This window comes from Dendrobates tinctorius, unplaced genomic scaffold, assembly GCF_039654945.1.
Source record: "Dendrobates tinctorius isolate UK_male_01 unplaced genomic scaffold, ASM3965494v1 ptg000022l, whole genome shotgun sequence".
Classification (NCBI taxonomy): Eukaryota; Metazoa; Chordata; class Amphibia; order Anura; family Dendrobatidae; genus Dendrobates; species Dendrobates tinctorius.
The window spans coordinates 50,964,756-51,108,934 of NW_027361690.1; the positions used below are offsets into that span (position 1 = coordinate 50,964,756).

General features: G+C 40.7%; 1 protein-coding gene across 1 annotated transcript; it reads right to left on the reverse strand.

Annotated features, from left to right (window-relative positions):
* Nucleotides 1–26,265: 26,265 nt before the first annotated feature.
* Nucleotides 26,266–116,122, reverse strand: ACAN (aggrecan). Its single transcript, XM_073568711.1, has 18 exons — nt 116,053–116,122; nt 115,205–115,588; nt 112,063–112,237; nt 99,011–99,138; nt 95,212–95,505; nt 93,791–94,132; nt 93,434–93,608; nt 85,261–85,388; nt 80,986–81,279; nt 79,577–79,762; nt 77,296–79,287; nt 75,220–75,333; nt 67,714–67,827; nt 63,427–63,585; nt 55,622–55,704; nt 46,078–46,222; nt 31,455–31,637; nt 26,266–28,814 (listed from the first exon to the last, which is right to left on the reverse strand). Exons 1-18 carry the CDS (start codon nt 116,120–116,122, stop codon nt 28,735–28,737), a joined length of 5,046 nt encoding a protein of 1,681 aa, XP_073424812.1. The 3' UTR covers nt 26,266–28,734.
* Nucleotides 116,123–144,179: the final 28,057 nt, after the last annotated feature.

Below are 144,179 nucleotides of genomic sequence, written 5' to 3' on the forward strand. Positions count from 1 at the left end.
ACCTTTATGTTTGAAGCATGATATGTGGGAAAAGGTTGAAAAGTTCCAGGGAGCCAAATACTTTTGCAAGGCACTGTAGGTTACTGGGTATGCAGAGTGCAGCAGTCCATGATAAACTCATCCTGACCGTTGAGCCCTGCATTAGCAGAAGAAATGGCATTTGTAGGCACCAATCATTTAACATTAGGGATGGCGTGGGGGAGAGCTGATGGAATTTTATACCTTTATAAAGTTTAGCGTCCTGCACACTCATCCATGTGCCTACACACTATACCTTTGATGTCAATTAAAGATAAAATAAATTAGATTTGTGTATTTGATGATAATGCAGTTCATCCCCATAAAATTTGAACAATGGGGATCTATAATCTTTCCAAAGAAGTTTCTTAACATATGGATCTATATAACGAAAGGGAGCAATATACATATACATTTTCTGGAAAATTTAATTTCGTTGAATTACTGGTGAAGCAAATATTTAAACATTCAATTGTCCATTCTGCTAAAATGCAATTCCCTAAAGGTGAAGCTATGCTTTCCTGTTCTCATACATTTACATAGCTGTAACAGCAGATTTCTGAATCCTGACTGTTGTGAGTTCATTTTCCCCTTCGTCACTGAGGTCTGGTGCACTCCCTATTCTGGTAAAGGAAGGTAATGAGCCTGATTATCAGGCACCTGAGCCTAGTGATGATGACTGGCTGAGTGGAGTCACGGACTGGATATAAGGCTGCCGACACCCTTCTGCCCTGCGGGTGATTTCTCTGTGGACTTCTAGGAGAGCAGTCTGATTCCTGCTCCTCTAAAGCTAAGTTTTCTGCTTTGCCTGTTAGCATTTGTGTTTTGTTTTTGTTTCCCTTCCTTTTCTGGATTCTGCCATTCCCGCTGGGGTGAGCTGAATCTCCTTTTGCCGGTTGCTCTGTCTTCAGAATATTCCTGAGTACTGACATAGCTTTTTTGAAGCCTAGCGTCTTCAGGGCCTTTTTCACTGTCAGTCTGTTGGCTCTTATTTTCATAGGGTTTTTCACGGATTGCAGACAGCAGCCTTCCTGTCCTTTCCTATCTAGTTAGCTTGGGCCCCGTCTTTGCTCAGTCTATCTTTCTGTCTGTGTTAGTGTTCTTTCTTCTTGCTTCACCGTCATTATATGTTGGGGGCTGCCTTTTGCTTTAGGGTCTGCTCTGGGGCAGTTTAGATTTCCCTTTCTGTCTTTAGGCTATATAGTCCTCCGGCTGTGATCGAGGGGTCTAGGGCATCGTAGGAACCCCCCACGGCTACTGCTAGTTGTGTTGATAGGTTTAGGGGTCTGCAATCCGATAGCTGCCAACTTCTCTGGTTTTCTGGACTTAGCTAGCATTCCTGTTTTTGCCTCCTACGGCGACTCATTCATAACAGAATCACCCGCCATACCGCAGATCCTAGTACTCAATAGCAGGAAAGAATTGTGTTTAAAAAAAAAAAAAAAAAGGGTGTATATTCTTTCCTCTATATCTCTGAGGCCGTAGGGGGAATTTTTTTTTCTCTCAATGGAGATCAAGCAATTGTCTGATTGGGTGGAGCAGCTCGCTGCTGAAGTGCGGGGAATTTCCGCCTACCTTGCTCGTTCGCATGCTGTTGAACCAAAGATCCCTACACCTGATGTATTTTTTGGGGATCGATCTAAATTTTTGAGTTTCAAAAATAATTGTAAATTATTTTTTGTCTTGAAGCCTAACTCGTCAGGGAGCTCCGCGCAGCAGGTTAAAATTGTCATCTCTTTGCTGCGTGGCGATCCCCAGGATTGGGCGTTTTCTTTGAAACCAGATGATCCTATTCTGACTAATGTGAACGCATTCTTTCAAGTCTTGGGGTTGTTGTATGATGAACCTAATGCTATTGATCAGGCTGAAAAGACCCTGTTGGCATTGAACCAGGGTCGAGATTCTGCAGAGTTGTACTGTCAAAAGTTCCGAAAGTGGGCGGTCCTTACTACCTGGAATGATAATGCCTTGGCTGCTCTCTTTCGGAAGGGTTTGTCAGAAGCCGTAAAAGATACTATGGTGGGATTTCCTGTTCCCTCTGGTCTGGACGATTCTATGTTATTAGCCATTCAGGTTGATCAGCGTTTACGTGAACGCAGGATTGCACGAGAGGTGTTGCCACCGGTTGAACAGACGTCTGAACCTATGCAATGTGATAGAGTTTTGTCTAGGGCGCAACGTCAGGAGTTCAGAAGGCATAATAAGCTGTGTTTTTTCTGTGGAGATGCCTTGCATATTATTTCTGTTTGTCCTAAACGAGAGAAACGCTTTGCACACACGTTTTCTGTTGGTGGTGTTCAACCTAAGTTTCTTCTGGCAATTACTCTGATCTGCTCCCTGTCCACATTTTCCACCAAGGCTTTTGTGGATTCAGGAGCAGCGCTAAACCTAATGGACTTGGATTTTGCTAAACGTTGTGGATTTCTGATGACACCTCTGCAGACACCTATCCCTTTGAGGGGGATTGATGCTACTCCTTTGGTGAAAAATAAACCTCAGTTTTGGACCCAGGTGGTCATGCGGGTCGCCCCAGACCATCAAGAAAATTGCAGATTTTTGGTGTTGCATGGTCTGCATGATGCCGTTGTTCTGGGGTTTCCCTGGTTGCAAATTCATAATCCAGTTTTGGATTGGAAATCTGTGTCTGTGGTGAGTTGGGGTTGTCGGTGTGCCTTTAGTGAGGCTCAGGTTTTTTCCACCTCTCCTCAGTCGCATGATGTTCCTGACTATTTGGCGGACTTTTATGATGTATTTAGTGAGAATGAGTCTGCATCTTTGCCTCCTCTTAGGAGTTATGACTGTGCAATTGAACTGAGCCCGGGGTGTAAATTTCCCAAGGGTCGGCTCTTCAATTTATCTGTACCCGAGCACGAGGCTATGCGATCCTATATTAAGGAGGCGTTGGAGAAGGGTCATATTAGACCATCCTATTCACCCTTAGGTGCCTGTTTTTTTTTGTGGCCAAAAAGCATGGTTCTTTAAGGCCTTGTATTGATTATCGTGCCCTCAACAAAATTACTATTAAATATCAGTATCCGTTACCCCTGATTTCGGATCTATTCTCTAGAGTTAGAGGTGCTTGCTGGTTTACCAAGCTTGACCTCAGGGGGGCGTATAATCTTATCTGCATTAAGCAGGGGGATGAATGGAAGACGGCGTTTAATACTCCGGAGGGACATTTTGAGTACCTGGTGATGCCTTTTGGGCTCACTAATGCCCCTTCTGTCTTCCAGTGCTTCATGAACGATATTTTTCGAGACTTTGTCGATAAATTTTTGATTATCTATCTGGATGATATTTTGATCTTCTCCAAGGATTGGGATTCTCATGTGGAACATATTCGGACTGTGTTCCGGATCTTGAGGGAGAATTCCCTGTATGTCAAAGGATCGAAATGCCTTTTTGGAGTACAGAGGATTTCATTTTTGGGATTTATTTTGTCTCCGTCAACTATTGAAATGGACCCGGCCAAGGTACAGGCCATTTATGATTGGGTTCAGCCCACTTCTTTGAAGGCCCTCCAGAAGTTTTTGGGGTTTGCTAATTTTTATCGGAAATTTATAGCAACATTTTCTAGTATTGCCAAGCCATTGACTGATCTGACTAAAAAGGGTGCTGGTGTGTTGAATTGGTCTCCGGAGGCTGTTGCTTCCTTTCAGGAGCTGAAGCGAAGATTTACCTCCGCCCCGGTTTTGCGGCAACCGGATGTCTCACTCCCGTTCCAGGTAGAGGTGGATGCTTCTGAGATTGGTGCAGGAGCTGTTTTGTCCCAAAAGGATCCTGTAACATCTAAAATGAATCCCTGTGCTTTCTTTTCCTGAAAGTTCTCTCCATCTGAACGTAACTATGATGTGGGGAATCGGGAACTGTTGGCCATGAAATGGGCATTTGAGGAGTGGAGACATTGGTTGGAGGGAGCTAAACATCAAGCTGTGGTCCTCACTGACCACAAGAATTTGATTTACCTAGAGTCGGCTAAACGCTTGAACCCTAGACAGGCTAGGTGGGCCTTGTTTTTTACATGTTTTGATTTTGTGGTCTCTTTTCTTCCTGGAACTAAGAATGTCAAGGCAGACGCCCTCTCTAGGAGCTTCTTTGCTGATTCTCCTGTGGTGACCAAGCCTGCTACCATTTTAGGCGAAGGGGTAGTTCTTTCTGCCATCTCGCCCGATTTGAGACTTGCTCTGCAAGAGTTCCAGGAGGACAAACCTGAGCGTTGTCCCAGTGGAAAGTTGTATGTTCCTGACCAGTGGAAGAAGAGAGTGATGTCTGAAGTTCATTGCTCTGCATTGGCTGGTCATCCAGGTATTTTTGGTACTAGAGATCTGGTGAGTCACTCTTTTTGGTGGCCCACCTTGTCTCATGATGTCAGGAATTTTGTGCAGTCCTGTGGGACTTGCTCCCGGTCTAAATCTTGTTCTCGCTCTAGTGGGTTGTTGATGCCTTTGCCGGTCCCCAGGAGGCCATGGACCCATATTTCAATGGATTTCATCTCTGATATGCCGGTCTCTCAAAGAATGACTGTTATTTGGGTGATTTGTGATAGGTTCTCTAAGATGGTTCATCTTGTACCACTCCCTAAGTTGCCGTCTTTCTCTGAGTTGGAGCCCCTGTTTTTGCAACAGGTGGTTCGCTTGCACGGGATTCCTGAGAACATTGTATCTGACAGAGGAGTTCAGTTTGTGTCTAGATTTTGGAGGACTTTCTGTTCCAAGCTGGGAATTCAGTTGTCCTTCTCCTCTGCTTTTCACCCTCAGACCAATGGGCAGACAGAGAGAACAAACCAGACCTTGGAGTCGTATTTGAGATGTTTTATTTCCGCTGATCAGGATGATTGGGTTTCATTTTTGCCCTTGGCCGAATTTGCTTTAAATAATAGAGCTAGTTCTGCCACTTTGATGTCACCTTTTTTTTGTAACTTTGGGTTTCATCCTCGATTTTCTTCAGGGCAGGTGGAGCCTTCTGCCTGCCCAGGTGTTGACACTGTGGTGGAGAGAATGCACCAGATCTGGGACCAAGTGGTGGATAAGTTATCTCTCTCCCAGCAAAAGGCCCAGCGGTTTTCCAATTGACATAGGACCATTGGTACCCAGTTTAAGATTGGTGATATGGTGTGGTTATCATCAAAAAATATTGCTATGAAGGTGGCTTCTCCTAAGTTTAAGCCTAGATTTATTGGACCTTACAAGATTTTGGAGATTATTAATCCGGTCTCTTTTCGTTTGGCTCTTCCTGTCACATTTAAAATCCATAATGTGTCCCATAAGTCCTTGTTGAAGAGGTTTGTTGAACCAGTTGTTCCTGGGGTGGCACCTCCGTCTGGCTAGACGGAGACTCCAGTATTTGGTTAAGTGGAAGGGTTATGGTCAGGAGGATAATTCCTGGGTCTCTGCCTCTGATATTCATGCCAAAAGATTGGTGTGTGCCTTTCATCGGGCTCACCCTGATCGCCCTGGTGGTGTGGTTGAGGGTTCGGTGACCCCTCCTCAAGGGGGAGGTACTGTTGTGAGTTCATTTTCCCCTTCGTCACTGAGGTCTGGTGCACTCCCTATTCTGGTAAAGGAAGGTAATGAGCCTGATTATCAGGCACCTGAGCCTAGTGATGATGACTGGCTGAGTGGAGTCACAGACTGGATATAAGGCTGCCGACGCCCTTCTGCCCTGCGGGTGATTTCTCTGTGGACTTCTAGGAGACCAGTCTGATTCCTGCTCCTCTAAAGCTAAGTTTTCTGCTTTGCCTGTTAGCATTTGTGTTTTGTTTTTGTTTGCCTTGCTTTTCTGGATTCTGCCATTCCCGCTGGGGTGAGCTGAATCTCCTTTTGCCGGTTGCTCTGTCTTCAGAATATTCCTGAGTACTGACATAGCTTTTTTGAAGCCTAGCGTCTTCAGAGCCTTTTTCACTGTCAGTCTGTTGGCTCTTATTTTCATAGGGTTTTTCACGGATTGCAGACAGCAGCCTTCCTGTCCTTTCCTATCTAGTTAGCTTGGGCCCCGTCTTTGCTCAGTCTATCTTTCTGTCTGTGTTAGTGTTCTTTCTTCTTGCTTCACCGTCATTATATGTTGGGGGCTGCCTTTTGCTTTGGGGTCTGCTCTGGGGCAGTTTAGATTTCCCTTTCTGTCTTTAGGCTATATAGTCCTCCGGCTGTGATCGAGGGGTCTAGGGCATCGTAGGAACCCCCCACGGCTACTGCTAGTTGTGTTGATAGGTTCAGGGGTCTGCAATCCGATAGCTGCCAACTTCTCTGGTTTTCTGGACTTAGCTAGCATTCCTGTTTTTGCCTCCTACGGTAACTCATTCATAACACCTGACAGTGTGTAATGTGCACACTATCATGATTTCTCTCTATTTCCAGACCACGTGAACGGTCCCCTGACCACAAGTATGAGATTTGGATATGTGTGGTCATGTACTAACTGGCTTATCTTCTGCTTCTCTGACCAGAAGCATATGAGAAGTGAGATGGCAGGTGAACATGGCATGCTTGCAGTCATGTTTCTGCCTGCTCGAGTTGGAAATAGAGGGGAAACTGGACAGTGTGCACATTATACACTGTCAGGATTCAGATATCAGCTAATACTTTAGAAATGTATAAAGGACCTTTACATTTTGCTAAGTTGCTAGTGTTTAGAAATGTGCATGTGAATAGTTTTTAAGATGCATAGCTGAAACAAGTGCAGTATCTCAGCTATCATGGCCAGTAATATTATTAGCTTTCTCCTACATCACTTTTACATCCTGAGAATGATCATTGACATAAAAAGAGAAAAAAATGACATTCTTGTTTCATAAAAGCAGAGTGTAGTACTTTTTATTGCTCTAAAGCCATGTGGGCTCATTTACCCATAAAGCTATTACTGTCAGTCATTGTGCCGTCACACCTACTATTTCAGCACAAATGCACAAGAGGTCCAGGCTGTCAATGGTGCTTTAATAGACTTTTCAAAGTGATTGCAGGTCACAGGTTACAGTGTTGCTCTCCTCGAAAGAAATTGATTTTGCCATCAGACACAGAGAGTTATTTTGTCAAAGGATCAAAAACCTACTTGATGCAAAATCAATGAGCATGCATTTCATCTGTACCACTCATTCCTTTTAATGATTCCTGAGAAATCAAAGATTTGGAACTTTGACAGTAGCTGTATTGATTAGATCATTGTGCAGTTTTCTGTGTTTCACCCATCAAGAAGAGTCTGAAATGTATTTACATGATTAGCGCTGGCAGACTTTTTCACACTCAGCAGACAAATTAAACAAGATTGGTATTTTATAGACCTGTCATCAGTGTTAAATAGTGGAAAGGACCCTATGTCAACCATATATTTCTCCAATTACGAGCAGTGTATTAAAAATGAGCTGTTGGCTCTACTTGCTTGTCTGCTTCAACAGATACTTGTATTCTTCCTTAAAGGGTGTTACATTTTCAAGTAGCTTTTCAGAATAAGCTGACTTGAGTTTATACAGTATGAAAAACACTAGTTCTGGAAATTATGGCGTGCATTCTGCCAAGTTTTTACCTTTGCAGACTCTGTCCCTTAATTTGCAATTACACAGGTGGTCAAAATTGTTGATGCCCCTCTTTTCATTACAGAAAAAAACACAATGGTCACAGAAATAACTTGAATCTGACAAAAGTGATAATAAATAAAAAATCTATGATAATGAACAAATGAAAGTCAGACATTGCTTTTCAACCATGCTTCCACAGAATTTAAAAAAAAAATACAACTCATGAAATAGTCCTGGACAGAAATGATTGTACCCCTGGAAATAATGTGACAAAAGGGACATGTTAAATCAAGGTGTGTCTACTAATTAGCATCACAGTTGTCTACAATCTTGGAATCAGTGAGTGCACCTGTATAAAGGACTACAGATACTCACTGTGCTGTTTGGTGACATGGTGTGTATCATGCAGCATAGACCAGAGGAAGCAAAGGAAAGAGTTGTCTCAGGAGATTAGAAAGAAAATGCTAGACAAACATGTTAAAGGTAAAAGTTATAAGACCATCTCCAAGCCACTTGATGTTCCTGTGACTACAGTTGCACATATTATTCAGAAATTGAAGATTCATGGGAATGTAGCCATCCCCTAGATGTGGCTGCAGGAGGAAAATTGATGACAAATCAAAGAGACAGATAATACGAATGGTAACAGAAGAGTCCAGAAAAACTTCTAAACAGATTAAAGGTGAACTTCAAGCTCAAGGAACATCAGTGTCAGATTGTACCATCCGTTGTTGTATGAGCCAAAGTGGACTTCATGGGAGATGACCAAGGAGGACAACATTGTTGAAAAACCCCATAAAAAAGCCAGACTGGAATTTGTCAAGCTACATGTTTACAAACCATAAAGCTTTTGGGAGAATGTCCTATGGACAGATGAGACAAAAATGGAACTTTTTGGCAAGACACATCAGCTCTATGTTCACAGATGGGGAAATGAAGGATATCAAGAAAAGAACAATGTCCCTACTGTGAAACATGGAGGAGGCTCTGTTATGTTCTGGGTCTGCACCTGGCACAGGGTGTCTAGAATCTTAGCAGGGTATAATGAAATTTCAAGACTATCAAGGGATTCTAGAGAGAAATGTGCTGCCCAGTGTCAGAAAGCTTGGTGTCAGTCACAGGTCATAGGTCTTGCAACAGGATATTGTCCCAAAACACACAGCTAAAAACACCCAAGAATGGCTAAGAGAAAATGAGTGGACTATTCTGAAGTGGCCTTCTATGAGCCCTGAACTACAGTGGGTATGGAAAGTATTCAGACCCCTTTAAATTTTTCCAGGTCTAGGAAGACTTCTGGGGGTCCAAAACTTCTTCCATTTAAGGTCTATGGAGGTCATTGTGCTCTTATGAACCTTGAGTACTGCAGAAATTCTTTTGTAACCTTGGCCAGATGTGTGCCTTGCCACAATTCTGTCTCTAAGCTCCTTGGCCAGTTCCTTTGACCTCATGATTCTCATTTGGTCTGACATGCACTGTGAGCTGTGAGATCTTATATAGACAGGTGTGTGCCTTAACAAATCAAGTTCTATCAGGTTAATTAAACACAGCTGGACTCCAATGAAGGAGTAGAACCATCTCAAGGAGGATCACAAGGAAGTGGACAGCATGTAACTTAAAAATGAGTGCTTGAGCAAAGGGTCTGAATACTTATGACCATATGATATTTTAGTTTTTCATTTTTAATAAATTTGCAAAAATTTCTACATTTCTGTTTTTTTTCAGTCAAGATAGGGTGCAGAGTGTAGATTAATGAGAAAAAAATGAACTTTTTTGAGTTTACCAAATGGATGCAATGAAGCAGAGTAAAAAATTTCAAGGGATTTGAATACTTTCCGTACCCACTGTACATACCACTGCTAAAATTGAACTTTGGAGGGGGACGCATTTTGAAGCCATTGGCTTGGGTGCCAAGAAATCTTGCCCGCTCCTCCTGACTACAGGTCAAAGTCAACATCGGAGTTGACTTGCCCACAAGAAAAGTGACTTGTTTGAATAATACAAGTGTTTTGAGATTTCTATTCTCAGACAGATCCAATGTTATTGACAAAAATAATTGTTAGTACTTTTAATTTGCAATACTGCAGATTTATTAATTCTCAGTGATAATTTACAAGAAAAGACATTTTTCAGTATTTCCAGTGTACATTGTACAATGAAAAAGTAACTGCCAGGTTTCCAATTCTATATCCAATTTTCAGTGCTACTTCACATTGATTATACTGACGTTCTTGTTATCTTTCTTGCTCTGCTTCTCCGTGCAGCACTGCAGCGTAGGGACATTAAAAGCTGACATTTAGAAAAAAATCCTGGCAAACAACTTATGTAGCTATATTTTCTTTCTTATAAGATTCTGACAGTGTCTTCTCCCACCCCCTAATTCACTATAATGCAATGAGGGATTGCAATGAATACGGGGGGACACAAGACAGGGACTAAGGCTATGTGCACATGTTCAGGATTTAGCAGAAAATTCTGCTTTAAATCCTTATGCATTGGCAGGAAATACACTGCATAAAATACATGTTTTTGCCGGGTTTTTTTACATGCGTTTTTGTTGTGTATTTTTCCTCTATTGTTAGTATTGGTGAAATATGCTAAATTGACAAGAATTGACATTATGCAAATTTTCATCTGCTGCAAATCTACAAAAAAAAAATTAAGCAATGTCTGCATGAGACTTCAGAAATCTCATTCACTTTGCTTATTCTGTAAAGTTGCATATTTTCCTCACAAATATGAGTGGAAAAAATGTGTCAAAAATTCAATTTGTGCACATAGCCTTAGAATGAATTAGAGCGGAGAGTCACAGAGACTGAATCTATCTATTTATATATAAAATTGAATGTATGTGTGTAGCACCAACCAATCACGAAGCATCTTTCATTTCACCACAGCTGTTTAAAAGAAGCTGAGCTGTGATTGGTTGCTATGAGCAACAGTTTTCCTTGCAACCAATCACTAAGCATCTTTCATTTCACCAGAGCTGTTTAAAAGAAGCTGAGCTGTGATTGGTTGCTATGAGCAACAGTTTTCCCACTCCACGACAACACCTCTGCAGACACTGACCAGGTGAGAGAAATCTAGCCTCCCAAGGAACATAAGCTCCCAGCCATTGTCTGCCCCCCAGAAAGAAGCAGAGAGCACATGAAAGAAATGAATCCCCCCCTCCCCTCCCCATATCCCCATCACACATCCTCCATCCCATAGGCACATCTTCCCTCTTAAATGGATATCCAGTATGGAAGTTAGGGCAAATCCCTCAGCACTCTGATTCTGACCCCAGGCCTCTCTTAAAGGGATCCCCGCTATGGACGTTAGGACCGTTCCACTCAGCGCTGTGGTTCTGACCTCAGGGTCACTTAAAGGGATCTTTGGTATAGAAGTTAGGGCAATTCCACTAAGTGCTCTGGTTCTGACCCCAGGCTTAAAGGGATCCCCTGGTATGGAAGTTAGGACCGTTCCACTCAGCTTTGTGGTTCTGACCCCAGGGTCTCTTAAAGGGATCATTGGTATGGAAGTTAGAGCAATTGTTAGTTATAACAAATTATAATGATTATATCTATATATATATAAAGCTGAGTGTAGAGCCCCACCCACTCCGCATTGCCACATTCACTATAATATCCCACATCATCCCATCATCCAGAGCTACCGGACTACTACCACTAATTTCCCACATCGTCCCGTCAGCCAGAGCCACCGGACAACTACCCTTAATATCCCACATCATCCCGTCAAAGCCACTGGACTACTACCCCTAATATCCTACATCATCCTGTCAGCCAGAGCCACTGGAAAACTACCACTAATATCCCACATCATCCCGCCAGAGCCACTGGACTACTACCCCTAATATCCCACATCATCCCGTCACTCAGAGCCACCGGACAACTACCACTAATATCCCACATCATCCCGTCAGAGCCACTGGAATACTACCCCTAATATCCCACATCATCCCATCAGCCAGAGCCACCGGACTACTACCCCTAATATCCCACATCATCCCGTCAAAGACACCGAACTACTACCCCTAATATCCCACATCATCCCATCAGCCAGAGCCACCAGACAACTACCACTAATATCCCACATCATCTCGCCATAGCCACCGGACTACTACCCCTAATATCCACATCATTCTGTCAGAGCCATCGGACTACTACCCCTAATATCCCGCATCATCCTGTCAATCGTAGTTAGTTACTATGCCTGGGCAATGCCGGGCTCTTCAGCTAGTAACTTATATTTATTGGAAGGCAGAAATTATAGTTAATGGGGGACACAGTCCTGGCTTTTCAATTTATATTTTGAATGGTGTGTGACTTTAGTATATTTATGACGTGATGCATATTTGTACAGGGGAGCAGTGTGGGGGATTTTTTTATGAAGGAGACAAATGCATATATACAATATATGTGACCTTGGTATTTTCAGGGCTGTGGTGATCGGTGTGACAAGACAAGTCATGGTTGGGAGATGTTGGCATGATGGGCTGACCAGATGGAGAAGAAACAGCAGAAAACGACTCCAATCAGATGAAACGTCTCCAGTTAGTCACTGGAGCTAAATAACATTTTATACTGTAGTGTATGACTTAGAGTAATTCTGTTCCTTGTAAAACCACCTCTCTTAGGCCATATTCTCATATTTGCGTGAAATGTCTGTGTGCAGCTAGATTTCTTTTATCGGACGGCACATGGACTCAGAGTTTCATAGATCCATTCACATATCTGTGAAAAATTACAGATCCAAGAATGAGATCTGCAAGACTCACAGCATGTCCCTTTGTGGTCCGATTATGAGGACATAGGACATACTCAAAAGTCAGTATGCTGTCCTAGAGAAAAAATCGGTCAGCAGCACACCAATACTTCACATATAAGCATCTCTGGGAACTCCTTCAAGACTGTTGGAAGACCATTTCCGGTGACTACCTCTTGAAGCTCATCAAGAGAATGCCAAGAATGTGCAAAGCAGTAATCAAAGCAAAAGGTGGCTATTTTGAAGAACCTAGAATATAAGACATACAGTATTTTCAGTTGTTTCACACTTTTTTGTTAATTATATAATTCCACATGTGTTAATTCATAGTTTTGATGCCTTCAGAGTGAATCTACAATTTTCATAGTAATGAAAATAAAGAAAACTCTTTGAATGAGAAGGTGTGGCCAAACTTTTGGTCTGTACTGTAGATACAGGAATATAGCCTTATCATGTATGGTACAGTCCCTTAGTATATAGTGTACTCACTTACTATGTATGTCACAGTCCCTTAGTATATAGTGTACTCGTTTATTATGTATGGCACAGTCCATTAGTATATAGTGTACTCACTTATTATGTATGGCACAGTCCCTTAGTATATTGTGTACTCACTTATTATGTATGGCACAGTCCCTTAGTATATAGTGTACTCACTTATTATGCATGGCACAGTCCCTTAGTATATAGTGTACTCATCTATGTATGGCACAGTCCCTTGGTATATAATGTACTCACTTATTATGTGTGGCACTGTCCCTTCGTATATAGTGCTCGTTCTTGTTATATATAGCGCCATCCTTAATTATCGAGTTTCCTCTATCATCCCTTATTATGTAGCATCTTCTCCAGTTATGCATGATGCTGTCCCTTATTGTATAGCATCCTCTGTTGTTATGTGCGGTGCTGTCCAATTGTAACATAGTATCAGCTCTTGCTATGTATGAATAAATCTAAACGTGAGAAACAGAGTGCACAATATAATAATAATAATAATAATACATTTTATTTCTATAGCGCCGACATATTCCACAGCACTTTACATTTCAGAGGGGACTTGTACAGACGATAGACATTACAGCATAACAATAATCACATAGATCATAGCAGATACCAAGAGGAATGAGGGCTCTGCTCTCAAGCTTAAAATCTATGAGGGAAAAAGGAGAGACACAAAAGGTGGGTGGTAACAATTGCCCTGAAAGTTTGGACCAGCCATAATGTTAAGTGTATAACAGTACAGACAGAGAGGGCTAATAGATGCATAAAGCATGTGGGAACATGATACGGGGAACCTGGTTATGGTAAAACTTTTGACTGTGCCACACAGGGATAGTTAGGTTAATGTGTTGAGGCGGTAGGCCAATCTGAATAAATGAGTTTTCAGGGCACGCTTAAAATTGTAGGGATTGGGGACTACTCGTATTGACCTGGGAAGTGCATTCCAAAGAATTGGCACAGCACGTGTATAGTCTTGGAGACGGGAGTAGGAGGTTCTGATTATCGAGGATGCTAACCTCAGGTCATCAGCAGAATGGAGGGCACGGGTAGGGTGGTAGACTGAAACAAGGGAGGAGATATAGAGTGGTGCTGAGCCATGGAGTGCTTTGTGGGTGAGGGCAATAAGTTTGTACTGGATTCTGGAGTGAATGGGTAGCCAATGTAAGGACTGGCACAAGGTAGAGGCATCTGTGTAACGATTGGCGAGGAATGTAATCCTGGCTGCAGCATTCAAGACAGATTGGAGAGGGGAAAGTTTGGTAAGAGGGAGACCGATTAGAAGAGAGTTACAGTAGTCCAGACGAGAATGAATAAGAGAAACAGTAAGAATTTTTGCAGAGTCAAAGGTAAGAAAAGGTCGAATTCTAGAAATGTTTTTGAGATGCAGATAGCAAGAGCGAGCCAGTGATTGGATGTGGGGGGGTGAATGAAAGCTCAGAGTCAACTATGACCCCAAGACAGTGGGCATGTTGCTGGGGAGTAATAGTGGAACCACACACGGAAATGGCAGTGTCGGGTATAGGTGCATTAGTTGAGGGAGGAAACACATGGAGTTCAGTCTTTGACAGGTTCAGTTTCAGGTATAGTGAGGACATGATGTTAGGCACAGCGTTTAGACAATCGCCAGTGTTTTCTAGAAAGGCTGGCGTGATGTCAGGAGAAGAAGCGTATAATTGGGGTCATCAGCATAGAGATGGTACTGGAAACCAAATCTACTGATTGTTTGACCAATAGGGGCAGTGTACAAGGAGAAGAGGAGGGGACCTAGAACCGATCCTTGAGGAACCCCAACAGTAAGGGAAAGATGAGAGGAGGAGGAGCCAGCAAAAGATACAGTAAAGGAGCGGTCAGAGAGATAGGAGGAAAACCAGGAGAGAAAGTTGTCCTTGATGCCGATGGAGCGGAGCATAGTGAGGAGGAGCTGATGATCCACCGTGTCGAATGCTGCAGAGAGATCCAAAAGAATTAGCATGGAGTAGTGACCGTTAGATTTAGCTGTTAGTAGATCATTAGAGACTTTAGTGAGGGCAGTTTCAGTAGAGTGTAGAGAGCACAATAGGGTGATACCCAATGGAGGGAGAGTAGGAGAGTGTTTTTTTACATTCACCTGATGGAGTTGTGACTAGCGCAAGTCCTATGTATGCATGAAGAAAAACATCTGCTGCTGTCTCGTGGCTGGTGGAATAAAAAACCTAATTTTCATCATCATTTCTGAAGAATTGATTTACTCCAGCAGCGCAGGCCATCTACGTGTGCATCCAACTGGATCCATTATCTCCTCTTGTTATCTATAGCATAGATACATAGTCCTTGTCTTGCACGGGGGGGGGGGGCAACTGTCAGGGTTCGCCCCTGTTACCGCTATTAGGATTCTCATCATTTGCACGTAGTAACATCGGACTGTAGTGCTAGATATAATATTTACATCTACTTTCTGTACCATAGTGTGAGTTGTAAAATTTATCTAGTCGGACACCAAGTAATAAACTATAATAATTAACCCTTTTTGATTCCAGATGTAAATATCCACCTATTTGCACTTGGCAGGTGAGGTGTTAACCCATGTGTTGATGTTGTTACACCCAGTTAACGGTAAGAAGTGGAGATCCTCTGTGCATTTCCTGGTGTACAGTGTCCACACTGCAGCGCCTATTCAAAGTGGACATCCACGTGGCAGGCAGTAAAAAGGGCTCCTTCATGAACAACTGTTGCTCTGTATTCCCAGGATGGCAAAATTCCAAGTTTCTCAATGAACTTCCCAGTTTGTGTATAAACCGCGAGGTCTCCAGCTGGCCAACGACAAATAGATAAACAGAACAGATCTACACAAGACCACTTAGGTGGAAAAGCGCTACACTGTGTGTGCATATCATGGTGTCCAATCCATACATGGGCAAGCAGTTAATGCTTTCATTATGAATTTAGTCTTGTTAAAGGTCCATTCAGCCGCTTCTGCAGCTAATACGTGCTTTCATGCTGATAATATACTGTAGGTTATTCTAAGTGAACAGAAAATATTTTTCTTATGTTACCAACAAAATTAAGTTATTAAGCATGCTATAAATAAAGCTCAGTACAGTAGAGATTCACATGTAGTCAAAAGAGAAACTAGCCTGCCACACAAGCAGAATGACCATGCGCTGTTGAGAGCTCTGTCCTACCGTTAATTGTGACATGATATAGGTCCTTGTGTAGATGACTGAAATAAATCATTATTCATGTTTAAGCCTTCATCTGATCAATCAATGGAACTCTGGGGTCTTGTTTAGTTGTACAAAGGTTCAAATGCAAGCTAGAATAACTGCAGTCTCCATGAACCAACTTGTTCTCAATGATATGAAATGTATGTTCTATCTAATAATAGGCACAGAGTGTCTCTGTCGTCAGCCCATGTTACACATTGCAGCTCTGATAGTTTGGGTTGTAGAGTCAAAAGAATCCCAACACGCAAGTAGATTTTTATCTTGATTGTTTTAGGGTACTGTCACACTTAGCGATGTACCAGCCATCCCGACCAGCGATATGACGCGGTCAGAATCGCTGGTACATCGCTAAGTGGTCACTAGTGAGCTGCCACACAGACAGATCTCACCAGCGACATCGCTGGGGACGGGGGTCGCTACTTACCTGTCACACTAGGCAATCCTGCGTCCTCCCGCCCGGCTCCACGCTCGTCGCTCGTCTCTCCACAGGAAGCGCCGCAGGAAGCTGACGACGAGAAACAGTCTAGCCTGATCTCGCACGATCAGCGATAACCAGCGGGGGAGCGGGTCGTAGGTAAGTATCACACACAGCGATATCGCTAGCAATATCGCTATAACGTCACAAGTTATAGCGATATTGCTAGCAATATCGCTTAGTGTGACAGGCCCTTTAGTGTCGATGAGTTTCAGTTCATCCACAGCTTTCAACAGCAGGGCCCTTGAAAGCTTTTGATGGGCAGAAATGCGTTAAGCCCCCGTCTCACATAGCGAGATCGCTGAAGCGTCACCAATTTAGTGACGCAACAGCGACATCGCCAGCGATCTCACTACATGTGACACATAGCGGCGACCGGCCCCCCGCTGGATATCGCTGATCGTGCTGGAATGTCCTGGGCCATTTTTTCATTGTCACCGTCCCGCTGTCCAGCATGCATCGCTGTGTTTGACGCCGACAAGCGACCTCGTTGGCGACGCAAAACTCAGGGACGCAGGCGGGAATCGTCAGAAAAGCTGCTGTGTGACAAGGTACCAACGACCGCCAATGTCGTTATATGAGTCGCCGGATCGTTGCTGCATTGTTGAAGAGATCTGCCTGCTTACTAGTGACCATGTAGCGACGCACCAGCGATCCTTACCTGGTCGTATCGCTGTCGGGATCACTGATGCGTCGCTATGTGAAACGGGAGCCTTACAGAATAAGAGATATTTCAAAGAGACATACAGAATAAGAGATAATTCAAGATAAAAATCTCAGAGAGTGTCGGATTTCTGTCCACTTGTTTACATGCACCACTACTTGCAGTGGCGTGCCAATCGGTTTGTATCTGAGGTTTGGGTTGACTGCTGTGTATAAGCACTAGCCTTCCTGAAAGTCAGTGCATGGACTGCCAATATCTGTTATAGAAAAACAACTAAATTCTAAAAAGGAAGAGGGATGGAAACCAAATTTAAGACATTTAAAATAATCTCTTTAGGAATTAAGTGCATCATCATGACTCTGTATTAGCCTAATGAGTAAACTCAATCCTTGGTGTCCTAGTATCTTAGTGCCTTGTGCCTGTGGGCAGTCATATTAGTTAGTGTCCCTTAGTGGGGACTGGTGGCTACTTACTAATATTTTGTAATATGTTCTATGTTATACTATACTATCTATATGATCTTCATTGTCTTGTTTTGGACATTACCCTGAATTGACCTCCAGGGCTTCCAAAATAGAATTTTAATTACCGTAAATGATGTATAAATGCCATGACATGTCTTTAGCTGTTCCACCGCCATTTACTTTTAATGCATGTTCTTTTCAAATACATTAATTTATATATTATGTTGGCTATGTTTATTGACATTGAATATTTCTCCTAAGTGGGAGCAATTCAGCAGCACATCTCATGGGGTATTATAAAAAGAATATTGACCTCTAGTTTTCGTATGCTTTTTAAACTCAGGAGTAATAAAAAAAGATGTTCTATATAATGTTAGCCAGTTGAAAAAACTTGTAATATCCAGAATAAAGCCTCATTTAGACATCCGTGAATCATGCATGTTTTCTGTGATTTTCACAGATAAAATTCATACAAAATAATCACTATTTACGGGCTGTTCACATGTGCATGGTTTTTGTGGACTGTGTGTGTCCTCAGAAGGACTGCGCAGGCATGTCTAAATTTGATCCAAATCATGAATCAATTTTAGACATACCATACAATTCAATGGGTCAATGAAAATCACAGACATCACACAGATGACGTCACTGTGCTATCCGTGTCCTGTCTGTCATTAATAATATAATGGATATTAGAAGCTATGTATTTTTTTTTTCCACACATGAAAAATCACTGACGAATCACTGATGGTAAAAACTGACCAATGGACCTAACACTGATGAATTTAGATCCAAAATACTGTTAAACAGCTGTCTGTTTTACGCACGATACAATCATGGATGTGTTAATGATGCCTGCGGATGCTTGACATGGCAAGATTTTGTTCACAATTTTACATATACACTCACTGGCCACTTTATTAGGTACACCTGTCCAACTGTGTGTTAAGACTTAATTTCTAATCAGCCAATCACATGGCGGCAACTCAGTGCATTTAAGCATGTAGACATGGTCAAGACAATCTCCTGCAGTTCAAACCGAGCATCAGTATGGGGAAGAAAGGTGATTTGAGTGCCTTTGAACGTGGCATGATTGTTGGTGCCAGAAGGGCTGGTCTGAGTATTTCAGAAACTGCTGATCTACTGGGATTTTCACGCACAACCATCTCTAGGGTTTACAGAGAATGGTCCGAAAAAGAAAAAAAATCCAGTGAGCGGCAGTTCTGTGGCCGGAAATGCCTTGTTGATGCCAGAGGTCAGAGGAGAATGGGCAGACTGGTTCGAGCTGATAGAAAGGCAACAGTGACTCAAATTGCCACCCGTTACAACCAAGGTAGGCAGAAGAGCATCTCTGAACGCACAGTGCGTCGAACTTTGAGGCAGATGGGCTACAGCAGCAGAAGACCACACCGGGTACCACTCCTCTCAGCTAAGAACAGGAAACTGAGGCTACAATTTGCACAAGCTCATCGAAATTGGACAGTAGAAGATTGGAAAAACGTTGCCTGGTCTGATGAGTCTCGATTTCTGCTGCGACATTCGGATGGTAGGGTCAGAATTTGGCGTAAACAACATGAAAGCATGGATCCATCCTGCCTTGTATCAACGGTTCAGGCTGGTGGTGGTGGTGTCATGGTGTGGGGAATTTTTTCTTGGCACTCTTTGGGCCCCTTGGTACCAATTGAGCATCGTTGCAATGCCACAGCCTACCTGAGTATTGTTGCTGACCATGTCCATCCCTTTATGACCACAATGTACCCAACATCTGATGGCTACTTTCAGCAGGATAATGCGCCATGTCATAAAGCTCGAATCATCTCAGATTGGTTTCTTGAACATGACAATGAGTTCACTGTACTCAAATGGCCTCCTCAGTCACCAGATCTCAATCCAATAGAGCATCTTTGGGATGTGGTGGAACGGGAGATTCGCATCAGGGATGTGCAGCCGACAAATCTGCGCCAACTGTGTGATGCCATCATGTCAATATGGTCCAAAATCTCTGAGGAATGCTTCCAGCACCTTGTTGAATCTCTGCCACGAAGAATTGAGGCAGTTCTGAAGGCAAAAGGGGGTCCAACCCGTTACTAGCATGGTGTACCTAATAAAGTGGCCAGTGAGTGTATATCTGTAATCCAGAACCAGAAGTGGGTCCAAAACTCAAAAGAAATGTAAATGCTTCCTCTCTGTTGAAGGTAGAACTTCTAGTTTTGGCTAATAGTGTCTAAAACACTGATCAAAATACTTCTGCTTGAAAGTGGCCTAAAAGAAAGCAAACAATATTCATGAAATGATGGCACATTTTAATGGGTCTCATTATACTGTATGGAGAAACTTTTATATTGTATGGAGAGCCATTATACTGTATGGAGGGTTGTCCAGGGGCCATCATATTGTGTGGTATAGCTGTGAGTGGCCTCTACAGTGTGGGAGAGCTGTGTTGGGGCCATCATACTGTTTGTGAAGGACTGTGGGGTCCATCATACTGTGGGTGGGACTATGTGGACCATCGTACTGCGAGGGAGACTGTGGGGGGCATCATACTGTGGGTGGGAGCCATCATACTGTGGGTGGAAGACTGCGGGAGCCATCATACTGTGGGTGGAGGACTGTTGGGTCCATCATACTGTGGGTGGGACTATGTGGACCATCATACTGCGAGGGAGACTGTGAGGGGCATCATACTGTGGGTGGGAGCCATCATACTGTGGGTGGAAGACAGCGGGAGCCATCATACTGTGGGTGGAGGACTGTTGGGTGCATCATACTGTGGGTGGGACTATGTGGACCATCATACTGCGAGGGAGACTGTGGGGGGCATCATACTGTGGGTGGGAGCCATCACGCTGTGGGTGGAAGACTGCGGGGGCCATCATACTGTGGGTGGGGATGATCATACTGTGGGTGGGACTGCGGGGGCCATAATACTATGTTAAGGTAATTGTGGGGGGCATCATACTGTGTTGAGCTCACTGTGGGGGTATCTAGCTTAATAAAAAAAAGTTAATAAAGCAGGCTTTTGAGACTACATAAGTCTCTTCTTAAGACAATGTATCGTGTAACATCTATACTATACAAACAATGGGAAAATCACCATAAATCTGGGCTTATTTGTCAAAATAAGAAAAACCAGGAGTTTGCAACAAGAAAAAAAATCAGAAAAAATTAAATACATGGTGACCATATAGAACTGTGCACTGTCTACTGTCCTTTACCCAAAACTATGTGCCTTCAATTGTACCATTTTTGCATCTGTGAAAAATTACCCCTATTGTGGAATTTATTATGCACATCAGCCACTCTCCTGGCAATATTCTTCCTTTCATTTTGAAGATGCAAATGTACTTTCACTGAGTGGAGACAACTACATTTGCCATTTGAATATGGAATTGATAAAAAACTGATACAAGGATGCAATTTGTTTTTAAATGCAAGCTCCAGTTTATGTTCGACCTAAACAGGATTTTTTTGCCCTGTCCACACAAGATAATTAATAGCAAATTTTTCTTTAAGCGGAGTCTATATAGAGGCAAACCTGAATGTAACAAACAACAAAAGCACTACAAGCACACATGCAATGATAAAGCGATTTCCTCCCTAATCATTTCATACTTTATAATCTCTTTATTAGGTGCTCAAAAAAATGACTGCCTATGTTAGCTTTTTCTAAATCAATAGATTGCAAAAAATACAGTGTGACATAATTGCATATGATTGAGGTCTTGTACTAGAAATAGGCACATACCGGTAATTATTAAGAATGCTGCCGGCTCCAAATACAAGTAAATAACGGCACTTCACAAAAAAAAAGGTTGTCATTTTTTGTTTTTGCTTTTTTTTTCTGTTCTGAATTGCTTCTAACCCTGACTTTCAATTGTATGACCTGCTGATAGAAACAATGTGTTATGCCCTAAATATCTAAAGCGGCGTTTTTCCTAATGAGAAAATATTCAATAAAAATATAATTTGTGCAAACCAATTTAGGTTAATAATGCCCTTACCGTTAGCTCTAATAGGGCTGTTTCCGTTAGAATGACATTTTTGTAATTTTTCGGTGTCTAATTGACCACTCATAAAATGAGCATTTGAATGTTTAATGAATTTATTATGACTGTATTACAACTCCACAACAGCCGTCCAATATAAATCCTGTAACACTGTGCACCCCTCATTTATGTCAAAATGGTGCATATTACATTGGATCCCTTATATATCTAAGTGGAGAATGTCTCAGAATGTATAATGTATGATATAAAGATGCATTCAAGGATTAATGGTCACAAAAAAATCAATATCAAGAGGGAAAATATACAGATATAATACTTTTTGGCTTAATATCTTGCGCTTTTTCAGGTGATACAATCACATTTTTGCTTTCACAATCTCAAGACTGTTTCCTAATGATGATTTTTTCTTTTTTCTGTCTTGATTGCCGGTGTTGAATTTTATGTATATGGTCCCTCTTAGAGACTTGCTATAAGGGCTCGTGCACATGACCTTATAAATGGGACAAGTGGTATCTGTGTTTTTGATGGCTAGCACTCGTCCCCATGTTATTTTGTAGGGCTGTGCACATATCCGATTTATTTTTCCTTCAGACTGAGTGGTCTGAAGAAGCAAATTGCAGCATAAAAAAATCAGACTGCACTCGGTTAACATTCGAGTGTGGTCTGATTGTCACGGACTGGCTGCATTTATGCTCCACCTTTGAGAAAATCGGATCCCACTCTGATCAAACTCTGATCAGAGTCTGATTAGCATAATCGGACCAATATTCTCAGATGGCAATGCATAGTTAAATACATAGAAATGTGGCTGACCCATAGCAAAAAGACAGCATTAAGGCTATGTTGACATGACCATTAATGATCTGTTAGAAGACTCAGCTTTTTAGAAAACTGATCTCTGCTGGATCCGTTTTTTAACATTGAAGTCTATGGAAAATGGATCCATTAATGAACCATCCATTTTCTTCCATTGGTAAAGGTTCCACCAAGCAAAAACAGATTCTTTACAAATGAAAGAAAAACGGGTGGCTAACTAACAGATCCATTTTCCATAGACTTCAATGTTAAAAACCAAATCCAATAGAGATCAGTTTTTTAAAAAAGGACTAAAAAGTTGTTGCCAACAACTTACTTCTGGATCCGTTCAAACTGATTGTTACTGGACATATGACGATAGCCTTACAATGTTTATAGTGCTGGTTCACACGCAAAAAACATAACATAAACTTAAAGAGACTTTCCAAGCTTACAAAATGATAGAAAAGTACTTACATGATAAATATGTGTCTGAATGCACCACAACTGAGAAATACATGATTTATCATTTTCATAATCTCTCCAAGCTCAGTGCTGAACCTTTGACTGTGGCTGGATAATTACATCAAGAACTGCTGTTCATATACTCCCCCCTCTCACTGACATTGCCTCTATTACAGCGGTCTGCGTGACTCTGTATTGCAAGTTGTACAATAGTACTATAATTGCTCGCTATCTTCATACACATTTGCTACTGAGAGACCTTTCTGCTTTCTGATATTCCACTAAACACTGCACGATTAACTACCTAGCATCTCAGACAGAGCCCCTTCAAAACACAAAGGGAAGTGTGAGAGCAGAGAGCACTGGAGATAAGAGACATTTGATGTGTAAAGGTCTCATACTCAGATCTTAACTTAATAGACCTTCATCAGTCCAACTGCTCTGAAGTGAAGATTGAAGGTGAGTATATGATAACGCTGATGCTGTTAGCCTGTAACAGTGACAGGTAGGGAAAACATTCAGAAAAGGCCCCGGACAGGGGTCCAAATCGGACGTGTGCATCTTGTGGAGTACTGCTCACACCAATGCAGCGTCCACTGCTGATTGGATCACCTTCAATCTTCACATCAGAGCAGTTGGACTGATGAAGGTCCATGTGGGACTGAAACATCTCTTGTCTTTGTGCGGATTGACTGAAAGAAAACTTTCTTTCGGATTATTCTATTAAGTTTAGTGCCAAGTTTTATTCTTATATTTACTGGCTTGGGAACCTACTTGTGCACCACTTCACAATGGCTGTGCTATGTTCTTCACCATTATACTCAGATCTCATCATACCTAACAGACCAGTCAATCAGCGTCTCCCACTCACACACCACCTCCTCAACTCGCCCTTATCTGTTGGTGTCCCGCAAGGTTCAGTCCCAGGGCCCCTGCTCTTCTCTATTTACATCTTCGGCCTGGGACAGCTCATAGAATCTCACAGCTTTCAGTATGACCTCTATGCGGGTGACACACAGATCTACCTCTCTGGACAAGATATCACCTCCCTACTAACCATAATCCCACAATGTCTGTCTGCTATTTCATCCTTATTCTCCGCTAGTTTCCTAAAACTTAATATGAACAAAACAGAATTCATCATTTTTCCCCCATCTCTCTCGACCCCCACCAACAGACCTATGAATTAAAGTAAATGGCTGCTCACTCTCCCCAGTCCCAATAGCTTGCTGCTTCGGGGTAATCCTTGACTCTGATCTCTCCATCAAACCACATATCCAAGTCTTTTCCACTTCCTGCCGACTTCAAATCAAAAATATTTCCAGGATCCAAACATTGCTCAACCAAGAATCTGCAAAAACCCTAGTCCATGCACTCATCGTGACTACTGCAACCTCCTGCTTTGTGGCCTCCCCTCTAACACTCTCGCACCCTTCCAATTTATTTTAAACTCTGCTGCCCAACTAATCCACTTATCCTACCGCTATTCCCTGGCCTCTCCCCTCTGTCAATCCCATCACTGGCTCCCCACTACCAAGAGACTCCATTTAAAAGCCCTATCCATGGCATACAAGGCCATCCACAACCTTTCTCCTTCATACATCTGTGACCTAGTCTCCTGAATCTTACCTGCATGGAACCTCTGATCCTCACAAGATCTCCTTCTCTACTCCCCTCTTATCTCCTCTTCCCACAATCACATACAAGAGTTCTCCCGCGCATCCACTATACTCTGGAACTCTCTACCCCAACATATCAGACTCTTGCCTACCAAGGAAACCTTCAAAAGGAACCTGAAGACCTACTTCTTCCGACAAGCCTAAAACCTGCAGTAACCCTTGTTCCACCATACCACTGCACGACCAGCTTTCCTTTCACCTACTGTATCCTTACCTATCCCTTATTGATGGCGAGCCCTCACAGACAGGGTCCTCCCTCCTCCTGTACAAGTCGTAACTTCTATTGCTTAAGATTACTGTACTCATTTTTATTATGCATACCCCTTTTCTCATGTAAAGTGCCATGTAATAAATGGTGCTATAATAATAATATTGATAGTCAGCAGGAGATAATGTCCCAAAGATTGGTTACATGGCTTTACATGAGGCTGGCTTTAGGCCTCCATATACAATAGATGAAAGTTGTCCGAACCCGTCTATTTTAACAGGTCTACCTGATAATCTGATGTGCATAGGGCCTCCTGGACCCTTGGCCCTTCAACCCTAGCCCGGAAAGATAAATTCATGCCAGCTGAAATTTTAAAATCTGATCCATTCATTTTCAAGAGAGATAAGCCATTGTCAGCGAAGTCGGATAGTCGCTTCCTCCACTTTAGCTATTGAAAACATCCAAATGGTTGGCTGACAGTATACGGCCAGCTTTGCAGAGACATTTCGGTTACAGGCTGTAGAAAGTCTATGTTTATATCACGCCTGTACATCAAGAAAGCTCAAGCTATACATGCTAAACATATCCATAAGATTACATTAACCCAACAGAGCCCACAAAAGTGTTTTTTTTCTCTAATGCTGGTATAACATTTACAGGCATCCTATTGACCAACGTGTCTGGCTAGACCAAATGGATGCAGTAAAAAGCCAGACTATTAGGCAACATAACAACCCATTGTTTTTTGCATGTATGCTGCTAGGAGCTGATGGAGTCCCAGAAGAAATCCTTTCCTTCTATCAACCACTTAGATGCAGCAGTCAGCATTGACAATAGCAGCTGAAGGGTTAACTTGTTGGATTTGGTGTTATTCCTAACTACTGGGCTCCAATGTAGATCAAGCAAGCACAGCTCCTATGGTCAAACAATGACCATGACATAGGATATCATTCTTATGAGGTTCAAAATCCTTATTAAAAGGCCTAAAATGTAAAGGCCATTTTTACATTTAATTTTATATTGAATTATGATAGCTGTTCTGCTTTCTGTAAAGTTCAGTGGTATGTCAGGTTGTCTCTACTATCTAAATAAAGCCAGTTAGTATGTACTGTAGATACTGATGTAGAAGGTAATTTGAATCCACCAAAGCTATCCATTCCATCCTATATCTGTCCGAAGAGGGAAATTTCATCAAAGTTATGCTGAAGTGCAGGTTCAGGCTTAGACTTTGGGCTCTTAAAGAATTTATGAATTTCAGTATAGACTTATAGGACAAACAGAAAATTATTTGCTTTAGTAGATTTCATTAAATTGGGTGCCCTTTATTATGAGCCCAAATCACCCAGAGTGTCTGCCTCTGTGACATTTAATTTGTTGGCTTTCTAAATCATAGTCTAGAATTGAAGCACATCTCACCATTGTAGGGCAAGCATTGAAGGTAAGTCTCTGGTGGCAGTAACATCAGTGAAATAACTGCAAAAAATAGAAAATGTATGTTTTATTGGCTCAGTGCTTTATTTCATAGGTGTTACATGGTACAGAGTACAGTGCAAACACTTTTTTTTGGACATTGCTCATTTGTAATAATATTGCCTGTATGCTCCTATCAGAAATCCATTGGCTTTCAGTGTATGAAGTTTGTGAAGAGTGTTTTGAGCGTATGTCAGACACACACAAATGTTGGATATAAACTTGTCTGCAGTACTATGGGTTAACAAAAAAAGCATTATTGAATGACAAGCAGTGGCAGATACCGACCAAGTCTTATTGTAGCGAGAGTCCAAAGGCACTTGAGTTCCATAAAGCAAATGCTTACACCACAAAGGAGGCAGATAACACTGAATGACAACAATTTGCAAATCATTTTTATTTCCAAATTTCGAAAATTAAATTCTAGCGTTTATTTTTAAGTTAGCTTTGCCGCAATTCATTACGGGACTTCCCCGCAACTAATTTGACTTTCACATGGTTTACCAAGCTGATCAGAAGCCAAATATAAACTGAATATTTTCGGGAAATAACCATATTTTTTTTTCTTATTTACGGATGGCCATAAATAGACGAATATCACCTCTTACTGGAAGGAAAACACTTGGGCAAGGCCAGGACACTAAGCCTTTGTACCAAAGCTTGTTAATCACTCATCAGTATACACACAGTATTCACACACCTTGGACTGGCAACATATTCACGCATCCATCCAAAGATATCACTGCACGTCCAGCAGAATAAAATACAACAGGTTTTGCGCTTTTATTTATACACATTTCACAATGTTTTTTTTTATCTCCGATGTTACACATTCTTTACTCTGTCTGCACGATTTATAAAATATTTGTTTTGCTTTTTACAAAAAAAAATAAAATAATAATAATATATAGAAAAATGTTGTACCTGACATTACACACAGAGGCTCCTCCAGAATTCTAGGAGAATATTGCAACTCCATTTAAATAAAATTAGAACGTAGTATTCCAATTGTATTTTAATAACATTACATTATTTTTTTTTTATATATAAATAGGTGCACGGAAACATCATGCACTGCACGGTCCCCGGAGCAAAGGTGGGGAAAATGGAAGCAAACTGTTTCAGTCCTACTACCGGGAGTCATGAGGTTCTTCTATCAAAGAGACACAGGCACAGCTGACAATGCAGGGGAAGCAGAGTGATGGTGGATTATGTCATCAGGTTTCAGAAAATCTGTCCACGGTATAATAATAGTCCTCGCCCTATTATAGAGCTGTAGCTATAGTAGGCCCCACTGCAGGTCTCATTCAGCTAATTGGGAGAACATGGCATTGGATTCAGGTGTATTATAGATACAATATCTTGTGTTCAAGGCTATGGATGATGTATGAGACACAGATGCATCTGTCAAGCATTTCACAAATCCACAGGGTGTCCCAGTGGTCCAACAGATTTGCACATTACAGGGCATGCCAAGCTTTATCCGAATAGTAACGCAATAATCTGCCGACGTAACACAAGTGTAGAAACGAAGCAAAGCTTTGCAAAAGGCGTCTATTAACAGAGATACATAAAGGATGTGTCGCAACGACAAGGACTTGTCCGAGTGACGCATCCATACTTCTAAAGATTTGTGTAGAGTTGCTTCTAAGCAGATCTGCAATAAGGACTTTTATTATTGCTTAAGACTAGGTAAGTGCATTGTTACATAAGTGCAGAATAAGGATATAATGTGTGTGCAAATATTTCAGAGCATACTTAAACATACGACGTAAAAAAACAAACTCTTAGATGAGCAGCATTAGGCCATGCATGAGTGAATCGTCTAGAGTTAGAAAGTCTCCTTAGAAAGTCAAGTATATCTCTACGGTAAGTCCATACAGATCTATGACGTCTACTCCAGCAAGGGCTTTCTAGACATGACCTTAGTAACCTTTGGGTAATAAGTGCAGTGGGAGAGGACTATTCATGGTAGCACATACGAAATATGGCTACTGCTTGTAGTTTACATACCATTAGATAGTACAAGCACATACCTGGACATTCTGTCTTCTCAATTTCTCACCCACCCCTTTGTCCTCTCACGTTTGAGATACATTCAGCGATTTTTCTCATTTTTTTTTATCTAAGGTCCTTAATGTGCAATGCGGTTGTTACTATATTTAGACTTTTTAATTAAAGTCGGCCAGCCTGGAGTTTAAATAATAGAAATATTACATTATTATCACATTATATTTAGTTAAGGCAAGGGGGAGATAGTCTTTATGGCTTCACATAGCCTTTCCTATTTCCAATCAACTCTTCCACCCTTCATTAAGAAAGGCACAACTTGATCCCTGACAAAGGCACTTCTTTGACCATTAGTAACAATGCTGAAACCTAATTTGCTTTGGTGCTTTTTTTATATACAGCTTGGGTTTTTCTTCAATATAAACTCCTTATATGAAAACAAAAAGAAATTGACATTGTTAACATAAATGTTCATTACGATATTTTTTTTTTCATTTTTTTCATTTAATGGGCTGTGTTCTGTGCAACTCTGCTAGTGGGTTTCGATCGAAGTCTGGGGCTTCTCTTGTGTCTGTAAGTGGAAGCTGCAGAAAGTGAAAAGAAGGAGGAGGAAACAGAAAAAAATTGTAAGTCAATGTTAACATTTTCTCTGATCTTATTCAATGATACATATTATAAAATACAAGTTACCTTTATGTTAAGTCTCAAAAATAACTTAAAGGGAATCTGTCACCCATTTTTAGTGATATCATGTAAAGCTATCATTCAATTGTGTGTCACATAAGGATTCTATTAGGACTTTTGTTCCCCTCTGACCCCGCACCTTTGATGCATAAATACCTTTTTTATCTTGGTTGAGATGTATGTAAATCGCCGTTGTCCAGTCCGATGGGCAGGCCGGATGCATGCTGAAAAATACCGGCGTATGCGCAGTACCGATTATATCCTTTGCCTACAGTTGGGCAAAGCATACAGCACAAGCGCCAGAGGCATTTTTAATGCGCAAGTGTGGAAACACTATGTGAACGCAGGAAGAAGAACGAAGACATGTATAGAGCAAGACAGGGGGGGAGAAGGTGAATAAGCCCCGCCCATCGGACCGGACCGCACCGCACTGCGGCGATTTACATACATCTCAACCGAGATAAAAAAGGTATTTATGCATCAAAGGTGCAGGGTCGGGGGAATCAAAAGTCCTAATAGAATCCTTATGTGAAACACAATTGAATGGTATCTTTACATGATATCACTAAAAATGGGTGACAGATTCCCTTTACATATATTTATTTATCTATCTGTCTATCTATCTATCTATCTATGTGGACAAAAAAATCATTTCGGTTCTGAAGTGTGAACCTTTCTTACGCACACTACAGAACCGAAATGCTGTCACTAAAGTATGGGCTAATAGACCACTCTCTGTGCCATCATTTTTTCGAGTGCTGCCTCCAGGTTTTATTTTTTGTCTGGATGGTCTGGTTCTTGCCAGGAGGCTGTACACATGTACTTTTTGTGCTGCTCCTGCTTTTCTATTATCCCCTTTGTGACCTTGGGTTTTCATGTTTTTGAGCTTCCATTTTTTGCTCCCCTTTTTCCCAGAGCCATAACTTTGTTATTTTTCCATTAATATGGCAATGTAAGGGCTTGTTTTTTGCAGGATGAGTTGTACTCTTGAATGACACCATTGTTTTTGACATATAGTGTACTGGAAAATGGGAAAAAAATTCAAAATGCAGTGAAATGAAAAAAAAAGTGCAATTCTACAATTGTTTTTAATTTGGCTATTTTACCATGTTACCATGTTCACTAAATGCTAAATCTGACCTGCCATTATGATTTTCCAGGTCGTTATGAGTTGTAGATACCAAACATGTATAGGTTCTTTTTTTTTAAGTGGTGAAAAAAAATCCAAACTTTCTAAAAGAAAAAAAAAGTCAGCATTTTCCGGGAGCTGTAGCGTCTCCATTTTTCGTCATCTCGGGTTGGTGAGGGCTTACTTTTTGTGCGCCAAGGTGACATTTTTATTGATACCATTTTTGTGTAGATGCGATCTTTTGATAGCCTGTTACTGCATTTTAATGCAATGTTGCGGCGACCAAAGAAATGTAATTCTGGTGTTTTTACTTTTTTTCCCATTACATTGTTTACCAATCGGATTTTTAGTATTGTAAGACGCTCCGGATTATAAGACGCACCCCCAATTTTGAGGAGCAAAATAGGATTTTTTTTTATAAAATGGTGGTGCTTCTTATAATCCATGCTTCTTATTGATCACCAGGGGTGGTGGCTGCAGTGAAGCGGGGTCCCAATGTTACTGCTGGAGGAGAAAGTAGTGGGGTGATGCTGCTGGCCGCAGGCTGGGATGAGGGGGTGTTCCGATGTGCAGCACGCTGCTGCGGGTGTCTGGTGCTGCCCAGTGCTGCTGCGGGTTTAACCGGTGCTGCAGCGGGTGCCCGGCAGTGCTATGGGGGTGTCCAGCAGTGCTGCCCGATGCTGCTGTGGGTGTCTCCGGTGCTGCGGGGTGCTCTGCCGACATTTTGTGAAATGTAGTACAAAAACTTGGCACTCAAAAGAAAAATTGATTTGACAGTTCCTTTATTGTAAAAGGCATCCAGTTAAATATACTTCTTTTACTTCTTTAAACGTTTTCTTTGAGTGCCAAGTTTTTGTACTACATTGTTAGTTGGCTGGATACCCGACTTGTGCACCTCCCTCCACAGTGTGGAGTGCCGTGTTTTTTCTATTTTGCGACATTTTGTGAAAGCCCAGAGCCCCCGCAGTTGCATGGTTTTCTGTGCTGTGAACTCTGGTAAAATTGCCGCCTGGGTGACCCATGCGCAGATGGAAATCTCAGCACCTAGATCTTGGGAGATGAGATTTCAGCGATCAGCAGGGGTTCGAAGGCTTTGTATGGAGTGAGTTGACATGCTGTAGGTTATTGGCTGACTTACACAGCAGACACCCACCTATAAGTGCTGTGATTAGAGCCATCTTTGCTCTTCTCTGTTTAACCACTTAGATGCTGTGGTGCACAGTGCCCATGGCATTTTAATGGTGAGACACAGGGCCCTCTGTCATCCATTTTGGGTTTCTATGATGCATTTATAGGAATTTGATGGATTGCTTAATGGCAGCTGGAGGAATATTGGGGGACTCCAAATTTGCTATGCTGCAATGGGGCCCCTGGATTTCTATCTATCTAAAGATCACAGAGGTATACTTACGATCTATGCACTGTATTCTAGGTACTTCCCACTGCCCACTTGGTAGGCACCGAATTATAGGAACGTGGCGCTGTAGGAGACCTTCGTTACATTGGTACCGCACTAATGAGCTGACTTCATATCGTTCCTTCCTTTTTCCTAATGTATAGGCATTCTCAACCACTGGAGGAGCATTACAGGCCACTAGAAGGTAAGAAAGGAAGAGAATTACTTATGTCTTCATTAGGCATAGTTTTACCTGGGACAAATATTCAGGCTAATCTGATTAAGTCAAAGCAATCAGTTTGTACCACCCATTACACCAAGTGCACGTTCAGGCTCGGACTGGTCCATAGGGTAACAGGTGAATCCCCCGGTGTGCCCCTGTGCAGATCTGGGCCCCCAACCCCACTGTATGAGAAGTACTTGGCATAATTCAATTGATTCTGTACAGGAAAAGGCAACAACTCAATAGCCATTAATCAAACTACCCAGTTTATTATAATATAGAGATATAGGTACATTTGTGAAGGAGGGTAGTGTAATATTTGTATGCAAGTGGGCCCCCAAAGTCACTGTTACTGGAGGGCCCTTGGCACCACAGTCCGACACTGTGCAAGTTCATCACCAGCCCCTCTCCAGCCATGCCTCTGAGATCAAATTTCCTTTGGCACCTAATATTCCTTACTGCTTCAATACTCAGTGTTCCTACCTTTTATGGATTATATAAATGCTGGAATAATTGAAAGATAGGTTGATTTTCCAGTGCTACCCGGGTCGACTGCCAGTCTCTGTGCTTCCTCTTAGCCAGCTGGATATGTGACGCATTAGTCACTGCTGCTGAGACTGGTTGGGAAACCTATCCATCACAATAAAAGGAGCAGTTTTTTTTAGTTTCTATATTGGGTGATTTTTGAAAGAAAAATTTCTTGAAGCGCACTCATTTGATTTATCCCCTTATACATGACATATATTGGGAGATAAGATGCGTGTGTTTGTCTCTGTGTGTCTAGATGGGATAATAACAGAAAGGTCAGAAGTGTCAAAAAGGCTACCACTTTTAACTCAATATTACCTCTACAGGTCCTGGCCTGAATGGTACCTGTACTAGATAGATTTCTTTAAAACTGTACTAGTGCTGTATATTATTGTTAGCGATGGTTGGAATATAACCTCTATCTAAAACTGAATCTGTCAAAAATAATATTTTTTTGATGAATTAATAAATTTCAGTATTTTAACCCCTTCCTGCCATCCGACGTACTATCCCGTCCACGGTACCCGGGCCCGTATGACCAGGGACGGGATAGTACGTCGGGCCCTTTAATGCGATACCGCGACTAAAGTCGCCGTGATCGCATTAAAATTCCGACGCCATCTCACCTTAGAAAAGATGGCGTCGGCATCCCGGGCTGCGATCCCGCCCCCCCGGCATCCAGAGCGCTGTGATTGGCTGTTCAATTCTGAACAGACAATCGCAGCGTTTCTCATTGTTTCAGCCAATCAGCTTGGCTGAAACAATGATGTCCTAGGCGGGGATCGAGTACCGATGTACTCGATCCTAGAGCCGGTGCCTGGCAACGCCAGGCACCGGCAAAAAGCACCCGGATTGGCGCGATCGCCGATCTGATCGATCGCGCCAATCGCAGTGCACAGCGGCGCTATATCGCCGCTGTGCCCTGCCAGTACCGGCCAGGATTGGTGCTATATTAGCACCGATCGTGCTGGAGCCTGATGCAGGCCCAGCAGGGCCTGCAGGAGTTGGCTGGCGCGATCGATTAGATCGGCGATCGTGCCAACCACAGGGCACAGCTGCGGTCACCATGTGACCGCTCTGTGCCCTGCTGGTGACCTGGGCATGACCTGCCTAGTAATCGGAGCTGTGAGCTCCGATTCTAGGCAGTTGCCATGGTCACCAGGCAGATCAGGGATTGGTGGGATCGATGTAATCATTCGATCCCACCAATGACAGGTCACAGCAGCGATGTGACCGCTCTGTGACCTGCCCCCTGACCTGCCTCTGACCTGTCTGACCTGTCTGCAGGGGTCCTCACTCTAGCTGAGGATTCCTGCAGAGAGGTCGGACGCAGCAAGAGCTCCTGTGCTGGGTATTGTGGTGCCACAGCTTGTAGCATCACAATCCCTGCAGAAGAAAGAAGAAGAAGAAAGAAAACTACAATTGTAAGTGTTAATTGATCTCTGATCCCCTGCCCAATCTATCTTCACCCCCCCAATCTATCTTCATCCCCCCATCCCCCCTCCACCCCCCCTCTTACCCCCCTTCACCCCCCTTTTACCCCCCTCCACCCCACTTTTGCGCCACCTCCGTGCGCAGCCGGCGAGCGTTGATCGGTGACGCAGTTCACCGATCAACACTCGCGCTCGCCTTTTTTTCCTTAGCCCCCTTTGCGCCACTTCCGTTCATACATTCCGCAGCCGCAAAAGTTGGATAAGTGACACACGTCACTTATCCAAGCTTGTGCCTGCCGCTTTTCATTTTTTTCACCCCCCTTTGTGCCACCTAACTACAACCCTAACTGTTGATCCCTGCCCAATCTCTCTTCATCCACCCCAATCCCCCCATCCCCCTTCCCCCTATTTTTACCCCCCTCCACCCCACTTTTGCGCCACCTCCGTGCGCAGCCACCGAGCGTTGATTGGTGACGCAGTTCACCGATCAACACTTGAGCTCGCTTTTTTTTCCTTAGCCCCTCCGTACACACATCCCGCAGCTGCGAAACTTGGATAAGTGACACAGTTCACTTATCAGAGTTTGCCGTTTTCCTTTTTTTTTTTTTCCACCCCCCCCTTGCGCCACCCCGTGCGCACATCCAGCAGCCTAGTTTTGATAAGTGACAATTATCAGCTAGGGCCTGCTGTTTTATACTTTTTTCCACAGCTTTTTCTTTACAGAAAGTTTACACCAATCACTCCCCCCCCTCATGTACACATACAGTTTTCAATAAAGTGTACACCAAAGCACCATATTTACACAAAAATGTCATCAAATTCATCCCAACAGCGCTATTCAGTGGAGGAAGCATATGCTTTACTTGCCTCCGAAACTGAAAGCGATTTGGATGACGGTCCGACTTTTCTTTATTTTTCGGATTCTTCATCCTCTTCTTCTTCCTCTTCCCCCTCCTCATCTTCCTCCTCGGGTCCTGAGGAACCACCACGCAGACGCTCCAGGACAGAAGATGAGGCAGCGCCCACCATGCCCGCAGCTGACCCAGTGCTCCCCGTATGGACCTCGCCCCCCGAAAATTACGAGCCACTGATTCCTGATTTTGTGGCAGAATCAGGAATCAAGTTTGACACCACCGGCCTCACAGAAATTGACTTTTTCAAAGTCTTTTTCTCTGAGGATTTTCTTAACCTCATGGTGGAGCAAACTAATTTGTACGCTCGTCAATTTTTGGAGCAAAACCCGCGTTCAACATTTTCAAACTGGTCTCCTGTAGACGCAGTTGAAATGACGCAGTTTTGGGGCCTGGTCCTCCATATGGGGATACTGAAGAAGCCGGAAATTCGGCAATATTGGAGTGTTGATATTTTATACAACACTCCAGTGTTCCGAATGGTCATGGCCCGGACGCGTTTTGAGGCCATCCACAAGTTTCTGCATTATACTGATAATGCAGCGTGTCCCACACAAGATGACCCCAACTTTGACCGTCTGTTCAAAGTTCGGCCGGTCATCGAACACTTCAACAAAAAGTTTGCTGAAGTGTACGTGCCCCAAAGGGACATCTGCGTGGATGAGTCCTTGGTTCACTTCAAGGGAAGGCTGCGATTCCGTCAATACCTGCCCAGTAAGAGGGCCAGGTACGGAATCAAACTCTATAAGTTGTGTGAGAGTACCTCAGGGTACACCCACAAGTTTAGAGTTTACGAAGGGAAGGACACCCGGATTGAACCCCCTGAGTGTCCTCCTTTCCTGGGAGTGAGTGGGAAAATTGTGTGGGATTTGGTGCACCCACTGCTGGATAAAGGTTATCACCTCTACACTGATAACTTTTATACCAGCATCCCACTCTACAAATCCCTCTCTGAGCGACGTACCGCAGCCTGCGGTACTGTCCGCAAAAATCAGAGAGGCCTCCCGAAGACGCTACTTGGGCAGATGCTCCGAAAAGGTGAGAGCAGAGCCCAATGTAGCGACCACCTGCTGGTGGTCAAGTACAAGGACAAGAGAGATGTCCATCTCTTGACCACCATACACGGTGATGGCAGTACCCTCTGCACTGTACGGGGTACCTCTACACAGGTCCTCAAACCGACATGTGTAGTGGGGTACAACAAAAAAATGGGGGGAGTTGATCTCTCCGATCAACTCCTCCAACCGTACAATGCATTGAGGAAGGCCAAGGTGTGGTACAAAAAGCTGGCCGTGCACATCGTCCAAATGGCAATGCTCAACGCATTCCTGCTGTCACAATGTGCATGCCCCAGCGATACGGCGTACCTTCATTTCCAGGAGGTAGTGGTTAAGGCCATGATGTTTGGCGCTCAGGAAGGAGCGGGCCCCAGTACTTCAGGAACTGAAGGTGCTCGTATTGTCCCAGGTCAGCATTTTCCGGGGGTGGTCCCGCCAACCCCAAGAAAAGGTAAGCCGCAAAAAAGGTGTCGAGTGTGTTACAAAAAAGGAATACGCAGGGACACCACTTACCAGTGCGACACCTGCCCCGAAAAACCTGGCCTGTGCATGAAAGATTGCTTCAAATTGTACCACACCTCCATGCACTACTAATTTACATTAGATTAGTTGGGGGCACATCTAGATTTGTTCATTGGGGGTCTAGTATCCAAAATGATGTCATATGTGGGTTTTTTTCCTGTTTAGGCACATCAGGGACTCTGCAAATGGAACATGACGCCAGCAGACCATCAAAGTCTGCATTCCAAAACAACACTACTTCCCTTTCGAGCCCCAACGTGTGCCTAAACAGTTTTTTCCCACATGTGGGGTACCAGAGTACCCAGGACAAATTGGACAACGACTTTTGGGGTCCAATTTCTCCTGTTACTCTTGGGAAAATTGAAAATTGGGGACTAAATGATCATTTATGTGGGAACAAAACAGGATTTTATATTTTCACGCCTGGGCATTATAATCTTTAGTGAAACACTTGGGGGTTCAAAGTGCTCACCACACATCTAGATAAGTTCCTTAGGGGGTCTAGTTTCCAAAATGGGGTCACTTATGGGGGGTTTCTACTGTTTAGGAACATCAAGGGCTCTGCAAATGGAACATGACGCCCGCAGACCATTCCATCAAAGTCTGCTTTCCAAAACGTCATTACTTCCCTTTTGAGCCCTGACGTGTGCCCAAACAGTAGTTTTCTCCCACATGTGGGGTATCAGGGTACTCAGGACAAATTGGACAACAACTTTTGGGGTCCAATTTCTCCTGCTACTCTTGGGAAAATTAAAAATTGGGGACTAAATGATCATTTATGTGGGAACAAAACAGGATTTTATATTTTCACGCCTGGGCATTATAATCTTTAGTGAAACACTTGGGGGTTCAAAGTGCTCACCACACATCTAGATAAGTTTCTTAGGGGGTCTAGTTTCCAAAATGGGGTCACTTATTGGGGGTTTCTACTGTTTAGGAACATCAAGGGCTCTGCAAATGGAACATGACGCCCGCAGACCATTCCATCAAAGTCTGCTTTCCAAAACGTCATTACTTCCCTTTCGAGCCCTGACGTGTGCCCAAACAGTAGTTTTCTCCCACATGTGGGGTATCAGGGTACTTAGGACAAATTGGACAACAACTTTTGGGGTCCAATTTCTCCTGTTACTCTTGGGAAAATTAAAAATTGGGGACTAAATGATCATTTATGTGGGAACAAAACAGGATTTTATATTTTCACGCCTGGGTGTTATAAACTTCTGTGAAGCCCTTGGGGGTTCAAAGTGCTCACCACACATCTAGATAAGTTCCTTAGGGGGTCTAGTTTCCAAAATGGGGTCACTTGTGACGGGTTTCCACTGTTTAGGCACATCAGACGCTCGTCAAACGTGACATGGCGTCCGATCTCAATTCCAGCCAATTTTAGGTTGAAAAAGTCAAACGGGGCTCCTTCCCTTCTGAGCCCTGCCATGTGCCTAAACAGTGGTTCCCCCCCACATATTGGGTATCAGCGTACTCAGGACAAATTTGACAACAACCTTTGGGGTCCAATTTCTCCTGTTACCCTTGGGAAAACAAAATATTGGGGACTAAATGATCATGTTTGTGGAAAAAATATGATTTTTTACTTTCACGCCCGGGTGTTATAAACTTCTGTGAAGCCCTTGGGGGTTCAAAGTGGTCACCACACATCTAGATAAGTTCCTTAGGGGTCTAGTTTCCAAAATGGGGTCACTTGTGGGGGGTTTCCACTGTTTAGGCACATCAGACGCTCGTCAAACGTGACATGGCGTCCAATCTCAATTCCAGCCAATTTTAGGTTGAAAAAGTCAAACGGGGCTCCTTCCCTTCTGAGCCCTGCCATGTGCCTAAACAGTGGTTCCCCCCCACATATTGGTACTCAGGACAAATTTGACAACAACCTTTGGGGTCCAATTTCTCCTGTTACCCTTGGGAAAACAAAATATTGGGGACTAAATAATCATGTTTGTGGAAAAAATATGATTTTTTATTTTCACGCCCGGGTGTTATAAACTTCTGTGAAGCCCTTGGGGGTTCAAAGTGGTCACCACACATCTAGATAAGTTCCTTAGGGGGTCTAGTTTCCAAAATGGGGTCACTTGTGGGGGGTTTCCACTGTTTAGGCACATCAGACGCTCGTCAAACGTGACATGGCGTCCGATCTCAATTCCAGCCAATTTTAGGTTGAAAAAGTCAAACGGGGCTCCTTCCCTTCTGAGCCCTGCCATGTGCCTAAACAGTGGTTCCCCCCCACATATTGGGTATCAGCGTACTCAGGACAAATTTGACAACAACCTTTGGGGTCCAATTTCTCCTGTTACCCTTGGGAAAACAAAATATTGGGGACTAAATGATCATGTTTGTGGAAAAAATATGATTTTTTATTTTCACGCCCGGGTGTTATAAACTTCTGTGAAGCCCTTGGGGGTTCAAAGTGGTCACCACACATCTAGATAAGTTCCTTAGGGGGTCTAGTTTCCAAAATGGGGTCACTTGTGGGGGGGGTTTCCACTGTTTAGGCACATCAGACACTCGTCAAACGCGACATGGCGTCCGATCTCATTTCCAGCCAATTTTAGGTTGAAAAAGTCAAACGGGGCTCCTTCCCTTCTGAGCCCTGCCTTGTGCCCAAACAGTGGTTCCCCCCCATATATTGGGTATCAGCGTACTCAGGACAAATTTGACAACAACTTTTGGGGTCCAATTTCTCCTGTTACCCTTGGGAAAATAAAAAAATTGTTGCTAAAATATTATTTTTGTGACTAAAAAGTTAAATGTTCATTTTTTCCTTCCACGTTGCTTCTGCTCCTGTGAAGCACCTGAAGGGTTAATAATCTTCTTGAATGTAGTTTTGAGTAGCTTCAGGGGTGCAGTTTTTAGAATGGTGTCACTTTTGGGTATTTTCTGCCATATAGACCCCTCAAAGTGACTTCAAATGTGAGGTGGTCCCTAAAAAAAATGGTTTTGTAAGTTTTGTTGTAAAAATTAGAAATCGCTTGTCAAATTTTAACCCTTATAACTTCCTAACAAAAAAAAATGTTGTTTCCCAAATTGTGCTGATGTAAAGTAGACATGTGGGAAATGTTATTTAGTAACTATTTTGTGTCACATATTTCTCTGTTTTAAGGGCATACAAATTCAAAGTTTGAAAATTGCAAAATTTTCAAAATTTTTGCCATATTTCTGTTTTTTTCATAAATAAACGCAAGTTATAGCGAAAAATTTTTACCACTAAAGTGAAGTACAATATGTCACGAGAAAACATTCTCAGAATCGCCTAGATCCGTTGAAGCGTTCCAGAGTTATAACCTCATAAAGGGACAGTGGTCAGAATTGTAAAAATTGGCCCGGTCATGAACGTGCAAACCACCCTTGGGGGTGAAGGGGTTAAATAGGCTTTTTTGTCACTTCAATTAATTTTTGTCCCTCAAAGATTTTTGAGGTACACAAAAATTTAAGTATATAGACTGTTTCAAGGAAGTGCAGCTCATTAATGAGCATTCTATATATGTATGGACTATTTTATGGAGAAAACTGAACTCTTTGTGTTTCCTCCCTCTGCTAACCCACCTGTACCCAATATCGCCTCTTCTATGTGTGGTTCTACCAATACTTCGCAGCAACATGCCCTCTGTCTTGGTTTTATATTTGCCATAAATCTTTTCTTCACTCCCTACATCCGATCACGTGCTCACTTCTGTCACGTACACATCAAAAACATCTCTACAATTTGATCTTTTCTTACCTTTGACTCTGCAAAAACTCTTACTGTTGCTCTTATTCATCTTATCTGGACTACTGCAACTTTTTTCTAATTGATCTCCCCTCTCCAATCAGTCCTGAATATAGCAACCAAGGTCATATTCCTTTCCTATCACTACACCAATGCCTTTAGCCATTGCCAGCCATTGCACTGGTTACCCATTCGCTACAGAGTTCAAAATAAAGTTATCACTATCCCCCAAAAAGCGCTCCTTGGTTCTGCACTATCTTACATCTCCTTCCTCATCTATGTCTATCACTCTACCCGTGCCTTCCATTCTGCTAAAGACCAAACACTAATATTCTCAATAATATGAACCTTACATTCCCATCTTCCAAGACTTCTCATGAACTTCCCCAATTCTCTGAAATAACCTACCCCGGAAATTTGATTCATTCACAATACTCACAGTTTTAAGCGTGACCTAAAAACACACTTCTTTTGACTGGCCTATTGCCTCACTTAACTTATACTGTATAACTATTCCAGTTTTGTCCTTCCAAAAGCTTTTATAAATTTGGTCCCTTGTAGCATCTGTTCACACACCCTCCATGCACCTAATAGCACTTTGTATCTGTATTTATACAGATACTGGATGGAGATGGGTTCATGCAGCTTTATGTGAATAACTTATTTGTTATATTGATGGATGGACCATATAATACAAGTACTTTTTACCATTTATTTAGTGTTTCCCCTACTTCCACATAGACTGTAATTTTGAGATCAGGGACCTCACTCCTCTTGGTATGTGTTGAATTATGTGTTATTATTATTATAATTATTATTCATTTTTATAACGCCATTTATTCCATGGTGTTTTACATGCAAAAAAGGGGCATACAAAGACAAGTACAATAAACTTGAGCAATACAAGGCACACACAAGCACAAAAGGAGAGAGGACCCTGTCCGCGAGGGCTCACAGTCTACAGGGGATGGGTGAGATATACGTCGGCGGTTCAGTAGACTGAGGATCACTGCAGGTTGTAGGCTTTCTGGAAGAGGTGGATCTTCAGGTTCCTTTTGAAGGTTTCCATGGTAGGCGAAAGACTGATGTGTTTTGGGTAGAGAGTTCCAGAGTATTGGGGAAGCATGGGAGAAATCTTGCATGCAGTTGTGGGAAGAAGAGATAAGAGGGGAGTAGAGAAGGAGTTCTTGAGGGGATCAAAGGTTGCGTGTAGGTAAATACGGGGAGACCATGTCACAGATGTATGGAGGAAACAAGTTGTTGATGGCTTTGTATGTCATAGTTAGGGTTTTGAACTGGAGCCTCTGGACAATAGGAAGCCAGTGAAGGGATTGGCAGAGACGAGAGGCTGGGGAATAACGGGTAGATGGGTGGATTAGCCAGGCAGCAGAGTTTAGGATAAAGTGCAAGAGTGCTAGAGGGGAGACTAGAGAGTAGGAGGTTACAATAGTCGAGGCGGGAGATGATGAGGGCATGCATGAGCATTTTTTGCAGTTTTGTGGTCAAAGAAATGAGTTGTATTCGGCAGGAGGAGGCAAGGGCTTGGATATGTGGCTTGAAAGAGAGGGCAGAGTCACCCCGAGGCACCAAGCCTGTGGGACTGGGGAAAGTGAGCAGCCATTGACATTGATGGATAGGTCTGGTGGAGGGGTAGATTGAGATGGGGGAAAGATGATGAATTCTGTATTGTCCATGTTCAGTTTTAGAAAGCGAGCAGAAAAGAAAGATGAAATAGCTGACAGACATTGTGGGATTTTGGTCAGTAAGGAGGTGATGTCGGGTTCAGATAGGTAGATCTGTGTGTTATCGGCATAGCGATGATACTGTAGACCGTGTGATTCTATGAGCTGTCCCAGGCCGAAGGTGTAGATGAAGAAGAGTAGGGGTCCTAGAACTGAGCCTTGGGGAACACCGACAGACAGGGGGCAAGGTGCGGAGGTGGTGTGGGAGAGGGAGACACTGAATGTCCAGTCTGTTAGATATGACAAGATCCAGGATAGGGGCAAATATGTGATGCCAAGAGATGAGAGAATCTGTAACAAGAGGGAATGGTCTACAGTGTCAAATGGAGAAGACAGGTCCAGGAGGAGGAGGACAGAGTAGTGTTGCTCGTTCTTGGCGGTTAGTAGGCCATTGGCGACTTTAGTTAGGGCGATTTCAGTTGAGTAATGCTGTCAGAAGCCAGATTGTATCCGGTCAAAGAGGGAGCAGGATGAGAGGGGGGAGGACAGTTCAAGATAGACATGTTGTTCCAGTATTTTTGAGGCATAAGGGAGAAATGATATTGGGCGATAGTAAGACACAGAGGATTGGTCAAGGGAGGGCTTTTTGAGGATGGGTGATATTAAGGCAATTTTGAAAGGAGAGGGGAAGACACCATTTGTAAGTGAAAGGTTGAAGAGATGTGTTAGGGATGGGATCAAGACAGTGGCAAGGTTAGGGATGAGGTGGGACGAGAGTGCGTCAAGCGTACAAGTGGTGAGATGTTATCTTGACAGAAGGGTGGAGAGCTGGTCTTCTGTCATGGTGAAGAAGCTGGTTTTGGAAGAACAGGGCTGAGCAGTTAAGAGGAGATGCATTGGGGGCTGCAGGCCAAAGCTTTCTTTGATGTTATCGATCTTCCGCTTAAAGAAAGAGGCAAAGTCTTCAGCAGAAATCAGAGGAGAGGGAGGAGGTGCTGGGGAATGGAGTAAAGAATTGAAAGAGTTGAAACCTGGCGAGGGACTGAATGTATGCAAAAAAGTTCTTGGCAGAACAGGATCTCTTTCATCTCCGCTCAGCAATCCTGGAAGGTCCTCTCAGTTCTTTGGTCAGGCTAGTCATCCAGGGTTGCCTCTTGATTGTACGAGTTTTGCTGTGTGAGAGGGGGGCGGCCAAATCGAGTGCTGCTGTTATTGTGGTGTTGTATAAAGTGGCAGCAGCATTTGTGTCATGTAAGGAAGCTATGTCTGTAAGAGGGAGAAGAGACTCAGAGAGTGAGTGTAAATTGAGGTGTTTGAGATTTCTGCGAGGGTGAGTGAGTTTGTGGAGTGGGGGTTGTGCACTAGGAGAGGAGAGGGAAGAGAATGTCAGTAGGTTGTGGTCAGACAGGGGGAGGGGTGAGTTAGTGAGATTAGAAAGGGAACAAAGGCGAGTGTGTTCTTACCATAAAATTGAGCATTGGAAGTATGCAAAAGAACATCTAAGCAAGCTTGATGCATTTTGGACAGAAGTCCTGTGGACTGATGAGATTAAATAGAACTCTTTGGCCACAATGATCAAAGGTATGTCCGGAGAAAAATGGCCACAGAATTTCTAGAAAAGAGCATCTCGCCAACTATTAAGCATGTGGGTGGATCAATCATGCTTTGCGGTTGTGTTGTCGCCAATGGCACGGGGAACTTTTCACGGTTAGCGGGAAGAATGGATTCAATGAAATTTCAACAAATGCAAACGTAACACTATCTGTAAAAAAGCTGAAGTTGAAAAGAAGATGGCTTCTTCAAATGGATAATGATCCTAAACACATCAAAATCCACAATAGACTACCTCAAAAGGCGCAAGCTGAAGATTTTATAATGGCCCTCACAGTCCCCTCATCTGAACATCACAGAAAATATGTGGCTAGACCTCAAAATAGCAGTGCATGCAAGACGACCCAGGAATCTCACAGAACTGGAAGATTTTTCCATGGAAGAACAATGCAATTGTAATTGGTGATACTGTGACCACAATCATGATAGTATACTAAGATTTATATGTACAGACATATGTATATAATTATATCAGTGCACCCTGTTTCGCATGTGCATGTCTTCATCCCCCCTTTTTTCCTTGTACCCTGGTGATGTCCAATAAAGTTTTTGTACTTTAGTTATATGGGATATTTGATTGTTTTTTTCGTTTGGGTCTTCGTTTTGTAGTGTGGTTGTTAGCGATTTATCCCCATTATCTACTACAGGCTATGCTCTCTATATAGTTATCATTATAATTAAACATATTGCCTAAAATAAAAGGAAGTGTGTCATCTTTAACTTTAGGAACTTTAGGCCTTTTAGATGTCATTTCATCTTCAACTTTCTTAGCTTTTCTAAACTTTTACATGCAACTGTATATTTATTATTATATTGTATCAAAAGTAAAAAAATATTACAACGTACTAGGAACCACCAAGCAGCAGATTGTTGTTTCACATCTATTCCCTAAATTTGGTTGCTAAGCTTATGAACATTACAGCTGCCTCCCTTTACTGTGCCAGCCATGGAAAGCTAAGTCAAACACTTCCCAGGCTGCCACTGAACTGGTACTGTGCTATAAATAATAGCCAGCTTAATTAATTTTTTTGTAACTAATTATACAAAGTCTCCCTATTATGCTTCCCTGGATCACCCGTCTCCAGCATATTTATATACCGTTCGGGGCTTTTCTGAGTTTTCGGTGCTTAGCAACAATATTGAAGAGGATTTTCCTTAAACAAAACATGTTGTTTCATTAAAAAATGGCACAAGACTTTCCTCTTTGTAAGATTTACTAAAAGAAAGCAAATAATGGGAAAGTACCCACAAGAAATGACTGCTGCTCCATTGACAGATGTGGCTATAAATTTTAGTCTTCTTCACTTTATGGGCTCTAAAAGATTTCTGGAGCCGCAGTTTCCACTATTCTGTAACTGGCATGTTTTAGCCCCAAATATTAAAATATTACTTTGCAGTAGTGAGCTAGTTGTCAGAATTAGGCAAGTGCACACTGCTTATATTTAGTGCTGTATGTCAGGTAAATGTCTAGCCCCAATGTGTGTAAATTGTTGATCTACACGTGTATACAGTAAATCAAAATAGGAACAAAATTGCTAACCAGGAAAATATATGCCCAAACAACACCATTTTTTGCATGTTGGGTCCATTGTTGGCTACACAATGAATATATAGTCTTACTACCCCACTTAAGAAGTAATTAAAAAGCAGGTTTAATAAAGTACCGTATTTTGCAGACTATAAGAAGCACCCCAAATTTTGGGGAGGAAAATATGATTTTTATTTATAAAATGGAGATACATTTTATAGTCCGAATATACGGTAGCTTATCGGGGAGGCGGAAGCAGTGGAGTGGGGTTACACGGTATAGGATCACTGATGCAAGAAGTCAGTGGCGGAAGGAGCGGGGTGATTTTGCGGGCCCCGGGTTAGGAGGTGGCGTTGTTTCAGTGGTGTGAGGCTGCGGGTCTTGGGATTCAATAAGATGCTGGTGATGAGGCAGGAGCGGAGTCCATGCTCATCATATTGATTTCTCGATGGTGAGCTTCGGCAGAATGGTCACCAGGGGCAGCACATGGGCAGCTTAAGTCCGCCATGACAACCCCTCCAGCCTGGGATACACAGTATTGCCCCACTTCTGCCATCACTGGCTTCCTGCAGCAGCGATCCTTCCTCCTGTGACCCCGCTTCACCACCATCGCTAGCCCGGTAAGCTACATTTGGACTATAAGACGCACCCCCATTTTCCTCCCAAATTTTAGTGGAAAAAAGTGTGTCCTATGGTTTGAAAAGTACTGCAATGAACCAACTCTATGCGCAATAAATTAAGTTAAAGGAGTTGTCTTATTTGGACACATATACTATATATTGGCATAGGATATTGGACAAGGGAATACCACTTTAATGTATACTTAGTGTTTCAAAGATCTGTCTAAACTAATTGTGGGGTTTTCATAGCTAAATTGAATACAAAATAAAAAGGAAACAAATACCATGATGATCATAAGTTTTCCAGAAAAGTAATTCATCCAAAAAACCTGATAATTCAGTCTTAGTTTAGGTATGTGCACAAGTTTCTAAAGCAAAGCCGCTTCAGGAAAATTGCAGAGGTCACTTTCCTGCGGCAGCATCACCAGCAGCTTGCACTCTATGCTGTTGTGTATAGAGAGTGGGCGTCGCAAAGAATGAGCATGTACCTTTTAAGGTAAAAAGATGTAAGGTAACGTGAACCATGTGTACAGAAATGTTCTATTGACATTACTGTGCTTTATGTTCATTTTATGTGGGGCTCATTCATATGGATTCTGTGTGGCACATGCCTGAAAACGACACCTTGTGCTTGCTTCTATGTGGAGTTTTTGGATGCGTTTACATTCATGAAGCATTTCCTGAAGTAGTTTTGAAGAGTTTTTCAAACATTTTTGAAGAGCTTTCTTTCCTGAACCATTTGTCTTCAGTTTGGAGCATTTTCCTTCATCTATTTGCCCATTTGTCAAGTTTCAGATTATTCAGTACCTGTTCCCTTCTTGCATGTGAACGGCAGGTGGTAATTGCAGGGCACATCATTCCATTCGCCTCTCTCATGCCAGATCATCACCACACAGTCTTCTCCAGTAGCAAAGAAGTTATCTGGCTGATTTGGCCTCCAATTTTCATAAAGCTAGTAAAAAAAAACATAACATTTTATTAAAGCTTGATGGAGGAAATCCAAACTGTCTAAAATATAAAGCCATACATGAATAGATTCAGCTGAAATACAATTCTAAAACATTAACAAGGCTCTGAAAGGTTATATTGAAAGCCAATAAAAGTAGCGGTCACTAGGGAGCCCCGGGAAGGCGGTGAAGGAGGAATATTAAAGGGGTGGTCCAATGCAGCTCCAGCCGTAAACCTCCAATGGAGGATGATAAGCTAGGACAATGTGAGTGTACGGTCAGAGGAGTGCTAAGGACACAAGGACAAAGCAAAAGTTTCTTTAGCCCACAACGAGTTTCGACGGCAGTCTGTCTTCATCAGGTGATTTTTGGTTTGTTTTTGTGTATTAATGCTGCAACAAAAAAAATCAACATCTTACAGTGTTAGGGCTGGCGGAACGCACCAAATATTAAAAGATGGTAATTAAGTGCGTTCGCAGCCCGGGGTCCACCGTGCAGGGGTGGTAAACTGCTGCTCAGTAATGGCGGTATAATAGAAAAACACACTCGGGTTAGCATCACACGGTGTGTACAGGGGAGGACTCTGTTGCTTCACAGAGCCGCACAACCACAGAACATAAATGCCGGAGTGTGTTTAAAGCTCACAGAGCTCGGCAAGGGAGCGCACAGAATGCGGTCACAGAACTCTGCCCCAAGGACACGAGGTCAGAGTCCCTCTAGACCTTCTGGGAGCGTGGCGTCGCACCTGCGGACGCTACTATAGACGCTGACTATGGTGGAATGTCGAGCACGTGCACCTTGGCGTGCAGAGCCAGTGGTGGACACTGATGCCAGTCTCAGACTCTGCCTCTACCTGCACCTAAGCCTGGATGCTTAACAGGCTAGGCTGCACAACACATGCGTACCAAGGGTAGGAGTTTCTTAATGAGTCATTCACCAGAGACATTCATATATGCATACAACACTCACTCCTCATAGTCTGGTAATGCAGTCTATACTAGCGCATGGCCATAGGAACGTCCTTCCGGGACCTTCCTGACCTCTCTGATGGTCCAATCCGAGCTGGAGACGGACCTGAGCATGTGACCTCCAATCTCCAATGAGAGATCGTCCCACGGGCATGCTCAGTGGACTGAAAGGAGGACTTAGTCCCTGGAGTAGCTCGCTGCTGACCAGAATGCGTTGCTCTAGCTGGATCAGAGGTGGCAGCAGCAGCAACCAAACCCACAGAGCTGGTCTGAGCAGAGCTCCGGGATCAGCGAGTCTGCTGAGCAGCCTCCTCTGCGGCAGGAGAGGAATGGGAGACTAACGAATGCAAGGCTTGGGATTCCTGCTGTGCAGCGACAGGAACCCAATGCCTAACATACAGTTGCAGCAAAATGGATGGGATGTATAGAAATCTCATGCACGCTGTGCTTCTTTTTAATGCAGCGCAAATGCAACTGTGGTGCGTGTTTCAAATCCACAGCATGTCAATTTTCTATGGGTAACTTCTGCATAGACCTGTATTAGGTGTGGAGGTTTCACTGATAAAGAAAGTATATGCATTTTTAGTGCATTTATGCATCAGAAACGCATCAAAAACTCATTGAATTTGCACCTAAGTATGTAAAAACGCAATAAAACATGTCAAAAACATGATAAAAATGCATGTTTAAAAAACGCATCAAAAACTCAACAAAAGCTTATTGTGGGAACGTAGCCTAATAGGTATCATTTTACCGTAATGTTTCAACTTTTTTAATGTCTACGAGATTATTTGTCCTTCCTCTTGTAGACCATGTCTATATGTATTGTGCATATATTTTCATACGCTGTACCTGTTCCATTAAATTTGGAATGATGTGATGATAATCTAATTTATATGAATTCACCGTTTCACTTAAAACTTTTGGTTGGACTAAAGCTGAGATCAGGATCATACTTCTGTTTAATCATATGCCAGTGATATGTTAATTGACTTCATATAAAGTTGAACCAATTCTGTATTTCAGATAGGGAATTTTAGATTGTAAGCCTCACAAGACCTGACATAACTAATGGCAACCTCTGTACAATGTTGCTGATTATGTTGGTGCTATAGTAAATAAAAGACTAAATAATCAATACAAAGAATGTTTTAAGCCTCTAAGGCTATGTGCACACGTTGCGGATCCGCAGCGTTTTTTCTGCACGGAGTTGCACCAAATCGGCAAAGGATTGCTCATGCAATGTTAATCAATGGGAATCCAGATTTGGTATGCACATGCTGCAGAAAATTCCGTACTGATTCTCAGAGTTTTATTTTCCGCAGCATGTCAATTCTTTTTGCGGATCTGCAGCGTTTCTGCACCCATTGACTTACCTTGAGTCAGTCAAATCCACAGCAAAATTGCAGGTATAAAAAGGTTTGCGGATTTGCGTGCCAAAAATGCTGCAGAAAGAAAGGAGGAAGAGTGTGTGGGCGGAGAATATGTGTGAACGGAGAATATTTGCAAGTGTGTCTGTGCCTGTCTGTGTGTGTCTGAGGGTGTATGTCTGCGGGTGTCTATCTGCGTGTGCCTGTCTGCGGGTGTCTGTCTGAGGGTGTCTGCCTGAGGGTGTTTGCCTGAGGGTGTCTGCCTCAGGGTGTCTGTGTGTGTAGAAAGGCGTCGTCTGATGAGACTACTACTCCCATCCGGCTATGTCTGCTGTCACATACAGTATAACAGTGATAGCATGAGCCGATGATGGGACAGTAGTGCCATCATTCAGCGACTGTGTTGAATTGTAAAACAAAAAAAAACATTCATACTCACCAAGCACCTAATCCTTGATGCCTGCGTCTCCTGCAACAAAAATAAAATAATAAACCAACATATACTTACCATTGCGCCGTAGTCCATTTAATTACGAGTGTCCCACGACGATCTAACGTGTAGAGGAGTCACATCGGGAGATGTGACTGCTCTACCCGACCTCCGGTGATACACTGACAGGAGGTAATCGCTCCTGAAGTGTATCACTAAGAGTTCACCAGTTTGTGCTCTCACTTACAGCACCGTTGCGTGCGAATTTTCTCACACAGCAGTGCCGCAAGTGAGAACTGGAGCTGATCAGCTGATGTATTCTGGTGAAATCTCACAGCGGCACAGTGATACATTACAGGAAGGATCACCTCCTGTCAGTGTATCACCAGAGGCCAGGTAGAGCAGTCACATCTACATGTGAGATCGTCATGGGACACTCGGTAAATGGACTACGTCGGACAGGGAGTATTTATGTGGGTTTATTATTTTATTTTTGTTGCAGGAAATTGAGGAAGTCGGGGATTAGGTGATGCAGTAAGTATAGTAAATTATGATTCATTAAAGGAGTCTGTGTGATTATTACAATTAAAGGACTTTATTCTGGCTTTGTCTTTATTTACCATATAACTATAGGATTAGTAATGGATAGGTGTTTTATTGATGCTTCTCCATTATTAATCCGTGGGCTTAATATCACCAGTCAGTACAAAGGTGACATCAACCCCACAAATATTAACTCCACTATCTATAAGATGGGCCATTTCTTGGGTGCCTGAGAGCTGATGTTTTTAGCCTGGGGGTGCCAATATACATGGCCCCTTCCCCAGCTATTAATATCAGCCCGCAGTTGTCTGCCTAGCCTTTGCTGGTTTGATTTTATAGGGGGACCCATGTAAATTTTTTATGGGGTTCCCCTTAAACTAGCCAGTAAAGGCTAAGCAACATCTGTGAGCTGATATTAATAGCCTGGGAACCTTTATGGCTATTGGCTCCTTCCCAGAATATTAACATCAGCCCTCAGCTATCGGCTTTCCATCTGCTGGTTATGAAAATTACGCGGTAGCCCATGCAATGTTTTAAATTTTTTTTTTTTAAAATAAACAGATATTGCATTTTATGCAGATTTCTTGCTTGTGTGTGTGTTTTATTTAACTCTTTATTTACCATTTTATTAATAAGGGTATCTTGCTGACACCTGTTCATTACTAAACCTTGGGCTTGGAATTACACGCACACACACACACACACAGACATATATATGTATATATATACTGTATATATATATATATATATATATATATATATATATATATATACAGCTCTGGCAAAAATTAAGAGACCACTGCATAGTTTTATAAAAATCAGCTTCTCTACATGTCTGACAGCCATTCCATTCCAGTGTCAGTTGAATTCCAAACAGAATAGACCTCATTCTACTTTCTGTGCTTCTGATTAGGTGATCACCTGAACCAAATCTTATTTAATGAAGGAAAGTATAAAAAACCCTGTTGTGGTGTTCACAATCCTCTTGCAATAGGACAAGTTGGATGGCAAAACAAGTGCTAGTAATATCCCAAAAGTAATAGGGATGAAAAAATAACTTTTAACCATGCCAAAGGAGTGAGGAAAGGAAGGGCTCAATTCTGGCTTTACTAGCAGAGGGCAGTGAGCGTCATGTTGCCTCCATCCTTAAAATTTCTAGGACGGCAGTCCATTACAGCAAGGTTAAGCAGCAGACAATGGGGACAACAAAGCTACAGACTGGCAGAGGGAAAAACACCAACAAGTCTGACAAAACCACATGATTAAATAACCATGTATATGGTTGGATTACTAAAGCCTATCATCAGTTACCACATAGAACCACACAAAAAAAAGATGATCAAAAGGCAATCATAATATGTATAAAAAATACAATTTTTATTAGAACAACAATAAAATCATACCACCAAATACTGGAATAGACAGGAAAGTACAAGGCATTCACTGCTCATAACACTCAGGGATGCTAAAGTCAAGGAAAACAGACACCACAGATACAGTAGAGTAACAGGGCTCAGGGGGTATTAGAATCAGGTGTATAAAACGCAATGTTATCCACTACTGCACAGTAATAATAGTTCTCGTTATAAGGGAAAAACATACACCAAGGTGAAGTGTTTGAAACTAAAACAATGCGCAATCTCCAAGTAAGGGAACATACAATCTGTTAGGTGTCAGGCTCCTGCCACTGCACAGCAGGAATCCAGAGCCTTGCACCCAGCGGTCTCCCATTCTTCTTCAGCTGCAGTGGAGCCTGCTCAGCAGATTTGTCGGTCCCGGCACTCTGCCCAGGCCAACTCCATGGGTTTGCTTGCTGCTGCCACATCTGGCACAGTTATGACAATGCATGCTGCTCAGCAGCGAGATTCTTCAGGGACTAAGTCCTCATGTCGGGCCACTGAGCATGCACATGGAGTGATCTCCCATTGGAGATCGAGGGTCACGTGCTCAGGTCCTGCTCGTGTTCGGATTGGCCCATCCGAGAAGCCAGGAAGGTCCCGGACGCCCGTGGCTATAAAAGGTTTGCATGGCCGCTCGCCCATGCGCTAGGATAGACTTTATTTACAGTCTATGTGGAGTGAGTGATGTATGCACGTATGAATGTCTCTGGTGAATGACTCATTAAGAAACCCCTACCCTTGGTACGCATGTGTTGTGCAGCCTAGCCTGCTAGCGCCCAGGCTTAGGCGTAGGTAGGTCTGAGGTTGAGTCAGGCATCTGGCCTCACCAGGGACTTGGCACGCCTCAGTGCATGTGCTCCATAGCCAGCGTCTACAGTGGCGCTCGCTGCAGCGACGCCGCGCCTTCAGTGGGCCTAGAAGGACTCTAACCCCATGTCCTTGGGGTAGAGTTCTGTGGCCGTACACTGTGCGCTCTTTTGGCCGAGCTCTGTGAGTTAACAGGCTTCGGCATCTACTTTCAGCGGTGGTGCGGCTCTGTGCAGTAACAGAGTTCGCCCTGTTCACATTGGGTGACGTAACCCACGTGTGACTGGTTTCACACTGCTTAATTCATCCGCCATTACTTTGCAGCAATGTACCACCTCTGCACGGTGGACCCCTGGCTGCGAACGCACCTACTATTATTTTATAATTTGGTGCGTTCCGCCAGCCCTAACACAATCTTACCACAATAATATCCACTGCTGCGCAATGATCTCAATTTAAACCTATAAAAAAATGACTCTCCACTGACTGGGATGACCGTCATCTTATTCGAATGTCAATCAGCAATCGCAGGATGAGATCAAGTGACTTACAAAAGGAATAGCAAATGGCAGCTGGGGTGAAGTGTACAGCAAGAACAGTTCATAACAGGCTCCTAGAGGCAGGACTCAAGTCATGTAAAGCTAGAAAAAAGCCTTTGATCAATGAGAAGCAAAGGAGAACCTGGTCTTCTTATGGTTAGATGGAGACCTGGAGAGGCGTACAAGCCACAGTGTCTTGCACCCACTGTGAAATGTGGATGAAAGATGGATAGTCACAAGCCATCAAACAAAGAAGAACTGCTTAAATTTTTGTACCATGAGTGGCATAAGGTCACCCAAAAGCAGTGTGAAAGACATGCCAAAACACATGAAAGCTGTGATTAAAAATCATGGTTATTCCACAAAATATTGATTTCTGAACTCTTCCTGAGTTAAAACATTAGTATTGTTGTTTGTAAATGATTATGAACTTGTTTTCTTAGCATTATTTGAGGTCTGCAGGCACTACATTTGTTTTTGGTATTTTGACCATTTCTTATTTTCTGAAAATAAATACAAAATTTAGTGCTTGGAAATTCGAAGACATGTTGTCAGTAGTTTATAGAATAAAAGAGCAATTTACATTTTACTCAAAAATATACCTATACTGTAAAGGGAAAAATCAGACAAACAGAAAATTTTGCAGTGGTCTCTTAATTTTTGCCAGAACTGTCTATGTATGTATGTATGTATGTATTATATATATATATATATATATATATATATATATACACTATAATTACTTATATTTGTTTTGTGTGTGTAAACATTATATTTGGACATGGTATTTAATTATATTACGGTCTTCAATGGAGAATGAAAAAAAAGAGGTTGGACAAGGAAATGACATCACAATTTTTTTTGTTAAATAATATATCTTTTATTTAGCTTACAAAAATGCCTACAAATCCGCATGAAAAAAACGCATGAATATCCAAATCAAATCCGCTTTAAAAACACATAAAAACTGTGCGGATTTGAAACTGCATTTTCTACCATGAGAGGCAGAATCTGCGCAGAATTTTACAAAAGCAAATCTGCAACGTGCGCACATACCCTAACAGGTAATACATGAAATCACAATCAAATTCTGTCATGAGAACCATAAATGTCTTAGACGTCAAAAAGAACATTGATACAGTGGTATACTATATACTGTAATATGCAAACTGCAGGATTAATGATGTAAGAATGGGGGGATGAACAGTCTCAATTGTGGTGCCATTCCTGTGATATTCAATGATGCCAAGGTTCCTTATCTTTCAGGAAGAGGAGAGAGAGTGTCGATCAGTGGGGGCCATTACTATTGCCCTGCAGTTAACTTTTGGCACTACATGCATTGACTCGCTTCATCTGGTGTTGGTGGCATTAGGTGGGGTTAGAGTCGCCTCCATAAAAGGTTGTGTGTTACTTCTGGTAATTTTTATGCAAAGAATGCATAAAAGAAAGTGAAAAACTGAGTTTGGGCATAGGTTTGGGCTTAGGAAGCCACTGTACAACAAGCTATTTGGTTGTAAGAAAAAGAGGCCTGGGAAGTGAATGAGCCACAATATATTAGTGAGGACAGATAAAGTTACAGCGATAAGGGTTTTGAAGAAACACTCAGGGGTGTGACTCTGAGATACATGAAGAGCCACAAAGCTAGTCAGTCTGAGAGATTCTTAAATGCAGTCCAGCCTGTGCAGGTTACTGCAATAGGATGCCAATGATATGGATTCAGCATCTTTAGTTACCTTCCTCCTACAAGCAGGGAGCAATGCTAGAAACACCCAGAGTAAATAAATATGTACACTAAGTCAAGTTGAACCATGTGTTGTTGAAGTGGTACTCTTAATGGTTTATTCTTAACATCACAATCAAGTCCTATTTTACCAGTTATCAAAAATCGTTAAACTTTCCAACTAGTATCACTTATATTTTTGATAATCTCTGTATACCTCATCTCACTGTTACGAGGGTGTCATGTCCCACAAAAAGTCCTGGGATTAAATGGTTACGTCGTGTAATGAATCGCAGGTCTTCTTTAGAGATGGTGTGATTTGTGTCCCATATTAAATGGATTTTGTTTCTTCTGGTGCACTGCTGAAGGGGTTAAAGACACTTTCCATGCTGATCAAGAACATGCAGCACCATTTCAGGTGCTTCTAATCTGCTCATTACCTCTTCCTTTATAAACTGGTCAGACCTTCTTGTTACTGCCAGTGAAAGATTCTTCTGCCTGTACTGTGTGCTAAAGCTAAATGGTTGGAGTAGAGTTGTTGTACAATTATTCTGTGGTTTGCTGTAGTACATGAGTGTTTATCTCCTGGTCCATGTTCCCATTTAGTTAATTCCTCCCTGTCCATATCCTCCTCCTTATTGTTGGTTAGTACTTTTGTATAATAAAGGTTTTCTCTTATCCCTTTTTTGTCTTTGTGTCTTGTTCACATTACATTTCTGTCTCATGCCTGATGGGGTGGGGGAGGAGACAGATCAGGGTTTAACAGGAGTATAGTAAGGTCAGAGACTTAGGCCTCTCTACCTTCAAGACGACTACCCCCAGCACAGGAATAATTAGGGTCCCAGTTCCAGGGACAGTTTGAGGCTCCCCTTCCTTACCGAAGACCGTCACAGCGTGACATACTGGCCCCCGTTATGTTTTGCTGTAGTGCTTTGTTTAATGAGTTGACAATGTGCAGTTATCAACAAAGCTTGAGCAGTACCTCCAGTTCTTACTTTGGCCATTGGCACCATGTGACTTTTGGCAGCAGAGTATGCATAAGAGACCCCCCTACTTTTCGATAAAGATATCTGCAGTAGGGCATCAGGTCTGCTGGTATGAACTATAATTTTAACAGTTTGATTGAAGCTGCGGGGAAATGATTGCAGCTCCAACCTCCTCATGGTGTTTCATTTGAGACTCCTCTCCAACAAAACAACAAAGGAAGTGACATTAAATAACCATATTTAGGGATTTGCTGGATCAGGAGAACTGTGCGGTATTTTATAATAAAGCTAATTGCAAAAGTGCTTAGGGTGTAAAAATAGGTATCAAGAAATTACATTTTAGGTATCAAGACAACCCCTTAAAGCTTATAAACGAATTAAAGTAGCAATATTTTTGTTTGCATCAAAATGTGTCTGCCACATTAAAACCGTAGCACAACCCCTTTTAACGATATCATAGAAATCACACATCTTATCTGAAATAGTTTTAAAGATCTGAGTAAGATTAGGTAAAGAGGTTTGCTTTTAATAGTAGAATTTATTCTTAATCAAAGGTGCTTAAATTTTTAGCTGCAATACCAGACACAGCTGATGGACAGAAGTAAAGCTTTATGGGTAATCAGACAGTTAAGCACACTTACCATAGGACTGCCATCAGACCAACGGAAATCATTCTCCAGAGTTTTATCATTGAGTCCGATCCATTGATAGTCCTGTGCATTGCCTGTTATACATAGATAGGATTAATAAATATACTGTTTAGGTTGAACAGATGCTTCATTCGGGTGTACACATATTGCAGAAATGGCAGTTTTTGCAAATTTTTCACATAGAATTCCTGTTTCCACTTCTCATACTTTATGTCTGTTTTAGGCTGGGACCACATACGGTATATAGAGAACGGCATCTTCATTTCCATTTGGCATTAAACAAAAATACTGATGGAAACTTGTGGAGGAACTGATCTCATTGGACAAAAGGATTGTTCCCACCTGTCAAGTGCCTTCATTTTTGCTTTAGACATGTGTCGGTCTGATGGCCCAATCTCAATGTTTCATGTAACATTTTGATTTGACCTCAGACCAGTACCAAAGTGTGAATAACAAAGAAAAGCCTGATGGCAAATGATGAATTTTTGCATCAGTTTTGTCATCAATTCTGATCCATGGAGGCAATGGATATACGATAACCGAATCTTAGTAGACACTTGTGTTTCCATTAAAATTCCAGCTCTGGTAACATATATTCAGAACTCTGCAAATGCTGCTGAAGGTGGTCATATTAAAGTATGGGTCCATTTCAGGTTTTGCTATGGGTCTGTTTGATTTCTTTTTACCTCTCTGGGTGGTCCTATTCACGCTATCAGTGTTGGGTCTCTACATAGTCAGATGCATTGAAACACCCAGTGGTCCATTTATTTAGATATAATGGAAGATCAGTAAAAAAAAAAAAGTTAGATGAAAAGATGCACAATTGTTATATAAAGAAAACCTGTCACCAGATGAAATAAAGCCAATTTTTGCCCTTATTTTATTTAAGAACAGAATTCCCAGGGAAGCAACAGGCATAAATCAAGAACAAATTTTGAATGTCACCATTCATTTTACCACATAACGTAATAAAAATTAGGAAAAAAATCCTAATGGGCTGAAATGGTGAAAAAAAATGCAATTTCACGTTTGTTTATTTGGGTTTGGTTTTTCCGTCGTTCATTATGCAGTAAAAATGACTAGACAATTAGATTTTGTAGGTCAGTATGATTAGGCTGATACACTTTTTTTTATATTTTAGTGGTTAAAAATATCAGAATTTTGTAAAAACAAAAACAAAAAAAAAACAAGGTTGTTTGTGTGACCATTTACCCAAACCATTAGCTTTACGATTTTTTTGTCAATGGAACTACATGGTATGAGGCTTGTTTTTGGTGTGGCGAACTGTAGTTTTTATTCATACCATTTTGGAGTACATATGACATTTTCGTAACTTTATATTGCATTTTTTGGGGGGAGTGCAGCCACCTAAAATGGTTAAATCTGGCCTTTTCTTTTTTCTTCTTTTTACTATCGTTTAAATAATTTTGGAATTTTGTAGATGAGATTATTGCATAGATAAGACTGTTGCTGCGACAATGATACCAAATATATATATTTTTTGAATAGGTAGAAGGGGGTACTTTAAACATTTACATATGTGTTCATATACTGTGTATATATATATATATACAGTACATATAAATATATATTTTTATATATATATATATATATATATACAGTGGGGCAAAAAAGTATTTAGTCAGTCAGCAATAGTGCAAGTTCCACCACTTAAAAAGATGAGAGGCGTCTGTAATTTACATCATAGGTAGACCTAAACTATGGGAGACAAACTGAGAAAAAAAAATCCAGAAAATCACATTGTCTGTTTTTTTTTTCATTTTATTTGCATATTATGGTGGAAAATAAGTATTTGGTCAGAAACAAAATTTCATCTCAATACTTTGTGATATATCCTTTGTTGGCAATGACAGAGGTCAAACGTTTTCTGTAAGTCTTCACAAGGTTGCCACACACTATTGTTGGTATGTTGGCCCATTCCTCCATGCAGATCTCCTCTAGAGCAGTGATGTTTTTGGCTTTTCGCTTGGCAACACGGAATTTCAACTCCCTCCAAAGGTTTTCTATAGGGTTGAGATCTGGAGACTGGCTAGGCCACTCCAGGACCTTGAAATGCTTCTTACGAAGCCACTCCTTCGTTGCTCTGGTGGTGTGCTTTGGAACATTGTCATGTTGAAAGACCCAGCCACGTTTCATCTTCAATGCCCTTGCTGATGGAAGGAGGTTTGCACTCAAAATCTCACGATACATGGCCCCATTCATTCTTTCATGTACCCGGATCAGTCGTCCTGGCCCCTTTGCAGAGAAACAGCCCCAAAGCATGATGTTTCCACCACCATGCTTTACAGTAGGTATGGTGTTTGATGGATGCAACTCAGTATTCTTTTTCCTCCAAACACGACAAGTTGTGTTTCTACCAAACAGTTCCAGTTTGGTTTCATCAGACCATAGGACATTCTCCCAAAACTCCTCTGGATCATCCAAATGCTCTCTAGCAAACTTCAGACGGGCCCGGACATGTACAGGCTTAAGCAGTGGGACACGTCTGGCACTGCAGGATCTGAGTCCATGGTGGCGTAGTGTGTTACTTATGGTAGGCCTTGTTACATTGGTCCCAGCTCTCTGCAGTTCATTCACTAGGTCCCCCCGCGTGGTTCTGGGATTTTTGCTCACGTTCTTGTGATCATTCTGACCCCACGGGGTGGGATTTTGCGTGGAGCACCAGATCGAGGGAGATTATCAGTGGTCTTGTATGTCTTCCATTTTCTAATTATTGCTCCCACAGTTGATTTCTTCACTCCAAGCTGGTTGGCTATTGCAGATTCAGTCTTCCCAGCCTGGTGCAGGGCTACAATTTTGTTTCTGGTGTCCTTTGACAGCTCTTTGGTCTTCACCATAGTGGAGTTTGGAGTCAGACTGTTTGAGGGTGTGCACAGGTGTCTTTTTATACTGATAACAAGTTTAAACAGGTGCCATTACTACAGGTAATGAGTGAAGGAAAGAGGAGACTCTTAAAGAAGAAGTTACAGGTCTGTGAGAGCCAGAAATCTTGATTGCTTGTTTCTGACCAAATACTTATTTTCCACCATAATATGCAAATAAAATGAAAAAAAAACAGACAATGTGATTTTCTGGATTTTTTTTTCTCAGTTTGTCTCCCATAGTTGAGGTCTACCTATGATGTAAATTACAGACGCCTCTCATCTTTTTAAGTGGTGGAACTTGCACTATTGCTGACTGACTAAATACTTTTTTGCCCCACTGTATATATATATATATATATATATATATATATATGTATACACTGCTCAAAAAATAAAGGGAACACTTAAACAACAGAGTTTAACTCCAAGTAAATCAAACTTCTGTGAAATCAAATTTGTCCACTTAGGAAGCAACACTGATTGACAATCAATTTTACATGCTGTTGTGCAAGTGGAATAGACAACAGATGGAAATTATTGGCAATTATCAAGGCACACTCAATAAAGGAGGGGTTCTGCAGGTGGGGACCACAGACAACATCTCAGTACCAATGCTTTCTGGCTGATGTTTTGGTCACTTTTGAATGATGTTTGTGCTTTCACACTTTTGGTAGCATGAGACGGACTCTACAACTCACACAAGTGGCTCAGGTAGTGCAGCTCATCCAGGATGGCACATCAATGCGAGCTGTGGCAAGAAGGTTTGTGGTGTCTGTCAGCGTAGTGTTCCAAAGGGTGGAGGCGCTATCAGGAGACAGGCCAGTACACCAGGAGACATGGAGGGGACCGCAGAAGGGCAACAACCCAGCAGCAGGACCACTACCTCAGCCTTTATGCAAGGAGGAACAGGAGGAGCACTGCCAGAGCCCTGCAAAATAACCTCCAGCAGGCCACAAATGTGCATGTGTCTGCACAAACGGATAGAAACCAACTCCATGAGGATGGTCTGAGTGCCCATTGTCCACAGATGGGGGTTGTGCTCACAGTCCAACACCATGCAGGACGCTTGGCATTTGCCACAGAACACCAGGATTGGCAAATTCGCCACTGGCACCCTGTGCTCTACACAGATGAAAGCAGGTTCACACCGAGCACATGTGACAGACGTGACAGAGTCTGGAGACACCGTGGAGAGTGATCTGCTGCCTGCAACATCCTTCAGCATGACCGGTTTGGCAGTGGGTCAGTAATGGTGTGGGGTGGCATTTCTTTGGAGGACCACACACAGCCCTCCATGTGGTCGACAGATGTAGCCTGACTGCCATTAGGTACCAAGATGAAATCTTAGACCCCTTGTGAGACCATATGCTGGTGCAGTTGGCCCTGGGTTCCTTCTAATGCAGGACAATGCCAGACCTCGTGGCTGGAGTGTGTCAGCAGTTCCTGCAAGATGAAGGCATTGAAGCTATGGACTGGCCTGCCTGTTCCCCAGACCTGAATCCAATTGAACACATCTGGGACATCATGTCTCGCTCCATCCACCAACGTCACATTGCACCACAGACTGTCCAGGAGTTGGCGGATGCTTTAGTCCAGGTCTGGGAGGAGATCCCTCATGACAACATCCGCCGACTCATCAGGAGCATTCCCAGGTGTTGTAGGGAGGTCAAACAGGCACATGGAGGCCACACACACTACTGAGCATCATTTCCTTGTCTTGAGGCATTGACACTGAAGTTGGATCAGCCGGTAATTTGATTTTCCACTTTGATTTTGAATATCCTTCCAAATCCAGACCTCCATGGGATATTAATTTTGATTTACATTGATCATTCTTATGTTTTCTTGTTCTCAACGCATGCCACTATGTAATGAAAATAGATTTGGAGCTGCGATATTTCATTCAGTAATATCTACAATGCAGTATCTTAGTGTGCCCTTTATTTTTTTGAGCAGTGTGTATATATATATGTATATATATATATATATATACACAGTATATATATATATATATATATATATATATATCATAAGCTAACCGGAAAATAGAAGAAAAGGGAAAATGCTGTGATTAATCAAGGTTTGTCACATTTATTGAAGATAATTAAAAGACTTCATGACACTTACATACTCTTCCACATTTCAGACATCAGACCTATAAATTTCTGTGTATAGCTTTAATTATGGCTGTTATTAAAGGGAATCTGTCACCAAGTTTTGGCAACCTCTTTTGAAAGCAGCATGATTTAGAGGCAGACTTCCTGATTACAGCGATGTATCACTTAGTTTACTGGGTGCAGCAGTTGCGATAAAATTCTTGATTTCTCTGCTGCAGATCTATCAGTTCTCTGAATGAGGAGCTCTGTATAACCCCACCCAGATCACTGACAGATTTCTGTGTATACTGTATCTGCCAATTAATAGTGGGCTAGGGGTTACACAGAGCAGTTGACTAGGAGGCACGTGACAACTAGTCCTGAAGTAATAATCTGCTGAAAAAACATTGATGTTATTGAAACAGCTACACACAGACTAGTGACACATCACTAGAATCAGGCTCTCAGCCACTACAAAATGCTGTTTTCAGATTGCATAGCAAAAACCTGCTGACAGGTCCCCTTTACATGACCATTTACTTACTGCATTCTTTGAAGGCAGCATGTAGAAAGCTTTTTAGCTTTTTTGAGTCTTAGCTATAGACATGTACATTTATGAATGGGATTTTAACTGAAATACTGAGTGCAAACTGCTATAAATATATGTGCAGAAATGAATGCTCATAGAATAATGAACCACTTTGTATTAAAAAAGAAAATGAAATGTGCTTAAAGATGGAAATTCAGATTTATTCCTTCATATTCTTTTTTCAGTATGTGCTTTTCATTTGTTTTTCTGGAATTTTAAAGACCTTTCAATTAGATCACATATCCCTATTATATAACAGAAAACATGTGGAGTCATAGTAGATGCTGCAATTTTCTCACACAGAAAGTGGAAAATGAGATTAACTTTAGTGGCTATAAATAAAGGGTGGTAGCAATTTAAGTAATTTTTTTTTTTCCAAAAGTAGTCATCCTCTCTAATAGTAGTAATTATGTCATAAATAGTTTGCTGTCTCAGAAATACACAAAAAACAATATTAGAAAATTTAAGAGAGTCTGAGTATGACAGTATATACAAGTCGACCCGTGTATAAGCCAACCCCCCCTAAATTTGTCACAAAAAAACTGGGAAAACGTATTGACTCGCGTATAAGCGTAGAGTGGAAAATGCAGCAGCTACCGGTAAATTTCGAAAATAAAAATAGATACCAATAAAAGTAAAATTAATTGAGACATCAGTAGGTTAAATGTTTTTGAATATCCATATTGAATCAGGAGCCCCATATAATGCTCCATACAGTCCAAGATGGCCCCATAAGATGCTCCATACAAAATACACCCCATATAATGCTGCACAAAGGTTAACAAAGCGCCATATGCTGCCTCATAAAGGTTATGGCCCCATAAACTATTTCATAGTTTATGCTCCCATAAAATGCTCCATAGATTATGCCCCCATAAAATGCTCCATAGATTCTGGCCCATATGCTGCCCCATAAGATGCTCCATAGATTATGCCCCCCATAAAATGCTCCATAGTTTATGCCCCCATATGCTACTCCATAGATTACACCCCCATATGCTGCTCCACAATTATGCCCACATATGCTGCTCCATAGATTACGCCCCCATATGCTGCTCCATAATTATGCCCCATATGCTGCTCCATAATTATGCCCCCATATGCTGCTCCATAATCATGACCCAATATGCTGCTCCATAGTTTATGCCCCCATATGCTGCTCCATAGTTATGCCTCCATATATTGCTGCTCCATAGTTATTCCCCCATATATTGCTGCTCCATAATTATGCCCCTATATATTGCTGCTGGTGCCGCTGCAAATAAAAAAAATTACTTACTCACCTCTCGTTGCTGGGGGCCCGGTGCCGGTGTCCTGAGCAGGCAATGACAGGTTCTGATGTCACCGCTGGCTCAGGATCCTGGCACTGGCGATATTTACCGATCCCCGCTCCATCGCTGCGCTTCGCTCTGTTGTCTCCTCCATGTCCTGTCAGTGACGTTCAGGCAGAGGGCACGGCACGCACTAACTACGTCACTGCGGCCTCTGACCTGAACATCACAGACAGAGTACGCGGAGAGGACAGAGCAGCACGCAGCAATAGACCTGGGACAGGTGAATATAGCTTATACTTACCCCCATCCTGGTGCTGTCTCTGCAGCCCTGCTTCTCCCAGTCTCAGGCTCCATCCTTCAGTGGTAATGTGCTACCACTCATTAAAGTCATAAATATGCACATATTCATGACTTTAATGAGCGGTACCATGTGACCACTGAAGGAAGGAGCCTGAGACCGGGAGAAGCAGGGGGGCTGCAGAGACCATGACAGGAGGGGGTAAGTATGACCTGATGCCCCCTCCCCCCCTCCCTGCTGACCCCCTGGTATATGACTTGCGTATAAGCCAGGAGGAGGACTTTCAGCCCAAAAAAATGGGCTGAAAATCTTGGCTTATACGTGAGTATATATGGTATATATGATTTAAATCAGGTTTTAATTGCAAACTATTTTTTATTAATATTTGGTGTTATTATTCTGTATGTAGATAAAAGAATCCTGAATTACAGTATTGCAGTTTCCCATTAGGCTCTAGAACAGACATATCAGACTGATATTTACTGTTTTACCTAGTTTACTTTTCAGTTTGGCTAGAACATGGAAGATACATTTGTAATTGGCTCAGTCAGAGAAAATATAATCTATATTCACTAACACCAGAAGATGTATAGAGCCAAATCCACGCTTCCAGACAACCAACAAAACACAACTGAACAAGAAAATACTACTCACCATTCACAAATTCTTGTTCTTCGGGGGACAAGATGCTAGATAGATGTGACTGATGACTGCGACATAGGTTTTCTCCATCAACCCAAGTTTCTCTCTCTGAGAAGTGTTTATAGCAGTATCCTTGGAATTTGGTCCATCCTTCTTCACACACATCAAGATCTAAGAGATACAAGAAAAGACTGAAGTGAGGAGAAAACATCAATAGGTTGAAGTTACTTGTCTACCTCAAATCGTCTTACACGATTCCCAAGGAGAGATCAAAACCTATAGAATATAAAAAAGGACACTGACATCAGAGGGAACAGAGAGTGTTATTGAACTTCTTTTACCTAAGATTCTGGAGTAACAAGAAGAAAGAATCAGTCACCTCAGGCATACAGAAATTCATGACTTACACAGGTAAAAAGGAAGGAGATTTCACCTGCAGGTACCTTTCGAGAGGTCATTTGAGTATAAGATTCTTACGAATATTTAGAAAATCAGTAGGACTGGCATTAATCTTCCTCTAACCACATCCTCAAGAGAAAAATGTATATATATTGTTCCACTTCTAGAAAAATGGGACAGTTATTCTAGATTTTATTTTATGTCATGATCACTAAATTAAAAAAATAAAGAAACATAAAGAACTGTTCTTTATAGGATGGCCGACAGAATGTAGTAGAGGCGCACTGGAGACCTTCAAATGGTGGTCTAGATGTCTATAGCTAGTGTTTGGACTCAGGACAATATTTTCATGCTACTAGATATAACAATAACACATGAAAAGTAAATGAAATAATCCAATTTTATTAAAAGCCTGGTATAATTCAGGTAGGAAAAATAAATTTTCTGTAACAGTCATTCAATATGGAGCTTGAAGCATCTGCTATTTGAGTGAAAAGATAGTCATTAAATAGTCTAGCATCTTGTGTATTCCTCCATCTAACAATACCAATTGTCTAAAGTGGACGAGAACATGAATAGATTTTCCATTATTTGAAATTAATATTGACCTTTATGTTGCATAAAATATATTTTCAGTTTGTTTCCATCGTATACCGTAAATAGAAAACAGCAAAATAGAGTTTTTTTATCTATTAATATAGAAAATAAAGAGCGTATTCATGTATTAGACGTCAGTTTATGAACAATTAACTGTTTGATATTAGCAATGCCCTCGTTATATAGCTGCTAGCTTAATATTATTTTTATTTTTAATAAACCTTGCTAAATTCTTATATTTTACATCTTTCCTGTCATGTAGAATATATTATGTGTTTCAGAATATGTTAAGTCTGATAAACACATTTTATGGGTGTATCCAGACGCCTCACAATAGCAAAGTTCAAAGGTGAGCTTCGAGCTCAAGGAACATCAGTGTCAAATCACACCATCCGTCGTTGTATGTGCCAAAATGGACTTCATGTGAGACAACCAAGGAGGACACCATTATTGAAAAACAATCATAAAAAGCCAGACTGGAATTTGCCAAAATACGTTTTGACAAGCCATAAAGCTTCTGGGAGAATGTCTTATGGACAGATGAGACAAAAATGGAACTTTTTGGCAAGGCACGTCAGCTCTATGCTCACAGATGGAAAAATGAAGTATATCACTGTCACTACTGTGAAACATGGAGGAGGCTCTGTTATGTTCTGGGGCTGCTTTGCTGTATCTGTCACACGGTGTATAGAATCTGTGCAGGATACAACGAAATCTCAAGATAATGAAGGGATTCTAGAGAGTAATGTGCTGCCCAGTGTCAGAAAGCTTCGTCTCAGTCACAGGTCATGGGTCTTGCAACAGGATAATGACCCAAAACACACAATTAAATGCACCCAAGAATGGCTAAGAGTAAAACATTGGACAATTCTGAAGTGGCCTTCTATGAGCCCCGACATAAATCCTATTGAGCAGATTTGGAAAAGCTGAAACATGCCGTCTGGAAAAGGCAACCTTCAAAGATGAGACAACTGGAGCAGTTTGCTCTTGAGGAGTGGGCCAAAATACCTGTCGAGAGGTGCAGAAGTCCCATTGACAGTTACAGGAATCATTTGATTGCAGTGATTGCCTCAAAAGGTTTTGCAACAAAATATTAAGTTAAGGGTACCATCATTCCTGTCTAGGCCTATTTCATGAGTTTTATTTTTTTTTAAATTCTGTGGAAGCATGGGTGAAAAGCAATGTCTGACTTTCATTTGCTCATGTTCATAGAGATTTTTTATTTATTATTACTTTTGTCAGATTCAAGTTATTTCTGTCACCATTGTGGGTTTTTGTGTCATTAAACGAGGGGTACCAACAATTTTTACCACGTGTGTACGATTGTCACCCATAAAGTCTACAGAGAGCATCACAGGTCATGTATTGATGAATTTCTTTAAGAGCTGCATGAAAAAGATATAACTTTTGACATGTAAGAAGATTTGATTGCTGGGGTCCCAGTTACTCACCAATCCATAAAACAAGGGGGAGCAAAGACTGAAGATGAGCTCACTAGGAAGTATATGAAACCCATCTTCAGTGTTGAAAATGAGCAAAACTCAGCTGAATGCCACTGCTTCCTCTCCTATATCAATTGTTGAGGGTTTCCCTAAGGTACTTAGTAGTATATTTATTCAAATTTATCTTTATCAATTTTCACTGAAATTATAACCAGCTACCACTGTTTTGTTAAGTATGTAGGAGTTGCTCATCTGCCTATTGTTTAGACTGGAAGAGGGAGGCTGCATGTTGCTGCTCATTGGCTGCTGTTTTTTAGCCTTCCACTGTCTCTGTCTGCGGCCCAGACTGGAAAAGCATGAGGACCATGTGTAGCATGCGGGACGCACTTTACCCAGGTCTGATCTAGACCATTGTCCACAGTCAAGTCCACAGGGAGCCTGAAAGATCAAATGCTTAGAATTTTCTTGATGAGTAGCCACATTTTTTAAAGGTTGTCATGTGGAAGAAGATTTGATTGCTGGGGGTCCAGATGCCCAACTCTCATTAAACAAGGGAGGAGAAGAAGACCTCAGCTATACAAAGCTTTACTCAAAGACTGAATATGGACTGAAAAGTACAGTGCAGTAGTACAGTGAAGAACGTAGATCTGGGGATTTATTCTGACGGAATGTAGGCTGAACTGGATGGAAATATGTCTTTTTTTGGTCTTGCTAACTATGTTACTATGTTACTAGGTGTTGCAACAGAGCAGAACAGAACAGTAGTGATTGGTGGGGGTCTCTGCAAAATGTCAAAATCTTCAAACATGTCTCTAGCTACACTGATTTATTGTATTTTACTAAATGAACAGTGCATGTTTTCCAAATGACAAATTCTAAAGACAAAACATTTTTTGGTATTTCTTGGGGATAGTTTGAAAAACACCAGTCTATCTTCTATTTGGACAATGCTTGGCATTAAATATAGATGTAGTGTAAACTTTGATGCCAAAAACACATGGAATTTAATTAAATCAGATAAGTGAAAAACTGGCTTTAGAACTAAAAGAAATACTTTATTTAATTAGACTTTTACATTTATACTACAGAGGTAAGTGCAGGCTGTCATTTTTTACATTTTATGGTATTTAGGGAACTGTATTGTCTTACATATTATAGTCTTCACAATATCAGCTGAATCATGAATTATTTTACTTGACTAAATGTTTCACATTTTTTGTAATATTAAAAAAGAAATAATCTTTAACATTCTTGTTACAGTAGCATAATTTGCTAAAACATGGAAAATTGCATAAAACTGAATAATTTAGTCTATATGACTTTAGCTTATTTTAATTACTTAATGTATTTTTTTCGACTATTTACTAACTACAAAAAAAACTTTGGAATTTCCATTAAAACTATTTATTTTGAAGGAAATAAATGAGAGGTTTCCAACGTGACCAATCAAAACTTGAGGGAGCCTTGGTGTGGACATTTTATTACTTTAAAAATTTGTCATCTACACCAAAAAGAAAGGTTTTGGGAGAAGGAAGTTTTTACATGTAGTGCTTCATCTTTACAAAGGAACCTGCAGATGATTTAACCTTTTAAGAGGAGAAGAAGAGTAAAAATCAAGGACTGTCTTGATGAGATCCTTTTCAAGGTCAATTCCTGTAATCTGAAATAAATCACATTAAAAGTGGAGGAAGAGAAGAGAAACTAAAGGAAACAAAAATAGGTTATTTACTTTTCTCCCACATATAGGACTGTATTAGCAAAGAGCCCACTAAGAAACAAGCACAACCATTTGCTTTTGAAGGTAGGACGTTCTGTGGGATGCAGTTGTTAGTACAATTAGCTCAAGCCACATTGATCGTACCGATCTGACATAGGTCCCCTCCGTAGCTGGGAAGGCATAAGCATTTGAATGAGTCGATGCCATCAACGCAGGTAGCTCCATTCACACAAAGACTTGGTAGGCACTCATCAATGTCTGTAAGAAATCAAGGTTTTGCCATTAAGACTCCTAGTCTACCACACTGATAAAAAAGGAGGACTTTTGAGGTTGCTTGGACTTTGCCTTTCAGCTGCTGGTTCTGGTGGTCAAAATTGCATGCCTGCACTCAAAGCTATGGACTAGTAATAGCAAGGCGTCCCTTTTATGTTTTTCACGTTCAGCAGTATTCCCGGCCATCCATAAGTGCTTCAATCTGTAGCTGGCCCCACACAGTTTTCTGCATATAATTTAGGAGACTTTCAGCAGAGAACAAACTTTGAAGGTGATGCAGGACTACAGCAGTGCTCCTTCAATCTTAGGATCAGTGAAGAACTCTGAGTTCAGACCTCACTCACTTTGTGTTAATATTTAGAAGAACACCCCTTTAATGGCCCTGTGTAGATCTCTGTTCATTCAAAAACTGTGCCACATTTATCACCTTACTTGAAAGGGAATAGTCCTGCATGCACCAATAGGTGAGGCACTGGTGGTATCCTGTGTGCAGGAATACAAGTGTAATAAAAAGTTTAGAAAACCAGCTCATCATTATGGCTCAAGGCGTATAGGTGTATGGAACTCTGTGATGATCAAAAGTGTCCAATCCAAAGAATAACAATGGGTTGGTTCCAGTTCCTTTAAAAAGTAGTCCTTTATTAATATACATTAAAAATAGGTTCCTTATCGCATGCGGGAGAATGCAATGTATTTCGAACACACATCGGCTTTCTTTGTCTGAGCTCAAAGAAAGCCGGTTGGCATTCGAAACACGTTGCCTTTTCCATCATGCAAAATGGAATCTATTTTTAATGTATATCAATAAAAGTCTACTTTTTTAAAGGAGCTGAAAGCAACCAACTCTTATTCAGTGGGGGTATGTATTGTGTAAGAGATCCATCATGACTTCTGTTATGGAAGCAAGCCACAATGCAAGTATGATCATAGTCAAAGACAGTGAAATGAATAAATGGCAGTGGTCACTAAGCGTATCTGATACAAAAACGCATAGTACACAGCCAATGTATACTTTTTCATCTTTGTATGGTATAAATTAAATCATTGTTATTCTTTTAATGCTTTGCGGGAATTCTATAGTGGCTGAACTCTGCCTAATGCATTACACAGTTGCGCATAGAAGAATCAGGCTTGCTAAATGTCAAGGATTGAATTAGAAAAATCTTGCATTAAATGTCTATATAATTATAATTATCTGGGTGTCTAACTTCCTCTAAGTGCATTCCCATAATGAGCAAAACAAAGAAGTTGTAGTGTTTGATGTTTTTTTTTTTGCAAGAGGTTTCTTTAGGGTCATTTATCACTAACTAGAAAGTAATCTAGATTGCACACATACAGACTGAACCGCGTTCACTTGTGTCGGCATTAGCATAAAACCTTCTTTTTATAGCACATACTCCTCTTAAATTAGACAGGAATGTGTTTACATTAAAAAATCAACACTTTTTCAATGGTTGCTGATTAACAGACCCTTTTAACGTACTTCGAGTTATTACACTATCACGTCGAGGAATGGAGTGCCTATTGCATAGGTGGCAATGAGCCTTTTTATACGTGGTTGCATTGGTATAACCTTTGTATGAAGCAGAAATCAGAACATGACTTCTTGTAATATTCCTATGACCTTCTCTGGTTTTATAGCAAAAAGAGTTAAGTTTCCAGGGCCCAGCATGCTCCGTGTTTGTCAGCAAGCAGCAGCAATTTGAACCAGCGCTGAATGCACACCAGCTGACCAAGTAACTTATTCTCCTTTTTTATTATTTAATTAGCAACAATTAAGTTTAAAGCACGCTGTAAAAGGGAAAATTAGGCATTTAGCTAAAGCAAGGCATACAGCGGGGAACGGTGGGGGTTTTAATAGGCAGGAGATTAGGACTTTTTAAGCTTCTCGAAATCTAGCGGGTCACTTGTGAGCTCTCCCACATTATTCCTGGGGAAAAACAAAACAAGGAGAACAACAAATCACAGTGTCAAATAGCAAGAAACAGCTTAAATATTAACTCATATTTTATAGGGTCATTGGATTTTTATTTCAGAGAACGCTATTGTAGCATAGTTGCCATTAAAAAGTAGCAACCAGACTGATTGAGCCTTTTTGTCACAGGAAAGTCAAAATTTGTATGCCTATGTGTTAATATTTTCCTGATGATAAATGACTAGAGATGATCAAATCTGCAAAGATTAATTTTGCAAAAATTATGCAAATTTGTCAAGGAAATTCTTTTTGCATTGAAGTTATTCAATGCAAAATTAATGTTCTATATTATGGTCTGGTGTCTCTAAAGCCCCTAGGACATAAAAATTGTAGAAAGTAAAAAAAAATAACACCTCACCGCGCTCTTGCCTTGCCACCCCCATTTGTTTTGCTATGCCTCTTTTATTCGCCTTTCCCCATTGCACCCATCTTCTTCAAGCTGCTTATCTCTGGACCATGGCTACTGGACCACTAGGTCACTGCATTGCACAAAGCCTAGTTAGTGCTTCAGAGGTCGGACGTACTGACGTCATAATGTGCCCTGCAACAGCTTGGTGTATGGGAATCTCAGGGTCTTATCGCGCTGGAAGCTGTGGCCCAAAGGGAAGCAGATCAAAAGAAATGCATGAGACAAGAAAGACAAAAATAAGACCCGTGGAGGACCAGATAGCAGGCTGCAGGTGAGGAGACAAGTGAGTGGTGAGGTGGGTATTAAATTTTTTCTTTAACCTATTTCCAAAGTTCTGTGGTTCAGCAAAATGGCCGCTACTTTACTGAACTGACAGTGAGCGACTTGCAAAAATTCTGTATTCTGGAGAATACAAATTTTTGTAAAATTTGAGTAGGATTCAGTACCACTTTGAATAAATTTGCTTAACTCTATAAATTAACCATTACTTGTTGGACACTTGAGGCTACATATATTTTGGTAGATGATCATCATATATAATCACATTCAATAAACTAGTTATCAACAGGCCACAAAAGTACATAATATCATATAAGAGAGGGCAAGATATGAAAATATTATTTTGCCTGGATACTGTCCAGATGCTCATTTATCCAATAGCTATCACTTCACGCAGATGATGCATGCTCAGTTCATCCTAACATGCTTGTGTCTTCTATGGGGACAGGGGTGTACCCCACTGCCAGACACCTTTGGCGGTTGCTTATCTTCTCTGAGAACAAAAATATCGTGCATTAAACTTCAACATGCCCAATCCTTCTTTTTCCTCACGCCATGTATTGTGAAGTGTCCCATACCCATAGGAAGGACAGCCATGTTTGCCAAAATCAGTGGGTACAATTTGGGGTTATTATTGGACTTTGGACTGCACCTGTAGCTTCATAGTTAAAATTGAAGAATCACATCTTGAATTGGTCCAAAATCTGACTAGTAGTTCATTCTCGCTTGGTCTACACCATTGAATCAATATGAACACATTTTATTTTTTCCAGTGAAATCTGATAGGGACTATCCTTATTTACAGGGCTAACTGATTCATGCTACAACTCTGCAAGTATGATAATTGCCATAAAGAATAGGAAGCAGTCAAGAAGAATATTTAAGATTCCTGTATATCAAGGAAAGGCAAATAAATAATACTATTGAGGTTGAGAGATTGGACTGTGTGGACTAAAACAGGTAATCTCAAAATATCTACTTGTTGACTTCCGTATCATATGTCCTGTGTATTGCTGAGTGCAATATATCTTCATCAAGTAAAGCATTCGAAAACTACAATAACAGAATCTTAGAACATTAATTAAAATGTTTAGAGCTGGTATCGTAGCTCAGTATTTTTCTACCTATGATATATAACATAACACTTGACATTTTTAGAGCTTTCTAATGACTTTAGAACATCTAATGACATTTACATCCACACTTTGAAAAACAGTCAGAAAATGGATAATGCACACTTAACATTTAATGGCTCAATGGTTGTGTATTAAAACATTTATGTGGAATAAATAAATGCCATAATTGTTCAGGTGCCCCGTGATTGACAAGCACTTTAATCAGGCAATATTTTAAATGATTGCTAAGAAATTATTCTACAGGATGTTGTCTACTTTTTCTCTTTTTAAGATATTACCTAAAACTAAACTATAAGGTTTTTCAAGGATAACAGTCATGTCTGCTTACTGTAAAAAAAACAGTTGTACATCTCCAAAGGTTGTGTGTGAAATTGCAGAACAGTTCAATCACCTTCATCTGAGCTGCAATACCAGACACAACTCATCCCACTGCTATGTTTAGAAAAAAAATAATACTGTACATGTTTTTAATACAGGAATATACTTTAAAAATAATTTTTTCATCTTTAGCTATTGTTTTTGAACTTTCTTTAAAAAGACCTTATAACTCCCCTTGATGATGGAAAAGGAGAGAAAAATATTAAATCTTTCTCAAACATAAAAAGAAAAATCACCTCTAAATTAGTGATAATACGTCTGGTCCTTTAGAAAAAGGATTTGGAAGTCAGCTAAAGTGCGGCTCTCTCCTATCTCCCTATTTTAACAGCTGTGTGAGACTTCCACTTTTGAGCTGCGAGATGCTGGTATGTGCAGAATAGACATACAGGAGGAATGTTTGATGCTATTTTATTGCTGTATTTTACTTCTTTCTGAATGTTTTTTTAAAAAGGTGTGCAAGATGGATTCCTGTGTATTACAGAGCAGCAGTGGGAAGAGAAGGAGACAAATAGCAGAAAGGGAAGCACAGCTGGTAAAATCTTAGATTCTCCTGTGTGTGTCTGTCTGTTTACAGCATGTAGTGAGAAGCTCAGAATAATTCTTTAAATGTAGCCGATCCCTTATCTTACAGATCTTGTAGCTGTAGCTATTCATCCACTTGCAGATGAACAATTTAAAAGCAAATCTATTTTTCCACCTTATTGAACTTTATAATACATAGTCATCTTATTATATCGTTGATAATAGAGATGAGAGAATATATTCAAGTGGTATTGAATTCATCTCAAATTGTACAAAAATCTGCATTTGTCAAAATGCAGATTTTTTTGTAACTTGCTTCTGCCATAAGTGGCCATCAAAAGGCTAAAACACAAGCAAAAACATTGTATACTCAACTTACCTCATTGGTCCCTCCACACCTCACCATCATTCGTTCAACACGAGTCTCATTTTCTGATCGCCTACTTTAGTACTGAAATTCCCTGATGAGGTCTGAGATGATTTTATGCATACATGTGCAAAGTCGCGGCACACACCGTGACATTGTGATGCAATGACCTTTTGCGCGCTTGTGCAGAACTCTCTTGGGCCTCATCAGAGCCAGAAATGCTGGCATGGCATGAGTTGGTATTTCAGCACTCACAGCAGCGATCAGAAGATACGATGAGGGCTGGGAAGGTGACAGTGAGAAGTAGACTCAAATTTCCTGGGAAAAAATGCACGAACAGGCGAATTACCATTTTGCTTTATCCGTTCATCTCTAGTTGATGAATCACATAAATATATTGTGTGGAAAGTGAAGCTTAGGATCCTGGTTGTAGGTCAATATACACCTGCTTTGCGTTTCATTGGTTCACTACCCATTAGGATGCACTGGTGAATTAATTGCACTATGTCTTTTGGAGAATTTATGAGAAAAATAGGTAAACCTATACCCCCATTGTAATATATGGATAAAAGAGTCAGCAAAATGGTGACATGCCATATTTTTGGTTTCCTTATTTAAGATAGGGGTGTGATGGATTTTGTTGTCAGTAGACAAGAGCATTAGTTACAAGTGAGCTGAGTAGGTGTACAATGCACATATTACTTACAATAGACAACATTCTTATTTTATTAGTTGTTAGATACAATATTTTAATTATTTATTTATTTGTATAGTCGTCTGTATTTCTGGTGACATAATTGTTTTTTTTCCATAAGTAAAAAATGTATGTGTGTTAAAAACACCTATTAAATTGTTTTTTCATTTTTCTCTAAATAAAAAAGAAAAGATAGAAAAGAAAAATAAATATATCTTCTGTTTATACCCTTTTGAGTCTGACAGGAGGATGTTACAGGAAACGGGGTCATTTTGCATATAGTCAATTTTATAGCTGCAGACCCACAATACAATGGAGCCTTTGGTAATCTGCTGTACACCACTAGTAGAGATGGGCAATGTTTATTCCCAGTCTTGTCAATTATGTGCAGGGTCACAATATGCAGCTAACCTACTGATTGGTTTCTTTTTTCATCTAATGATATTGTCCCACCCTCATCATCTCCCGCCTCGACTACTGCAACATCCTTTTCTGTAGCCTCCCTGCTAACACCCTCGCACCTCTCCAGTCCATCCTTAACTCTGCTGCCCGACTAACTCATCTCTCTCCTCGCTACTCCTCCGCTTCTCCCCTCTGCAAATCTCTTCACTAAATCCCATTCCCTCGGCGTATCTAGTTCAAATTACTAATTCTGACCTACAAGGCCATCTATAACCTGTCTCCCCCATATATCTCTGAACTAATCTCCCGATATCTTCCCTCACGTAATCTCCGGTCCTCCCAAGACCTCCTTCTCTCTTCCACACTTATTCGCTCCTCACCCAACCGCCTCCAAGTCTTCTCCGAATATCCCCCTATCCTCTGGAATTCTTTGCCCCAACATGTCTGACTAGCAACCACATTCATATCCTTCAGACAGAACCTGAAAACCCACCTCTTCAAGAAAGCCTACAGCCTGCAATGACCCCGCTGCCTCCTCACCACTACCGGAGATATCGCCTCAACCAACACCGGAACTGCTGCAACTCACCAACCTACTGTCTCCTTCCCCACCATCCTGTAGAATTTAAGCCCGAAAGGGCAGGGTCCTTTCCCTTCTGTATCAGTCTGTCATTGTTAGTTTGTTTACTGTAAGTGATATCTATAACTTTGTATGTAACCCCGTCTCATGTACAGCACCATGGAATCAATGGAGCTATATAAATAAATAATAATAATAATAATAATGTAGGTCTGAGTTAGACATGCTCTACAACTGTTGGATACAGGCTAGCTTTGAGTGCTTCTTATGCTTATTTCTGCTCTCATGGTCCATATGGTCATAATCCTGTCAGCATTATTAAACAATTGGGGAAAAATGTCCAAAAGATCACGCACATATAAAATATATATCTACAACCATGGTATTACTACACTAGATCAGAAGCAAATTTCAAAATGTTGAGTAGAGAACAATCCCAATGATTTCTTTACCTTTTGTCTCCTTGCTTTTCTACACTTTACTTGGAATCACTGACATTCTTCATCAATATACTTTTTACTTAAAGTAATGTGTTTGGAGAAGCTGAATATAAACCGCTTCCCTTAATTAGGGCAATGAAATAAGCAATAAAATGTATACATATGTCAATAATATACAAAATTACAAGAATTTACCTATGTCACAGCTGTCTCCTCCATATCCTGGTGGACACAGGCAATGAACTCTCCCTTCATTTTCTACACATGTTCCAATTCCACACTGGATATCCGCACATGTCCCGAAAATTCCTGTAGTTACCCAAAATGCATGAGTTAACTAATACAATGCAGTAATACAATTCCCCAAGATGTATATTGGGCCACACTGAATATCCACATGCTTTCAATTACGTATGGAAGCATGCACAGTTGTTTTGTTTGACATATTCTAGATTAATCTAATAATGAGATTTGAAATGCAATATCTTATTCAGGTTTTCAATCAGGTAAACCAGCTTGAATTGTAACACACATCCCTTTTATTCTTCAGGAGATCAGTTGGTTCCTGAGGTGACTGGCAGCGACTTTTTCTGCTCTACCTTAAAAAAACACATCAACAGTACTTTTCTGAGCCAAGTGTGCATATGTGTAGTGGAACTAGGAGGAATAGCTTTGTCTGTCAGCTATCACAAGTATATGGAGGCCTTAAATAGAACTTTTTACGAATGATTTCATGCTGGACTGGCCCCTGTTATAGCAAAAAAAAATTCACTTTTTTATTATGTCTCTCATTATCAGGGATATTATTAATCAAATATTTGGCACTCAGTGAAATATTAACTGCAGTTAATAGTGCTACAATTATGTGTTGTGTAATACACCTTTGATGCTTATTTAGGCTGCACATCCCGGCTGGCAGGATCTGTGGATTGTGGTCATGTGATCCTGATGACATCATCACAGATACTTTTGCACTTCTATGTTGCTGTCTGCTTATGATTGGTCAGCATCATACAGGAGACAGAAGTACATGCCTCAAGTGAAAACTATCTAATAACACCTACTTGGACTTAACTAAAGTTAACTAATTTTGTGCCAAATATCTGATTGCTAATATCTCTGCAATGGAGAGACAATATTTAAAAACAAACAGAATTGTTTTATTCCGCTCTGCAGTCACTATTAGATTGTATATCCAGTTCAGCATGAAAAAACTTGGCAAAAGGTCCTCTTTAACTGTAGTTTTGGGTTCAGTCTAAAGGGAACCAGACAGCTGTTTTGGCCGATATTATATGCAGCCACAGCCTTTCAGGGCTTATCTATAGCATTCTATAATGCTGTAGATAAGCCCCCGATCTGGCCTAAAAGATAAGAAAAATAAGATTTATTATACTCACCCGGGGAGGCAGGTCCAGGCCGATGGGCGTCGCAGGTCTGGGTTCGGTTCCTCCCATCTTCTTGCGATACCGCCTTCCAGCTTGCTTCATGGCTCCTTGGCATCATGCTCCTGCGCAGGTGTACATATCTGCCCTGTTGAGGGCAGAGCAAAGTACTGCGGTACGCGGTACGCGGTACTCTCTGACCTTTCCCGGCACCTGTGCACTGCAGTACTTTGCTTTGCTTTCAACAGGGCAGATAAGTACGCCTGCGCAGGAGCACGATGCTGGGGACCATGAAGCAAGCAGGAGGGTGGAGATCATATGAAGATGGGATCCGGACCTGCGACACCCATCAGACCAGACAGCCCCCCAGGTGAGTATAATAAAAGTTATTTTTCTTGTCTTGCAGGTCGGATCAGGGGTTTATCTGCAGCATTATAGAATGTTGTGGCTAAGCCCTGAAAGGCAGTGGCCATATCTTATATAGGCCAAAACAGCTGACAGGTTCGCTTTAAATTATATATTAACAGATAATAGAGGTAATTTATTAAATGATCTGTGCTAGTTCTGTGGCTTTAAAAAGTCTTAAATAGTAGCACATATCATAACTTCACAATAGTTTTGAACTTTTCTCGCATCTCAACACTTTTCTAAAGTGTCACGAGAAGTGAACAAGGTCAATCGGGGAATTTAGTTTTCTTTGGACTAACAGATGTGTCATTAAATATGCCAGAAATGTAGGCATATTTATGGTTTTAATCAATTTGGCACATTTACTCTGACAAAGTATGAAGTAAGTCTCCTTCAACAAGTATTAATGATAAATATCAGAATACAATATTTTAAATATTCAGCGTCAATCCAGTAATATTGGGAATGAGAAACATAATACCTTCAACAAAATCTATATCGGGAAGTACTTGAGGTGTAGCTTCCATCAATGGTGCTGGTGTTTGAACTGTTGCCTCATCTATAATATCTCCTGATGCAGAAGTAGATAGTTCGGTGTCTTTTTTTGCTTCTTCTGGTTCCTTTGATACAATTGTTAATTCAGATTCTGGTTGCGATGTGCTAATAATTATGTCAGGTACGGATGATTCACCAGACAAATCTTTTGAAGAAACAGTTTGATACCCAGATGTGTCAACACTGGCTTCTGTACTTCCATCAACAGATTCACCACTAGTTAGAGGAATTCCAGATGGATCTCCACTGACTTCAGGAATAGAAAGTGGTGCCTCCCCACTAATATCCCCAGAAGCAGAACTTTCAATAATGTATGGAACAGTGACACCACCTAACTCTTGGGCAACTGTTGGTTTGGTAACAGCTTCAATTAAATCATCAGTTATTAGTTTGATTTCTGGAAGGCCAGATGTATATCCTGAAATATCTCCACTTTCTTGAGTGGCTGAGGGTTGCCCGCTTAAATCAGGAAGTCCAGATGTTTCTGCAGATGCCTCTCCTGAAGGAAATCCACTTATTTCAAATACTCCCGATGGTCCCTGACCTGCCTCCTCTACAATAGGTCCCAATGTTGGAGCTTCCACTAAAGTAAAATCTATATGAGATATTGTTGGTATACCAGATGTGAGTCCACTAAGGTCTTCAATGCCAGATGTGATACCACTCACAAATTCAATTCCTGATGTCTCTCCACTAAAGTCAATGCCACTTGAGAGTCCACTAATTTCTCCACTAACAATATCTCCAGATACAAAACCACTGATATCTATAAAGCCTGAGGGTTCACCACTGATGCCAGAAATTCCAGATACATCACCTGAGATATCTCCTGAAAACAAGCCACTAGTTTCTACTGCCCCTTTTCCTTCCATTTCTTCTACTGATGGTCTTAAAAGTTCAGTTAAACTTTCATCTACAAGAGTTACTTCAGATGATTCACCACTTTCATCAATAATACCAGAACTCACACCAGACAACTCTGCACTAATATCAATTATTCCAGAATATTCTCCACTTAGCCCAGATAAATCACCACTAGCATCTAATATACCTGATATTTCTCCACTGATATCAATTATTCCAGATGCTTCACCACTAATACCAGAAAAATCCCCACTTGCATATGGTAAACCTGAAAGGTCGCCACTAATTCCCGATGGAAATCCACTAGCATCAACACCTGAAATATCTCCACTTAGATCAAACAATCCAGATGGTTGGCCACTAATATCTAATCCAGAAGATTCACCACTGATTTCTAGACCTGAAGCTATGCCACTGAAATCACTTGATGGCAATCCAGATAGTTCTCCAGATGCACTAAACTCAGTAAGTCCCTTTCCTTCTGCTTCTGTTTCTGGTGTTTTTGTTGCACCTTCTATCCAAGTTGTATCCACGTGTATAATTGTTGGAAACCCAGATGGCAGTCCACTAAAATCTCCACTACCTGAAAACAGTTCACTAATATCTCCACTACCAGATTGCTGACCACTTCCAAATTCTAGACCTGAAGGTAAACCACTGATTAATTCAATTCCAGACGCTTCAACATCTACTGATGACAGGCCACTCGTATCTAGGATTCCCGAAGCTGATCCAGATATGAGTTCATCTCCAGAAGTTAGACCACTAGCTTCACCTGATGGTAATTCACCAGAAATTTCTCCAGATGGAAGTCCACTCACACTTGTTTCTCCAGAAAGCTCAAAACCAGATGGCAATCCACTTCCAGATGGTTCCCCACTAATTTCAACTCCTGAAGCCAACCCACTTTCTTCTCCACTTATTCCAGAAATTCCGGATATATCTCCAGACACTTCACCAGATGGAATACCACTGACTCCACTAATATCCACCGATGCATCTCCACTTATGACTTCGGGAATAGAGCTCAAGGGAGGAATTGCTGAAGGCCTCACTTTAAAAAAAAAAGGTGGAAAAAGATTGTACTGTTAGATATGTGTTACTAATTGCAGGTATACAGAAAAAAAAAACAACATGCAAAACAATAAAAAGTTTGTTTCAGAAGAATAAAAAATAATATTTTATCTTTACCTAAACATTTTTGAATATTAACTATAAAAAAATGATATTTTTTGAATATATTTTTATATTGACCAAAATATCAAGCAAAATTAGTATATCCTAATGATTATTAGCATGTTGGTCATGTTTTGATAGAGAATAGATTTGGACATCTTTTATACCTGTTTCTATTGTTTCTACAGTGGGAAGGGCAGTGACATTTGTCAGCCATACGTCTGTCTCATTTTCAAATCCAGTGACAAGTACGGGTTCCTCAGTCGTCTCCCCAGAAGGCAAGCCTTCCAAAATAGCTACTACTTGCGTTGGAATTAATTCTTCAATTGGAGTACTTGGAAGTTCCTCTCCAGCTAGAACATGATAAAACAGGACACTTTTTTTTGCTTCTAAAGACAATCTAAAAGTGTTTTCAACAGTGCAATAGCTTAATCATCATTTAAGTGACAAAATATAGGTTCATACATTTACTATTACCCTTACCATATGACCATCTTCAGAAGGCTACAGCTATGATGAATTGTTCCTTTCCACTTCATGTATATGGTACATTGCCAACGTCTTTGATAGGCTCACTCCTCTAGACAGTTTATCAATGTACTATAATTTTGTGTGTTTGTATAAGAGAGGTGTTTGACTTTACAATAGCCTTGCACTTATATTCTCATGGTTCTTCTTGGAGTTACTATTGTCATATTCATTAATTTTATGCACACATTAGGTGCGGATTTTAATTATATACTGTATGCATTAATCTATTGCAAATGCAGAAGGGCTCAGTTCTTATCTGCTTTCTGAGCCTTTATAAGAGGTCCTTCAAGTTTAACATCACTTTTAATTACAGATATAGTTTAGCATGCATCTCTATTCATGTTATAAAATCTACAACATTTCAACAAAATCACAATAAATTTATTATAATTGAATGTTGGTGGTAACGAGATCAATTTAGCATTTGTATGAAGGATCCAGCAAAGCATTATAGCCTCAATTATAAATGAGGCCATGACGCAAATGTGAACAAGGGCTTGCATGTTCTGTAGTGTTTGTTTCTAGCGTGTAGCATGACTCTTCACGTATGTAAATGCAACTATAATTATTTACCCTTGCCACTACTTGATGATGATCTTTGCCTGTTCTTCCTTTGATATTTTCTCTCGGTCTTCTAATATTTTTTCCCATTTTCCAATAGTAGGTAATGTTGATGAAGAGTCTAATTTCCATTTTGGTTAAAACTACTAGTTTACTAGTAACCAGTGGTAATCCATGATCCCTTTTTTCACTAAGTGTGTTTAACCATCATATTAAAATCACAAACTAAGGGTAATCTGTTAGTCGGTTCAACCCTCCTAAGCCGTCTATATGGGCATGTAGGTCATAGGAAGCTGAATAAAATTATATCTTGTTATCTGTGATCCAATGTCTTATTCCAGAGAAATCCAAATTTTTCCTTTATGTAAATGAGCTGTTAAGATCTATTGGCCGGACATAGATTTCCCTGAGAAACTGATCTCAGGGAGGGTTGAATTCATGTTAGTTAATAGGGATATTGTGAATGTTTTTGGCGAATAATTACCTCTGAAACAGAAGGCATGGTGTTTTGACATAGGATCAGGAAATCCGGTCTGATTGTCATGGACGTAGACTGTGCGAACTCCAGGATTGTCCCCTCCACAAACTTTACGTGCTTTTACAATAGGGTAACGGACACTGCCATCAGATAACCAGCCTGCTCTGCACTTGTCAAATCCCAATCTCCAGGCCGCATAAAGTTGTCCAGTGGATGCTAGTGTTGCATTCTTACTCTCGCAAAATTCAGCTGCATCTTGCAAAGTGAACTGATCCGGTCGAGTTACAAAAAACACTTCACCTGCAAAGGAGGAAAAAAAAACATTTAAAATTAGATTTGTATTACTTAATATAAAATATAGATTTGCATTTAGGCCATTACATGGATGTGCTAGATTACTACTGGTCACCGGGATAATGAATCCACCAAGAATTTCTTCCTTCCTGTAGCCAAATGTATACAATTTAATGCACAATTTAAAAAACAAAAATGGATTTTAGTCTCATTTTGTATCCCAGTTTGGTCATAAAACTTTTTTGGTTATCTGTAATTTTTGACTGTTTTATTTTAAACTAGAAAAACTAAAAATATACCGTATATCTTACCAACTAATATGTTCACAAAATGATACACAAAACCTATTTTTACTTATGAGCCTTTTTTTTCTCTAAATCTTCATGATTGGTTACAGAACCTGCTTCTGATACTATTTCAGTCATTTTCATTGGATTGATTTTTAGTAATAACAACAATACCATCATTATTATCCTCCCACAGGTCTTTTATATTTAGCATAAAGTTAATTTTCAGCACTCAGTGTGCCCCTAATATCCGTATTTGCCTTATACAAATTTCTAGTATTAAAGACGTTGTCCAATTTTGTTGTGCGCACTCCACACACTGTCAGGATTGTCCGATCTCACTGCTGAGACCGGGCAGTCACGTGACCCCAAGATCTGAATTTTCACACATCCCGCCACACTCCAAGTATACATGCTCAGCCTCACTCAGTTCATTTATATTTAGCATAAGATTAATTTTCAGCACTGAGTGTGCCCCCGATATCCATATTTGCCTTATACAAATTTCTAGTATTAAAGAGGCTGTCCAGTTTTGTTATGCGCACACCGCACATTGTCAGGATTCTACGATGTCACTGCTGAGACTGGACAGTCACGTGACCCCAAGATCTGAATTTTCACACATCCCGCCACACTCCAAATATACATGCTCGGCCTCACTCAGTTCATTTATATTTAGCAAGGCTTAGCACATCTAGCCAGCACATGACCGCATGTATGCAAATCGCATAAATGAGGTCGCATGACTGCCCAGTCTTGACAGCAAAATCAGATAATTCTGGCAGAGTGCGGTGAGCATGCTGCAAGGATTTAGTAGCCTGCAGTCACATAGAGTGCAGACAGCAGACTTTCACAACGAGACTGAGCAACAAGCACAGCATGGGCTTGATTGCTGGCTTTTTTAAGGGAAATATGGCAAAAATCTGTCTTCCATGACACCATATTTATTGTGTGCTTCATATACACTCAAAATTCAAATTGCATCAGGAAGAAAAAGTCGTGGAATTGCGAAACTCACAGGAATTAAGATATGTTGTTAATGATATGAAAATGAAAAAAAATGGAAACATATATCAAAACGTCTTGATTTATTTAGTATCTAACATAAGCACCAGGTGCAGAAATACATGAGCTTATACGCGCTGGCATGATATCTGTGAGGTTATTTGAGGAATGTTCTGTCATGCTGAATGCATTTGGGGAAATCATCAAGATCCTCCTGCTGGCAGCTCCCTTTACAATTGCAGGCCAATGACAACTCATGTGTAATTGATGGGAGACAAGTCTGGAGATGCTGCAGGCCATGGTTACACATTCAGGTCACACAGGCTGCTCACAGTGGCATCAGCAACATGTGGTCTAGAGTTGCTGTGTTGAAAAATAGCTCCTGGGACACTTTTGAGAAATGACTGTACTACTGGTTACACCACCAAATCAATGTAACACTAAGCTAAGAGTGTACCTGGAATGAAGACAAGAATGGTCTGAAAACCATACTTTATTCCACCTCACACCATAATCCCAGGAATAGGACTGGTGTGATGTTCCTACATGAAGACCTCGTCAAGATGATACTCATGTGATCTTGTCAGATTCGAAGAATGGCACGGTGATCCATTCTTTACTGCAAGTAAAATTAGGTATCATATATCAAGCCTCTGGCATCAAACATTATCTACACAAACCATCAGAAGGCATTTGTGCAACATTAGGTTATGAGCCAATAGTCCAGTTACAGGTGTTCCATTGACCTCACACCATGGCCTAACGTGGTGCAGAGCACAATGTCAAAGGGGACTGCAATACAGGTCTATCCTCTTCAGTGACAAGTCTGTTTTCTATCTTGGATTCAATTATACTCAGAGATTGGTTTGGAAACAATGTGGGCACCATCATGAAGAGATCTTAATGAGGTAATATGAAAGTGACCAAAAAGCCATTTTTCAGCACGACAAAATAGGCCGTATTTCTCCCATCGTACTGGGAGTAGCCTGCATGATCTAAGTGTGCTAACATCACCTGCAGCATCTCTGAATTTGTCTCCCATTGAGCACACATGGGACATCACTTTTCATTCATTGCCAGCAGCAATCTAATGATTTGCCAAGTACATTTTGCCCAAGGTGGCAAAAGTTCCTCAGACAAACATTGATTTCCTCATTGGTAGCATGCCAAGGCATGTAAGTGCATATGTGTGTTGTGCTCATCCTTGATAATTAATAAATTGAGATGTTTTGAATTTTTTTTCACTTTTCATCATTTGCATAGCATTAACATGTTGATCAGTCTTGGGAAGAAAGAATGATGTGTGTTTTATTAGCTTCACTAAGTTCCCTTGGCAGACCACTGCATCTATGGTCTTTGATTTTGCCCATTTATTGGTGATTCTTCAAAATATAATGACCAGGACATCTTGAAATTCTAGTCTGTTCTGCTTGGAAATATGTGTGAAAGACCTTGCTGATGCAACTACCTTCTGTTTTGCTGTTGTGCTGAGACTTGCCATAGTGTATGACCTGTGACCTGAAACTGTCTTCTACAACCTCACCTTTATAGCAGAGTATGGCTGTTCCTCACCCAGTTTTAAGCCTCCTACAGAATCATTTTTTTTAATTAATTATGTTGTTTAACCCTACATATGAAAACAATGACCAATATCACCTGCATGGTGTATTTGTTTACTCAATTATTAAAATTTGAGTGGCTAATACCTTTTAATGGCCAACTGAAAAGTTGGCAACAAACTACTGTACAAGCTTTCGAGACTACTCAGGTATCGACCACTAAGGCCTCTTAAATGTTAATATTTTTCTTTCTACTGGCTAACACAGAACAAAGATATATTTCTTAACTCTTGCTCTATACTATGTTCTTACAAAATCCCTGATTTTGTGTGACTAATCCAAGAAGAACAGATGCTGGTTTTGAAGGAAAAGGGAAGTCACAATAAATATATACTTGATTTAGATTTTCCTTTTGTTCATTAACTTGCATTTTTTGATTGATAATAATAAACTATTAAAAATAATCTGTCAGAAGGTTTTTGCTATTTAATCCAATTTAATCTGAAAGCAGCATGACGTAAGGGCAGATGCCCTGATACCGGTGATGTTTTATCAGCAGGAGATTATCACTACAGAACTAGTTGTCTTGTGCCATGTAGTCCTCCTGCTCTGCGTAACCCTGTCCCCACTACTTTTTGACATCTGCCTATGCACAGCAAAAACCCGCTGACAGATTCCATTTAACACTCCTATTTATTAAAAAAATCCTTACTTTGCCAAATTTTTTCCACGCCTGTCCACTTTTGCACAGTAATATATTTTGATAGATAGATAGATAGTAAATTACAAAATGACGTAAGAAAGCTCAGTAACATGTATTTATATAACACACACATGCCTCACCCAAATAATATTTTCAGTAGAAGTAGCAGCAATAATGAAAGAGTATAATAAATGTATGGTCTACCACATACCAAGAATATACATCTGTGCATAAAAGCAAACACCTACACAAAATAAATACAAGCTATAATAATGGTAATATAGCTAACAATAATATGGGTACATTTACATAAAAACCCAGGTACTAGTTATCTCAGCAGTAGTTTGGTATAAACAGAAAAAGTGCTTCGCGTTAAAAAAAAAAGCTTATTTTACCCCCCTTTTCTGCTATTACTAATAGTTTATTCGCATACCTCGTAGCTTGTCAATGTAACAATATACATCATATTCTTCTGATGGATCCACCACTCCATAATTCCTCACCCCAGGAAATCCATTCTTATCTCCATGGCAGTTGTCACGAGGAGTGACAATGGGGTACCTGGCCAAAGAAATATATTAACAACTTAGTTATTTGCCAAATTTAACAACTCTTTACTAATTATTTTAAATTGGTAGCATAAAAAAGCTAATTTGTGCAATTTTTTTCTAGAGTTTTTATTTTTATTTATATATTTTTTCATTTGCTCGTTTTCTCATGTATTGTAACTTAAAAGAAAATAAAGGAGGTTGACTAAAATAGAAACACAAATATACTGTATATACTCGTGTATAAGCTGAGTTTTTCAGCACATTTTTTCATGCTGAAAACGACCCCTCGGCTTATACACGAGTCATTGTCCCAGAAGAAGGCCAGAGAGGGGAAGCGGCGTAGCAGCGGGTCACAGAAGCAGGAGCCGGCGACTGTGGCTAAAGTCTGTTCTCGCTACTAAAGAGAAATGAATATAAACTGCACTGGCAGTGAACATTCATTTCTCTTATAGCGCGCACAGTGTCAGCCACAGCCGCCGGCTTCCAGCAGCTACTGGGCTATCACGGGTGCACACTACTTAAACGTTATGAATATTCACCTCTCTCCACTCCCATAGGTGTGGAGAGAGGTGAATATTCATTACCTTAATGAGCGAAGACAGGAGATCGCTCAGCCAGAAGAGCTGTTGGCACCGGAACGAGATGCAGCGAGGGCAAGCAGGAAAGGTACGTAGGATTTTTTTACAGGGATGAGGAACCATGCATACAAGGACCGGGATGGGGAGTCATGCATACAAGGACAGAGATGGGGAGCCAAGCATACAAGGAAGGTATAGGGAGCCATAAATACAAGGACAGGGATGGGGAGCCAGGCAGACAAGGACAGGGATGGGGAGCCATGCATACAAGGATAGGGATGGGGAGCCATGCATACAAGGACAGGGATGAGGAGCTGTACATACAAGGAAGGGATGGGGAGCCATGGATACAAGGACAAGCATGGGGAGTCATACATGCAAAGACAGAGATTGGGAGCCAAGCATACAAGGACAGGGATGGGGAGCCGTACATACAAGGAAGGGATGGGGAGCCATGAATACAAGGACAAGCATGGGGAGTCATGCATACAAAGAAAGGGATTGGGAGCCAAGCATACAAGGACAGGGATGGGAATCCATGCATACAAGGACAGGGATGGGGAGCCATGCATACAAGGACAGGGATGGGGAGCCATGCATACAAGGACAGGGATGGGAATCCATGCATACAAGGACAGGGATCGGGAGCCATGCATACAAGGACAGGGATGGGGAGCCATGCAGGCAATGACAGGAATAGGGAGCCATGAATACAAGGATAGGGGTGGGTAGCCATGCCTTCAAGCACAGGGATAGGGAGCCATGCATACAAGGACATGGATGGAGAGCCATGCATACAAGGATACGGATGAAGATCCATGCATACAAGGATAGGGGTGGGGAGCCATGCAGATAAGGTTTGCGATGATGAGCCATGCATACAAGGATGGGGATGAGGAACCATGCATACCAGGATAGGGGTGAGGGGACAATGCATACCCGGCTTATAGTCGAGTCAATACATTTTTTTGGGCAGCATGGTGGCTCAGTGATTAGCACTGCAGTCTTGCAGCGCTGGAGTCCTGGGTTTAAATCCCACCAAGGACAACTTCTGCAAGGAGTTTGTATGTTCTCCCCGTGTTTGTGTGGGTTTCCTCCGGGTACTCCGGTTTCCTCCCACATTCCAAAGACATACTGATAGGGAATTTAGATTGTGAGCCCCATTGGGGACAGCGGTGATAATGTGTGCAAACTGTAAAGCGCTGCGGAATATGTTAGCGCTATATAAAAATAAAGATTATTATTTATTTTTTTCCCAGTTTTTTGTGGCAAAATTAGGTGCCTCGGTTTATACTCGAGTCGGCTTATACACGAGTCTATACAGTATTTATTGTTTTACACTGCAACAAAGTGTTCCTGAAGCTCAGTGCAGGTCCGAGTTACATCTCGGGAGTCTCCACTCATCTAGTAGGCCACACTTTACGTTGTGAATGGATAAAAAAGTTTTCCGGCTCTTAGAAAAATTAAGCAGAACATTGCTATGCACGACTCACAACATGTTGTAATCTCTGCAACCTTTCATTTTTCACTTCCTGAGTGTCCTCCTCTCCTTTCTAATGAACTGTCTTATTAAAATGCATACATCCATAATTTATATATAATTACATAACTTATAAGTTTGCAAAATGAATTACGTCTAACCTATAATCCAACTAATTATCAGGAGGAAAAAAAAGCTCCTATGTGGATGCCAATTGCTTCATACAACAAGAAAAAAAACTCTTAGGCAATGCTCACACATTGCTTTTTTGCTACATTTTTTTCTGCAGTCGACTCAAAATCTGATCTCTTGGCAGTAAACAAAAACTGTAGCCAAAGTGCAGGTTTTGCTGCTTTTCTTGCTGTGTTTTTACTCACTGTGTTTTTCATGATCCCAGAGTTCAGTTTAACTTACTTCCACCATGCAAGAATAGACAATACAAGGTGTTAGACCACCAATACAAGACGCATGTGAAATCATAAAGGATTTTTGGAAAAAAGGCAATTTGATAAAATTAGTTAGGTTTTGATGCCCGAAATTAAAACTTTTTTTTATGTGTGAAAAAATAGTGACTATTCTGAACAAAAAAAATCTGGATTCATGTATGACGCACTGGCACGAACTAAAGATATATGAATTTATGAAAAAATACACAATTGCAAATGTATAAACAGCAGGGGGGAGTTGATTGGTCGGACATGGTTTACGTAACACTTTGGAAGAGCATTGAATTGGAAGAGCCTACTTTAACACATATTAATTTAATTAAACTGTACATTGGAGAAAAAACAGACAAAAAAAGTCTGCCTTAAAAAAATAAAGTACAAAAATTGCATTACAATGAAAAAATACTACCAAGCTGGGAAAATCACAAAATTGAGCACAAAAATATAGTTGGCACAAGCTTTCTTGACGTCCAATGCAGCTTTTTAGAATGTCTTCTCGCTCAACCTTTGAAGCCCAGTGTACCAGGTCCTGGATAGCCTGCAGCCTTGACTTACTAGTAACTTGCATGTTTATCTTAGCTGAATACATTATCTGACTGCAAATACATTTTTAGAAAGTGAGAGCAATGTTTTGCTTTTTTTTTTTTTTTAAAAAAAAAACTATTTTTATTAATTTAACAATTTTAACAACAAGGAAAAGATACAGTTACAGTATACTTATGACATTAAGCCAAAATCCCACCTTTTCCTCCCCCCCTCCCCTTCCTACAATCGTCATCATTTGAAAGGATTCCTTAAATTGGTGCGTGTCCACTGATGCTTTGTAGCAGGTACCATCTGGTGCTCTCAAATTGCTTCTTAAGTCTGTTCCTAGATTCTGTATCCAAGGATGGAACAAAAAACGACCATCTGGTGAAGAACTTCTCTGTTAATTTTTGTTTGTTGGTCAAGGTTTCCAACCAGTCCATTTTAAACAGAAAATGAATTTTTGTCAATATTAACGATTTTTATGGGACATTTGAGTGTAACCATTGATGTAATATGCTTTTCCTTACTGCTGAGGCCCAAATCACTAACATGGCTTTGGTGTGCTTTGGCAATACTCTTTGGGTCTCCTCTAGAGTATTAAAAATAGCCCATTGTGGGGTAAGAGGGAATTCAAAACCACTCAATTGTTGCAACTCAGAGTGGATCTCACGCCATAACTTTTGAACTTTTGGACAACCCCAAATATGATGGAAAATATCAGTATTATGTAGACCACATTTTACACATTGATAAGAATTTGTAGGAGACATTGTAGATTGGACATACGGGGTAATATAAGCCCTATGTAGCAATAATATGGCCATATCTGTATAACTATTATATGGAATAACTTTCCTTTGTGTCTCAGTAGCTTCTAATATATCTCCCACCTCCAGACCTTCCATGTACCGTACCCATCTTGCCGGACCCGAGGTTTTGGCCTCCCAAGACCATTCCTTCCGCAGAGTGGAACATATGGTACTAGTTGACACCAAGTGAGCCCTGCCATTTCTGAAAAGAACCAGACTGCGTGTTTGCAGGAATAAGAACGGCCGTCCTTCAAATATGGGATAACGGGATACTGCCTCTTCAAAAGTGATCATAGAGAAACTATTGTCTAATAGATCCACCCCAAGAACGCATTTTTGTTGTGCCATAGTTTTATAAATTTTTTGCGGTTTACCTTTCAAAAACAATGGGTTACCCAGAAAAGGCTGGAAAGGTGACAGTCTACCATACAAATTGCACAATTTCCTCCCTCTTCTCCAAGACAGAATAGTTTGCCACAATATTGGATGATCTCTAATTTCATCAGGGAGTTCCTCGTTAGTCAGATGTAACAAGGCCATTAATGAAATATGTGGGTAAATCTGCCCCTCTAGGTGAGTATTGGCGAAGTGGGATATCCCCCGCATCCAATCTATTACATATCGTAAATTGGCTGCTATGTTATATCGGACAATATCAGGGAAGTTACTACCTCCCTCAGATCTTGACAGTTGTAATTTACATAACCCAATACGTGAACGCCCCCCCACTCCCCATATAAACTGTCGAAATGTCCTATTCAAAAGGTTAATGTCCGATTTTGATAACAGAAGTGGTAATGTTTGAAATAAATATAATAATTTAGGAAAAATTATCATTTTAATTAAGTGACACTTCCCAGTAAAAGACAAAATGAAATGTTTCCAGGAGTTGAGGAGGCCAGTAACCTTATCAATAATAGGTCTATAATTAAGGCAATACAATTTATGTGGATCCGCTGGGAGTCTAATGCCTAGATATCCAATAGACTCACTCCTCCATTGAAGGGGGAACAAGCTCTCATCTATTCTGCCCGCCCTGAATATCGCTAATGCTTCTGACTTATTATAATTATAATTAATTTTAAAGCCAGTAAGTTGTCCAAATTCTTCAACTGTTGATATTATGGTTGGGATAGCTTGTGTTGGGTTGGCAATAAATAGTAAAATATCATCTGCAAAAGCCAATAATTTTGTTTCCATGCTCCCTGTAGGAATCCCATGGAAATCCGGCATAGTTTGAAGAGTTCTCAACAAGGGATCTAATGCTAAGTTAAACAATGGGGACAGTGGGCATCCCTGCCTCGTACCCCTCTGAATGGCAAAGGGCTCCGATAAAGTGTTGTTTATAAAAAGCCTAGATGTGGGGTCCCTATATAATAATTTAATAGCATTGCAGAACCATGACCCAAACCATCTGACCTCTAACAGCTTATATAAATAATTCCAGGAAACTCTATCAAAGGCCTTATCTGCGTCAAGACCCACCACTATGCTTCTCCTGCCTTTATTGACTCTACAACTAGATATAGTGCCTATCGCTGTTCTTATATTATAGGTTATCGATTTTCCATGTACAAACCCCGTCTGATGTTGTGAAATTAACTCAGGAATAATTTGCTGAACCGTGGTTGCCAATATTTTTGTCAAGAGTTTAAAATCTGCATTGAGCAGTGAGATTGGGCGGTATCCCTCCACATGCAGTGGATCCTTCCCAGGCTTAGGAAGCATAATGATACAAGCCTCATTAAATCTGTCTGGAATATAACCTTTTTCCATAATTCCATTAAATAACAACTAGATGTGGACCTACCCATGGGCCTAAGATTTTAAAATTTTCTCCACTAAACCCGTCTGGACCCCGTGCCTTAGAAATCTTAAGAGTAGAGATGGCTGACACGACCTCCGTAATGGTAATAGGTGAATTAAGTAAGTTTCTCTGGTCCTCCGTAATACCAGGAGCCAACCCATCCCCAAACATACCCGATGCCTCCGAAATCTCCTCTCCCCCATCTGCATACAAAGACCCAAAAAATTGTCTGAATTCCTCTATTATTTGTTCATTATCCATTATGGCTATGCCATTTTGGTTACGAATCCTAGTAATCCTAGTTGCTTGTCTGAAAGGTTTACTGAGAGAGGCCAGTAACCTCCCCGGCCTGTTTCCTCATTTAAAATATTTGTTTTTGGTAGTCTAGACTATACAGCGCTCTCTCATGCTCAATGTTTTCGACTGCCTCTTTGGCCTCTATGAATTTCTGTTTATTTGTGGGGGTATTAGAACGATTAAAATTTTTGTATGCCTGGGTCAATTCTTCCTGAGCTGCCAACGTGGCCTCTAATAATTTTTTACGTTTATTCCCAACATAAGAGATTACTTGTCCATGTTTTGCTTTTTTGATGTATAAAGTTTCTCTCATCCCTAACCGTACACTGGACAACCGCCTACTCGACTTCTCCATCTTCTTGGCTCGGTATGAGAATGAATCCTGCCATTTATAGATGATTACATAAATTTGTCAGATTTATTAGTTCCAGTTATGCTTACAGAATTATGAAATCTTTAATAATTTGTGTAAAATGGTAATTGATTTGGTCAGTTTGAACGTGGGCAGCAAGTTGAGCTAAATCATTCCCATGATTATTAATGCAGAACATAATTTCTTACCTATTAATTTATTACTACTGTTACTACTAATTCAAATAGGACAAATCACAAGGATTTTTCAGTATTGTAATTCATTGGGTATAAATGTTCCTCAGAGCATAATAAACAGCATGTGAAATAAAACACTCACCGCTTAGCTATCCCACTCTTTACCCGACCCTCCATCCCTGTAGTCAGCTGTCCAGTCCCCGGCCCTTGCTCTTTTCACCTTGCCTCATCACACCACGCATCCTCTTCAGCCTGCTTTACTCTATGCTATGTCTTCCCCCATCAACTTGGTCTCTGACATGACTCAGTGCAATGCCGCTGTGGAACTCACAGTGATGTCGCGATGCTACAACATATGTTACCTGAGGCCTAGTCATCACATGCACAGAAATGGCAAGCAGTGATGTCAGAGGTGTAGTCGGCAGCAGAAGAGGCACGGAGGACGAGGTGGCAGGCTGAAAAGTAGCCATTTTCTGCTAATTCTAAATCCAGGTCAGAATGGCTATATAATACTAATATATACTAATATACTAATATATAATACTATTTTTGCTATAGAGGGAGAGTGCGCAACTTCTAACGAGCAGTTTGAGATTTCAGCAGTAGCAAAAGGGACACTAACGAGCTGTCAATCAGGACTGGTTGGTGGAGATTGAGTTAAACTTTCACAAAGGATTGATCATACAGCTGTTCTTACATTGATTTTTTTACATTAAGTACACCAACCTCATTAGAGCTAGAGATTTATTTACTTATACATGCAGTATGTATTGTAAAATCTTGTGACAGCTCCCCTTTAATTAGAGTTGAAGCTCGCTCTTTGACATTTGTTTAGTAGCCTCCCTAAGTATGAGAAATATAGTAAGAGAAGAAAAGGCTGGATCTTTTAAAACTAGAGATGCTGGAAATGCGTCACAATAGCATATGTTTAATTAAAGAAGAAGTCCAGGTTTATCATGAAAGTCTGCAATCACTCTATCTGACTGCATAACTGGGAATCCTCACATAGCACCCAGCAAGCGTTGTGAGAATTCTCCGATGCAGTCAGCGAGACCAAGAAGTCATGTAACTGTAAGTATACGACATGCATACTTAGGCAACATACCGACTAGACATGCATGACCTTGCTCAACACAAGTGAATTGGGTAAGGCCGTGCACATCTAGTTGGAATGTGACAAGGAGTATGCATACCGCAAGGGTCACATGTCGTTGCCGGTATCGGAGATTCCTCATAGCGCGCAATGATTGCCGTATGTGGAGTCGGGAAGGAATTTTTTTCCCCAATGTGAAGCTTACTGTTTGCTACATGGGTTTTTTTGCCTTCCTCTGGATCAACATATTAGGGCAAGTTAGGATAGGATATGGGTTGAACTAGATGGACTTAAAGTCTCCCTTCAACCTTAATAACTATGTTACTATGTTACTATGTGTATGATTAGTAACTGCAGACTTTCGTGATAAAACTGGACAACCTTTAGATAAAGATTTATAAAAGAGTTTGTTTCTGAATAAGAACAGCATATTACAATCCTTGTTAATCCACGGGCTTTTTCTCATACCTGACAGTTTGATCTGAAATCCAGCCGGCATCACATTGATCAAATCCAGCTTCATAGGCAGCCTGGAGCTGAGCAGCGGTTGCAATAACAGCATCATTGTCCAGGCAAGCTTTCTTCGCCTGGGTGAAGTTAAGAGAATATCGACTGGATTCTGCTCGGTAATGAAACACAACACCTTATTGGGAAAACAAATGATTGATAATCAGCATAAGACTCAATCAAATGTGCATTTTAAGTATTTATTTCATAATTTAGATTTATTTGCTTTGTATAGCATTTAAAATAGAATTATTGTTGAGAAATAATATTGAGAAATAATATTTATCCCATAGTGAATAATAGTTGCTTAGCACTCACCAGTGTCAGATATGGGTTTTACTGGATGAGCGCCATCAATAGCTGCTGTGACTGGTAATATTTCAATGGGAGGAACAGCTGTGATATTTTCCAGCCATAGTTGAAGTCCGTCGTCTGTGATGTTTTCTAATAAGCCTCCTGTTGGCAGCAGATCCTGACTAATAGGCGTTCCGGGGAACTCTGGAGTTGCTGTAAAGCCATCTTCAGAAGGTGTTAGGGTGAAGTTCAGTCCTTCTAAAGCAGTTATGCCGCCACGGGCTTCCTCTTCGGTAGCATTTCGGTGAAAGATGAGTGTCAGGCCAGGCTGTGTCACAGTTTGAATAGTAATGTTGTCAGCATCATCTGTTCCAGGAGCAAAATAGTTTAAGAAGCAAATAAGGCCACTTTCCACATTAATAGTATTGAAAGCTGAGCTGAAGAGCAACCTCTAACAAATGAGATGACATCTTAACATCTAAAAAGAAAGAGTCATTATGTCGTCTGACCATTAGAGAAAGTAACTCATCTTGTATCAGCTGGTGCTTCTCTGTGTTATGGAAGTGGAAAGCCAAAAATGCTTTAGTAAGCTCCAATGTTACTGGAGTAACAGGGATTCTCTACAAAAGACTAGAATTAGTCTTCCTTTTATATTCGGTTTTTTTTTTATTCCACTTCTGACTTTGGTTCAAAAACAGCATATAAAAAAGCCACGAAAACTGCAGATGAGATTTCAGCCTACAGCTAGATCATACATATCGTTTAAGAGCTATTTTTGGCACTTTAATTCAAAAAGTCCCATTTTACTTTAAAGTCTGTAGTAAAATTTTGCAGCGACCACAATATATTTTTTTGCTGTCTTTTTATGAGGAGGATATTTTTTCCAATTTACTGCATGCTTGCTCTAGGTATAGCACTTTTCTGACCATTTTCACAGGATTTTCCATAAGATTTTTATAAATGTTTCACAAAAATGCACATAAATCTGTTATAAAAAATAACTGAACTAAAGCCATATAAAAGAAATGTGAAAACTGTCATAAAAAAAATTTGAAAGGCGTCACAATTTTGAAAAGTTTTAAATTGCAAAAGCTGTTGGAATAATGTAATTTCTATTTTATATTTTAAAGGGGATAATGCATTTTCAATATAATATGCCTATCTACCTTAGATTTAAAATAGTAACAATAGTATATTATCTGACCAATACTTAAAGTTTCTAAGTCCTACATAAGCCAGATTTATGGAGTATAGTTTGTCTCACAGAGTAGTAAGACCTGCTGTGTAATATCTACCGTATGTTATAGTGTTTAAAAGGTTACAAATCAGATTCAATTTTAAAATTAAAAATTAAAAAAAGGGAAAACCTTTATACTGTCCACACATGAAACATACACATACTGTATATAAGTTTAATCATTCTGTATAAAAAAGTGAAGACTAACCTTTGTAGCAGATAGCATCATACCGAGACAGGGGATCAGGATATCCGGTCTGGTTGGGATAAAGATAAACTGTTCTGACTCCAACTAAGTTTCCTCCACAGTTGGGACGTGGATAGGCAATTGGATACCTAACACTGCGATCTGCCAGCCAGCCGGCACTGCATACATCCATGCCAGTTTGCCAAGCCAGATGGAGTTGTCCTGTGGTGGCAAGCTTGGCTCCTAGGTTTTGGCATTGCTTTTCAGCTTCTAAGAATGTAAACTTTTCAGCAGATGATGCATAAAAGACTTCACCTACAAAAACAAGAAAGACGTAATTGTTATTGTGTTAGAATGGTCAGTGAGAGATGACAGATAGATAAGAAATGAATAGATATACAATGGCATGTAAAAGTTTGGGCACCCCTGGTCAAAAATTACTGTTATTGTGAACAGTTAAGCAAGTTGAAGATGAAATGATCTCTAAAAGGATTACAGTTGAAGATGACACATTTCCTTTGTATTTTAGGAAAAAAAAATTCATTCTTACTTTTTAAAAATGACAAAAAAAAGTAAAATGGGTTGAGGCAAAAGTTTGGGCACCCTTGCAAATTTGTGAGCTCAGTTAACTTTTACCAAGGTTTCAGAACTTATTTAGCCTGATAGAGTTATGGCTTGATCACTATCATCAGCTGCCCAGCACTCTGAAAATGACAATAGTGGAGGCCCAAAATACAGGAGAAGGTTATTAGAAGATTGCAAAGTGTTTTCAAGCTGCCCTTTCCTCAGTTCAAAATGTAATTAAGGCATGGCAGTTAACAGGAACAGCGGAGGTCAAATAAGGTCTGGATGAGCAAGCAAAATTTCAGTGACAGCTGCTCATAGGATTGCTAGATATGCAAATCAGAACTGTTAAGAATGGGTCACCGAGGAGGATGGCAGGAACAGGCTAAGCCACCAGAAGACCAGAGAGGTTGGTAACTATGCGGATTGCAGACCCCTGATCCTATCTGCACAACTAGCAGTAGCCGTGGAGCGTTCCTACGATGCCCTAGACGCTTTGTCACAGCCGGAGGACTAACTAAGCCTAAAGACAGAAAGATGAAATCTAAACTGCCCCAGAGCAGATCCCCAAAGGAATAGACAGCCCCCAAACATATATTGTCGGTGAGACAAGATGACACACAAACACAGGCAGAGAACAGACTGAGCAAACGGTGGGCCCAAGCTGTCTAGACAGGACAGGACAGAAAAAGATACTGTCTGCAATCACGCCCAAAACCCTGAAAAAGTCCAACACTTCTGATATACAAAAAAACCTGAGATCACACAATCTCACCCCCACTAGATCAGCACTCTGGTATAAACTGGCAGCAAGCAAAAAGATACTAACATAACAGGGGACTGAACAAGCTGCAACATATGAAGCAGGGCCCAGCACTGCCTCCCAGCAGGCAGCATGCTGAATCCTAGCAGCAAAACAGAAAGCAAAAAAAGACACAACCAGATTAGATGCAAAGGATTAGCAAAAGAATCACTTAGCTGAACATGCAGATCAGGCAGGGGACAAAAGAGCTCCAAATGCACACAGAGGAAAAAATCACCAGCAACCTTCAAGAGCAGCCAGCTGGATTATATGCTCCCAGCCAGCAATCCCAGATTCCTAATTATCATCGTCCATCCACCTGGCCAGCTCCACTACTCTCAGTAACCACCAGAGGAAGCAGAGGGAGCTTCGACTCAGAAATCCGAGCAAGGGAGTTCACAACACAGAACCCCCACTTGACTGCAGAAGTCCTTTAGAAAGATTTAGCAGACTCTGGAGTTGTAGTACATTGTTCTACTATTCAGAAACACCTGCACAAATATTGCCTTCATGGAAGAGTCATCAGAAGAAAACCTCTCCTGCATCATCACCATAAAATTCAGCATCAGAAGTATGCAAAAAAATATATAAACAATCCTAGTTCATTTTGGAAACAAGTCCTTGTGCCAGTCATAACACTGGTTACCCATCCACTCCAGAATTAAGTATAAACTTATTACCCTAACCCACAAAGCACTCCATGGGTCAGCACCACCCTACATCTCCTCCCTCTTCTCAATCTTCCAACCTACCCATGCCCTTCATTCTGCTAATGACCTGAGGTTAACATCCTCAATAATCAGAAACTCCTACTCCCGTCTCCTAAACTTTTCATGTGCTGCGCCAATTTTTTGGAATGCACTACCCAGGTTAATTTGATTAATCCGCAATACCCACAGTTTTAAGTGTGGCCTACAAATGCATTTCTCCAGACTGGCCTACTGCCTCAACACATTAATCTAACTATACCTGTGTTGCCCATTCAAAATTTTTACCATAACCAGGCTCCTTGCATCATGTTCTCACATGCTTTATGCATTTAATAGCCCTCCGTGTCTGTACTGTTCATATTCAGGCTGATAACCGGTTCATGCAGCATTACTTGAACACCCGATTTCTTACATTGATGGCTGGTCTCAACAATGAAAGCAATTGTTACGATCCACCTTTCATGTCTCCCCTATTTCCTCATAGATTGTAAGCTTGCGAGCAGCCCCTCATTCCTCTAGGTCTCTGTTGATGTATGTGATTATTTTTATGCTGTAATGTCTTTTGTCTGTACAAGTCCCCTCTAAAATGTAAATTGTTGTGGAATAAAATTATTATTATCATTATTAATAATAAGTCCTGTGGACCAATGAGGTTAAAATAGAACTCTCTGACCACAATGATCAAAGATATGTGTGGTGAAAAAAATACACAGAATTTCTTGAAAAGAACATCTCGCCTGCCATTAAGCATGGGGGTGAATCAATCATGCATTAAGTTGTGTTGCAGCCAATGGCATGTGGAACATTTCACGGGGAGAGGGAAGCATGGGGGTGAATCAATCATGCATTAAGTTGTGTTGCAGCCAATGGCATGTGGAACATTTCACGGGGAAGAATGTATTCAATGAAATTTCAACAAATTCTTGATGCAAAAAACCTGAAGTTGAAAAGAGGATGGCTTCTACAAATAGAAAATGATCATAAACACAAGTCAAAATCCACAATAGACTACCTCAAAGGGTGCAAGCTGAAGTTTTTGCAATGGCCCTCACAGTCTCATGATCTGAACATTATTGAAAATCTACATTGTTACTACTCTGTAATTGCAAACAAAGGTTTCTCTACCAAATATTAAGTTCTGATTTTCTATTGAATGAAATACTTATTTCATTCAATAAAATGCAAATTAATTATGTTAAAATCATACAATGTGATTTTCTGGATTTTTTTTGCAAACATTCTGTCTCTCACAGTTGAAGTGTGCCCAATAAAAATTACAGACCTCTTCATTTTTTGTAGGTGAGAGAACTTTCAAAATTGACAGTGTATCAAATACTTATTTCCCCCACTGTAGATAGATAGATAGATAAAGTCAAAAGTAATCACAAAATGCATTTTTAATCCAAATTTAAATTGCTAGTACTAGCCTTTAGGTCCAATGGCCACATAGATCTAAAATGAAAAAAACAGAAACTGGCAGCACTTCCTAATAGTCACCATGAAGATATTGAAGACTTATTCCATGGCAAATTTTGCAGTTTTGGATACAGAACTGAGCCTTTCTCCAGCTTGGAGACAAAATGTTATATACAATGTTGCCATGGAATAAATCGCCAATTTCTTGCATGTTTCTGCTTAATATAGATAGATAGATAGATAGATAGATAGATAGATAGATAGATGGATAGATAGATAGATAGATATGGGATAGACAGATAGATAGACACTATGGATAAATAGACACCTGTCATGTCTTCAGCATAGCAATATACATCATAAGTTTCATCAGTGTCTCGAATGCCATATGTTCTTACTCCTGGAAAGTTTTCTTTGTCACCATAGCATGGCTCACGTGGATTATGGATTGGATAACTGCAAGAGACATATGAATAAATGTACTTCTTATAGGGAAATTAGACTTTTCATATTGATTAATAGTAAAGGAAAAATTTATTACATTTCAGCTCACCAATATGACGGCCGTTTAAAACACTCCAGCACGGATGTAGTTCAGTCCAGTTTAAGAACAGCTGTATCCAAGCAAGGAAGGTGTTTTCAGCGAGCGTTGAAGGAACGTAGACGTTTCAGCAAAAAAACTCCTCAATATTTAATGAATCAAAAATGTTACATATATAGACAAAAAATTCACCCCTCACGCCCCCAAGTTGAACTTGAAAAAGACACCTGCCGAAATGTATAGTTTTAGGGGGGATGAGGGGTGAATTTTTTGTCTATATGTGTAACGTTTTTGATTCATTAAATATTGAGTTTTTTTTGCTAGAAAGTCTACTACTGATCCTTCAACAATCGTTGGAATCACTTTCCTTGATTGACTTACAGTGTTCTACAACATACATACATACTGTACATGCGCTGCTAAAAAAAATAAAGGGAAATCTTAAGCAAAGCAATGTAACTCCAAGTCAATCACACTTCTATGCAATCAACCTGTCCAGTTATGAAGCAATACCTATTTTGAATCAATTTCTCCTGCTGTTGTGCAAATGGGGAACAGACAACAGGTTGAAATGATAGGCAATTAGCAAGACAACCACTATAAAGGAGTGGTTCTACAGGGGGTGGCCACAGACCAATTCACTGTTCTCATTCTTTTTGGCTGTCGTTTTGGTCACTTTTGCATTTTATCATTGCTCTCACCCCTTGAGGTACAGTAGCATGAGGTGGTGTCTACAACTCACAGAAGCTGCTCAGGTAGTGCAGCTCAACTAGGATGACACATCAATGTGAGCTGTGGCAAGAAGGGTAGCTGTGTCTGTCAGCACATTGTCCAAAGCATGGAGCAGATACCAGGATACAGGTCAGTACACCAGGAGACCTGGAGGAGGCTGTAGAAGGCCAACAAACCAGCAGCAGGACCAGTACCTCCTCTTTGTGCAAGGAAGAACAGGAGGAGCCATGCCAGAGCCCTGCAAAATTACCTCCAGCAGGTCACTAACATCCATGTGTCTGCTCAAACTGTCAGAAACAGAATCCATGAGGGTGGTATGAGTCCAACGTCCACAAGTGGGTGATGAGCTTACAGCCCAACACTGTGCAGGGCAATTGGCATTTGTCAGAGGACTCCAACATTGGCAAATTCGACATTAGCTTGATGTGCTCTTCATAGATGAGAGCAGGTTCGCACTGAGCACATGTGACAGACATGACAGTCAGGAGATTCCATGGAGAACATTCTGCTGCCTGCAACATCCTCCAGCATGACCAGTTTGGCAATGGGTCAGTAATGGTGTGGGAAGGCATTTCTTTGGGGGGCCACACAGTCCTCCATGTGCTAGCCAGAGGTACCCTGACTGCCATTAAGTACCAGGATGAGATATTCAGACCCATTGTGAGACCATATGCAGGTAAACTGTGCCCTGGGTTCCTTCTGATGCATGACAATGCTAGGCTTTATGTGGATGAAGTGTATCAGCAGTTACTGCATGATGAAGGCATTGGTGCTATGGACTGGCACCAGTCCTGAATTCAATCGAGCACATCTGGGGCATCATGTCTCATTCCATCCACCAACATTGCACCAAACACTGTCCAGGAGTTGACTTGCATTAATTTAGGTTTGGGACGAGATCCCTCAGGAGAACATCCACTGCCTCATTAGGACCATGCCCAGCTGTTATAGGGAGGTCATACAGGCAAGTGGAGGTCACACAACTTTTTCGACAGACCCTGCAAGGAGATCTAAGGGGAAGTGTAAATGTTGAAATGAATGGAAAAAGTGCTGAATGGAAGAATAACAGCATGTGGAAGACCCCTGAAGGCCTCTCTATCACACTTTTACTCCACTTTAAGGACTGACAATAAAACATTCAAAACAAAGAGAAATTGCAGTTTAAAGGAAAAAAGTTTGAAAACATTCTTTACTGTACAGTGACTTGTATATAAGTGAAAATTTAAAAAGGACTAAAAAAAATAATTTAAGTTAACCAAAATAGATTTTTTTTTAATAAAAAAAATGGAAATTTCAGTGTAATTTATAAAGGAAAAAAGAACGGCCAAAAAATTAGATGGAAGAGGGACTCAGCTACACTCTGTATTAGATACAAAGGAGGGCCATATACACATTATGTTTGAATTGTTATGTGGTGGTACTCCTATACTCATAAAGGCTATGTACCAAGTGCAAAGCCTGCTAGAAATTACAAGTAATGTAATCCATATACATTAAAAGGAACCAACTGTACTGCCTCATTCAAATATTGTGAACAAAGTGTAGTTGGGATACTTCTACACTCATTAATGCTGTGCACACAGTGCAAAACCTGCTGAAAATTACAAGCAGGGTCATCCATACACCCTTGAAGGCACCAACTGTAGTGCCTCATTCAAATATTGATGAAAAAATGTAGTTATGGTACGCCTACACTCTTGAAGGCTCGGAACACAGTTCAAAGCCAGAACAAAATTATAAGGAGGGTCATTCATACACCCTTGAAGGCACAAAATTGAGTGCCTCATAAAAAAAATTAAGAAAATGGTGGCACTTCTACACTCATAAAAGCTTTCCACACAGTGCAAAGCCAGAAAAAAAATTATAAGGAGGGTCTTCCAGTCATCCATAGACCCTTGAAGGGAACAACTGGTGGGCCTCATTCAAATGTTTTATGGTGTAGTTGATGTACTCCTACGCTAATAAAGACTTTGCACAAAGTGCAAAGCAAGGAAAAAATGATAATGAAGGTAATACAGTCATCCATAGAACCTTGTAGACAACAAAGACAACAACTTGCAAGCCTCATTAAAATAGTTTGAAAATTTAGTTGATGTACTCCTACACTCTTAAAGGCTTAGCACAAAGTACAATGCCAGGAGAAAATCATAAGGAGGGTAATATACTCATCCATAGATTCTTGACAGCAACAACTAGCATGCCTCATTCAAATATTGAAGATTAAAAACATTTTATTTGCTGCAGTCATCTGGTGGTGTGGAAAAGTTGGGGCTAATCCAGGCCTTGTTCATTTTTATCAGAGTCTGTCAGCATTTTTTGTGGACAGCAGAGAGTGCACTCTCTGTTATGATCTCCCCCGGCAGCACTAAAAATCCACTTAGACATGACGCAAGCATCAGAGCAGCACAACAACTCCAAGGCATACTGTAGAGGGACAGCTGATGCCAGGTGTCAAGGTTTGAGACCCAATAGATGAAGGTCGCAGAGGAATAAGAGAGTATGCTGGTTTTGTTGACTGGGTAATGCTTGACCATCTTTAACAGCTTTTCCCTCCTTTTCAAAATTACTTGGTTATCATGGCATTGATGCCGGGAGGGTGTCATAAAATTGACCTTCTTTTTCGGTATGTAGGGTTCACAGTCAGCTCACTGACTCCTCGAATAAAGATTACAGTCATTATAATCTAACACCCATTGGTCAACATAACTGTATGCCCAATAGTCCATGGGCACAGTCTTAATGGTCCCTCATCTGTTCTTTAAAACAGAGGTGTAATTAACACAGTCCATAGAGTCCATCAAGTCCTCCTCTCCCCTTGCTGAGAACAGTTACTTTTAAAAGCACAGTCCATAGGTACAGAAAGGGTCTTGTGCCCTTTAAAAGTCCAGAGACCCTTAATTCAGCAGGGAAATGTGCATCTGTGCACAAAAAGAAACTGTGAGGGGGAAAACATAAACTCTTTTGGGCATCCTGGTCATTACCTGTATCTCTGGCACACTTTAGAGCCTCCTGTCCTCAGGCATGTACAACAGTTCCTCAGTGGTTCCTTCCTAACTGTGCAACAGGCACAACTGCACTTATATAGCAAAATCCTCTTTAGGTGTTAGCTTCTTCTATTCCTTCCTTGGGAGACTGTGAGACTACCTCCACCTGATTCCTAGAGCCCGTTTCTTAGGTGCATGGGCTGTAAGTGACCCAGCTTTGAGAAGTACTGAAGCCCCCTACATATAAAAATGGGCAACAGCCCTCTGTGTCACCTGCATCACCGCTTGCTCCCACATAGTAGGTGGGGAACCCAGAGAACAGTCCGATTTCTCTGGGATGATAGTAACCCCAAAAAGCCTCATCCTGCTCCCTTCCTTCAAACATCTCATCACACCCAAACCATACATTCGATGTTGCCCCCTTATTTTGAGGAATGTAACCCTGGTTTCAGCTGTCAGCTCTTGCAGCCTTTGAGGCAAGCTTTTCGTGTAATGACTTGTCCCAAATTCTTCTATTGACTCTCATCTCCTCTGCTGGCCGTACATAATGACTTCCCCCCAGGATGGCAACTCTCAGTAGCTTGCAGCTAGAGGACCCACTAGTATATCTCCTGCACTGGTCCTGGATCGCCTCCTTCTCTCTTCCAACTAACCTAGACCCAGCAGTCCGCTCACCAGTTGCTGAATCCTAGGCCACCGTCAACAGTCCACAAAAACCCAAGCGGTGAAGGCAGCAGCCTTGATTCAGGCCTTGGTAGTTCCAGGAAAGCGACCACCTTTGCTGTCGCGCCAGCTGGGTCTGGCTCCAATATTCCTCCAGTAACTCCCTCAGGACTCTCATGGAATTCTGCCATCTTTTGTTGCCTTGTAGCCCACTAAGCATGTTACACTGTATGGATTACTAGTTCAATCCAAAAGGGCTTTTACATTTTTTTAGGTTAATACCGCCATAATGTAACACTAAGCACGTTATACTATATGGGTGACTAATTGAATGCAGAAAAAAAAATTTGGATAGTTTTTGGAGGTTCATACCATTGTAATGTAATGCTAAGCACATTACACTGTATGGATGAGTAATTGAATCCAGAAAAAAATAATGTGTTTTTGCAGTTTTATATACCATGGTAATGTAACACTAACCATGTTAAACAATATGGATGACTAACTGAATCCAGAAAAAAAAATTTGAACTTTTTTTGGAGGTTTATATACCACCGTAATATAACATTAACTATGTTACACTGTATGGATCACTAATTGAATCCAAAAAAAACTAACATGTTTTTGGAGATTAATACCACTGTAACATAACATTAAGCATGTTACACTTTATGGATGACCAATTGAATCCAGAAAAAAAAACTTTGTAGTGTTAAATACCACTGTAATGCAACACTAACCATGTTACACTGTATGAGTGACTACTTGAAACCAGAACCTTTTTTAAAAATTTTTTTGGAGGCTTATTTACCACCACAATGTACGACTAACCATGTTACACTGACTAATTGAATCCAGAAAAAAAATGTAATTTTTTTTGGCGGTTAATACCACCGTAATGTAGCACTAATCACGTTACACTGTATGGATTACTAATTCAATCCAGAAAGATTTTTTAAAGTTTTTTAATACCACCTTAATGTAAAAAACAAATTTGGCAAAGCACAAGATTATCCATTAGAAAGACTGTTAGTTTGATGCTTCAGCATCAGTTCCAGTATGAGCACTAGAGGAATCTGATTAGTTAAACTGTGCACACACAGATCTGGATAACTGCTCTCTCCCTCCAATCAGAACTGTTCCTGAGCTGTGTACTGGCATCAGTGAGACGAGCGTGGCGGTGCCTGTCCTTTTATAACCTCTGATGAGGTAATGCGGCCAGCCAATCACAGTAAAACCACTACCAAGATGGCTACTGAATTACAGTGATTGACAGGCAAGCCCTCCATGCTTATTGGCAGTGTACCAGGCCCAAATATTGGGGGCGGAGATTTGTGCTTCAAATTCGAGCACCAGCCAATGCTCGTTGAGTGTTTAGCTCATCCAAGCACCCAGATACTAAAGTGATATCTGAGTTTCACAACACGTTTCTCATCACTATTGATGAACTTTGCTTGCTTCGAGTGACATATCTAGCTTGATTTGCTCCAAAATTGATTTGTTTGTTCATGCATTCCATGGTATTAATAACATCCTTCTCTGTCATCACATTTCAAACTAGTCCATTCTTCTTCTGTCTGGTTTTTTATTGCCCAGGTTTCTCTCCGCTGGTTAAGACTGCTGTAAATGTGCCAAAAGTCACAAAATTTTGGCGCAATGGCGAGCTGCACAAAAATGTTGTAATATTTCAGTTTTATGATAGAATTCTGGCAAAAACTGTTGTGTTTGTTCTTATTACTCTTTTGACACTTTTTTTAGACTTTTTAAAAAATAAATATTTTTAATCCCACTAACTGCAATGAGCAATGGGTCACTTGTACAGTACAATGCAAAATTTCTGTATGGCAGTCTATTTTCCATGTTAGACCTCATCTAATAGACCCTGGCAGGGCTGTTAGGTTAAGCCGTATTGCAGTGTGTTAAAATAGTGTTTTTTCAGCCCATTATTTCTTAACAATTGACATTAATTTTTAACAGCTAAAAAGTGATTTTGAGGTTGTTCATCTCTGATCAGGTCTAAACAATAGTAATTGATTGTTTGGTTTGTACATTATGGAATATAATCAATGTCTCCTTCAAGATGGAGAGCAGCTACAAACAGTATCCCTTGCACTAGATAACGCAGCAAACCTGTGTATTAACCCCTTCACCCCCAAGGGTGGTTTGCACGTTCATGACCGGGCCAATTTTTACAATTCTGACCACTGTACCTTTATGAGGTCATAACTCTGGAACGCTTCCATGGATCCCGGTGATTCTGACATTGTTTTCTCGTGACATATTGTACTTCATGTTAGTGGTAAAATTTCATTCAAATAACTTGCGTTTATTTGTGAGAAAACGGAAATTTGGCAAAAATTTTGAAAATTTCGCAATTTTCCAACTTTGAATTTTTATGCCCTTAAATCACAGAGATACGGCACACAAAAAACTTGATAACTAACATTTCCCACATGTTTACTTTACATCAGCACAATTTTGGAACCAAAATTTTTTTTTGTTAGGAAGTTATAAGGGTTAAAAGTTGACCAGCGATTTCTCATTTTTACAACACCATTTTATTTTTAGGACCACATCACATTTGAAGCCACTTTGAGGGGTCTATATGATAGAAAATACCCAAAAGTGACACCATTCTAAAAACTGCACCCCTTAAAGTGCTCAAAACCACATTCAAGAAGTTTATTAACCCTTTAGGTGCGTCACAGGAATTTTTTTGAATATTTAAAAAAAAATGAACATCTAACTTTTTTTCATAAAAAAAATACTTCAGGTTCAATTTTTTTTATTTTACCAAGGGTAACAGGAGAAATTGGACTGCAAAAGTTATTGTGCAATTTCTCCTGAGTATGCAGATACCTGATATGTGGGGGGGAACCACTGTTTCAGTGCATGGCAGAGCTCAGAATGGAAGGAGCGCCGTTTGACTTTTTCAATGCAAAATTGGCTGGAATTCAGATTGGACGCCATGTCACGTTTGGTGAGTCCCTGATGTACCTAAACAGTGGAAACCCCCTACAAGTGACCCCATTTTGGAAACTAGACCCCCCAAGGAACTTATCTAGATATGTGGTGAGAACTTTGAACCCACAAGGGCTTTACAGAAGTTTATAATGTACAGCGGTACAATTAAAAAATCATATTTTTTCCACAAAAATGATCTTTTCACCCCAATTTTTATTTTCCCAAGGGTAACAGGACCCTAAAAGTTATTGTGCAATTTGTCCTGTGTACACTGATACCCCACATGTGGGGGTAAACCACTATTTGGGCGCATGGCAGAGCTCGGAAGGGAAGCAGCGCCATTTGACGTTTTTGGCTGGAATTGAGATCGGACACCATGTCGCGTTTGGAAAACCCCTGATGTACCAAAACAGTGGAAACCCCCCACAAATGACACCATTTTGGAAACTAGACCCCCTGAGGAACTTATCTAAATGTGTGGTGAGAACTTTGAACCCCCATGGGCTTCACAGAAGTTTATAACATAAAGCCATACAATTAAAAAATCATATTTTTTCCACAAAAATGATCTTTTCACCCTCAATTCTTATTTTTCCAAGGGTAACAGGACCCTAAAAGTTATTGTGCAATTTGTCCTGAGTACGCTGATACCCCACATGTGGGGGTAAACCACTATTTGGGCGCATGGCAGAGCTCGGAAGGGAAGCAGCGCCATTTGACGTTTTTGGCTGGAATTGAGATCGGACACCATGTCGCGTTTGGAAAACCCCTGATGTACCAAAACAGTGGAAACCCCCCACAAATGACATCATTTTGGAAACTAGACCCCCTAAGGAACTTATCTAGATGTGTGGTGAGAACTTTGAACCCCCATGGGCTTCACAGAAGTTTATAATATAAAGCCATACAATTAAAAAATCATATTTTTTCCACAAAAATGATCTTTTCACCCTCAATTCTTATTTTTCCAAGGGTAACAGGACCCTAAAAGTTACTGGGCAATTTGTCCTGAGTACGCTGATACCCCACATGTGGGTGTAAACCACTATTTGGGCGCATGGCAGAGCTCGGAAGGGAAGCAGCGCCATTTGACGTTTTTGGCTGGAATTGAGATCGGACACCATGTCGCGTTTGGAAAACCCCTGATGTACCAAAACAGTGGAAACCCCCCACAAATGACACCATTTTGGAAACTAGACCCCCTAAGGAACTTATCTAGATGTGTGGTGAGAACTTTGAACCCCCATGGGCTTCACAGAAGTTTATAACATAAAGCCATACAATTAAAAAATCATATTTTTTCCACAAAAATGATCTTTTCACCCTCAATTCTTATTTTTCCAAGGGTAACAGAACCCTAAAAGTTATTGTGCAATTTATCCTGAGTACTCTGATACCCCACATGTGGGGGTAAACCACTATTTGGGCACATGGCAGAGCTCGGAAGGGAAGCAGCGCCATTTGACGTTTTTGGCTGGAATTGAGATCGGACACCATGTCGCGTTTGGAAAACTCCTGATGTACCAAAACAGTGGAAACCCCCCACAAATGACACCATTTTGGAAACTAGACCCCCTAAGGAACTTATCTAGGTGTGTGGTGAGCACTTTGAACCCCCCAGTGCTTCACAGAAGTTTATAATGCCCGGGCGTGAAAATAAAAAATTCGTATTTTTTCCACAAACATGATCTTTTAGTCACCATTTTTTTATTTTCCCAAGGGTACCAGGAGAAATTGGACCCCAAAAGTTGTTGTCCAATTTGTCCTGAGTATGCTGATACCCCATATGTGGGAGAAAACTACTGTATGGACACACGTCGGGGCTCGGAAGGGAAGCAGTGACGTTTTGGAATGCAGACTTTGATGGAATGGTCTGCGGGTGTCATGTGCGTTTGGAGAGCCCCTGATGTACCTAAACTATTGAAACTCCCCACAAGTGACCCCATTTTGGACACTAGACCCCCCACGGAACTTATCTAGATGTGTGGTGAGCACTTTGAACCCCCAAGTGCTTCACAGAAGTTTATAACACTCGGACGTGAAAATAAAAAAATCATTTTTTTCCACAAAAATGATATTTTTGCCCCCAATTTTTTATTTTCCTAAGGGTAACAGGAGAAATTGGACCCCAAAAATTGTTTTGCAATTTGTCCTGAGTAGGCTGATACCCTACATGTGGGGTAAAACACTGTTTGGGCGCATGGCAGAGCTTGGAAGAGAAGGAGCACCATTTGACTTTTTCAACTCAGAATTGGCTGGAATTGAGATCAGACGCCATGTTGCATTTGGAGAGCCCCTGATGTGCCCAAACAGTGGAAACCCCCCAATTATAACTCCAACCCTAACCCCAACACACCCCTAACCCTAATCTGAGCCCTAAACCTAGCCCTAACCCTAGCCCTAACCCTAGCCCTAACCCTAACCCTAGCCCTAACCCTAACCCTAGCCCTAACCCTAGCCCTAACCCTAACCCTAATGGGAAAATGGAGATAAATACTTTTTTTTTAATTTTATTATTTTTCCCAAACTAAGGGGGTGATGATGGGGGGTTTGATTTACTATTTATGGCGGTTTTTATATTTGGCAGCTGTCGCATGCTAAAAGACGCTTTTTATTGTAAAAATAGTTTTTGCATCACCACATATTGAGAGCTATAATTTTTCCGTATTTTGACCCACCGAGTCATGTGAGGTCTTATTTTTTGCGGGACGAGTTGACGTTTTTATTGGTACCATTTTCGGGCACGTGACATTTTTTGATCGCTTTTTATTCCTATTTTTGGGACACAGAATGAACAAAAACCAGCATTTCATGAATTTCTTTTGGGGGGGTGAGTTTACACCATTCCGCGTGCAGTAAAATTGATAAAGCGGTTTTATTCTTCGGGTCAGTACGGTTACAGCGATACCTCATTTATGTCTTTTTTTATGTTTTTGTCGGTTTTATGCAATGAAAACTATTTTATATAAAAAATAATTATTTTTGCATCGCTTTATTCTGCGAGCTATAACTTTTTTATTTTTTCGCTGATGATGCTGTGTGGCGGCTCGTTTTTTGCGGGACAAGATGACGTTTTCAGCGGTACCATGGATATTTATATGCGTCTTTTTGATCGCGGGTTATTACACTTTTTGTTTGGCGGTATGATAATAAATCATTATTTTTTGCTTCGTTTTTTATTTTTATTTTTTAAGGGGTTCGCTAAAGGGGTTAACTAATGGGACAGTTTTATAGGGCGGGTCATTACGGACGTGGCGATACCTAATATGTGTACTTTTATTGTTTTTTTTTTTTATTATTTCCAAAAAATGGATTTATTGTGGGAATATTTTTTTTTTTTTTTCTAATTTATTTGGCGATTTTTTTTAAATTATTTTAACAATTTTTTTAATTTTTTTTTTACTTTATTAAATAGTCCCAGGTGGGACATCACTGTCCTGTGACAGATAGCTCATCTGTCACATCACAGATCACTGTGACAGATCAGCGATCTGACACAGGCACTGCAGAAGGCTTCCTCATGCCTGCGCTTTGCAGGCACTGAGGAAGCCAGCTTCCTCAGGCCCCCGAAGGCCCCCGTCGCCATCTTGGATTCGGGGGCCTGGAGGAAAGGAGTCCCCCGCAGCAGCGCTGCACATTGCGCTGCCGTGGGGGGCTCAGGGAAGCACGGAGGGAGCCCCCTCCCTGCCGATGCTTCCCTTTAACCCCCGGTACACCGCGATCATGTTTGATCGCGGTGTGCAAGGGGTTAACGTGTCAGGTGTCAGCTGTGATAATCAGCTGACACCCGGCCGCGATCAGCGGCGCTCACCACGTGGGTGCCGCTGATCGCGCTAGACGTACTATCCCGTCCATGGGCATAGGGGCCCAGGTCCCATGGATGGGATAGTACGTCTCATGTCAGGAAGGGGTTAAAGAAACATGACTTTGATTTTAGTTGAATATCAAATACTGGGCACACTCATAGATTTTGATGTGAGAAAAATAAATTTTAATACATACAGTAGCCACTAGTAACAAACGTTTCGGTCAGATAAGACCTTCATCAGTGTACTAGGGTAAATGCAAATTCATGTGAAGTCTCACATAAGGTATCACAGTGTTAGAGGGGTGATCACAAGCGGCGCCACACCGCGTCATAGGAAGCACAGCAGCGCAGCTGCTTAATACTGACCACCATAGCGGTCACTGACCACCGATTCCTCTATTGTACTGCCCACTAAGATCACCCCTCTATCACTCTATGTATTAAAATTTATTTTTCTCACATCAAAATCTATGAGTGTGCCCAGTATTTGATATTCATATTCATGGTTTGGGAACCTACTGCTGGCACCCCTCCCCACATTGGCTGTGCTAACATCTATCTGGAATTTGATTTTAGTTGGGCCTGTGTAGATTTCCATCTCCCTTGTTGTGGCAGTACAAGAAAATAGAGCTAAGCAGATGGGCACCCTAAGGCCAACCTATTCTCAAGAGACTGTTCTAACACTACAAGATTGATCAAACTAAATAACAAACTCAGAGAGTATATGAAACTGTTATAAAAAGGACTTAGCCCCTATAAAAATTTTACAAGCAATTTTTTTTTCTTAAATAAGACAATAATTCTTATTTCAGATGTAAATTAGAGATCTTTGTGCACCCTTGGTATGGCCAATGACTTAGTGCACCGTTATATGTACACCTCAGTTTGCATTCCAACCACTGTCTCTGATTCTAATTGACAGCTCTTGCTTTCCCACAGTAAGCATTGCATGATCATTATCCATGATGCACTGACACTGAAGAAGCACAGCGGCGCTCGCATGGTGTCTGTGTGGGCACACACTCAGTGTGGGTGCTGGTGCACTCTCATTCCTGTTTCCAGTCTGCGGTTGCTGCTTACTACACTTCTAGTATTAGTGTAAAAGGTGTCCGTCAGAGAACGGAGTCAGGGATAAAAGCACGTCAACATGAACACCATGTGTGCACCTGCAATGACACTGTGTGAGCATCGCTGAGCTCATCCATAGTCAGAATACCACCTAATGAGATCAGGCAGTGTTTGCTCTTGTCCAATGAGAGGACAATACTCAAAACACAAATTGAGTTGGCATGTAATGGTGTACCGGCCATGCCAAGAGTGTCCCAAAGTTCCATATTGGGATATAAAATAAGTGGTTTTCTGCTGGTATGATTTTTAAAGGGGCTAAGTCCTATTTATAATCATTTAAGTAGTTTAATATATGTTTTGGGAATGACGGACTCCTTTTATTGTATTAACAATTACATTTTTGTTAATATGGCTAACAAAGCAGAATATTTCTTAACAATAATGTATATATTAAAGCAGAGCTATCTACTAATGAGTGTGCAAAAGGTCCAGTCTTTACACAGTAAAACATTCAACGAATTTACAATAAATGTTAGCGCCATAGATAAGAATAAAATAATGGTTTACAGTATTTGTAAAAGTGAATACTTAATGAACTAGTTTAAGTTATAAGATCGTACCGGACTGTCTGATCAGAAAGCCAACCGGCGTCACACTGGTGATATCCATCATCATAAGCAGATTGGAGTTGTTCTGGTGAAGCGATGGTAGCACTGTTCTGAATGCAGGCTTTTTTGGCATTTTCGAAAGCCAAGGTGTATCTGGTAGAGATGGCTCTATAGTGGAAAACGATCCCTAAAGTGAATTGATGAAAAAGTAAAACAATGATGAATTTAAAAAACAAAATCTAAAAGAAAACATCATTTTACAGAATGTGTGGTGATATCCAAATCTATGGTAATTATAAGGATGTCATGTGAAGGACATAAGCTGTAAAAAGTAAGATTTTTCACAAGTCAAAATACATGTCAAAAGTTTTGATTTGTGGATGTCTGGGAGCTCAGACCCTAACTAATTGCTAAAATGAAGTAGCAAAAAGCTCAAGAGAGGGTTGCTTTCCTCCAAAACTGATGACTTTCCATTCAGTCCATCTTTAGTCTTGAAGGAGTTGAAGGAGATAAGTGTTCCGTTTAAGTTTTCTGCTCTTTCATTTTATAGAGTGAAGGAGAGAAGCCTTAAATTTAACTTTTCTGCTCCTTCACTTTCTAGATTGGTGGACCTCCACTAATCAAAACTCCTGACATGTCTCTGTATTATGTTTGTGAAAGTTCAGTCATTCTTTAAAAAGGTACAGTTGTATTGATGACTTCTCCTTATGATTATTATGGTTGCCTACATAGTGCCATTAATTCCACAGCGCTTTACAGATGTCATTATCATGGTCCTCAACATATCTTTGGAGTGTGGGAAGCAACCAGAGAACCCAGAAGAAACCCACACAAACACAGAACCTCCTTGCAGATGTTGTCCTTGTTAGGATTTGTACCAAGAACCTCAGCGCTGCAAAGCAACAGTGCTAACCACGGAGCCACCGTGCTGCCCATGATATGATAGGCTATCAATATCAGATCTATGAGAGTGCTGGGTGTCAGCTTCTAACAGATTTGGCAGCAGCCGGATGTAAATGGGGTGGCAGAGTGGAACACAACTCCTTTGTCACACTGATTAGGGCTCTTTTTAGGGTACTGCAGATCAACTCCTATTAAAATGAAAGGAGCCAATCATGCAGTACTCAAGAGCGGTCACTAACAGGTGTGACCGAGTGGTGGTCTTCTGCTCCATTACACTTTTAAAAATTAAAACATTTATCATTGCTACATCCAGATTTGAGGCTAGAAGGCTAATAACTCACAAAATGGCAACTATATGGTTATTATAAAAAAAAACCTGTTTTATCAGTGTTTATGGTTTATGTTGGAAAATTCATGTTTGTTTAATATTATCATAATTCCATTTTGAGTATAATGTTAGTTTCCTAACAGTTAATATTCTAGAGTTAATTATTCTGACTTTAGCAAGAAAAAGATTACAAATATTGTTAAAGAGGATTTCCTATTGGACACAGAGCTGACAGTCACATAGTTATTAAATACCTGCATGTTCTGCCCGCTGCAAGCTCAAAGGGGTCACCGACTGCATCTGCTGGTGATTCTGCTGTTTCACATGAACAGAGCGGCTCTTCCAGGCTGCTGTATCAATGGAGCATGACTGCCGACGTCATGCTGATGGATTGTCGTCTCCCCGCAGTTAGATATTGGTGAGCTGGTTGTCAATCAGCATGACATCAGCAGTCATGCCCTGTCAACAGAGCAGAGCGGAAGAGAAGAAGCTGATCTGTCGACTTAACCAGCAGAGATCAGCACCAGGTGGAACAGGCAGGTAATTAGCAACTACTTGCCTGTAAGTTCTTAGGTCCATGAGAAAAAAATGAAATAGTCCCAGATAACCCCTTTAAATATTCTAATGATAAGACTTCATATGTTTGGTGAGAAGAAACAGCGAGGACTCTTCACTAGACAAGGTGTGGCCTCTCTCAATACAAGTGTACAGAGCAAGGCTATGGCCGCTAAATGGGCACTGGCTGGGAGTAGGTATACATACATACATACCCTTCAGTCACGGGTCAGAAACCGGTGAATCCCTGCAGCACACAGTGCGTGCGCTAGGGGGATTCACAAGTCTACAGCCACACAGAGTGACCACAGACTTATCAATTTGGTAAATAAAAATAAAAAGGTCCAGAATAGTTGTGAATGACAGTTCAGATGGTAATACATATTTTACCTCTATAAAACAAAGTGTTGTCTGATTGACTGTATCAAATCAAGTTTTGGATGTAAAAAACTAAGTTATAAATCTGGAGAAACTATCCATCACATCAATCTGCAAGTCATTATACATTATAACTAGCTTGCTTACAATTCAGAATGGTAAAGTGAAATGTATTCATCCTCCAGTGACCCCTATGGAGATACAACACTTAAAATTCAAATTTTAAACACGTTTTAAAAACTAGAATATTGTAGCTAAAATATGCTGTGAGTTATATGCATAAAACGTTATACAGCACGTAATAGATTTTAGAGTATGGATTGATTCCCAATCTTCATGTTTGGGGACACAACCACTTAGCCAGTTAAACCACTACTTAAAATAATCCAGTCTACTATACGGCCACCCAATATGTACAGAATACCTGAATGGAATTACTATCTCACAGTGATTTGCTAAGCAGCAATTGAATTGTGGGTTCATCTAGTGAAACTTTGCCCCCTGTGTGCAGGTTTCTGGTTCTTATAAATTTAAGGTTTTTGCTATTTAATCTGAGAATAGCAAAATACAGTAGCAGAGCCCAACTCTAGGGATGTGTTACTTACTACGCTGTGTGTTGTACTCTCATTATAATCAGTGTTTTATCAGCAGGAGATGTTCACTACAGGACTAGGTGTCACATGCAGTCAAGTCAGGCTAAATTGTATAACCCCGCCCCCAGCTTCCTGCACATTGTACACAGGAAGCTGCAAATCAGGTATGTGTGCGGGGTAAAGGTTAAATAGAGATCAGCATTCAAAGCACTGCTTCATCTACAACAGAGAAAACAGGGATTCTATCAAAACTACACTATGTAGGCCAGTTAGTGATACATAGCTGGAATTAGGTTCCCCTAACGTGTGCTGCTTTCAGATTACATAGCAAAAACCTGCTGACAGATTACTTTTAAAGAGGTGTACATTGCGGGTTGTAAAACGTAATATAATTTACCTTTCACATTGACCTGTACTGTGTCTTGGCTATCCTCGATTCCATGCATGACTTCACAACGGTAGGTTCCTGAATCACTGGACAATAGGTTTCCAATTTCCAAACTGACATCAGTAGGGATGAGAGGATAGTTTGGCATTGAAATGCGTTCTTTGTAGGCTTCATTTACACGAACTTGACCATCAGTGGCTACCAATAAAACTGTCTCTCGTCCTTTGTTGTGTCTGCTCCATTTGATTCTGGGTGTTAAGGGAGCCGTTGAGGGGGACACGGTCACATGTTCCAAAGCATTGATGAAATAGCAGGGGATGGTAATTGAGTGTCCTAGCTGATAAGTCAGTGGAGTCTCTGCTGGTATACTTACACTTAATAAGTCAGCATGACCTGGAAATTAATTTAAAAAAATAATAGTATATCTTAGAAGATAGATAATAAACTGCAGCTGTTGACTATAAATCGATGTAGTCAATATAAATTATTATCAATTTAATTTTGAAATTTTTGCTTCTAATTATTCCATTTTAGGTCTGTTACACTGATTGAAAACATCATTAAATCTGTTTGGCAACCATATGGAGTTGAAATTCTACCCCATGCCTACTGTCTGTTTTTACACACAGGACCGAGTCACAACCTCATATCTTCAGCATCTGAGGCTGGATCATTCCTAGCTGGCCAGAAGTTTGATTATGCAATACCAATGTCCACATAAACATCCGGAGATGTCATGGATAATTTGTGTTTTTACATGATTATTTTTAGTTCATACATATTGACACTGTCAAAGGCTATGGCTATGTATAAAGATAATATTAACATGTACTACCAAAATATTGAAAAATACTCACCTGAAACCTCCTCAGATATTGCCGCAGCGATGACACGCAAACACACGAACACTAATAATAAAGTGGTCATAGTTTACCTGTCAAAGAAAATAAACAAATAAAAAGTCAAATTAAAAGTAATACCAGGCAATCTAGATAAAAATAAGCTAATAAAACCAAAATAGCTCTGTTCTGTCATGTGCATAGTGCGTATTCACTGTCAGATACAGACTCTGTCCATGCTTGCATGACTGGTTCCACCAAGACTCTGATTACAATAAGGCCTGATTCACATGTCCGATTTTCATGTAGACTAGCTATGATTTTCATGTATAGCACTCGTACTTGTGATAGTCTGTGGGGCCATTTACATGTCCATAATTTTTCGCGGACTGCGAGGTCCATGGATAATCATGGAGACGTGTCCGATTTTGATCCGGGAGTTGGATCAAAATCAACAATGAGAGTCACTGGGTCTGTGAAAAAATTGAACAGCACTCGAAAAGGTGGAGAATTTTTTTTGTTAAATTTCTCAACACACAAGAAAATCGGACCACACTCTAATCAAACTCTGATCAGCGACTGATCAGAATAATCGATCCGTTTTTCTCATACATTGAAAAGTTGCATGTGTGAATGAGGCTTACGTATGATATTTTGATATAGCTAACCAATATACCGTACAATGGATAACACTTTTAATTTTTGTCTCATTTTGCAATTTTGTAGAGTATAGAGTCTAGAAAATTTTAGACATTTTTCCAGCTCTTGTAAGTGACTCTAAAACAAGAAAAAACATTTAAATACATGTACATTTTACATTTTTTTTTACTAGGGTCCATATCTACTGTTACTATTGCACACAATAATGTGTCCCCCAGTGCCATATGACCGTAACAAGCATCTGCTGACTATACTTTGACATGTTGTCTATAATGACATGTTTATGGATTTCCTCTAACTGCGCACTTTCTCATACATACTATGAATGAAATGTTGTACGTGCTTTAGGGTCATTATGCTAAGTAGCTGTGTGCTGGCTCTGTATCTCAGCAGTTTAGGCTTCCGAATTTCCCTACCTCCCTTAACAGCCCTTAGCTAATGTTATAATAGATCTCATGGGGCTTCATCTCTGTCACCTAATCAAATAGGGTCAGCTCCTTAATTATTAGGTCTCTCTGACAGTCAATCACCGTTAGAGAATCCTTCCGTCTCTTTCGCTTTGCATAGACAAGACTGATTGACTCCGAGCCTGCAGACCAATAACAGCGCTAAAATTCTTACTTGTGCATCCGACTTATGTTTGACAGACCATTCTTTAATAAAATACTAATATTAGTCAGGCGTACCCTTAAGGAGAAACCACAATATTGAAACCTATCTGGAGCGGACTAAAGTAAGGTGTTTAGTTTAGAATATTCTCTCATACTTCACTGGGAAGCACAAGAACATTTGGACTAAATGACACAATACAGTAGAAAAAAGACACATATCCATCAAGTTCAACAGAGAGATGGGAGAGGATAAAGGGAAGGAGTACAGGTACAGCCATAATGCATAAATCAATCTGCCCTAACAGAGCTAATTTTCCCTTCTCATCCAAAGAACTGATTGACTGAATCAACATTTAGAACAAGAATGTAAAACACTTAAAGGGAATCTGTCAGTGGATACATGCTGAGCAACCCACGGGCAGCATAAATCTGGGAGTGTCAGCATGACTTCAAACAGGTATGTTTTTTACTTCAGCTTTTTAGAGAAGACATATGTGGCGCCCCTGAGGGTTCAGTCGCCACAGAGGTACTGCATCCTCCTGAGGTGTGGTGCCCCACCATTCAGGAAGGTTGAGACACCTGACCACACTCCAACACCTGCATCCCACACAACATATTAGTGTAGCAAAGCACCCTTTGGTGGCTCCCTGCTTGGAACACGAAGCGTGCTGGGAGGCGGGTGGAGTTTAGTTTTGCACAAAAGAGCGGGAAGGGTTTAGGATTGAGTCAGTTTGTCACAGGATTCTGACGAGGTCAGTCTGTGAGAGAAGATCCCCTGAGTGGGATGGATGAAGGAAGCGCTGCAGCCGACCTCAGTGACCTGGGTCCGCTGGCACAGGAAAGGAACTTTGATAGAAAGCCTGACTCTCGATAAGAAGGAAAGGATTAGTACGGAACGTGAGGAGAAGAAGAGAACTAAGGATTAGGGTTAGAAGAGAACCCTTCCCAAGTTCTAAGTGCAAGGCCGGGTTCCGGTCCCCGAGGTTGTATGGATACTAATGGTCCTGCAGCAGACACCAGAGGAATAGAAGTTGTCACCACTTTATTCCCACACCAGACTTGGGGGCACAATAGCAACGATAGTGAGCTGGGACTAGGTAGTAAGGAGTCCCCGAAGCAGGCTACAGCTGTCTGCCGTACAAGTAGAGTTGATAGGAACATCTGACCAGAGGAACTCCAGTGTAATTCAGCACTGGGAGTACTTCACTAAAGGCGCTAAGAGGGAGACATTCAGAAAAGGCACATATGTTGGTGGAGTGTTGGAAAGAAGTACTTCATCTTGCCTGGCAGTTGGCTGAGCTCCTGACCTGGAGGACACAGCACGGATGCGGGCTCTTGTGCCACAACAGACTGTGAGTAAAGTTTTGGAACTACATGCCCTGGTGTCCTCCACTTATTCCAGCGTCAACCTGCCTGGCACTACTACCTCCCCTACGCCCGACTCTACACCATCTAAGTGTCACTTCACCTACTTTGCCCTGGGACTACAGCCCTGCCTGTGGAGGACTATAACATCATTGCTGCACCACACCATCTGTCCCAGAGGATCTGTCTGCAGAGTCGGCTTAGCATCTTTATTGCTGAACACCACAGGTGGCGTCACGACTCATTCATTCTAATCATCATAAGCACACTGAACTAACCCCCCCTTTTACAATGGGCGCCCAGGGCCACGGGCCAGGTCCCAGCTGCCGTGACACCTCTCATTGAAGCTCATCGGGCCCGGTACCGAGTACCCCACAGCCCTGGGAGGGCGAACCAACTAGCTCAAAGATCCTTCTCCGGGATCATAGTGAGAGATTGAACTAGTCTGGCGCGGTCCCTTACAGCTTATTCCTACAATGCTTCTGGTGATTGACAGGTGATTGACAGATTGACAGGTCTCTAGGTCTCTCACTATATAAATACAGGGAAGAGATCTGTCATTAAGCGAAAGAAGTGTGAGAAGAAGCTGGCCAGAGTGCTAGACCAGTCAGGTATATACTTATGGCACCTAACTCTACAAACTAGGTTTTCCCAAAAACGCAGGAGTATTGCAGAGACAAACATACCTGGCTGCAATCATGCTTTCCAAAGTTTGGGCAGCATGAATCGACCTACAGGTTTCTTTTACGTATTTAAGGTATTTCATCTAAAAAAAGCTTCAGAGCATTTTTTGAAACCAAGGACAGTTCATGCTGTAATAATATTTCATATTTTTTTTATAGTTCTTCAAGTCTGTGCTTTTTTAATACATGACAATATCCCTCTGGCTTTAGAAGCTGCTGATTGGCATTACTTTTTGTTATTTAGTTTGTGACTTATGAGAACACCAGGATCCATTTTTTCAAGTGACTCTCCTAGTTTTACTTCACCTAGAATACAAGATGTCCATTAGTACATTACTTCTCACATGTAAAACTTTACATTATTCCAAAATAATGGAATCTGCCAAACATTCAATTTGTTCGGTTTGTAGCTTATGAAAAAGTTGCCTTGTAGTTTGTGAACATCTTTTATAGACCACACTGTAATATGTGACTTGGTATCATCAGCAAAATCAGAAACAATAGTGTTAATTTTATATTTTATATAATTAATAGGTTAAATAATAGCAGACCTAGCAGTGAACCTTGTGGTACACCACTTAAAACCGGAGACCATTCAGAGTAACAGGCACTCACCCAACTCTTTGGATACAGTTTTTTAGACAGTTTTCAATCCAGTTACAAGCCTTATTTCTAAGCCTACAGATGTTAATTGTTAGGCGTCGGATTCCTTCAGCTACACAACAGGAATCCAGAGCCTCACATGCTGCTCTACAGCAAGCCGTTCCTGAGGCTAAGTCCCTCTGCCGCTCCACTGAGCATGCTCACGAGGCGATCTCCCATTGTAGGTCGAGAGTCACATGCTCAGGTCCTTCTTCAGATCTGATTGGTCCATCTCAGAGATCAGGAAGGTCCCGGCAGAGCACAGCTATAAAAGGCCCACATGGCCATTCAGCCATGTGCTAGTATGGACTTTACTTGCTAGATGTGTGAATGGTGACGGATGTATGATTCTGGTGACTAACTCATTAAGACTCTCCTCCCTCTGATATTACGCATGTGGATAGGGAATTAGAGTAGCAGCCAGCGCCAGTCAGTGGCAAGCCTTAGGTCACTGTGCACACCGCATCTCTACACTACCGTCCGATTGTGCAATGCCTCATGGCACTATCATCTAGCGGCAGTGTCCTATGCCGCGCTGCAGTTGCAGCTCTCTTTGGCGTCCACAGTGGCGACGCCGCACGCACGGCAGATCTAGACGGACGTAGTTCCTCTGCCTTGGGTCCTGCACCTGTGACCGGATACCGTGTGTGCATTTACCTGAGACCTGTGACGCTAACAGGCTCAGCCTTTTGTGTTTACCTCTGCTGGCATCTCTGTGAGTAAACAGTGATTGCTTTGCGCACCTGGGTGACATTTAACCCGCGTGCGCATTTCCGCCATATTGCCCGTCTGCCATTACTCAGAAGCAGTGATATCACCTTCTGCATGGTGGACCCCGAGCGGCGAACGCACTTTATTATTTATTTTATTTAGTGAGTTCCGCCGTTCCTAACACTATACTAGCTCTAGGGTCTGGCTAGTAATGGCAGATCAGCAGCAACTACTACAGTACATTCAGCAGCTGGAGGGCCGGTTGGCTACTCTTGAGAGTGCTATCTCAGCTGCGAAGTCTACTAAGGCTGCTGTTCAGGCAATCACAGAGGCAGTTTCACGTGTGTCCACGTCCTCCCCTGCGCCGACAATTTCCCGCCTCCCATTGCCCGATAAATTTTCTGGCGCCTCCTGTAGGGGTTTCATGAGCCAGTGCTCTATCCAGCTGGAGTTACTGGCTGCGTGATTTCCCACAGAACGGGCTAATGTGGGGTTTATTATTTCCCTTCATTCGGGCAGGGCGTTGGAGTGGGCCACTATGGGAGCGTGGCGACCCAGAGGTTCGGACCGCTGCTCAGTTATTAACAACTGTCAAGCAGGTCTTCCTGTGACCACGGGTCATGCACGATACCTCTCTTCAGCTATTAGCATTAACTCAGGGATCACTCTCGGTCAGTCAGTATGCCGTACATTTTCGGACACTGGCTTCCGAGCTGGAGTGGTCTGATAGAGCTCTCATCCCTGTGTTTTGGAGAGGTTTAGCAGAGTATGTTAAGGATGCTCTATCTACCAGAGAGGTTCCTGCAAGTCTGGAGGAACTGATTGCCATTTCCACCCGCACTGATCTCCGTTTTTCGGAGCGCGGGTTGGAGGGTGCTCAATCCAAATGGAAGGTTACTCCGGCTCCCAACCTCTTTGAACCTCTGGAGTACCTGAGCCAGAGTGTCCACTTCCAGAGCCCATGGAGGTGTCTCGCGCCAGGCTCGAGTCGCGTCCGGCACTAAGCTCCACTTGCGGTTACAACTGTCAACACTCTGTTCCCCACGATAACAGGGTCCCACAGTGGCCAACATCTGTGCCGCCGGGCAAGACCTTTGTCCCTCCTCGCCTTCGGACGAAGGTTCTCACGTGTGCACACGAGTCCAGGGTGGGTGGTCACTGTGGCTACATGCAGATCACAAAACTCCTGGCAAGGTCTTATTGGTGGCCGCACAGGGCTCGGGACACTAAAAAATATATTCGGGCATGCGCCTAATGTGCTCGGAATACCTACCCTAAACAGAGAGTGAAGATGCCTGCCGATACTCTGCGGCGTTCCACTTCAACTTCGGTTTCTGGTGGTTTTGCAGCTACCGTTGTCTCTCATGTGTCCCTTCTCAAACCTGGAGATTTTGCCGCCTCTGATGCCTTCCACGTGTCCTGGTTTTCTGTGTCACCTGCCGGGACATCAGACTTGCCTTCGGACGAGTCTGAGGCCTATGCCTCTGATGGGTACAAGGTGGTGGATTGGAAGGCTCAGGGGGAGGGGCCCGAGGAAGGGGGTAATGTTAGGCGTCAGATTCCTGCAGCTACACAACAGGAATCCAGAGCCTCACATGCTGCTCTGCAGCAAGCCGTTCCTGAGGCTAAGTCCCTCTGCGGCTCCACTGAGCATGCTCACGAGGCGATCTCCCATTGGAGGTCGGGAGTCACGTGCTCAGGTCCTTCTCCAGATCTGATTGGTCCATCTCAGAGATCTGGAAGGTCCTGGCAGAGCACAGCTATAAAAGGCCCGCATGGCCGTTCGGCCATGTGCTAGTATAGACTTTACTTGCTAGATGTGTGAATGGTGACGGATGTATGATTCTGGTGACTGACTCATTAAGACTCCCCTCCCTCTGATATTACACATGTGGATAGGGAATTAGAGTAGCAGTCAGCACCAGTCAGTGGCAAGCCTTAGGCCACTGTGCACACTGCATCTCTACACTAGCGTCTGATTGTGCTACGCCTCACGGCACTATTGTCTAGCGGCAATGGCCTTGGGTCCTGCACCTGTGACCGGATACCGTGTGTGCATTTACCTGAGACCTGTGACGCTAACAGGCTCAGCCTTTTGTGTTTACCTCTGCTGGCATCTCTGTGAGTAAACAGTGATTGCCTTGCGCACCTGGGTGACGTTTAACCTTCGTGCGCATTTCCGCCATATTGCTCGTCTGCCATTACTCAGCAGCAGTGATATCACCTTCTGCACGGTGGACCCCGAACGGCGAACGCACTTTATTATTTATTTTATTTAGTGCATTCCGCCGTTCCTAACATTAATGCTGTTATTGGTAATATTATTTTCTACCACATACTACTGTACATAGTTCCTTACAAGTCCCTTAAACATTTTCCCATATTGGATATTAAAATGATATACTCACATTTGGAAGTTATCCTGTGTGAGTGGGGTAGTATTCGATCATGTGCACTGTCATTCCTTCTTATGGGTGTGCCAAACACCAGCTGAACCCAGTGCTCAGTTTTTCCAGTGGTCCCATTAAATATGATTGGTGCAGCAGTGTGCAGGATTGACCACTGCTCCATTCACATGGGTATCTGTAAAGCTCAAGCTATTGAGTTCGGTGTCTCCCAGGGGCTGGACCCCCAGTGAAGAGAAGATAACTTCCAAACTTGAGAATACCCCTTTAACTTTACTGGTCTATAATTACCTGGAAAAAGCCTAGAGCTCTTTTTTAAAATGAATGGACACCACAATAACTTTGCACCTCTCGCATGTCACATGTCACTGATCCAGTCATTAGACAGTCTCTAAAACTTATACATAAGAGGACAGCAATAGCTAGTTTTACCTAGTATACAGTAGCCTGAGCTGTATTTACATTTAGCCAAAAGAGTATATTAGTTAATAAATTAAAAAAACTGGGATCGACCACATTAGCCTCTCTCTCTTCATAGTTAATACACAAAGCTGATTTTTTTGTATCCTCAGTCATCAAATCTAGGGGACAGGTGGGTCAATACACAAAAAAGAGAAAATATGTTACAGAATCCTAAAGGCATTGACTATGAAGCCACTCACAGTCAGGGTTTAGTGTGTTTAGAGGAATGGAACTGGACTGACAGCCATGACAGCTGAATGCTCAAGAAGATGACATCAAGGATGAACACCTGGTGAAAATCAAAATGCGTCGCAAGATGAGGAGAAAAGGTGCACTGGTGGGAAGAGGAATGTAACAGTAAAAATCTCTCAGTACTGTTCAAAATAACTCATTTGTGTTTTCTCTAATACTCTTAAGCCCGGCTAGTGGCATGGAAATGTCAGTCTGGGCATGAATATCTCAATCTGGATCAAGCCAAAATCATCTTAAATGAAGATGTGCCTAAAGCTGAGGAGATGTGATATTTTGGGTACATTCTGTTCAAGGTAGGATGAAGAGAGATAGGTATTTGGAAGCACATTACAGGGACAGTCTTTGTGTTGGTGTAGGTGAAGGATAAATTGAGAGGAAATCCAAATAAATAATTATAAGTTCACACAGGCCTCCAGAAACTGAAATCACTGAATGTCGAGGAAAGCTATGAATAAAAAAAAACCCCTGAGAGAATATTCGGCCAGTTTTGATGCAAATGGTTATACTTTCTGAGGAGGAAAATTAGCCATAAAAATGTCAGTATAAGGACTGTGTGTGAATTAATAATGACTGCAGAAGATGATAGGGTGCCTGACTGGAAGACCTAGCATGTGTACGCGTGAAATAGGCCAGCAAAGTCCAAAACATAATTCCAATGAGTCTATCTTGCAAGAAAATGCATGGTGTACAACCTGTCTGGATAACTAGCTTAGAATGGACTTAAAGCCTATATGGTATCTGGTAATTAATTCCTCAAAGAGGCTCATGCCCAGGCAGCAAATTGATCACACAACCATAAGTGCTATGAACTAGAAGATTCTTTCACAATAGTAAAAATAGGAACAATCTCACCTGACATAATGCAGGAATGTACATACAGTGGGGAAAAAAAGTATTTAGTCAGCCACCAATTGTAAAAGTTCTCCCACTTAAAAAGATGAGAGAGGCCTGTAATTGACATCTGGATTTTCTGGATTTGTTTTCTTATTTTGACTCTCATAGTTGTGTTCTACCTATGATGTCAATTACAGGCCTCTCTCATCTTTAGAAGTGGGAGAACTTGCACAATTTGTGGCTGACTAAATACTTTTTTCCCCCGCTGTATCTGTTCCTAGGAGGACCCTCCCATAGGCATGTAGGATGAAGGCTGGAGGAGATACCCTTTTTAAAACAGTCCAATTCCCAAGGGATCTTATTTGGATCCTGAATGATTGGAATGGAACGGTTTTAAAAAAGGGTGTCCAATTTATTAATATTGTAATATGATTTTCCATGCAGTGCACCATCTTTACATTTATTGCCATGACTTGAAAGGTTGATTTTCCAGACATATAGTGTTATAGGAAGGCGTAATAGATGGTATACATAGTGTCTGTTAGCGCACCCTCCCCTGCATCGCGCAGTAGACAGTGTATGTATGTTTTGTTTGTCGTATAGTTTCTTATGACGGGATTTTTTCATCATTTACATCAGGGTTCCCCAACTCCAGTCCTCAGGGCCCACCAACAGATCATGTTTTCAGGATTTCCTTTGTATTGCTCAGGTGTTAATTGCTTCACTTGTGCAATACAAAGGAAATCCTGAAAACATGATCTGTTGGTGGGCCTTGAGGACTGGAGTTGGGGAACCCTGATTTACATGACTTATTAAAGGGTACGTTTTAATAGCCACATGCTGCTACTTTTGTTATTTCAGACATTTGTTAATGGTACATCTCCCAACGAATTGTTGCCATTTTTATTATACTAGCAACTAGCAATGGAAATGTTAGCGGACAAAAGTATATCTTTCAGTGGACAAAGGAGTAAGACAGAAAACTGCTATTATATTCCTTATAGTTGTATATTTTTATGAAATATATCACGTCTTAATAGAGGGTCCTCAGGCCCAGCTCTACAAAAAATTTTGATTGAATAGCTGGAAATTGCTTTTAATCTTGCTATCATAAAATGTAAGATGGAATAAAAAGAGAAGCTTTTAGAATATTTATTTCTAATTAATGAGCAAAACAGCAGGATTCTTCTAAAAATAATATACTTATTGTGAAAATGAAATTCTTAGAATTTTGTAGAACAAAAGAGCAAGAATCAATAAATACTTAAATAGGCATAAATATGCTAAAAAGTCTACAAACATCTAACTAACAAAAAGGAGAATGGTAGAGTAGATAGATCGAGCATGTCATTGTGTTATCATTGAGAATGCAAAAGGGAAGTAAAAAATTGAAGTTCGGTAACCCATAGCAACCAATAAGCTTTTTGTTTTAATGATGTAAATATTCTTCTTGATTGACATGTATGAATAAAAAATTCAAACTCCTATTAAAAGTGTACGTTGTTTAAATAGATGGAAAATAATTCTTTCCTGGATGTCATTTTTAGAAACCATGAAAATTAAGCAATTTTTAGCCTGGATGTTGGTTATTCCTCTTTAACTTTTAGGTTTATTTGAAAAGTTATTTTCATCTGCATGAAATCCTTATTTTATTATATTCTGTTGCATTGCTGTCTTTTAGCAACAGTGCCATTTTATAATGTGTGACCATCGTGTCACAGCCTCACAGGCTCATTGTATAATGTCATGTTCACAATAGTCTTCTGGTCTCAAAATAGAGTTTGAAACTGGAAGAGAGAGGAGTTGGATGAACACACAAATGACTTGGCAGAGCACAGTGGATACATTTCCCAAGGAGTGTACCTTCACATGGAAAGTCAAATTATTACCAAGATGGACATACTGTAGCAGAAGGTCTTGCTTCTCAACCCAGTAGGTTCTGCTGGGCCTACTGGAAGCATTTCTAAAACTCTGGTGGGCCACTCAGTAAGGGGCGAAAACAATAATACTGTATATGTTACACTGTGTAAATATGATACTGTATTATGTGTAATGTGATGGTGCACTTTTGGTTCTAAATAGCTGACTTCCTGGTTTCAGCACTCTGTGAAGCCATCATGCCCTGTCTTCTTAGCTGGAAGCTTCTGAGATGTAAAGTACCTGGATGAGCTACCAGTGTCAGGTTAGGTCATAACAGCCTGATGCTGACTTGAGAGTGTGGTTTGTGTCACCAGTAGGCTGTGGTACATCAAAAGTTTTACTTGGGGCCTGTACACTAAGGAGTACTAAGCTAGAGCACAGCATGGGCTTATTCATCAATGGCGCATAAGTGGCTGAAGATCAAATCAGTTTGCCATTTGTAGAAAGGACAGTGGGTTTTCTGGAACTGAAATATAGATGACCTATTCATACAATAGTGCAAATGTGTTTTATTATTGATGATTTATACTAGGATAAGTAATCAATAAGAGATTGATGCGTATCTGACATCCATTTCCCATTTAGGTAAATAGGCGATTAATGTATTTTTGGTTTTGCATTTTCATTTTTCCCTCCCCTTCTTTCCAGAACCATAACTTTTTTATTTTTCAGTCTATATGGCCATGTGAGGGCTTATTTTTTGCAGGACGAGTTGTACTTTTAAATGACACCATTGGTTTTACCATGTCGCGTACTCGAAAACGGGAAAAAAACTCCAAGTGCGGTGAAGTGGCAAAAAAAGTGCAATCCCACACTTGTTTTTTGCTTGGCTTTTTTGCTAGGTTAACTAGATGCTAAATCTGACCTGCCATTATGATTCTCCAGGTCATTACGAGTTCATAGACACCAAACATGTCTATGTCCTCTTTTATCTAAGTGGTGAAAAAAATTCCAAAGTTTGCTAAAAAAAAAATACAAAATTTGCGCAATTTTCCGAGACTCGTAGCGTCTCCATTTTTCATGATCTGGGGTCGGGTGAGAGCTTATTTTTTCCTCGCCGGGCTGACATTTTTAATTATACCACGTTTGTGCAGATACGTTCTTTTGTTCGCCCGTTATTGCATTTTAATGCGATGTCTTGGCGACCAAAAAAACGTAATTCTGGCGTTTTGAATTATTTTCTCGCTACGCCGTTTAGCGATCGGGTTAATACTTTTTTTATTGATAGATCGGGCGGTTCTGAACGCGGCAATACCTAATATATGAAAACAAAAATAAGTCAAAATAAGCATAAATTAACTATAGTAAATGCTGAAGAAATAACTTCACTCCAAAGAATAAGGCATAATGCCTAACAACAAATGAAAAAAATGGAAATGCTCCCATTAGAATGATATACATAGAGAAAACGGAGCAAAGAAACACCATCCAATAAAAGAATTATATTTTATTGATTTAAATAATTTTGAAAATATACAAGATGTACATACCAATATTAAGGCTTTTACAATAAAAAGGAAAGGAGGAATACTACGGCCAATACAGGGGTACACATGGTGATACTGCGACAAAGAGTTATCCAATATGCATATCGGTAATACAGTACAACAGGATAAATCCCAAGCAAAGTATCCATACAGAAACATGAGCAAATATATACAACATTGTCCGGAACAACTAACAAATCAGTGTGCCCATCTGCATCAAAATAAGTATCACTTACCCATAATCCCCAGTACACCAGTGTGCCCTCCTGTGACCCCCTGATGCGCGTTTCGCGTTGGATGCTTTTTTAAAAGGGCACCCCTTTTGAAAAAGCATCCAACACGAAACGCGCGTCAGGGGGTCACAGGAGGGCACACTGGTGTGCTGGTGATTATGGGAAAGTGATGCTTATTTTGATGCAGATGGGCACACTGATTTGTTAGTTGTTACGGACAATGTTGTATATATTTGCTCATGTTTCTGTATGGATACTTTGCTTGGGATTTATCCTGTTGTACTGTATTACCTGTTATGATGAGTCACAGAAGGAGGAAAAAACAAAATACCAGCTAAGTCCAGAAAAACCAGAGAGGTTGGCAGCTATCGGATTGCAGATCCCTGAACCTATCCACAACAACTAGCAGTAGCCGTGGGGGGTTCCTACGGTGCCCTAGACCCCTCGATCACAGCCGGAGAACTACATAGCCTAAAGACAGAAAGGGGAAAAACTAAACTGCCCCAGAGCAGACCCCAAAGCAATAGGCAGCCCCCAACATATAATGACGGTGAAGCAAGATGAAAACACTAACACAGATAGAAAGATAGGTTTTGCAAATGATGGGGCCCAAGCTAACTACATAGGACAGGATAGGAAAGCTGCGGTCTGCCATCCGCAAAAACCCTATCAAAATGAGCCAACCGACTGATAGGAAAAACAGGCCCTGAAGTCGCTAGGCTTCAAAAGACTATATCAGCACTCAGGTATATTCTGAAGACAGCGCAAAAGAACAACAGGTCAGAGACAAAAATGGAATTCAGCTCACCCCCGGCCGGGGATGGCATAACTCCCAAAAAACAAGGCAAAACAAAAACAAAACTGAAGAGTACAAAGCAGAGCAGAAAAACTTAGCTTTGAGATGCAGGAATCAGACTGGTCTCCAAGAATCCAGCAGGAAAATCACCAGCCAGGAAGAAGGGTGTCAGCAGCCTTATATCCAGTCCTCAATTCCAGCCACCCAGTCATCATCTAGCTGCCCAGGTGTTTGGTAATCAGTCTCACTACCTTCCTTCACTAGAGGAGGGAGTTCATCAGACCTCAATGGTGAAGGGAAAAATGAACTCACAACAATTACCGATATGCATATTGGATAACTCTTGGTCGCAGTATCACCATGTGTACCCCTGTATTGGCTGTAGTATTCCTCCTTTCCTTTTTATTGTAAAAGCCTTAATATTGGTACGTACATCTTGTAAATTTTCAAAATTATTTGAATCAATGAAATATAATTCTTTTATTGGATGGTGTTTCTCTGCTCCGTTTTCTCTATGTTTATCAATACCTGATATGTGTATATGGGATTTTTTTTTACTGTTTTATTTTGATTGGGGCGAAAGGGGGGTGATTTGAACTTTTCGGTTTTTCTAATTTTTTTTATTTTTAAACATTTTTTTTTACTTTTGGCATGCTTCAATAGCCTGCATAGGAGGCTAGAAGCAGGCACAACCCAATTGGCTCTGCTACATATGGGCGATGAGCAGATCGCCCATATGTAGCAGATTTACTGCTGTGCTTTCAGCGCCGTCCACCGGGTGGCGCTGAAAGCCATATGCCTGGAACAACCATAGAGGTCTCATAGAGACCTCTGGTTGTCCAGGCAACATGACGCCGACCCCCGATCACGTGACAGGGGTCGGCGATGAGGTCATTTCCGGCCCGGCGGCCGGAAATGCTGTTTAAATGCCCGCTGTCAGCTTTGACAGCGGGATTCAACTATTTAATAGGCGCGGGCAGACAGCGATTCCGCTCACGCCTATTGGGGGCACGTGTCAGCTGTTCATAACAGCTGACATGTCCCGGCTTTGATGTGGGCTCAGCGCCGGAGCCCTCATCAAAGCAGTGGAGATGTCTGATGACATACTGTGCACGTCATTGGACATTAAGGGGTTAAGTGCTGCTGTGCTATGACTCATACATTGCTTACATCTTCCTGATGCCAGGGGGAATTTCAGCTGATTAGTGGGGAACCGACACTCACCACATCCACAATGGGCTTGAATTTGCTTTGCCAGTGACCAGATATAAGCAGTGAATTTCAGGTAATCGGTCATGTTGCCGTGTGTTGGATCCCCACTAATGTCATGTTGATGAGATTCTATGGATAGGCAATCAATATGTCAGTCCCAGACCTCATCGTTAATATCACTTTCTAAAAGAAGCTAGTCTGCACTACCTTGCATCAAAGGAACTGAGCATGTAATGTTATGGGTGAATGAGTGTCCCATTTTACCATTTATTATTTTATCTGTGTTTGCTGCTTGGTGTGGATTTTACTATAGACCTATGTGTATAGGAGACCTGCATAAAGTTGGCTGATTTTTAATGTTATTTAATATTTTACATTAATGTGTATGTTGACTTACAGAATGTAAATCTAAATCTATTTGTCTATCTCTCCATCTGCCCATCTATCTATGATTCTTGGACATCAGTGGACTTTCCATAAGGACAGTAAGTCCTGGACGATTATGGAGTGGCTATCAAAGACACTTAAATTGAACCCCATAGAAAATCTTTTGTGGGATTTGAAGAAGGCAGTTGCAGCCCATAATCTCAATATTAGTGAACTTTAGGCCACTGCCTATGAGGAATGGGCTCAGATTCTAAAGGAACTACCAGAAACTGATGTCTAGCTATCTATTACATTTGCAGAAGGTCATAACAGCAATAGGTGTTATTATAAGTAATAAAGTGGCTTATAATGATAGGGGTGGCAAATTCTGAGACTACAGTAGACATTAAAAGTGGCATTTTAGGTTGAATTTGGAAAAACTACTTGTTACGTTGCTTGTGTTGAGCTATTTACATATTTCTTGTGCTTTGGGTTATTACAAACAGCAGAAGCTTTGTAACTTTTGCTAATAAACTTATTTTGAAATGGGCTTTGAATCATTTAAATTGCAACTGTACCAGTGATGTGAATCTAAAATATTCTTGTGCCATGGAAGTTAACCACCAGAAAAGAAATTTTAATGGGCAAATATATTTTAAGGTCCAATTTTATGCATTATATATTTGAACACACACAAACATTTTTTTCACTTGTTAAAACAGAAATACCAGCCAGTTACTCAACCTCAGGTGTGAGAGTCCTGTCTACTCCGTCAGGAACCTTGGATCTTACAGTAACTCTTTTGCCCCCTTTGAGTATAACATAAGAGGACAGGTGTGATATTAGAGGTTAGGAGATTAGAATTCTGATTAGAGTTCAAAGATTCGAGTTTCTCAGTCAGGCATTTCAGACTTACATTTATTACGTCATATTAAAAGTAGAATATCCTACTACATTTTGACGCCCAAAAATCAAAACCTAGAAAGCCTGTAAAACTGCTACATTTAATCAAAGATCAAGTCAAAATTTTTATTAGGAAATATGTCTACAGAAAATGAATTTGATATTTTTACAGCTGTAGACCAAAGAAAATTGTGTTCTACGTGTTCCAAAGTAAGCCTCTCAATGAGAAGCACTGTGCACATTTCATCTTGGCATCCTGTGTTCTAGAATAAGTTTAGCTGGCTGCCTCAAACAAAGCGACCTTTTGAAATTCACTCAGGACGAGACGTGGCAATGTTGAGTAAATCAATGATTACCACTAGGGACTCGCAATTGCACTTTTCTGCTTATTTTTAGTAGAACATATCTCTATAATAGAACACATTTGTACCTCACTGTGTTCCTAAATATTTTTCGGCATTTTTACAAGAATCACGACCTGAAAGACTTTTTTTTTTTTAAGTACCTGAAAATTATTCTCAAAAGAACACAAATGTAGCGTGACTATTTTTTTTCACCATGGATATAAAGATTATACTTTTCTATTGAAAAATTGGCTATAAATGAATAATTGCGACTTTTTTAATAGGGGGAAAGTTATCTCTGAATTAAAAAAATTAAATATTTCAGAAATTGAAGTTTTTTTTTGTACATACATTTTTTTGCAGTAGATTTTGACACATGTAAACTGCAAACTAAAAGAGGGCAATCCAGTTGGGTTCTCTCTATGGCAGGAGGATTTTGAGGGTAAGGATGTTGAATTGTTACATTGATGTGGTTCTGACACCTATTTAAAAATTTTAGTTTCCTCCTACCCTGGTGGATCCTGTGCCGACTACTCAAGTAGTCTGTGCAGGAAAATAAGTAGTGATGTCCATTTCTTTAGTCATCTGACTCCTGTCACTAGTGATTGGCTATATCAGGCAAGGAATCATCAACACTTCAGAGGATATCCTCTACAGTCACCTGACTGCTGCAACCATGGGCATTAACGATCAGGTAGTCGAAGAATGTGGCGTCATCACTTCCTTTTGAGGCACAGACCACACAAGCAGCCTGTGCTGGATCCACAGGGGTTGGAATAGGTTAATATGCTTATTTTTTTGTTTTTAATCCATTCCTACCACGGTTACAATTTTTAGAAGTCATACAACCCTTTTAACAATAATAATATTTCTTTTTGTCATATCAACACAGTATTACAATGAAGGAAGGGATTTCAGAAATGACAAATCATACAAAGAGAGCAAACACTGGAGAAAGACATCATGGTTGGAAGAATAGAAGGAACAAGGTGAAGAGGAAGACCCAATGACTTAACACTAACAAGATAAAGGTGGAGAAGACCCTCGTGAACCTATTTAGGCTTGTACAAGATCCATCTTCTGACAGAACGTTCATCCAACAAGTCACTATGATTTGAGATTGAGCCGAAGGCCGTTAAAAATAAAAAATAAAAAAAAATGAGCACTGTGTTTTATTACTATTTTGTAGGTGAAGAATATAACTGCAAAAACATCTCTTTTCTATCTTTCTCTCTGTTTATCAGTCCTGCAAATATTACTCTCTTTGTCTGCGTTAGTTACATGACAATCCACATGCACATCATAGGGTAGCTTTACTATCTCTTACTGGTAATGCCCTCATAGACCTTAAGGCCAGCTGAACCCAACAATTTTGTGCTTCTCATGTCTATGGGGGACTCTTGACAGTGGAGGGAAAAATCATGAAAACCTTTTGTTTTCATGGAAAATATCTTTCCCCCATTAAAAACTCATAAAAGCTTAGCCGAATAGTTGGGACATGTTGCTTTCAGCCAAATGACAGCTTGGTTCTGGCGATAGCTAGCTTGTCTATAGGGAAATTTACGTTTTTTATTTATTTCCAAGTGGCCGCAGTCATATAAAGTCAATGAGAAATTTATGAAAATATATTCCATATAGCTTATTAATTGTGTGTCTTGGGGAACATCAGCACAGGAACTTTAGAGATCTATTTTACTATATTGTATATATTTCACAATAACATATTGTTTTCTCGCAACATACAGTATGAGGAAACATCCAGCAAAGTCAGAAAATCCATGCAGAAAGAGTCTTTGCTATTTTCAAATGCTCGGAGAAAATTAAACTGATGCTTAATTGACCTTTCCCTGTTTTCTTTTCTTCTAAGTTGAAGTAAATTAACCAAATAACTTGATCATATTTTTTAAATAGCATTTCATACCAACTAAAAAAATCAAGATTTCTACAATTTTGTAGCTGAATATTAGATATCTGTTTTCCATCACCACATAAATACATATATATCTCATATAAATACATTTTTACATTTATATATTTTTTATCACCTTCTCCAATCCTAGTACAAAATCAAGGAAGATGTGACCCTGATAGGAAAGGTTAAACTTATGAAAAAAACAAGTGAAAGAAAAGTGATCCCGTAGACAAGGAAATACCACACAGAGGTCAAAATCTGAGAAACGACAAGCAGGAAGGCAGCAAGGATGTATGAGGAAATATTATTCGACTGTTTAGGCAATAGTCTGACATTTCATATCATGGGTCAGAAGCCATGACACATGGGAGCTCAACTAAAGCTACACAGAAAAGAGGATATGAACACACAGAGCTGCTTTATATCAGATTCAGTTCCCCACATAAGTAGGGAAACCAGAAAGTCTACAACAATTACTTTCTATATCATCTGTTTGGAAACACTAACAAAAGCAGTGGTCTCACAAACCTTTGGCTCTTCCGTTGCTGCAGAGCTAAGATTCCTAGCATAACATGGCCACATTACAGTGGATCATATTAAATCCCATAAAACCGAGAGATCCAGAAAAGAATTAAAAGTTGGAAAATCTCCCCAATGTTGCAGAAAACTTCTTGGGATGAAGAAATTTTAGGGGTTCTTGCATGTGATTCAGAAATGGACCATTATTAGGCAAAACATGTCATCCACAGGCACACATAAGAATAAGTGGATGATGGAGTGTGAGGTGTGCATGGAAGACTGTGACAGAAGAGGTGTGACCACAAAAGCTACCTGAATGGACAAATATCAGTAACCTCCGGGCTGCTCATCCATGAAAGTTGGCTGCAGGTTGCTCTAAAAGTTACTGGTAACGAATCCTGCAAAAGAGCTATGTTCAATTGTTCTGACCACAGGTTCTTAACTTGTGGTACACTTTCCCTAGCAAGAATACAACATTATTTATGGGGTGCTCACTCTGTTTTTAAACTATACTTTTATTTGGTATAGCCCAATTTATGACCAAAGCCTTTGGGGTACATTGAAATAATTTCCTTAATTACCGTAAATGCATTTAAGGAGAAATCTCATAATGGAGTGCCTGTTGATCCCTACCATGGTCCAAAAATGTTTAGGTTGATTGTTACATGTGGATATAAAAAGTGAGCATATCCCTTTTAAATTGCCAGGTTTTGTCATGTTAAAAAAATCATACTAAGAAGAATAATTTCAGAACTTTTTCCACTTTTAATATCATAAATTGTATAAATAAATAATTTGGTAGCTATTCCAGCCCAATTTTCCTGACATTTATTTAGTTGCATTTTTCAGCAAAAACCAAGGTCAGAAAAACAACTTGCAAAACAGCAGAGGTATCACATTGTGAAAAGTTATCAGTCAGGAAGATACAAAAAATGTCCAAGGCATTCGCTATAATGTAAAGTGGAACACTGTGAAGATGGTCATCAAGAAGTAGCTTAAATCTGGCACAACAGTGATTAATCAGAATTGCTTTGGGGCTGTATTTTGGCAGTTGGAACTGGGGATTTAGTCAAAGAGGAGGGAACTCTGAATAATCCCAAATATCAGTCAATTTTGCATCAGAGCCTTCAAGCTCCTGCAAAAAGAAAACTTGAAGATGAAAAGGAATTTCATCTTTCAGCATAACAACCCTAACAAATCATACCTCCAAATCAACAAAAATAAAGAAAAATGTCAAAGCTTTGGAATGGGTCAACCAGACGTGAATCCAAATGTAAATCTGTCTTTTTACCTGAAGAGGGTGCTGTATGCAGAAAACGTCTTCACAATTTGACAGATTTAGAGCGCTATTGTGAGGAAGAGTGGCTAAAGATTGCCAATACAAGATGTGCCATGCTGATAGACTCCTACCCGAATAGACTGAATACTCTTATAAATTCAAAGAGTACAATACTACAATAAAGTATTAGGCTAATATTGTGCATGTTTATGGAAACACATTAATTTAGTTCTTTAATTTTCTATTTTTCGCTGAAAAGATTTCAGCTGATTTTTCAAATAAATTTTACTGATGATAAGTGAAAAAGTTCTGACATGCTTCTTCTTGGTATGATTTTTTTCATATGACAAAACCTGCCATTTTAACAAAGGTGCGTTAACTTTTTATATCAACTGTAAAATTACTTTAAGAATAATAAAACGTTTCTTCTTTTAATGTCCTAAAGATTATAACTTCCTGTATAACAGAAAAGTAATCATCATGATTAGCATTTACAAAAATCATCTGGCAATCATCGGTATCATCACTATTTTGTAGATGATCTGGAAGAAAATTATTATCTAAAAGAATAAGAAGACTTTTTTCTTGCTACAGTGAGAAAACAGTTGTTCTTGTAGAAAATGGTTCAATTATAACAAAATATCTGGGAGTGAAAAAAGCATCTAAATGAACATTTGATAAATGTCAGCTGGCTCCACCAATATCAGCATGACTCGCCAACCATCCAATGTGTAGGAGGGCCTTCCGACTCTTCCCCAACAGATATTTCCATGGGATAGAAGGATCGGACATGGAACGCGCCCGTATATAATGACAAAATAAAATTTGTCAAATGTGAAAATTTAAATGTTAAAAAAATATGTCAAGGAGGCCTTTATGCATGTATTGTGGTTGTAATGCCCAGACCACACATGGTACTGCTGAAATGGACACCAGAGGTATATATTGTAGATTTTGGATCTTAAAACTTGCGCATATTACATCTGTCTGAAATGGGTAAGTATAAGTGGTCAAGTCTTGCAAATTGTGCCTTTAAATATATAAGTAAAAGGGTTTTTGGTATTGTTATTGGACATACTAAAATTCAGCAAAGCTGTATGGTGGCTTGCTTTTTTTAAGGGGAATGGTCATATTTGTCAGCGGCAGTATGTTTGTGTATATATAGCTTTTCCCAACTTTTATTAACTTATTATGGGAAGAAATAGGAAAAAAAGAGTAATTCTGTTGTTATCTTTCACATTTTAAATTTTACTCTGTGGGTCATCATGATTATGGTTATGTCTAATTTATGTACTTTGATTTATGATTTATGGCTTTTGTACTAACAAATAGGGAAAGGGGCAATAGAATCTGATTAAAATATAACCTGTATCAATAATTAGTTTAATATTCCTAATTATTAACAAAGGTTATATTTTATGTACATTTTATTACCCCTCTCCCTTTCCCTATTTATTTGTTACTCTTTTCAGTGGTCTACACTAAAGTGAATTTATTATAGGTGGGACTTCAATATTTTAAGTGAACTTTTGTACTATAAATACACCAATTTCCCAGAGGAGTATTGCATGGCCTATAGGTCGCCTTACACTGGCATGTCAGGCACGTCACTGTCCTTAAGGAGATGCTTTTATGCATTATCATTTTCTGAAAGCCATACGTTTTTGAATTTTCCCTCAAAAGAACTTTATGAGGGCATCTTTTTGCATGAATATATGTACTTTTTATTTGTCCCATTTTCTGGTACATATGACTTTTTGATCACTTATTACATATACTTTTTGGGAGATGGAATGTACAAGGAAAACAATTCTGGATTTCTTATAAAAATCAGAGTTCACTATTCAGTTTAACGAACATGTTAACCTCATTTTTAAGTCAATATGATAATGACAATACCCAATTTATGTAGCATAGGTTGTGTTTTACTACCTTTACACAAAAAAAATCACAAGTGGGGTTCATGCTATTCTGAGACCTACTTTTTTTTTATTTTTTTCATAAACAGAGTTGTATGAGGGGTTATTTTTTGTTGGACAAGCTGTATTTTTTATTAGTGCCATTTTTGGGTACATACAACTTTTTGATCAATTTCTATTTTATTTTGGCTGGGGTGTTGGATTGGCAAAAACCATGTAGTGGTGTATTACACTATCCTGTCACTGTTTTTTAATTGACTGGTAATCTATCAGATCCATTACCAGCAGAAATTGATTGGTTCTAGAAAATGGAAGAGCCCTTTGTCAGGCATCCAGTTGCCATCCAGGGCTGACAGAAGCATATGAGGGGTTAAGCCACTGGGCTTGGTGAGAATGCTGACCCTAGCAGTTACAGCAGGAGCCTTGTCGTGTATATACTGGTACAGGAGCAGTACTGTGCCAAGAGCATGACATGCATATCTATTATGGAGCACAAAGTGACACATGCTCATAACACATATGTAAATCAATTAGCATTAAGGGGTTAAAGTAAGAAGCAGAAGAACAATAAGTAAAATAATAATACTAAAATATTCTGTGTTGAATGTATTTTCTAAAATGTAAGGAGCTCAATATGGTCATGACTACAACTGTATGACCGCTAGTAGCACCTTCAGCATCCGAACAGCAGTAGGATGAAGCCTGATGGACAGGCATGGAAGCTTCCCTTGGGTACCAGTCATAAATATGATGTAGATAAGCAAATATTTATTTATCTATTAATTTATATTTCCTACAACCCAAACAACTCCATAAATATTGATTTTTAATGCTTAATGTCGACATTTCCAATTTAGATTGTTTCAAATATTATTAGATAAGCATTTAGGAATATGTACATACTGTATATCTCTTTAAATGTTAATTAATAATTTTCAATGTAGACTTTGCTAATGTAGATTGTTACAGATATTTCTAGATATACAAAAAATATGTTACAGATGAGTGAATCTTTTGAAATTCGAATTTGCCGTCTTCGCCACATTTTCTTCAAAAATTTGATTAGCGATGAATACATTTCAGCAAATTTAAATATTGGAAGGCATGTAATTGCTTGGATAATACATATGGAAGAGAAGAGAGACAGGGAGAACCTCGCTGACCATAACAACTTACAATTTACAAGCGAGAGACAGAGGACCCTGCTGACCATAAGAGCTTGCACTCTACAGGAGACAGAGGACCCTGCTGACCATAAGAGGTTACAATTAGTGATGAGTGAGTATACTTGTTGCAAATCCACTGCAGATCCACAGCAAATCCGCAACATGTGCACATACCCTAAGAGCTGATACTTTACAGGAGAGAGAAAGAAAGGATCATGCTGATCATAAGAGCTTACATGCTACAGGAAAGAGAGGGCCCTGCTGACCATAAGAGCTTACACTCTACAGAAGAGAGATGACTCCGCTCACCATAAGAGCTTACACTCTACATGAGAGAAGACCCCGCTGACCATAAGAGCTTACACTTTAAAGGAGAAAAAGAGGACCATGCTGACCATAAGAGCTTACACTCTACAGGAGCAATAGGACCCTGCTGACCATAAGAGCTTACAATTTACAGGCAAGAGAGAGGGAGAGAGGAACCTTCTGGCCAGAAGAGCTTTTATTCTACAGGACATAAAGAGGAGACTGCTTAAAATAAAAGCTTACAAAGTACAAGAGAGAGGGAGAGAGGACCCCGCTGGCAATAAGAGCATATATTCCACAAGAGAGAGAGAACCCCACTGACCATAAGAGTCTAAACTCTACAGGAGAGAGAGACTTACTCAGTGACTCTGGAGATGGAAAAAATTCTGCCGTACCAACTGTTTTCTGATGGGAGCTGCTGATCTGTGACGGCCCAGGTACTGACCATCACTGTACAATGTATGTAATCAGTAAGATGTAATAGCTGCAGGACATTATGGGGAAGTCTGTAAGATGACATTTGCCTGCTCTCTGATGCTTCAGCAGTGTAATTAATGGTGCTGGGCAAGTTTTGTTTTTGAGAACCGTGAATTGAATTTCAAAATGTTTGAATTCAAGTGAAACCGCCAATTTCAGGAAATTTGATGCAAACTCAATCCTCTGCAGATTTATTATATGCTTGCTAGAAATAAGCAGATCAATGTGTCTGATTATCTAACAGTGGGCTAAACCCTTAAACAAAAACCTGTGGATCTTAATCTTAGATGATTGCATACTTATTATATTGTCACTTGATATTCTTTTGATTCCCTATTGGACATTTTGCCTAACATATCCTGTCACCAAATTCCATAGTCCTGATCCTGGATCCATATGTACATACTTTAAATAGGTGAGTGAGTTTTGCTACTGTATAAGTTTACCAAAAATATCGGAGCACTAGAGGTGACTACTTCTTCCTTCCACTGCACACAATATATGAATGCTCTAAAGCAGTGGTCCCCAAGCTTTACGACCTTGAGAGCCATATTCAGCACTGAGAGAGGGCCTCAAACCACATCCGGCACCGGCCCCATCATGGTAGCTGCAATCAAAGACACCATTACGGATATAATGATTACCAAAGTGTTTCCTCCAAAATCACCCAGAAACAGAATACCAAGATCCACGGGTTCCCACAATATCCCCATTCAGTATTCTTCAATCAAGCACTCCCAACATAATGTCATATCAACCTTCAAGCTCCTCCTCTGACAGGTAGTATCATCCTGTCTCCAGCGTAGCATGCTTAAATTATGCCTAAACACCTAAGACCACTATATGAGCACACAGATCTTCTCTTCTGTGCTACTCACAAAATTCACCATTTTTAGATGTGCTCTTCATACATGTTTGCTATATCTGGAGCTAATGTGCCGAGCTGGCAGAAAGCTTCGAGCCACAATTCATGGGACTACAAGCCACATGTGGGTCCGGAGCTAAAGGTTGGGGACCCCTGCGCTAAAGGCTCCTATAAATAATAAAGTCACTCAAATCTGTCAATTTCAGCAGGACCAGCAAAACACCTGGGTACGCTAGGCAATACAATTGGGCAACTTAAATTTAAAGCTTGCAAAGATAAATTAAACGCCGCACTAAAATAAGTTTAAAGAGCTAAAGGGGAAAGGTGTCATGCATAGAAATATCAATTTGCTCAAAAATGGCGTACTCACTTTCGTGGCTGCAGGTGGTAAAATGTTGGATGTATCCAATGCATAAGAGATAGGAAAAGTTGAAAGGATTGTGAATTATAGCCTATTCAGCTTGTAGGTAGCATAGATCCTTGATCCCTGGAGCGTGTAATATAGAATTAGTGTGTTGTTTTTAGCATTTAGTGAGTGTATTTGTACACTTAGTATGTCAACTTTCGTAGTGTGTTAGAATGTGGGTCTACTGAATCAGGAGTGGGGCCCTAGGTTGTTCAACACTTGAAATGCCAGGCACGCGTACACTGTGGTTGATCCTTAAATAATCTAAAATATAATCCAACTGTTTGTTATATGTTCCCAACAAATGCAGGTTTATTTGGGTAATTCATCTTACTTGGGTCACTGTAGATAGTGCAAACATGCTGGTGATCTCAACAAATTAATGGACAGGACCTTGGTTGTTACTGCTTGCAAAGGGGTTGTCCTTTGCAAGCAGTAACAACCACGGTAATGTCCATTAATTTGTTGAGATTACCAGCATGCTTGCACTATCTACAGTGACCCAAGCAAGATAAATTACCCAAATAAACCTGCATTTGTTGGGAACAACAGGATTTGACGCAGAACCTGTTTATCCACCTGCAGATTATAAGTTTTTACTCCTCCCCAGTCTAATTTACTCAAAGGTGAGGCGCCAGTGTATATTTATTTAATACTACATTTAAAGCTTGATTCTTCTGTTTTTAAAGAAGATATGCCACTGACAGAGGAGTCTGACTGTGGCTTTCACATATCTCCCCATACAAGACACATGAACTCTCAATTCGAAGAGATAACTGTTTTATATTCCCACAATGAGCTTTTTTGAGTTTTTGATGTTGCAGAATTTCTGCACCATTGCTGCACCTTTTTTTAAATTAGGTTACTTCAGTTTTTCATTGCGTTTTTGTGTGTGTTTTTAAAACATGCGTTTTTATCGCATTTAGGACGCCGCGGTTTTTGTCTCTTGTTGGTGTCAGGCTTCAAATAAATCTGCTTTGTTTTTGATACTACCTGTTTTTTTTGCTTTGACAAAAGTATATTGTTATGCATAGGTGTGAATTGCTTGCCTTTCTAGTGCATTTCCGCTGCTGAAATGCACTAAGAACACATGTACATTTTTTACCTGCTGAATTTCTGCACCTAATGCAAGTATATGGGGGAATTCCACATAGAAAACTCGGCGTACCCACCAGAGGATTGACATGCTGCGGATTTGAAAGACGTACCACAGGTCAGTTTACGCTGCATTAAAAGGAAGCACAGTGGGCATGAGATTTATACAGTATAATTCCAATCCACTTTGCTGGAAATGTAAAAAGCAGCATTTTTGATGCACAAAAAAAACGTAGTGCCAAAAATGGACCAAAAGCTCAAGGTGGGAACGCAGCCTAAAAGGAAATACAAAGCGCAGCTAATCAAGTAGGTATCACAAACATCTAGGTACATTTATGTCTATTTTTAAGCTTTTATTGCTGTGTAAAGAAAATGGATTTAATAGGTGTTAACACATTAAGGAAATGCAATCTTCTGCTAATATCTGTTAATATATTCAATTCTACAATAAAATGAGAACACATTGTATAATTTCCAATAGATAAAAACAGGGCTCAGTGGTTAGCACTGTTGCTTTGCAGTGCTGGGTTCAAGTTCCACCAATGACAACATCTGCACGGAGTTTGTATGTTTCCTCCCACACTCCAAATACATACTGATAGGTAAATTAGATTGTGAGCCCCAATGGGGTCAGTGATGATGAAGTCTGGAAGTTATCAACACATTTTTATCAACTATTTTCTGTGAAAAAATGGGTTGTTTCAGTCATGTCATGCTGACCTTCATTTTAGGAATATTATCTAAGCAATTTGCAAGTTTTGCCTATTTTGCAGAATTAAAAAGATCTAGCCCCCCAAAATTGGGTGTTATTGGTAAGGTAAAGAAATAGTATTTAAAACATGTAAAGGGAAGGAAAAGAAGTTGTATTCTTCCTGCCGACACTCGGTTATAGTCATCGGGGAGATGCAGGAGCTCTTACAGTCAGCATTAGCTACCCACTGTGTCCACTGTAATCATTGCCTGGCACAATGACTGACATTCAGCACAGCACATACACGCTGCACACGTACAATGGAGAGCAGCCTATCAATCAATGTGCATGGGAGTGACTGCAGCACATACACTCTGTAGTGATAGGAGACTGACAGCTCCCTGCACTGCCCCAATGAACGGGAGAAAGCTGCTGTATGAAGAACAGCTGACGCTTCAGTAAGCCTGCAAGGCATGAATTACACACTCTTTACCTGTAGATGACCATTATATGTGCAGATCAATAGCATTTCTGTAGGCAACAGGTTCCTTTTAAATGGTTGTGATGGTGAGGGGGGGACATATGGGAAAATATCTATTGGGACTTGAGCCCCTGATCTTTTACAAACCTAGCAATGTCATATTTGCATGGCTTGGTGGTGATACAGTAGTTTTCATGCCCCTACAAGAGGTAACTTATGGCCACTAAATATGTCATTTTTTAGAACTTTTCACAATCATTATTTTGTCTTGCTATTTTACAAAATGTTCCATAATTATACAATTTTATTTGGCTGTCTTAGGCCGGATCAAAATTTGAGCATAATAGCGCAGCGACGGCCTGCGCACGGCCGCCGCTAAGCCCCGCCCCCTGCCGGCTCCCTGCCCGCCCCTTCCGGTCATCGCCGCCTACTAGCGCACATGGACGCTTGCGATCTGCGCATCCCATCTTTAGCATAGGGTGCGCAGATCGTGTACTGGCCGTGCGCTAGCAGGATTTTGCCATGCGCTGCACACTTTTGAAGGTGCGCCCGTGTGCGCCAAACGCAGCATGTTGCATTTCGGCGCGCACGGCACACCTTCAAAAGTGCGCAGCGCATGGCAAAATCCTGCTAGCGCACGGCCAGCGCACAATCTGCGAACCCTATGCTAAAGATAGGGTGCATAACCACATTAAGGATAAGCAACCCATAAACATTAATGTATATAGTGGAGTAACGGGTTTAGGAAACATGTGGACAATCGCAAAAATATGACAATAAACACAGAAAAGAAAAGCGATCAAAAAAGGTCCAAAGAACTAGATAATTCAAAGGATAAAACATTGAAACTTTATTGAAGTATGACCAAGGTACAGGGAAAATGAAAACAAATCAAACATGACCATGGTAGCACAAGGGCGACAAAGTGGGGCATACAAGGGTTACTGGACAGTGTATGGGAAAGCAAATTGCTTGGGCATTGTTATGTTGGCAACATTAAAAATATAGCACCCATCCCCAGAATACACATATTATAAATACCACCCAACAGGATGTATTAATATAACAACACTAAGTCGAGGTATGCACATCTTTACCTGTTGGAATGGGAGATGAAAGTCCACCCAGGTATGACCCCCCCCA

Excerpts from the sequence above, each read along its gene's own strand:
- ACAN (XM_073568711.1), bottom strand. The coding sequence starts at position 116,122 with ATGACCACTTTATTATTAGTGTTCGTGTGTTTGCGTGTCATCGCTGCG. Across the intron at positions 112,238-115,204 it reads AGTACAGGTCAATGTGAAAG|GGATCGTTTTCCACTATAGA; the intron begins GTAAATTATATT and ends AATTCACTTTAG. Across the intron at positions 31,638-46,077 it reads CACATGCAAGAAGGGAACAG|TGGCCTGTAATGCTCCTCCA; the intron begins GTACTGAATAAT and ends CTTACCTTCTAG.